This window comes from Macaca mulatta, chromosome 13 (genome assembly GCF_049350105.2).
Source record: "Macaca mulatta isolate MMU2019108-1 chromosome 13, T2T-MMU8v2.0, whole genome shotgun sequence".
Taxonomy (NCBI): Eukaryota; Metazoa; Chordata; class Mammalia; order Primates; family Cercopithecidae; genus Macaca; species Macaca mulatta.
In genome coordinates this window covers 54,288,325-54,398,130 of record NC_133418.1, presented here as the reverse complement: position 1 = coordinate 54,398,130, position 109,806 = coordinate 54,288,325, and the positions used below count along the sequence as shown (strand labels likewise).

Below are 109,806 nucleotides of genomic sequence, written 5' to 3'. Positions count from 1 at the left end.
GTACACACCCCCCTGTGATATTGTTCCTCATCACTTGTGGGGGAGAGCATGATATTACTTCCAATATGACAGTGGCTTAACACCCAGTCTGTGATATTTTCCTAATTTCCACTAGGTGAAGTATGATGTTCCTGCCAAGAGAGTAGTGGGTGTACAGTCGCCCTGTGATATGTCTCTGAATATTCAGGGAAACACAGGATGACATTACTCCAAATCTCCCAAAAAGTGTACACCCATTGTGTGATATGCTTCCTAATATCCGGAGGTGCAGAGGCTGGTATTCGTTCTCCTATCGCAGGCTGTGTACACACCACCTGTGAAATTGTTCCTAATATCCTGAACAAAAGAGACGGCTAATAATGGACACACATTGCAGGGGGGAGTAATTATTACTATCCACATCGTAATGGGGAGTAATAGCAACCCCCTCTCTCCCCCTCGCTGTTAGGATCCACATCGCAGGGGGGTGAGGCACCCCCCGCGATATGGGGAGTAAAAGCATCCCCCTCTCTCCCCCTGCGTTAAATAAGGAGGCTGGCCTTATATAAGTGCTCCCCAATGCCATCGCAGGCTTTAATGTATTCACTTAAAGTTTTTTCCTCATTTAGATCTGCCTTTCCCTTAATAGGTCTAATTGCTGCCTGACATTCTGTATTAGCAGTTTCATGAGCAAGCAGCTGAACGATCACTTTCTTGGCATGAGCATTGGAAATAACCTTTTGAGCCCCATCCTGCAAACGGGCGACAGAATCTGGATAAGGCTCCCTTGGACCCTGTTGAACTATGTTAAAAGAAGGATAAGCGGCAGCAGGGTCGTGAATTTTTTCCCAGGTTCTTAGGCACGTAGTTCTGAGCTGATTGACAGCCTCATCACCCATTACCATCTGTTGATTTAGAGTACTCCATGCCTGTCCGATTCCAAGCAATTGATCAGATGTGATATTAACCGGAACGTTGGGCTTGAGCATTTCTGCATGCCCGATTTGTTGCTTCATCCGTTTTCAATTGGAGAAATTCAGAGGGGAACAGGGTGGATCGGGCTAATGCCTCCCAATCCATAGGCATTCAACGTCTGTTATAAGCCACACGTTGTAACAAGGAATGAACATAAGGAGAATTTGGCCCATATTATCCAATTGCTTGCTTTAAGTCTTTTAATATTTTAAAAGGAAATGGCTCCCAACATGCTTGAGCAATTTCTCTGGGCTCCTCAGCTGGTGAAATAATTACCAGAAACTGTCAAGCATTCAAATCCCCCATTTCTTGTGCCTGGCGAATAGATGCCTGGATTGTCCCTGTGCCATAATTTGTGCTTGGACCGGCTCGCAGTATTCCTCTACCCTAACTAACAGGTGGGCAAGCCTGGATCATTCCCTCATCGTAATTGGCTGTTGGACAAGCCTGAAGCTTCCCTTCGCCATAGTTACTGGCGGGACCTGCAACAGTGGGAGCCACAAGGCTCGTCTCAGGCTCCCCTTCCAAAAATTCCTAAGGCTGGCCTAGGGGTGGCCATTCCAGACCTTCCCCTAAAGGTGCAGTAGGTGGCACTGTTTCTTTTACAAGTTTTTGGAGATTAGCATACATACCTTCCCGTTTCTTGCCCATTTTTAAACTAGACTGTCATGGTTCACTTTGCTGATAATTAGACTCCTGATTATTCAACTTTCCTATGTCATCCTGCAACTCCTCATTCTCCTCCTCAGTGTGGAAGGGCTCCAGTGCTGTTTTAATTGCCGACCACACAGACCAAGCAGAGACGGGAATATGGTGGCCCTCTTGTTGTGCTCCTTTTAAGTCTGATCTGACCTTGTCCCAATCTTTTACATTCATGGTTCCATATTCCGGGAACCAAGGAGAATACTTGTCTACCAGATGGAACAAAGATGTGAGATTTTGGATACTCAGAATTACCCCTTCGCGGCGCAGTAACTGCCGCACAAAGCTTAAGTAATTAGCGAACTTACTCTCAGCCTGACCCATATTTTTCCGAGGTTTCCCTGGAATTCTCCAAGCGCCCTACTTACCATAGAGCTTGAAGTGAAAACCTACTCGGGAGTCCTCTGTCAGTCGTGCTCCGCTTTCCACGCTCTGGTGTTCCTTCACTGGATTATTTGTAGAGATTACAGGGAGCCCCACGTTGGGCACCAGAGACCAGCCTGGGCAACCGAGGGAGACTCCCGTTTCTACCAAAAAAAAAAAAAAAAAAAAAATTACCCAGGTGTGGTGTCGCGCCTGTAATCCCAGCTACTCCATGAGAAATCAGACAAAACCTGGCACGAGAGACTGATTTTCTTCTCAAATGCTTTCTCCAAAACATTTTTAAAACAAAAGGGGGAAATTGGAAAGGAAAATATTTTGGGCCCCCCAAATCGCTAAGATAAAGGGAGAAGTCAATCTGGGAACTGCTTAGGGCAAACCTGCCTCCCATTCTATTCAAAGTCATCCCCTGCTCACTGAGAAGAATGCATATCTTATTGCCTCCTTTGGAAAGCCCCATCAGAATCTCAGAAGAGTGTAACCGTTCGTCTCTCACCTACCTGTGACCTGGAAGCCCCCTCCTGGCTTCGAGGTGACCCACTTTTGCTTCAGGTTGTACCGGATCGAACCAGTGTTCATCTTACATATGTTGATTGATGTCTTCTGTCTCCCTAAAATGTATAAAACTGTCAGATACAGTCAGTTTCTCTTCCAAGGTTTGGCATGTTAACGTTCTTGTTTTGTTGTTCTCAAACTCAACTTTCTTGTTCCCCATGCAACCTTGCCCTTAGTTACTGTAAACAAAACCTTCCCATCAGTTTTAACCAATAACTCACATCCGTTCCCTTGGTTACCTGCTTTGCACCCATTTCTCCCTTGGAAACCACACGTCCCACCGTTGTAACTCACATCTCCCTTCCCCCTTCCTTATTTGGGAAAATATTCACAAATAACCAAGCGGGTCAGTTTAGATCTTGAAGTCTGGCCCCAGCCCATGCCAGAGGTGGGGATTGCGTTAGGAATAAAAACCCCTGCTTTCCTTTGTTCCCTGTGCTCTTGCAATTGTGATTGATGCCAGCAGCACCCTTCTGCAGAAGTAAATTGCGTTGCTGAGAAAACTTTTTCGCTTGAGTGCTGGTTTCACGTTGTGGCACCGAGCATTTATCTCCAACAAAACCAAGCTGTGCTCTGACCATCTTGGGCAACTGTCATCAGGACATCCTGAGGCTGTGTCATGCACAAGCATCCCCAACCTTGGCAAAATAAACTTTCTAAATACTCTTATCCCCAAATGCTCAGGGAGACTGATTTGAATAATCATAAAACTCCGAGGCTGCACTCCAGCCTGGGCTACAGAGCAAGACTCTGTTTCAAAAAAATAAAATAAAATAAAAAACTCCGGTCTCCCGCACAGCCGACTCTGCGTGAATTACTCTTTCTCTATTGCTATTCCCCCGTCTTGAAAAATCGGCTCTGTCTAGGTAGCGGGCAAGGTGAACCCACTGGGCAGTTACAGAATTGTCATTATATTGCTTGCAATTATATAATATATAGCACAAATAGCTATAACCTTGTATACAAGGTTAAATGCGAATGTCCTCCTTGCACGGTCAGATCCCAGCGCAGGAAGGACGCATCCCCTACAAACCGCTAGGCCAAAAATATCATTCTGGCCTCATCCAGCCTCAGGTGAGATCGCAATCTCCTGTCACTCAGGGCCTGAGAGGGTGGGGCCTGAAGCCCCATACAATCAGGGGCGCTGGGGTGGGGACCGTTCAATCAGGCGCGCCGCCGCAAAGGAGAGGGCGGCTTCCGGGATCTGGCTGGCGGGCGCTTTATTTCGCCTTCGCTACAGTAGGCTCTTTCTGTTAGTCTCCGCTGCTACTTCTTGGCTCTGGGAGGCCCAGGTGGCTCTGCAGCAGCCTCTGCCACCCTGTGACCTGCGGGTATTGGGACATCCCTAGCTGACGCCAGGACACCCGGGAAGCCGAGGAATAGTGAGTGGACTGCGTCTGGCTTCCCGAAGTGGGGAAGAGGGCTGGTTGAAACCTGCTGGAACCAGCCATCGGCTGCGGAACCTGCGAACCGAACCGAGTCGCCGCGGCGCAGCCAGGCCTCAGTCCCCTTTTGTGCAGGGCCGGGCGGGGCGGGCAGCGGGACCCCTGCGTCCTGTCTGTGCCTGTGGGCGCCACTTCCGCCGGCCCAAGCCCTCTCGGGAACCCAGCGCCTCCCCGACCCAGGTGGTGCGGTGACCACGGGAGTGTGATCCGGGAGAGCCCCCACTCGGTGTGCGGGGTTCCAGTGTGGGAGGAGCTGTGGTTCTTGGAGCTTCCAGTCCCACCTTTCTCCCCCTAAAGTTAACCTGAGGCTCTGTTAAAACGTTAAACGGTGTGTTTGAGCAAATGGCGATTCATAAACCGGTTGCCGCAGTCATGGTTTGTGGTTTGGGGTCCACAGGAGGGGCATAAATGAGAGGCTTTGATAAGGTTAATGAGGAAGCAAACCATACATATATATACACACATATATACACACGTGTATATATACATATATACACTGGAGTGCAATGGTGCAGTCTCAGCTCACTGCAACCTCTGATTCCCGGGTTCAAGCGATTCTCCTGCCTCAGCCTCCCAAGTAGCTGGGCTTATAGGCGCCCACCACCACGTCCCGCTAGTTTTTGTATTTTTAGTAGAGACAGGGTTTCGCCATGTTGGCTAGGTTGGTTTCGAACTCCTGACCTTAATTGAGCCACCTTGGCCAAAATATTTTTCTATTTCCAAACATTTTACATGAGAGGAAAGCAGAGAATAAATCATTGACGCTCTACTGTAAAAAAAATATTTGTGCCTCTCTTCTTTTCATCTTTCCTAAGTGTGCGTATTACCAAAGTGTCTAGGTTGAGGTCCCCCCGTGAAAATGTTACAGGGTGTTGTGTCCTTAGCCACCCTCCTGTCTTTTCCTAGTCCTGGCATTTTAGAACTGTCTGGGGATGACCCAGGATACCCACAGTGGCCATGTCTATTGGAGGGTCTAGTGAGTATCAGCCCTGGGGTCATCTCATCCCCAAGGACAGCCTGAGGTAGAGGGTAGAGTCTCTCAGGGGAGCAGCTGGATGCTCTTGGCCTTAGAGGAATCTCCTGGTATAGTTTCATTTAAAATGGTGACCCCTTAGGGTCATTCAAATTTTAGGACATTAAAATTAATGGACAATACAATGTAATGTCATTAAAGTTAGGTCATTAAAATTGTTCCTCCAGCCGGAGTTTTTATTCCTTGGAGACACATTGATGGTGTGCCAATGGGATGCTGATATCGAGAGGAAAAGGCAGAAACGATTTCTGCTCTCTGGATTCCACCCCAGAGAGGATGTGCAAGAACCTGAATATTAAAATGCACTTAAGGCACACAGGAGGACAAAGAGCAGTGCCAGTGCCTCCTAGGTGGTCACTGAGTACTTTACTGAACAGGATGGGTGTCCCGAGGGATAGAATGGCCTGCCGTGACACTTAGAAAGCTCTGTGTTGGAGTCAGCACTGCCTCTCCCTGAGTTTACCTTGAAAAGGCTTGTCCGCTTATTTGAGTTTCAGTTTTTCATTGACTATAAGATACATTTTGTCAGTACAGCTTGAAAGATAAAAATACTATTTCCAAAGAGGCAAGGTAAAATGATGTATTTTATTTGCTAAAAATTTGTATTTATTTCTTCCCCAGAGTGAGTGTAGTAAGTTTTAAAGGTCTGTTCTTTTAAAGGGTAATTTCAAATGGAATTGTAGGACTTAGCTTTGTAAATGCTACTGGTGAAATAAAAGTGTGATAGATAAATTGATGATTTACAAAGATTCACCGAAATGTCAGTTCCCCTCTTGTAGCATGGTGAAGAATTTATGACAGTGGACACATCTGTATCCCCTTATCTGGATATCTGAGGGATTTTTTGTTGTTGTTTTTTGTTTTTTTTGGAGACGCTGTCTTGCTCTGTAGCCCTGCTGGAGTGCAGTGGCGCCATCTCTGCTTACTGCAACCTCTGCCTCCCGGGTTCAAGCGATTCTCCTGTGTCAGCCTCCCGAGTAACTGGGATTATAGGCACCCACCACGACACCCAGCTAATTTTTGTATTTTTAGTAAACACGGGGTTTTAGGCCTGGCACGGTGGCTGATGCCTGTAATCCCAGCACTTTGGGAGGCCAAGGTGGGCAGATCACGAGGTCAGGAGTTCCAGAGCAGCCTGGCCAACATGGTGAAACCCTGTCTGTACTAAAAATACAAAAAAATTAGCTGAGCGTGGTGGCAGGCACCTGTAATCCCAGCTACTCGGGAGGCTGAGGCAAGAGAATTGCTTGAACTCGGGAGGTGGAGGTTGCAGTGAGCCAAGATCTTGCCACTGCACCCCAGCCCAAGCGACAATGCAAGACTCCGTCTCAAAAAACAAACAAACAAACAACAAGAAGACAGGGTTTTGCCATGTTGGCCAGGCTGGTCTCAACCTCCTGACCTCAGGTGATCGCCCGCCTCAGCCTCCCAAGGTGTTGGGATTACAGGCGTGAGCCACCACGCCTGGTTCACTCTATTTTCTTTTTATTCCCTAAATTTTAATATGTTTGAGTTTTTCTATTCCTTTATCACTTTTTTCTTACATAAAAAAAATTCTGCCTAATCCTTCGTAAAAAAAAAATCTTGCTGTGACCTCTGAAAGTGTTCTGGTTTTATCTTTCATATTTGATATATAATAAGTTGATTATTGTTCATGGAATAGAGAAGAATGCAATGCATATTCCCAAGTAGATGCCAGCTTTGTTTGCCTCATATTTTAAAGTGCATGTGATTTCTTTTTCTATTCTACAGTGCCTACTCTATCATTCATCAACTTTTCCATGTAAATGCTGGGTCTTTAAGACTTTTTTTTCCCTTGGTCTGCTTGCTCATCTCTCTGCTAATACTGTGCTGTCCTGAATATTTTTGTTTGAAAATCTTAGAAGTATGTTAGACAAGCCATCACTCTTTTTTTAGATGACTAAAAATCATTAGACATTTGTCATTTTTACTATGTATGAAAAAGTAGTTTTTCTTGCCTAAAACAACCTGATTTGTGAATTTGATTTCATAGGAACAGCATTTGGAAGTGGTGACATTAATGTCATTTGAAAAAACATGTGTCATATTTCCTCTTATTCCTTTCTGCCTTGACATTGTGCAATAGAAATTTTAAAAATTGTTGTATTAGTATTGTTAAATATCAATTATTGGTTTTATTTACTACCCAATTAAATTTAATAAGCTTATTCTCTCTTGGTGTAATCACATGGAATGGGCTCAACTCCCCAGTTAACAAGTGACAGCACATGTAAAATATTGTCTACCAGGGAAACTCATTGAACACTTGTGTTCAGACTGTGTTTTGGTGTCTGGTTCCCTAAGCACCACTGCAGTGACACGAAATAATAGACCTTCAGCAGAAAAAGTTTTGGCAAATATATTGCATAAGCCATTTAGATGCAGTGAGTCACTCTTATTATTTAGGTTGGTGGAATCCCTTTCAAAATGTAAGTTCCTAATACAAACAAAGATTGAACTTTGCGAGCAGGCATTTTTAACAATAAGTAGTCTCAGGACTATTAACTCACTTATGCACATCAGGTAGGACTTTATTATGACAGATACTAGAAATGTACAAAGTGAAGTTAAAAGGTAACTCCTAGTAGCACATCTTACTCCCTGGATTCTCTAATGAGATGGGTGTTTCTACTTTGCTGTTGCCTTTTTGAATAGTTCAATTCTAGCATTAGTACTGCTGTGTGGGAGGGAGTATGTGTGAAGAGAGTAAGAGTTGTGACAATCAAGTCATAGAATAAATGCTTGGAAATTTTAGAATCACGTAAACAGCTTAGGAATTGAGTATAGATTCCCAGTGCTGTCAGTCTCACCCATCCTTCTCTCCACATGTGTGGAATGTTCTAGGACTCCGTGGCTTTTGAGGATGTGGCTGTGAACTTTACTCAGGAGGAATGGGCTTTGCTAGATTCTTCTCAGAAGAATCTCTACAGAGAAGTGATGCAGGAAACCTGCAGGAACCTGGCTTCTGTAGGTAAGAATGACAACACATTTCACTTAATTACAGAAGTATTTCCCTATCATCAGTGCTATTTGTGATTTGGAATGTGGCAAGGGAATGATTTGGTGAATAAATTAGGCATGGGCACTATGTACAATGAACATGAAATCTAGTAATGTTTCTATAGTTTGTAATAATTCATGATAATTTTGTGGGTCTGCATTTTAGGAAACAAATGGAAAGACCAGAATATTGAAGATCACTTCGAAAAACCTGGGAAAGATATAAGATAATTTGCACTGAGAAGAGGAAATAAAGTCCTCTGAAGGAATCTTAGCATGGAAGTATTCATACTGGAGAGAGACCCTGTGAATGTAAACAATGTGGCAAAGTCTTTAGTCATTTGAGTTCCCTTTGTAACCATAGAAGTACTCATACTAGAGAGAAACCCTATGAATGTAAACAATGTGGCCAAGCCTTCAGTCGCCTCAGTTCCCTTCACCTCCACGAAAGAATTCATACTGGCCGGGCGCGGTGGCTCAAGCCTGTAATCCCAGCACTTTGGGAGGCCGAGACGGGCGGATCACGAGGTCAGGAGATCGAGACCATCCTGGCTAACACGGTGAAACCCCGTCTCTACTAAAAAAAGTACAAAAAAACTAGCCGGGCGAGGTGGCGAGCGCCTGTAGTCCCATCTACTCGGGAGGCTGAGGCAGGAGAATGGCGTAAACCCGGTAGGCGGAGCTTGCAGTGAGCAGAGATCCGGCCACTGCACTCCAGCCTGGGTGACAGAGCGAGACTCCGTCTAAAAAAAAAAAAAAAAAAAAAAAAAAAGAATTCATACTGGAGAAAAACCCTATGAATGTAAGAGATGCGGTAAAGCCTACACTCCTTCCAGTCACCTTACTCGCCATGAAAGAAGTCATGATATAGAGGCCGGGTGTAGTGACTCAGCCTATAATCCCAGCACTTTGGGAGGCGAAGGTGTGTGTATTGCTTGAGCCCAGGAGTTCATAACCAGCCTGGATTAAAACAATGTGAAACAACCTGGTCAACATGGTGAAACCCTGTCTCTACAAAAAATAAAATAATGCCGGGTGTGGTGGCTCACACCAGCTACTCAGGAGGCTGAGGCAGGAGAATGGCGTGAACCCGGGAGGCAGAGCTTGCAGTGAGCCGAGATCGCACCACTGCACTCCATCCTGGGCGACAAAGCGAGACTCCGTCTCAAAAAAAAAAAAAAGAAAATAATTAACTGGGCATGGTGGCACATTTCAGTTGTCTTAGTTCTTTTTCAAGGACATAAAAAGCCATGGGGGGTTGGGGGGAAGCCCTGTGCATGCAGATCATGAGGTCAGGAGATCGAGACCATCCTGGCCAACATGGTGAAACCTCGTCTCTACTAAAAATACAAAAATTAGCTGGGTGTGGTAGCATATGCTTGTAATCCCAGCTACTCAGGAGGCTGAGGCAGGAGAATCACTTGAACCCAGGAGGCGGAGGTCGCAGTGAGCCGAGATTGTGCCACTGCACTCCAGCCTGGCGACAGAGGGAGACTCCATCTCAAAAAAAAAAATATATATATATATATATCCCCTTGAATGTAAGAAATGTGGTAAAACATTTACTCTTTCCCATTCCTTCATAAACATGAAAGAGCTCACACTGCAGAGAAACCTTAAGAATGTAGGAAATGTGGTCAAGCCTTCAGATTTTCCTGTTTTTGAAGATTCGGGAGGGCTCAGAGTGGAGAATAGCCTTTTGAATTTAAATTTGTGGTAAGGCCTTCAGTTGTGTTAGTTCCATTTGAAGACATCAGCTCATTCCTGAGAAAAACCCTATGAATGTTCAGAATGTGGGAATGTTTCATTTCTCTCATACCCACTCAAGGACATATGAAAATGCACACTGTAGCTGGCTGGACCTTGTAAATACAAGAACGTACACAGGATTAAAACTCTAGTAGTTTAGAAACTGCAAGAATATTTTCAGTTTTAGCATTTACTTGAAAAGTCATGTGAAAACTCCCACTGGAAAGAAGTTCTATAAGTGAAGTTTTTCTAATTTGGAAAGCCTGATGCAAATTAATTATCGTGCAGTGCTTGAAAAAAATGTATGAAATGTTATACAAGTTACAAGTATATTGTTTTTATCAGTGGCTCATTCTTGAAGAGTCTTGAGTATGCATTTCACCTTGTTTTGCAGGGAAACCTTGAGGTGAGAGTTCTGTAAATGCTCTTTAAGCAGTAGTACTTGAATTTCATAGATAATGATATTTTCTTAAGTTTGTTGGTAGAATTTTTGTCTATTCATTTGATAATGTGCTGGATTCATGGTTGAATTTTGATGTTTTTCTAATATATAGGTAAGTTTATTTTTTTATTTCATTATTATTTTTTTTTGAGATGGAGTCTCACTTTGTTGCCCAGGCTGGAGTGCAGTGGTGCGATCTCGGCTCACTGCAACCTCTGCCTCCTGGGTTTAAGCGATTCTCCTGCCTCAGCCTCCTGAGTAGCTGGGACTACAGGCGCCCGCCACTACGTCCAGCTAATTCTTTGCATTTTTAGTAGAGACAGGGTTTCGCCATGTTGGCTAGGCTGGTCTTGAACTCCTGACCTAATGATTTGCCCGCCTCGGACTCCCAAAGTGCTGGGATTACAGGCATGAGCCACCGCGCCCGGCCAGGTAAGTTTCATTTGTATGTATTGTCCTGTGATTAATGGACCAGTGAATAATGATTGTGAATTGTTGGGATTGTCTTACTAGCGTCATTTGGCAAATTTTGATTATCCCTTGTCCATTATACACATTCCACCTTTTTTTATTAAAGGAAAAGCTACTTTTGATGTAAAGACGTTTATTTTTTGCTAATAATGAGTTGGTATTAATTCCTAAGTACATAAAGTTTACCATAGAGTATCATCTTGTGAGTCCTTTGCATTTGTTGCCCTTTATTCTTTATTATTTCTGGTATTTGGATCGTTCACTTTGAATGAAGGAGAGAGAACTGTGATAGGACGATATGTTGTAACCAATCTGAGGGAGGAAGCATTCAGTCTGTCAGTCACATACGATAGCATTGGGCTTTTCATCGATGCCTTTGGTATTGTAGTAGATAGTATTACACCATTATGGTATTATAGTTTATATATTGTATTTTACCATATTACAATCTTACCAGTCAGTGTCACATGATTCAGTTTCCTACCAGCCAACAGACAAACCAATCACATACTCCTGTAGGAACAAAGGAACATCCTCGGCCAGGCGTGGTGGCTCACGCCTGTAATCCCAGCACTTAGGGAGGCCGAGGCGGGCGGATCACGAGGTCAGGAGATCGAGACCATCCTGGCTAACATGGTGAAACCCCGTCTCTACTAAAATACAAAAAATTAGCTGGGCGTGGTGGTGGGCGCCTGTAGTCTCAGCTTCTAGGGAGATTCTGTCTCAAAAAAAAAAAAAAAAAGGAACATCCTCACTTTTTTAATGCTATACCACTCTCTGCTCCCAAGTTAATCCATGTTTGGGCCTGTGGGAGCTTACACCATCCTCCTATATGTAATTAATAACTGATGTCTGGCTTATCTGTTTAGTAATAGATGTTATGTGTTTAACGGTGCCAGTAAACATAGGGTGCTAATTCCTTCCTCACCAGTGGGGTGCATGATACGCTATTTGAAGCAATTGGCAACACAAATGGAATGGACCAGACCTCATGCAGGACACCTGCTCAACTTGACCTACCTGCTGTTGGCTGACGGTTCCGTAACACATCAGCAGTCACCTGGGTCAGAACCGTGAGCTGACGATGGACCTTCCCTTTGGTCTGCACAGTGTTTTGTGGTCTTCAGGTGTTGTCATCTTCTCCCACACTAAAATGCTCTCATCTTCTAGACATGAATATTTAATTGTACCCCAGCATGACATTTGGCCTGTGCTTAGCAGGCAGTTTTGAGGCCCTGGCTTATTAATGCACAAGAGCACAGCACATAAGCCAACACTTAAGTCCTAATTAGCAAGAATCAGGCTGTATCTCTGTAGTTCCTGCATCTACTCTGGTCACCATCTCTGTATGCTTAGGGCAGCCATGTGAACATTATTAATTATTGTACACTCCAAGACAATAGTTGTTATGTAGGCAGAAGTAGTGGCCTTGTTTGTTTCTTGTGCTGCTGCTCCCGTTGCTGCTGTCCCATACACCCTCCTGATGAGGTGTACTTCTATGGTGCCTCATGGTTCAGGCACTGATGAGTAAAGAAAATGGGAAGAAAGAGTTTGATATTAGCCCCTACTGAAGCGTATGAAGAAACGTCTCAGCTGCTTTCATTGAAAAATTCCTAGCCAGTGTGTGGGCTTTTCTTATCACTGCTGCTTATCATCATGTCAAAAGTCTAATCTTCGGACTGCAAGTCTTGACGGCCTTAGACATAATGGCCTTTACTGCATGTGGAGCCAACCCCAGGAAGATGGAGTGGCACTCTCTGGAGGTTTAGGTGGTCTCCTTCAATGTGGGTTGATGGGCTCCTGAACTCTTTCCTTTAACCATGCAGAGAGTCTACACTGCCAGTGATCATGTGCTGCAACTCTATAGATGTAGAAACTCAAAATATTCAAAATATTCTGAAACAGTTTCCATTGAAAGGAAAGAGAAAAGCAGTCAGGTGCCATGCTCCCGTCAAGAGAACTAGTAGATGGCTCACGAGAACACTGTCGCTACTGTCTGTGCCTCTTGTCACAACAAATATCCTGATCCTTCAGTTTTAAGGGTGCAGGGCCATTTTCCTCCCTTTCTTACTGGTAGTTCTCAAGATAACAGTATGATATGCTGGGAATGCAATATCCTGATAATCAGGTAACATTGGTCAGAACAGCCCAGGCTCTGTTATAGTCCCTGCTCGAAACAGAATGGCCTTTAACGCTTGTGTCCAGCAAACCACATCCTGGGAGAAAACCCAAGGTGGGCTGCTTTCTGGGGTCCCTCAGTTGTAGTGCAAGTGAAGCATTTATAGTCAAAACTCCATCCATCTGCTCTGGGTAGCCTTCCTGATCTTGTGGTAGCGGTTCATATTGAATCCTAGACTTCTGTTGTCTTTTGTTTGCTATTTGTAAGAAATTCACTTCATGGAATTTATGTATGAATGTGTTTGGTCTCATTGTACTCTGAAAAGTTGGTAGCCATTGCACAGTGAACCCGCTTCATAATTGGTGAAAACACCTATGGCCCCCTTGTGCCACAGCAATGAGGTTAATTCAGCCAAACATAAACTTCATGATTGTAAAACCCTGTAGCACAATTATTACCATGTGGGAGGCCTTTAACAATGGTGATGCTGATTTGAAGAACTCTGAAGGAAGAAATTTACACAAATGGGTTGGGTACATGGGTGTCCCTGCTAACTTAAATCAACCCTTACTCCCCTCCGCCTAAAAAGAGTGGAGAGGCCAGGCACGGTGGCTCAGGCCTGTAATCCGAGCACTTTGGGAGGCTGAGGTGGGCAGATCACAAGGTCAGGGGTTCAAGACCAGCCTGACCAACATAGGGAAGCCACATCTCTACTAAAAATAGAAAAATTAGCCGGGCGTGGTGGCAGGCACCTGTAATCCCAGCTACTTGGGAGGCTGAGGCAGGAGAATCGCTTGAACCTGGGAGGCAGAGGTTGCAGTGAGTCGAGACCATGCCACTGCACTCCAGCCTGGGTTGACAGGGCAAGACTCCGTCTCAGGGGGAAAAAAAAAAAAAAAAAAAAAAAAGTGGATAAGAACTGAAAGAGATTTAAAATTTCACCTAATTGGAAATGCAAAGGTTACAAAAATAATATTTAAAATAAAAGGTTAAATGAGTGCTCATTGAATTTTGTGCCTCCACAAAATAGGTTGTGAATTAACTTCCACATTTGTTGAAATCCACCAAAGTTGGGAAGCCTCGGTGTCCGAAATTCACATGTGGCTCAAATAGGAATTATACCTGGGGATACCCCAAAGTTTAAATATGGTATCCCCTATGATATTATGAGGAATTACTGTACATAAAACAGGTTGTTTTCCTTTAACTCTGAAAATCATATTATCTTGCCTCAATTCTCCATAACGCATCGCTCTGTAGTATCCTATAGTGGACATAGGTTTCCTGACCAATGAGCACTAAAATTAAGTGTGTGCGACTCACCTATGTTCTTGTCAAAAGGGAAATCCCCGAATCCCACCAGTTAGAATAACATGACAGAATGTCAGATTTTTGGAATATATAAATTTTCTGTAAGGTTATTAGGTATTGATTCCATTTTATTAATAGATATAAATATATTTAGACTATTTCTCCTGTGTTTTAGAATAAATAGATTGTGTCTTTTAATTCATCCAGTTGGTCTAAGTTACCAAGTTTGTGGGTTATGGAGATCGTAATATTCTTTATTATTTTATCATCCATGGGCTCTCTAATATAAAGGCCTATTTTAATTCTTATATTATTAGGTTGGTGCAAAAGTAATTGTGGTTTTGGACCATGAATTTTAAGTTTTTATAACTAGGCTGCAACACATCTTTATTAATCAAAATAGAACCCATTACAATGGGCTGGGCGCAGTGGCTCGTGCCTGTAATCCCAACACTTTGGGAGGCTGAGGCGGGCGGATCAGGAGGTCAGGAGTTTGAGACCAGCCTGACCAAGACGGCAAAATCCCGTCTCTACTAAAAATACAAAAGTTAGGTGGGCATGGTGGCATGTGCCTGTAATCCCAGCTACTCAAGAGGCTGAGGCAGGAGAATCTCTTGAAGCCAGGAGGCAGAGGTTGCAGTGAGCCGAGATTGCACCTTTGCACTCTGGCCTGGGCGACAGAGTGAGACTCTGTCTAAAAAAAAAAAAAAAAAGGAACAATTACAATGAACACATTTTTGCCAATGAGAAATAAACTTGTTTATTCCGTGCTTTCAGGGTTCGATGAACTCTTGGAAAGCATTTTCTGCATCCTGCTGGTTGTGTAAGTGTTTTCCCTGCAAAAAGTTGTCAAGATGCTTAAAGAAGTGGTAGTTGGTTGGCGAGAGGTCAGATGAATATGGCAGATGAGGCAAAACTTCATAGCCCAGTTTATTCTACCTTTGAAGCCCTGGTTGTATGACATGTGGTCAGGCGTTGTGGAGAACTGGGTCCTTCCTGTTGACCAGTGCCGGCTCCAGGTGCTGCAGTTTTCCGTGCATCTCATCGATTAGCTTGGCATACTTCTCATATGTAATGATTTCACCAGGATTCAAAAACTGTAGTGGATCAGAAGACCGGCAGCTGACCACCAAACAGTGACCATGACCTTTTTTTGGTGCAAGTTTATCTTTGGGAAGTGGTTTGGAGCTTCTTCTCAGTCCAACCACTGAGCTGACTGTTGTATGAAATCTACTTTTCGTGGCATGTCACAATCTGATCAAGAAATGGTTCATTGTTGTTTCATAGTGTCATCCTCATAAGAGAAGATGACACTTCAAAAGGATAATTTTTAAAATATGTGCTCAGCTCATGAGGCACCCACTTATCAAGCCTTTTCAACTTTCCAATTGGCTTCAAATGCCGGATGACCATAGAATGGTCGACATTCAGTTCTTCGCCAACTTCTCGTGTAGCTGTAAGAGGATCAAATTCAGTGGTTGCTCTCAATTGGTCGTTATCAACTTCCGGTGGCTGCCCACTACGCTCCTCATCTTCAAGGCTCTCGCCTCCTTTGCAAAACTTCTTGAACTACTGCACTGTACATTAATTAGCAGTTCCTGGGCCAAATGCATTGATGTTGTGAGTTGTCTCCCCTGCTTTAGGACCCATTTTGAACTTGAATAAGAAAGTCGCTTGAATTTGCTTTTTATCTGACATCATTTCCATAGTCTAAAATAAATAATAAGTCTTAGCAAAAAAAAAAAAAGGCAAGAAATGCCCATTAAAATGATGAATAACATAACCACATTTATTTAAGAGGGTATTCCAGTATCAAACAGCAAATTCCAAGAATGCAAAAACTGTCATTACTTTTGTACTCACCTTATAGTAATTTGTGTGATTTCTTTTTTTCTTTGTTAGCCTGGCTTGATAGTTACCGATTTTGTTGATCTTTATGAAGAAACAGCTATTGTTCTATTGAGTTCTTCTGTTGATTTTTTGTTTGCAGTGCCATTGACTTGTCATCTTGTTTTTATTTCTTTTGAGTGAATTTGGCTTATATTGTTCTTTTTTCTTTTTCTTTTTTTTTGAGACTTAGTCTCGCTCTGTCGCACGAGGTCAGGAGATCGAGACCATCCTGGCTAACACGGAGAAACCCCGTCTCTACTAAAAATACAAAAAATTAGCCGGGCGTGGTGGCAGGCGCCTGTAGTCCTAGCTACTCGGGAGGCTGAGGCAGGAGAATAGCTTGAACCCAGGAGGTGGAAATTGCAGTGAGTCGAGATTGTGCCACTGCGCTCCAGCATGGGTGACAGAGCAAGACTCCGTCTCAAAAAAAGAAAAACATATTAGCTGGGCATGGTGGTGCATGCCTGTAATCTCAGCTATTCGGGAGGCTGAGGCAGGAGAATTGCTTGAACCGGGACCCGGGAGGCGGAGGTTGCAGTGAGCTGAGATCATGCCACTACACTCCAGCATGGGCTACAGAGCAAGACTCTGTCTCAAAAAAAAAAAAAAAAAAAAAAAAAAAAGAAAAAGAAAAAAGAACAATATAAGCCAAATTCACTCAAAAGAAACAAAAACAAGACCCCGCCCAGGGTCTGAATGTCCTACTGTGACCTGTTTCCTCAGAAACAAGGCTTGTTTTGAGGATTAGACAGGGTAATCCCAGTAAGCCCTCATTAGCTTGCCTATCCTCCAGGTCTTTTTGATTTCTTTTTTCTCTTTGTTATGAAACTCTGGAGAATTGTCCTCCAGCATGTCTTCAGCTGGGGAGGTGGAAAGGCTGGACCTTGCCCTTGGCTTCAGGGCCCCTTCTGGGTGCCCCCTCCTCCTAGGGTTTTTAAAAGCATATACTTAGCAACATACCCTGTACCTGAGAGAGCTGCAGAGAACCTCCTGCGTGTCCAAACCAGAAGACTTTGTTCCCTGACCCCAGGCCCTCATCACACCCCAAAGCCCAAGTAGGGGAAACCGAGGCACAGGGCCAGTGAGTGGGAAAGAAAGAAAACCTCTGTGACTAGGAAACGTGTCCCTTGCCCAGCACAGCCGCTCCAGGATAGCACCCTTTGGGATGTACCGCTGAGCTGTTCTTGGCACGAGGCATGCCACTGTGGTGGAGGTCAGCAGCTTGTGGAGTTGGGGGTGGGGGTGCTGGCAGGAGCAGGTAATTTTGGATCCACCATGGGGAGGAAGGGGACATTGCCCCTTTCTCCACACCTTGGGCACAGCAGGAATTTTCTTCTCTGATGTGTGTGGGCATCAATGCCTATGTGGGTGTGGGTGCGTCCTCCCCTTTTGTTGATGAAGAACCTTCCTGCAGCCGTTGGGGTGGGTATGGGCACCACGTGTGCCTGGCAGCAGGGTGGGGCCTGCGGAGCCTTGGCTACTATATGTCCCACTGCCACCTCCCCAGGGGAAGCAGACCCTGCGCCCTTAGTGCCCCTCATACCCAGTCCCTCACATTCTTCACTTGCCATCCCCCTGCCTGATTCTCCCAACTCAGCCCCTGCCAGGTTTCTCCAGGCCCTGTGGGCCCTGGGATGGGATCAAAGGAGGCAGCAACTGTGCTGCCTGCCTCTGCCTGAAGTCAGGGATCCCTGGCTGCTACTGGCATCTGGTGGGCAGGGTAGGTGGGGAGGTCAGGGGTCAGCTTTTCCACTCCCTAGCCTGCACTGGCTAAGCCACCAGGTGTAACTGGCCTGGAGGCTGATCTGTGTCCCCCACAGTCCCTTGATGCATTATTATATTGAAGCCAATCCTTGTGTGAATGACATGACTTGCTGTTACCGCCCAGATCAAACCAGAACCAAAGGACTGTTGCACTTGGGCCCAGAGCCTGGGGCTGAGGCTGCCATGACCACCCTGTTCTCTTCCTTCTGTTGCCCTTGGCCCCAGAACCTGGGGCTGAGGCTGCCATGACCACCCTGTTCTCTTCCTTCTGGGGTCCCCAGGAAGTTTCCAGGACCGAATGATCCCCACAAAACACAGTGGCCAGGATGGGAGGGCTGGAGGTCACCTCCCCCTCGCCCCTGCCACCACAACCAAGAGGCCCCCATGGAGGTTGGCCCTGAGCTGTGGGTCCCTGTGGGATGCAGGCTCCCATGGACACTTCAGGGGATGAGCATGGGTCCTCCTGGCTGACAGGAGCCTGGTGGGCACTGGGTGTGTGGGGCCTGTGTAGGTGGGTTGGACAGCACTGGGCCTAGCCAGGGAGCCAGGGACTGGTGTGGCCAAAGTGGGCAGCAATATGTTGCCAGAACCAAAACTATAGTGCAACCAGCCCAGCTGGTAGGGAGAAGGAGGCCTGCCTAGCAGGACCATCCACCCCTGTCCTGGTCCCAAGCCCAGACTGCCTGCCTGTACTGGACATTGCCTGGTCCGGGAGGCCTGGGCATGATGGTCAGGTGGTGTGTCCCTGGGTTCCAGGCCTTGGTGGTCCCTTGGGAGCTGAGCATCCTCTAGGCAGGAGGAGGGCCCGTGGTCCACTGTTTGTATCTGCCCCTGGGGGTATGCCCCCACCCTAGCTTCTCAGCCCTCATGGGGACGTGGCCAGGGCTCCTTACCTGCTCTGTGGCTCCACCTCTGATCAGCTCACTGGGTGACTCTGACAGCTTCCTCCCCAAAGCTTGGGTCCTCATCTGTGGGAATGGGGTGTCCCAGGCCCCCTGCAGGCAGGAACCCACCCCCAGCTCCTCTGGTGGGCCCTCCTGGGCTTTCTTACCTACTGGCTTGTGAGACCCAGTTGGCCAAACTTGGTGTCCTATTTTTATTTTGGCCTTTCTCTTAGAGTGTGTTTTCTGTAACTACTGCTGTGTAGAACTTCTATATGAGTTTTAGGTAGAGAATCTTGCCCACCCAGAGGTCCCCCACCCCAGAGAGCTTCCATTCGGCACCCCCGGGCTGGTCCTACCTGTGCTCCACTTGGTGTGAATGTTGAGTGTGATCGATCCACAAGGCTGCTTGACCCTGCATCTCCTTCCTTCTTGTTGCTGAGGCCAGTTCTGTTCTCTCTTTCTCCACCTGAACTGCACTTGAAGCCAAGAGGAAGGATGAGAAGTGGTTGCTAAGAAGGACCCTCCTGCAGCGGATCTGCTGTGAGGAGGCTGCGCTGGCCCAGCTTGTCATTTCCTTCTCTAAGCTCATTCCAGAGGTTGGCAAGGGGCAGCCTGTCCCTGCCTGCTCTTGTGGCCCGTGAATCAAGAATGGATTTTACATTTCCAAATGGTTGAACAAATAAAAAAATAACACTTCATGACACTGAGAAGTTTCCATGTCCATAAGTAAAGTTTGATGGGGGTGCAGTCATGCCCATCTCTTCACAGGCCACCTGCAGAAGCCTGCTGTCCTGCAGCCATGGCAGAGTTGCATCCTTGAGGCAAAGATCAGTTGGCAAAGCTGAAAATACTGACTCCTGGCTCTTTAGGGCAACAGTTTCCAGTCCCTGGTTTAAGGGCTGTGTGGCAGGACCCCAGGATCTTGGTCAGATTGCTCCTCACTCAGGGCCTGCTGTGGCCTTTGCTAGTATGTCTGCAAAGTCTGCATGCTATGGTGCCTCTCATGGGGGTGTTGGGCTCTGTCGCGCTAGATTTCAGCGTGTCTGCCTCATGGTCATCTATTTCACCAACAGAGACCCTGTGGCAAGATTCAAACTAGCAGGAACAGTTGGTCTTTGGGAGCAGGGATACCTTAGAGCTGAGCTGCCACCCACCCTGGGGTGGTCCCATGACATCCACTGTCTGGGTCAAGGTTGGGGCAGGGCTGGTGTCCTGAACTGCTGTGCGATGTGGATCGTAATAGCCAGGTGGGGAGAGGGGGTTGCTGTTACTCCCCATATCGCGGGGGGCGCCTCACCCCCTCTGCGATGTAGATCATAATAGCCAATTACTCCCCCCTGCAATGTGTGTCCATTATTAGCCGTCTCTTTTGTTCAGGATATTACGAACAATTTCACAGGTTGTGTGTACACAGCCTGCGATAGGAGAACGAATACCAGCCTCTGCACCTCCAGATATTAGGAAGCATATCACACAATGGGTGTACACTTTTTGGGAGATTTGGGGTAATGTCGTCCTGTGTTTCCCTGAATATTCGGAGACATATCACAGGGCGACTGTACACCCACTACTCTCTTGGCAGGAACATCATACTTTACCTAGTGGAAATAAGGAGCAATATCACAGACTGGGTGTCAAGCCACTGTCATATTGGAAGTAATATCATGCTCTCAACCACAAGTGATGAGGAACAATATCACAGCAGGGTGTGGTATTAGTATCATCATCTAATCCGGTAGTGGTAGTAGTATCATCATCTCTTCCTTTAGATGACAGGAACAATATCACAATATCACAGGAACCCCGTGTGTTCTTGGAAGCAATGTCATTCTCTCTTCTAGGTTTTACCATTCATATCACAGGCGGAGTGTACACCCCTTGTTATATCGGATGGAATCTCATCCTCTTTCAACCTGTATCTTTAGAACAATATCCCATGGGGGCTGTCCATCCCTTCAATATTGGTACTAACACCATCTTCTCCTATCCTGGATATAAGAAACAATATCACAGGAGGGGTGTACACCCTTTGCAATATTGGTAGTAATATCACCTATCCCCTGTGGTTATTAAGGACAAAATCCCAGGGTGTCTGTCCAGTTCCTACTTTATTGGGAGTAATATCATCCACTCACCCCCTGGATATCAGGAACCATATCACTGAAGAGGTGTCCACCCCCTTCGATACTGTCAGCCATGTCATCTTCTTCCTGCCTGGATATTAGGAACAATACCCCGGGTCTGGGGAGCGGTGTACACCCACTGCGATATCAAAAGTAAAATCAGCCTCTTTCCCGCTGGATATTAGGAACTACATCACAGGTGTGTGTGCACCTTCTGGGATATTGGGAGTACTATCAGCCTCCACCCCGCTGCATATTAGGAACAATATACGGGGGGCAGGGTGGTTATACCCCCTGCGATATTGAGAGCAATATTCTTCTCTTTCCCCTGTACAGTAGGAACTACATCAAGGGGTCTGCACACCTTCTGCATATTGGGATTAATGTTATCCTCTCCCCCACTGAATGTTAAAAACAATATCACAGAAGGGTGTACACCCCCTGCAATATGGCCAGTAATATCATCGTCTCTACCTTTGGATACTAGGAACAGCATCACAGAGGGTGTGTACACTCCCCTGTGGTATTGGGCATAATGTTATCCTCTCTTCCCCTGGATATTAGGAACAATATCCCTGGTGGTAGGAGGTGGAGTACCTTAAGAACAATATCACTGGGTGAGTGTACAGCCCCTGCGATATTGGGTGTAGTATCATCCTTTCTTCCCTAGGATATTAAGAACAATATCACAGGAGGGGTGTACAGCCACAGCCCCTGCGTTATTGGGAGCAATAGCATCTTCTCCCCCTCTCGATATAAGGAACAATATCCCAGGGTGGGTGTGCATCCCCTGCGATATTGGGTGTAATGTCATCGTCTCCCAACGTGGATATTGGGCATAGTGTCACGGGGGGTGTACACCTTCTTTGATATTGGGAGTAATATCATCCTCTCCCCTCAGGATTGTAGGCAAAATATCGAAGGGTTTTACAACTTGTGCGATATGGGCAGTAATATCATCCTCTCCCCACCTAGATGTTAGGAACTATATCACGGGCGGCTGTACACTTCTTGCGATATTGGGAGTCATATCATCCTCTCCCATCATGGATATTAAGAACAATATTACAAAGGAGGTGTACACCCCCTGTGATATTGAGAGTAATATTATGCTCTCCCCTTTGGGATATTAGGAACAATATCGCAGGAGGTGTGTACAACCCCTGCGATATTGGGAGTAATATCATCCTCTCCCTCTGAGTATAAGAAACAATATCACAGGAGGATGTACACTCCCTGTGATATTGGGAGTCATATCATTTTCTCTCCCTCTGGATATTCGGAACAATATCACAGAATGGTGTACACCCCCTGCGATATTGCCACTAGTATCATCGTCTCCCTCCCAGGATATAGGGAACAATATCACAAGGGGGTGTACATCCCCTGCGATATTGGGGGTAATATCTTCCTCTCCCCCGCTGGCTATTAGGAACAATGTCACAGAAGGGGTGTACACCCCCTGCTCTATTGGGAGTGATATCGTCCTCTCCATCCCTGGATATTAGGAACAACATCACTAGGGAGCACACACGTCTTGCAATATTGAGACTAATATCATCCTCTCACCCCCTGGATATTAGGAACCATATCACAGGGGTGGTGTATGCTCCCTGCGATATTGGGAGTCATATCATCCTCTCCCACCCAGGATATAAGAAACAAGATGACCGAAGGGATGTACACCCACTGCGATAGTTTCAATAATGTCATCCTCTACTCCCTGGCTATTAGGAATAACATCATAGAGGGGTGTACACTTTCTTCGATATTGGGAGTAATATCATCCTCTCCCCACCAGCTATCAGGAACAAGTCTATTAATTATTAATATTAATATAAAATTAATAGTAATCATAGATATTAATAATCACAATAAAGATAGTAAAAATTAATACTGGTTAAAAACGTTAATGATTAGTATTAATAATTAATAGTAATATCACTATTAATAAAATAATGGTATCAGCAATTAATGTTACTTAAATCAATACTAAGTGATGTTGGTAATAAACTCATAATTAATATTAAGAACTAATAATATTGTTAAATGACATTAATATTAATATTAATTTTAAGCATGCATAATCATATATTTAAAATAATTATCCATAATGAATAATGGTATTGATAATTATTAAAATTGATTATTGATGTTTAATAATTAATCATATTATTATTCCTAATACCACAGGGGGTGTCCACCTACCTGTGATGTTGTTCCTAATATCCAGGGACAGAAAACATGATTTTGTTGAAGTCCCAACCCCCAGTACTTCAGACTGTGACCTTATTTGGCAATAGAGCCTGTACACTTGGATTAATTTATAATCTAGTTAAACTGAGGTTATAGAGTGGTCTCTAATCCATTGTGACTGGGTGTCCTTATGGAGTGGGGACATTTGGACAGAGGCAGACATGCACAGAGGGAAGACACGTAAAGAGGCACACAGAGAAGACAGCCATCTGCAAGCCAAGGGACAGCTGAGGCGACCTGCAGCTAGGAGAGAGGCCAGAGCAGGTCTTTCCCTACCATCTTCAGAGGTGAGACCATCAATATCTGTTGTTTTAGGCCACCCAGCTTGTCACACTTTGTTAGAACAGCCTGAGGAAACTAATGCATGTGTGAAATCATATTCAGTTTCACTAAACATTTAAGAAATCAAAAAGAAAACAAATCACTGTTCTTCATATCACACAGTTTAACCCTTTGGCTAGCAGGGCAAAACCTTTTGCAGGCGAGGATGAGAGGAAAAAGGACCATTTACACAGTGGTGATGTAAATGGTACGACTAGCCTGTAGAGCAAGGTCACTTAGCAGTGAGTATCACAAGCCACAAATACATGAAAACCCCTTGACCCAACAATTCATCTTGAAGGAGGGAGATAAGCAGACATGTTTGGAAAGACATGTGAACTAGAATGTATAGTACAGCATTTATAATATTCCACATTTGGAAGCAACTAAACATGTAAGAACAGGAAACAGATTAAATAACAAAAGGACCAAGCAATGAAGTACCCCGCAGACATAAAGAATCACACTGTAGGAGTATTTTTTTTTTTTGGTATGAAAGAAGTATGTTACATTTGATTGAGTGAAAAAACTCAAGCAACAAAATAGTTATGCATCATGATTCTTTCTTTTTTCTTTTCTTTTTTTTTTTTTAAAAATAAGAAACGAATGTTATATATACATGCCTAGAAGAAAATCTGAAGAATCACAGCACAGCTGTTAAGGGTCATTACATATGAGTGATTGGATTAGAAATGACTATAATCTTCTTCTGAATGCTTACATGGTGTTTCTAGTTTTCATTAATAAATGTGTCTTCTTGCTCACAGCTGTAATTCCAGCACTTTGGGAGGCCGAGGTGGTTAGATCATTTGAGGGCAGGAGTTCAAGACTAGCCTGGCCAACATGGTGAAACCCCGTCTCTATTAAAAATACAAAAATAAGGCCGGGTGCAGTGGCTCACACCGGTAATCCCAGCACTTTGGGAGGCCGAGGCGGGTGGATCACGAGGTCAGGAGATCGAGACCATCCTGACTAACATGGTGAAGACTGTCTCTACTAAAAATACGCAAAAATAGCCTGGCGTGGTGGCGGGCACCTGTAGTGCCAGCTATTCAGGAGGCTGAGGCAGGAAAATGGCGTGAACCCGAGAGGTGGAGCTTGCAGTGAGCTGAGATTGCACCACTGCACTCTAGCCTGAGCGTTCTAGGCATGTATATGTAACATTCGTTTCTTATTAAAAAAAAAAAGAATCATGATGCATAAACTATTTTGTTACTTGAGTTTTTTCACTCAATCAAATGTAACATGCTTCTTTCATACCAAAAAAAAAATACTCCTACAGTGTGATTCTTTATGTCTGTGGGGTACTTCATTGCATGGTCCTTTTGTTAGTTATTTAATCTGTTTCTTGTTCTTTCTCAAAAAAAAAAAAAAAAATTAGCTGGATGTGACGCATGCCTATAATCTCAGCTACTTGGGAGGCTGAGCCAGGAGAATCACTTGAACCTGGGAGGCAGAGGTTGCAGTGAGCCAAGATCGTGCCATTGCACTCCAGTCTGAGCGACGGAGGCTCCATCTAAAAAAAAAAGTGTCTTCTTTAGTTATATAAAAATTCTCTCGTTAGAACATCCATCCTAAGTAAAGAGGAAAAGAATGAGGACTGATAGTTCATGTAATACTCCAGTTCACTCAACAACACTTTTAAATTATTATTTTTATTAACTATCAGGTGCTTTATCCACAGATACTTAAGGCCTTATCACTGCCCAGAGACATCAGCTGGTCGAAAGAGCAGCATGGGCAAGCTGGGCTGCTCAGCGCGGAGCAGGCGCTGTGGATTTCTGTTTTCATCCTGTCAGCTTGCTCCCTCTGTAATCATAGCTCTGCCCAGATTGTCTAATGACAGCCCTGCCTCACCTGGTTTCCGGAATGGATGCATTCCTTCCCACTTTGATCACAGAATGCTATTCTCATTCTCCAGGGTGTGGGCCCAGCCTGGCTCAGTGCCTGCTTGCCAAAGACCTGCCCTGAGTCACTCTATCTTTGGTACCGACAATCTGATTGCTGCAGCTGTATATTTTTTCTTTCCTCTCCTTCAACTTGAAGAAAACAACCTCCTACTCACTTCTGCTGCCCTGCCCATGGGAATCACTCTAGAGTTTAACAATGTTGTCTGTCCTCTGTCTGTAACTTTGGGAAAACAGGTGAGCTGGGAAGCGGCAGGTGAGCTGGAGTACACAGTACAGAAGGGCACACTGGGGCTTTGGTTTCTGTTCTGATGGATTGCCAGGGTGTACAAAGCAGGAAAAGGCATCATGGCAATTTGTTTACGGTGTTAGTCTTGAGGATCTGCTGTCAATTTAGCCACATATGTGTACACACACACACACATGCATGCAAATGTGTTAAGAACTATAAAGTGCTCTATAATTGTTATTTAAATACCAGAGATGCTGTTGGTTAAGCTTTTGTTTTTTTTAGAGACAATCTTGTTCTGTTGCTCAGGCTGGAGTGCAGTGGTGTGATCATAGCTCACTGTAACCTTGAACTCCTGGGCTCAAGAGATCTCCTGCTTCAGCTTCCTGAGCAGCTATGACTACTGGCATGGGCCATTATGCCTACTCAATTAAAACAAGTTTTCTTTTGTGCAGATGGGGTCTCAATATGTTGCCCAGGCTGCTTTCGAATTCCCGGCCTCAAGCGATCCTTCCACTTCAGCCTCCCAAAGTACTGGGATTATAGGTGTGAACCACAGCCCCTGGCTTCCAGCCAACTATATAGAACATAACTACTGTGAATAACGAAGGTAAACTGTACTTTGCCTCACCCAAGATGGTGGGAACTGTGCCTGTAAAGATTCAAAAGTGCCTAAGAAGGTTTGAGTGGGCATCTAGGTTCCTGGGGAACATCTGTGTTCCAGTGTTCTGCAACCTGGACCTCCAGCACTTTGTGAGCTCAGAGTGGGGCCCTCTCTCCTGTGCACCCCAGACACCAGCATGAAGTCACTGCTGCTCCTCCCAGCAACCCAGAGGTGCCTCTGGGACTTTGTGGCTCAGGCTTGATGTTAGTGGATGTGTTTGATTCTAGGGGTGGGGAGAAGTCTGCAGGAACTTCTTCGGCGGCAGTGTAGAGACTGCTGCTTAGGGTCAGGCTGGGTGGAAGCAGAGCGGGCTGCCTACCTCCCAGCTGAAGCAAAAAAAAGCAGGGAGGAGACTGCCCCCTACTAGGGGAGAGAAACAGAGGTCACAGCTGGAGACACTATTTGGGGGTTGGAAAGAGACTATACATTGGATTTGAACCATGAGGTTGGAAGCTGATGGGACTGGGAGTAAGTTGGGCCGGAGCAGATGAAACAGGGAGATGTGCAACAAAAGAACACCAAGGAGGGGAGTACCAGAGAGGAGCAAAACACATGTTACCCTGCCCATATCCCTCCAGCGGGGGACACAGATGCCAAACAGATAAGCAAAGTGTATCATTATAAATTGGGGGAGGTATTATTCAGAAAAGGTAGAGGGCTGTGAAAGAGAATAACAGAGGGGCTTTAACTGAGATGGGGATGGGGGAGGCCAGGAGAGGCCCCAGAACCAAGCTTTGAATTGTGAGAGGATGTGAACCAGGCTGCAGGGGTGCCCAAAGTGCATTAGGAGCAGAATGGCCCACCTGGGATCACCAAGGCACCAAGGGCTGGGTGCCTTCCAGGACTGAAAAATCAGTCTGTGAGGGGCAGAGAGGCCAGTGGGGTTGGGAGATGAGACCGGGAAGGGAGGCAGGGCCAGACCATACCGGCCTGCAGGCTGTGTGAAGGAGCTTGGCATTTATTCTAAATGCAACTGTGCTCTGGGTGCCTGTCCTCACGGTGTGACTTTTAGGGCCACCAAATATATTTGATGGCATTGTTCTATGTTAGAGCAAACCTGCAAATTTTATAAACATTTGAGGAGAGATACACTGCCACGTTTGCAAAGTTGATTGGAAGGTGGAAGTAGGTAAAACTGTGTTCCTGTTTCTACTTTTAAAATATTTTGTCTTATTTTCTTTAATGACTGCATTACTTTGATAAATGTGAACATTATCGGAAAAAGAGTCCCCTGTACTGAGGGCTGAAGTCCCAGGGTCCCATGGGGTAGATTTGGGCTAATGCTTTATGTTCATGAAGTTTTCTAAACATTGTGATTTTGATTGGGATTGCACTGAATTTATGGCTAACATAATTTAAGAAAAAGTGGCTGGGGGCAGTGGCACACACCTGTAATCCCAGCACTTTGGGAGGCTGAGGTGGGGAGATCACTTGAGGTCAGATGTTTGAGCCCAGCCTGGCCAACATGGTGAAACCCCATCCCTACTAAAAATGCAAAAATTGGCCAGGCGAGGTGGTATGCACCTGTAAGCTCAGCTACTCGGGAGGCTGAGGCATGAGAATCGCTTAAACCCAGGAGGCAGAGGTTGCAGTGAGCTGAGATTGTGCCACTGCACTCTAGCCTGGGCAACAGGCTCAAAAAAAAAAAAAAAAAAAATTTAAGAAAAAGTGTTATCTTTATCATATTGAATCATTCATTTTTTTGGAGGCTCTAAGGGAGAATCTGTTATTGGAGTATAGGTAATGTATAGATTTATGAAACCTCAATTCCACAGAAAAAATAATTAGCTGAACATGGTGGCGTGTGCATGTAGTCCCAGCTACCCAACGGCAGGGGTTGGTGCTGAGGTGAGAGGATTGTTTGAGCCTGGGAGTTCAAGGCTGAAGTGAGCTATCATAATACATTTTATCAAGGTCGCTCAGCCCTGACCCAGGTGATTTAGCCTGTGAGGTCACCCATCACTGACCCCCCTAGTCTTGCCAGCTGAGGGTCCCACACCCAGACCCGGGGACAGTTTCTTTTTGCCTTCTGCCTAGTTTGACAGGATCAACTTCATGGGTACTTCTATTTTATTTTATTTTTTTGAGGCTGAGTTTTGCTCTCTGTTGCTCAGGCTGGAGTGCAGTGGCATGATCTTGGCTCACTGCAACCTCTGCCTCCTGGGTTCAGATGATTCTCCTGCCTCAGCCTTCCTAGTAACTGGGATTACAGGCGCCCACCAGCATGCCTGGTTAATTTTTTGTGTTTTCAGTAGAGATGGGGTTTTGCCATATTGGTCAGGCTGGTCTCGAACTCCTGACCTCAGGTAATCCACCCGCCTCGGCCTCCCAAAGTGCTGGGATTACAGGCATGAGCACCGCCCCTGGCCCATGGGTACTCCTTTCTGCAGGAAAGCTGCCTGTTAACAGAGGGCAGAGCCTGAGTTCAGAGGAATGTGCTTTAATGGGGTATTCATGGCAGCACCAAGTGTGGGATGGGTGGGGTGGGGGTGTGAAGGGAGGGAAGCGTAATCATTTGGGGTTGATAGTCTTCCTGGAGGAAGGAAAACACCATGAAGTGTGGGAGTGGGGGAATAATTTTAATAAGGTAAAGGTAGATTATGGGCTAATGGTTTGTGCTCATGATTCTCATGGCGCCCAGTGTCCCTTGCATGAGGCCGCTGGTCATTTGCCCTGTACCTAGGGAGACAGGTGTGGTACAGAGGCCTCAGCATCTCACTCTCCATAATTCTGTCTCTCTCCTTTACCTCAGGAGGTGTGCAGCTGGGACACATTGTGCCTTCTCTTCTCATCTGAATTTTCATTGGGGCAAAGGGTAGTTAGAGAAGATTCCCTCCAGGGATGCTCCCACCTTTCTGGTAGGCATGGAAGGGCTTTCTCTGCTTCAATACCAGCCTTTCCCTATTCCAGCAATGCTTCCTCAACTACAGGCTGGCCCAGAGGTTTATCTGTTATTCCTTTATCCCAGCTTCTTGCATTTTTGCATGTCATATGCACATTTCCTAACCATCCTCCATGTGAAGAGTTTGGTCTCCCTCACAGGCCATTGAGGGTTTGCAGCTGTCATCTGGCCCAGCTGTAGCCTCTGGGGTGTGTGGGCAGGCTCTTGTAGCACTGTTTATGGGAGTACCTCCTTTCTGCTAAAGGAGTCCCCATGCAGTCCTAGCTGACAGCCACCAGGATGTGGGGAAATGTCCCAGACAGCCCAACTACGGGAGTCCAGAGAGCCTGCTCAGGTTGGGGTGGCCATATTTGAATTTGTCTTGCAATCTGGCAAAGAGCTCTTTCTCCTGGTGTTTCTCAATCCTGCCACACTTGGTGCCCTTTTTTCAAACAAATATCTTATAGTTCCACCTTTACTTCATTGAAATGAAGTTATGAATAATACAACTAATGAAGAAATCAGTATCATGTCCTATCATATAAAATATAAATGAAATATATAAAATAAACATATAAAACATATAAACAAATAAACAAAAAAATAAAAACAATTAATAATAAAATAGTATTGTCAGTATTGTCAATATTCACTGACCAAAGACTACCAGGAACATACCAGCAGTAAAAAAAGGCAGGTTATTTAGTTTGCTGCAGGGAGGGAGAACACACTCCAGATGATCCACAATAAGAATGAGTTGGGAAGGGCTCGCTCTCTCATTTTTTTCTGAGACAGGGTCTCACTTTGTCACCCAGGCTGGAGTGCAGTAGCGTGACCTCTGCTCACTGCAGCCTCAACCTCCTGGGTTCAAGTGATCCTCCTGCTTCAGCCTCCCAAGTAGCTGGGACTATAGGCGAGTGCCAACATGCCCGACTAATTTTTGCGTATTTTGTAGAGACGGGTTTCACCATGTTGGTCAGGCTAGTCTTGAACTCCTGAGGTCAAGCAATCTGCCTGCCTTGGCCTCCTGAAGTGCTGGTATTACAGGTGTGAGCCACTGTGCCCAGCCTTATTTTCTTTTTTAACTGGTTACATTTATTATTTTTTTTCCTGCTCTAGACTGAGTGTTTGTGTCCCCGGAAATTCATATGTTGAAATGTAATCTACCAATGTGATGTTAGGAGGTGAGACCTTTGGGAGGTAATTAGATCATGAGGGTGGAGCCCTTGTTAATGGGATTAGTGCCCTTGTGAAAGAGACCCTTGTCCCTTCCACCATGTGAGGATACAGAGAAGATAGTCATTTATGAAGCAGGAAGCAGGCCCTCACCACACCCGAATCTACTGGCACCTGGATCTTGGACTGTCTTGGACTTCCCAGACTCCAGAACTGTAAGAAATACTGTCTATAAGTCACCCAGATTATGGTATTTTGTTATAGCAGTCAGAACAGACTAAAACACTCCCTTTATGACTTGTATATTTTGTGTTTTGCTCAAGAAGGCCTTTCTTTTCCTCAATGGATGGTTTAAACCCATTTTGCATACTTTCTGCTAATACTCTTTTTTTTTTTTGAGATGGAGTTCCACTCTATCCCCATGCTGGGATGCAGTGGTGCGATCTCGGATCACTGCAACCTCTGCCTCCCAGGTTCCAGCAATCCTCCTGCCTCAGCCTCCCGAGTAGTTGGGACTACAGGCGTGTGCCACCACGCCCAGCTAATTTTTGTATTTTTAGTAGAGACAGGTTTTCACCATGTTGGCCAGGATGGTTTTGATTTCTTGACCTTGTGATCCACCTGCCTTGGCCTCCCAAAGTGCTGAGATTACAGACGTGAGCCACTGTGCCTGGCCTTCTGCTAATACTTCTATAGTTAAAAAATATTTATCTTAGAAGGTATGATGTGAGGTTGAAATGTAGCTTTACTCTTTTCCAACTAGATAGCTCAACACCATTTACTCAACTGGCCACCCTTTTCCTACCATTTTGTCTTCTTTTTTTTGTTTTGAGACGGAGCCTCACTTTGTCACCTAGGGTGGAGTGCAGTGGTGTGATCTCGGCTCACTGCAACCTCTGCCTCCTGGGGTCAAGCAATTCTCCTGCCTCAGTCTGCCAAGTAGCTGGGACTACAGGCATGTGCCACCACGCCTGGCTAATTTTTGTATTTTTATAGAGACAGGGTTTCACCTTGTTGGCTAGGCTGGTCTTGAACTCCTGACCTCAGGTGATCTGCCCACCTCGGCCTCCCAAAGAGCTGGGATTACAGGCGTGAGCCACTGCACCCTGCCCCTTTTCCTACCATTTTGAAGTGCTCCTTTATCATACACTGAATTTCCATTTATACATTAGTCAGTTCTATTTGTCTATTTATATACCAATACTACCATTGCCATAGCTTTATAGGATAATTTGATAACCAAGAAGACAATTCTACCTACGTTGTCCCTCTCTTTAAAAAAGAATCGTGGCAATTGTATACATTCTCTTGTGATGGATTTTATTTATTTATTTATTTATTTTAAGACAGAGTCTCACTCTGTTGCCCAGGCTGGAGAGCAGTGGTGTGATCTCAGCTTACTGCAACCTCCGCCTCCCAGGTTCAAGGGATTCTCCTGCCTCAGCCTCCCGAGTAGCTGAGATTACAGGCATCCGCCACCAATGCCCAGCTAAGTTTTATATTTTTAGTAGAGACGGGGTTTTACCATGTTGGCCAGGCTGGTCTCAAACTCCTAACCTCAAGTTATCCACCTGCCTTGGCCTCCTGAAGTGCTGGGATTACAGGTGTGAGCCACCACACCTGGCCTAGATGGAGTTTTAAAAATCAGTTAAAAGTTTTTTAAAAATTGTGATTTTGATTAGTATTACACTAAGTTTATGGATAATAATTTAAGAAAAAGTGATATCTTTATGATATTGAATCATTCATTTTTTTTGAAGGGTCTAAGAAGGAATCTGTTATTGGAGTATAGGTAATGTATAGATTTGCGAAACTCTGATTCTACAAAAAATATTTTAAAAATTAGCCAGGCATTGTGGCATGCACCTGTAGTCCCAGCTACGGGGGGCTGAGGGGGCTGCTGCTGAGGTAGGAGGTAGGAGGATTGCTTGGGTGTGGGAGTTCGAGGCTGCAGTGAACCATCATTGTGCCTCTGCACTCCAGCCTAGGCAACAAAGCAAGACCCTGTCTCTCAAAAAATAAAAAAAATAAAAAAAAAAAAAAAAATACATACATTCTACACATTCCTCAAGTTTGAATATACCTGCTCTAGGTTGCACTGTCTGAGACTATACCCTCTGCTAGTGGCGAGGGAGGGTCCCTTTGAGTTTCTGTGCCCACCACCATGCCTTTCCAACCATCGCTTGCTTCCTAGACTTCTCTACCCTGTCACCTCCTAATCCACAGTTGGAATCTGATAAACAACGAATGCCAACCTGTGGGCTTTGCTGGTGGGTAAGGGCCTTAGGCAAGTCCCTTGGGCCCAGGGAGAATGAATGAACCTGAGGTTGGCACCATGTGGTTTCGCATGTGTCTCCAGGCCTCAGCAGCAGGGGTCACTGTACGTAAGCTTATAACCAGGGTGCCAGCTTTTCACCAGCTTCCTGGTGTTAGTGCAGGGAAATCGGGGTGGCTTGGCACCCATGAGGGACCAGTGGGCTGATGGGAGTCATAGGTAGAATCAGAAGAACTAAAGCTATTCCTGGATTTTTTTTTTTTTTTTTGAGACCAAGTCTTTCTCTGTTGCCCAGGCTGGAGTGCAGTGGCACGATCTCGGCTCACTGCAACCTCCACCTGTCAGGTTCAAGTGATCCTCCTACCTCAGCCCCCCTAGTAGCTGGGATTATAGGCATGCGCCACCACGCCCGGCTAATTTTTGTATTTTTAGTAGAGACGGGTTTCGCCATGTTGGCCAGGCTGGTCTTGAACTCCCGATCTCAGGTAATTCACCCGCTTTGGCCTCCCAAAGTGCTGGGATTACAGGCGTGAGCCACCATGCCCCGCCTGGAATTTTTTTAATTTAAAAAATATTTTGGGCCAGTCATGGTGGCTCACACCTGTAATCCCTGCACTTTGGGAGACTGAGGCGGGTGGATCGCTTGAGCTCAGGAGTTTGAGACCAGCCTGGGCAACATGGCGAAATTCCATCTCTACAAAACAAACAAACAAACAAACAAACAAACAAACAAACAAACAAACAACCACACCAACCCCCCTGCCCCAAATTAGTCAGGCATATTGGCACATGCCTGTAGTCTCAGCTGCTTGGAAGGCTGAGGCGGGAGAATCCGCTGAGCCCAGGGAGGTCAAGCCTGCCGTGAGCTGTGATTGTGCCTCTGCACTCCAGGCTGGGTGACAGAGCAAGAACCTGTCTCAAAAAACAAAAACAATAACAACAAAAACCCCAAAACCAACACAGAAAATATTTTAAATATTTGCTCAGTGGGGTTATGCCCAGTAGAGCTGAATGGATCTGACTTTGCTGTGGCTTCTGCCAGCTTCGTCACAGCAAGTGCGAGCCTGCCCACACTTGGAGTCTATTGCTTGCTGGGACTAAGGACACGCTGAGGCAATTTAGACCCACCCAATTAGACTGAAGGTTATTTATAAACTCCCTAGATGGTTATGCATATTAATAAAACAATCAAATCTCTAAATAATGGCCAAGAACCTGATCTCTGTTTTTTAAAATTTAATTATTATAATATTTTTTGAGACAGGGTCTCACTCTGTCACCGAGCCTGGAGTGCAGTGGTGCGATCTTGGCTCACTGCAACCTCTGCCTCCTGGGTTCAAGCCATTCTCGTGGCTTAGCCTCCCAAGTAGCTGGGACTACAGGCACATGCCATCACACCCGGCTAGCTTTTTTATTTTTAGTGTAGATGGGGTTTTGCCATGTTGGCCAGGCTGGTCTTGAACTCCTGATCTCAGGTGATTTGCCCACCTTGGCCTCCCAAAGTGTTGGAATTACAGGTGTGAGCCACTGTGCCCGGCCGTGATCTCTGTTTTAAATACCTGATATCTTAAAAATTCCAGCATGGTGGCTTATGTCTGTAGTTCCAGCACTTTGGGAGGCCGAGGCTTGAGGATTGCTTGAGGCCAGGAGTTTGAGACCAGTCTGGCCAACACAGTGAGACACCATCTCTACAAAAAAGGAAAAAAACAAAAAATATATATATAAATTCCAGGAATAGCTTCAATTCTTCTGATTCTGCCTGTGGCTCCCAGCAGCCACTGGCCCCTTGTGGGCCCCAGACTCCCCTCGGGATTGGAGACCAGCAGGTACTTAGCATGCCCGTGAATCTTCTCTAAGTCTTTTCTTCCTGAAAGCCTAAAGCAAAGAATGACTTACCATCTTGGGCAGGTTATTTCCCCTCCTTGGTTTCAGTTTTCCCCACTGAAGATGAGGTTAAATCAGTGTTTCTAAATCTCTCATCTGTGAAGTGATCCTAAGCATCCTAAAACCAACCCAAACTTTCTAAAACCAAAACCAAACTCTCAAAGCAACCCAGACAGTATTTTTTCTTACATGTATTGAAGAACATGTAATAAAATAGAAAGACACATATATTGTGTGTATTTTTTTTAATATAATAAACTATCCTTAAAGGACAGTGACCCAGGCCTGGAAACATGAGGTTGAGCTTGCTAGGCAGGGATGGGCAGTGATTACCAACTGATGGTGGGGTCGATGGTACTGCTCTATGTTAGGTCTCTTGTCTTGTAATTATTACACTTTTTTTAAAAAAGAAATGAAGGCATTTCCAGCCTTGCTTTTTACTTTACAGGAGCCCTGGATGAGCTTTCTCGACAATCAGGGCTATTTTCAGTTACAACCATGGTGCAGTGAAGATGTCTCAGGATTCTGACCAATTAGGTCTTTGGACGATAGTTAACATTTTTTTTTCTTTTTTTAAAGACAGGGTTTCCTTCTGTCACCCAGGCTGGAGTGCAGGCCTTTGCATGATAGTTAATGGCCTTTGCATGAGAGTTAACCTAAAATTTTTTTTAAAGAGACGGGGTCTCGCTATGTTGCCCAGGCTGGTCTTGACCTCCTGGCTCAAGTGATCCTCCTTTCATGTTCTCCCAAAGCACTGGGATTATGGGCATGAGCCACCATGCCCAGCCCTAAGTTTCAATATTCATACAGTCCTCCCTGTGACTCAGTAGATCTCAAACTTTAGTGCGTTTATAATTCCTTTGGGGGGCTGGGTTAAGATACAGAGTCTTGGGACCCCTGTCTCACGTTTGAACTGTGGCCAAGGGATCTGTGTTTTTACAAGCCCCCATGTGATGCTGCTGCGGGAGTTTTATGGAGAAAAATACCATCAAACTTCTCAGAAATTCCATTAATTTCTGAGGATCAAGGCACCAAGTATTATAGTAAAAATATCCAAGAACCATCTAGAACACTGCTTTTCTAGGAGCTGCCTCTTTTCTTGCTCTCACAAGCAGAAGGCATTTCTGTTCCTCTGCTTTAGATGACAAAGCTAAATGGGTAAACCTGTAACTTGCTTATAAAGTACTAGAATTTCCAGCCTCCTTGACTCATTGAGATGATATTGGCCTTAGTGGAGTTTGGTTTTTGTAGTTTCTGGCATTGCAACAATAATCTAGCTTCTTAAAACTTTAAAAACTTTACATGATGCACAGAGACAAATACATTTTACTACTTGATCCAGTATACACATATGCAAACACACACATTTACTGAAGAAAGTTTCTCAACAGAACTTTTGTTATTACATTTTTCATTCTATTCTGTTCTCTACCAGTTAATTCTTAAAAAACAATGCTGGTCATGACACACTCGAATGATTTCGTGACCCACTGTTCTAGTTATCTATTGCTGCATAACAAATCATTCCAACATGATGACCTAAAGCAACAGTAATTATTTCAGTATCTTTCATGGTTTCTTTGGGGCAGCAATTTAGGAAGGGCTCAATAGGGCCGTTCTGATTTAGGTGTCTCATGTGACTGTGGTCAGTATCTGGGGCTGGAACACTGACAGGTTGAATTAGATTTCTCTCTCCAGGTAGTGTCCCCGTGTGGTCTCAGTGTGGGCTTCCTTGTGCATGACAGCCTCAGGGCAGTTGAACTGATTAAGGTGCCTTAGAGCTTCAAGTGGAAGTCATATAGCATCATTTTCTTCAGAATCACAAGCCCACTCCAATGCAGTAAAAGGAACATAGACTCTACTTCATAATGGGTGGAGTGTCAAAGTCCCATTGTAAGAACAGCAAGTAGGATGGGAGATACCAGTCATCTTTGGAAAATACATTAGCCACATGGAGGGCACCATTGCAATTTGAAAAGCATTCCTCTAGAGGGCACTGTCGTCATGTGACGCTGGATCCATTTGACTGGGGAATGAGGTGGAGTGATGGGAAGTGTGTTGGGGAGAGAGAATAAGGAATTTGGGTGTTGGCAAAGGGGCGCTTTATCCTTTTTGAATTGATCATTCCATCTGTTGCATAGAACTTGTGATGGCAGTGATGGAGGGTGGGGCCATGTGGATGTCCTAAGGGAGGGGAACTCAGCAAAGGAGAAGGCGGGCTAGTGACCAGGTTGCAGGGCTTTAAGCCTCTGCATTCTTCCCAGTGCCTAGCAGAAGTCCTTGCCCGTGGATCAATTTGACAGCTAAGCATAAAGTATCCATGGGTCACCAGGCAGAAATCTGAGCTTTGGGAAAGATAGCACCAAGCCTAGCACCCTCACAGTACCCACAATTTCTGCCAAAGCATGACTGGCTCCACACTTCTGTTTTGGTGCTTGGGTGCTGGCAATGATGACTTGGAAGACTGATGCAGATGTGTGAGTGGATGGGATTGTCCAGGAAGAGTGATAAATAAGAAGAGAAAGGGGCCAAGGAAAGAAAACTGGGGCTTTCCACATTTAAAGAGAAGAAGAGGTGTCAGAGGCGGCTGGGAAGCTGTGGTCAGAGATGCAGGAGCAAACCCAGTGAGATGGTGGGTTGGGATGGTTTCTAGGAGGGAGTGGTCCTCAGGGTCAAGTGTGGCTGCAAAATCAAGAAAAAAGGGAACCATCAGATGTGGCAATGAGGCGGTCCCTGGTGACTTTTATGATGCCATTTGCAGAAAACCAGGTAGGCAGGGCATTATGGGAGTGCAGTAGTGATGGAAGGGAGGAGTGAAGGGCTATAACTTGAGAAGAGGGCAGGGTCATGAGGTTTTTGTTTTTTAAATCTTGGGTAAGATGAAGCCGGCACATAGGCAAGGGAAAGGAGATGGAATGAGAAACCAAAGACTAAAAAGGAATAACTGGGCTGGGCATGGTGGCTCACGCCTATAATCCCAGTACTTCGGGAGGCCAAAGCCGGCGGATCACTTGAGACTAGGAGTTTGAGACCAACCTGGCCAACATGGCGAAAGTCCATCTCTACTAAACATACAAAAATTAGCTGGGTGTGGTGGCACATGCCTGTAATCCCAGCTACTTGGAAGCTGAGGCATGAGAATTGCTTGAATTTGTGAAGCAAAGGCTGAATTGCTTGAACACAGGTGATCGCACCACTGCACTCCAGCCTGGGCGACAGAGCGAGACTCCATCTCAAAAAACAAACAAACAAAAACAAACAAAAAAAGAGGAATAACTGATATGGCCTGGTGTGAGGCATGGGGTCCAGCATCCAGATGGAGGGGTCAGCCTTGGAGGGGTAAGGTTCCTTCTGAGAGAGATGGGAACTAATAAAACAAGGAAGAGATTAAGATTTAGGGAGAGGGGGTGGTTTGCTGAGCTAGTTCAAGTGAGCAGTGAGGATTGGGTAGATGGCTTGAGAAGAGTTTACTCATTAGAGATGAGTGAAAAGCCTGTTTAGCATCAACTCACACATATCTAGTACCTACTCTGTCACGTGTTTTCACAAAAATGATTTTATCCTTACAACGGTATGTGAAACGAAAACATCCCTATTGGCAGGCTCCGACCTCTTCCTTGGTGAGTGAGTTCCTTGCTTCCCCTGAGCATAGGAATGTGCTTGTGAGAAAAAGGAAGGTATGGAATCCAGGTCAGTCCTGAAGCTCAGAGCAGCCTGGCATCGCCTAGCCCAGGGACCCTTGATGAGGCTGGTTGCTTACTTGAAACAAGGGAAAGCAACCATGATTCTGTTTTGAGTCTGGGAAGAGGGGCTAGTATGGAGGAATGGGTCCCGTTGACCTTTGCCCAAGGTCTAGTCAAAGGGAGGAGGGGGAGGTGGTGAACTCTGCCTTCAGGAATACACGTGGAGTGGGGTGCAGTGCAAATAGTGGAGCCCTCACATCCATGTCTTTCTAGCTTTGCACCCCTGGACAAGCTACTTTGTAAAAGCCTTTGTTTCTTCATCTGCAAAAAGGGAATAATTCTATTAAATTTGTATACCTGTGGAATGCAAAGTACCTGGAAATCCTAGATATCCAATACCTGCTGTTATTATTATCATTATTTTGAGGTGGAGTCTTACTCTGTTGCCCAGGCTGGAGTGTAGTGGCACGATCTCGGCTCACTGCAACCTCTGCCTTCTGGGTTCAAGTGATTCTTCTGCCTCAGCCTCCCAAGTAGCTGGGATTACAGGTGTGTGCCACCGCACCGGTCTGATTTTTTATATTTTTGGTAGAGATGGGGTTTCACCATGTTGTCCAGGCTGGTTTTGCACTCAAGTGATCCACTCGTCTCAGCCTCCCAAAGTGCTGGGATTACAGGCGTGGGGCACCATGCCCAGTCCCTGTTATTATTATTATCATAATCATAATTTCATTTACTATCTCAGAGAAAGTCAGGAACTCCTGACTCAAGATCAGGACTCTAAGAATGTGGTAAGATTTTGGAATCTTTGTAACTAACATAGACCCATTTTATCACTTTTGATGTCCCCTATGACCTTATAGTAATTAGCAGTCAAATCCTTAAAACCGAGATTCCTGGGTACTTCATTATTTGGGGAGTAACAAAAAGAAAGGGAGCTGGGAAGACTGTCTTACTTCACTGCTGGAACTGGAGTGAGGAGAATCTAGAAGTCAGAGTGGCTGCAGCTGAGATGGAGAAGAACTTGCTGCTTAGAGGAAGGGGACCGTAAGTAGCCAAGATGGGTCTTGGAGTCCAGCTGAAAGGAAGGCATTTGGAGGGACCTGGGTGATGCCAGCCACAGCCAAATCATTTCCAGAGGGAGGGCTTTCTTGCCACTTCCCTCCAATGTGCCACTTCTACTGCCTAGAGCCTGGATGACCACGGGGTCCTGTGCCTCCTTGTCTCTCTGTGCTCATCTTGCCTGTGTCACTCATCAGTCAGAAGTGCCTTCAGGGTGGGGACGGGAACTTGTTCACTGTTGAATCTTCAGTGCTTACTGCTCAGTGCCTTCCCTGTGGCCAGTCCTTTGTAGATGTGATTCATTGACTGTCTGCATATCTGAATGAGTGAATAAATGAATGAATGACTAATCATTGAATAACACAATAAAGCAAATGCAAGAACCTTGTCTCAGCCTGTTTTGAGTCTATTGAAGTGTTGCCCAAGTGTCAGTTAGGGTCACCTAATTCCTTAAGAATTAGATAAACTTCCTTCGAGCCATCTATTTCATAAATGGGAAATCCAGAGGTCTCCCTAACATTTCTGTTGGTTGTTGGGGCTGTGGGCTAGGGTGTGGATGGGGAAATAGTGGGAGAGAGGCTTATGGTTTCCACTGGTTCTAAACTTCTGTTTCCTCAGTTTAAGGACTGTCTCTATCCAACTCTGCCTTCTCCTATGTGTGCAGTACAATCTCTTCCTTTTTCCACACAATCCACACTCCCGCCAAACAAGGCAAGTTGTATGTGGAGCAGACTTCACTGTAGTACTAGGGGCTGGGGCAGAGGAGGAGTTTACATCATGGTAACACAGCAGTTCCAAATCAAATGTATTCTTACAATCCTTTGACATCCCACTACTAGAGATGTCTTGCTGGTCGTTTTATTACAGTGGACTCCAGTCTTAAGCCTTCTTATGATCTTCTCTTTCCTTGTTTTCCCTCCTCTTTTTCTTCTTCTCATCCCTTCCACTCCAGGTTGCTTTCAGGACCTTCAAAATCTCTGTATTTTAAAGACCAATTTACCCCACCAAGAGCATCCTGATAATAAAATAACTAACAACTGCGGAGTACTTGATGGCTTTTTTTTTTTTTTTTTTTTTTTTTTGTGAGATGGAGTTTCGCTCTTGTTGCCCAGGCTGGAGTGCAATGGCATGATCTTGGCTCACCGCAACCTCCACCTCCCAGGTTCAAGTGATTCTCCTGCCTCAGCCTCCCCAGTAGCTGGGATTACAGGCATGCGCCACCACGCCCGGCTAATGTTTTGTATTTTTAGTAGAGACAGGGTTTCTGCATGTTGGACAGGCTGGTGTCGAACTCCCGACCTCAGGTGATCAGCCCACCTCAGCCTCCCCAAGTGCTGGGATTAGAGGTGTGAGCCACTGCACCTGGCCCCTTGATAGCTCTTAATACATATGCATAGCGACATACAAGTGTATGTGTGCACATGGGCAGTGGTGTGAGAGAGGTTTAGGTGGCATCCTTCATCTGGCCCAGGACCACTAAGGTCAGATTCAACCCAGCTCTCCCGTGTCTTCCCGCTATGGGGGCAATGAACAGAAGCCTTCTTGGCTGTAAGAAGTACCCAACTCTAGGGCCAAGAAATGAGAGTAAGAAGCAGAGGGCCACTTGGTGATTTCTTCTTTGCTTCACCAATGGGCCTCTGCTTTAAGTGCAAAAGTGGTTAAAGGTGCTTGAGGCTTAATGTGTCACATTAAGGGCTTGGGCTGGCAATGGCTGCCTCTCTCTGCTGAAGGCAGTGGCTGCCTTTAAACAGCTTGCTTCCATAGCTATGGGTCTCTCTGTGTGTCCACTCCCTCCCTTGCCCCTCAGGGTCTAGAGATAGCAACAGCTCCCCACTGTTGCTAGTTTCAGGATAAATCACAGGATTGTTGCCCTTAATCTGGTTCCCACAATGTCACTGATCTCTTTATTAAACTCTCCTCAATCATGCTAAGTGTGTCCTCATCTCAGTTCAGACTCTTCCTTTGAGTCCTTTGTGACCTAGTCCTAGTTTTCTAAGAGTCTTACCTACCCGTAGGAGTCCTTAAAGGCCCCTGGGGTGTTGGTGGGTTCTCTAAGAACTCCTTTCCTGTGGCCTTCCCTGGGGGTCCTGGGGACATGAGGGCTGAAGAATAAGGTTTTGTAAATAATAATAATAATAATTATTATTGTTATTATTATTATTTTGAGACAAGGTCTTGCTCTGTTGCTCAGAGTGAAGTGCAGTGGCACAATCACAGCTCACTGCAGCCTCGGTCTCCTGGGCTCAAGCAATCCTTTCACCTCAGCCTCCTGAGTAGCTGGGACCACGCCTGGCTAATTATAAATTTTTGTAGAGATGGGGTCTCACTACGTCACCCAGGCTGGTCTCCAACTCCTGAGTTCAAGCGATTCTCCCACCTCGGCCTTCCAAAGTGCTGAGATTACAGGTGTGGGCCACGGTGCCTAGCCTAGGTTTTGTAAGCAATTATGCAACCTTCTCCCTTTCTCCCTAGAGGCACTAAAACTCTGCCATTAGAGTCTTCCTCAAGGAGACCAGGGATATGCTCTGGTATGAAAAGGTGATGGGTTTTCCAGTTTGTTCTGAGGACCCAAGCCCCTTTAGAGCAAGAATCAAAACAATGCCTGGGATCTGCCCTGTTATCCAACCCTATGCTCTCTCTTCCTGGTGGGGGCTCCAGAATTTCTAGATCACAGGATTTAGGGGATGCAATCCAGTCGGAAGAGAGTGGAACAGAATTAGGGAACTTGTCTTGAAGTTGCACTTGCAGGGTTTTGCACTGAGTCTTTTAGGAGGCGGCTTGTGTGGGGTGGTGGTGACGGAGTGCTGATGAGATTTTAGAGGGAGGTTTTGAGCCTGGGCACTGCTACTGGCTTCCCCTTTTGTTAGAACCTGGCCATGCCTCTGAACAGACACCTCCCAGGCTTCTCTTCTCTCTGTGGACTGACAGCACCTGAGGGAGGGCAGGGAACAACCAGAGAGGCCGCAGGATGGGAACAGAGAAAAGAGACAGGCAGCCCTGCCACACCAGGGACCTCTTGAAGACTGTGTGGATGGAACCTGACTTAGGATGGTTTGATTTAGGATTTTTTGACTTTAGGTGGTACAAAAGTGATACACATTCAGCAGAAACTGTACTTTGAGTTTTTGGAATTGGGCTACATTTTTTGGTATTGTTTTTTTCCATTCCAATTAAGTCTAATAGAAGAGATGTTATATTTTGGCTTGCAGTGAGGTTTGAGTATGATGTCATGTGGTGTATTGTAATAGGAAGAACCCTAATATGTTGAATAATTTATATGTGTGTGAAGGGGATTCAAGTTTGAGATTAGTCATGAGATTAAGTTCCACTGCCACTGTAAATCCTAGAATAGTTATGCCAAGGGCTGTAAGTTTTAGTTTAGTTTAACACAATCATTCTGTTTTTCAACTTCAGTATAGTATTCAATAAATTACATGAGATATTTAACACTACTATAAAATAAGCTTTGTGTTCAATGATTTGTCAAACTCTAGAGTAATGTAAGTGTTCTGAGCACTTTTAAGGTAGACTAGGCTAAGCTATGATGTTCAGTAGGTTAGGCATATTCAATGCATTTTTGATTTTTAGTAGTTTCAACTTACAATGGGTTTATCAGGATGTAACCCCATTGTAAATCAAGGTGCATCTGTATGTGATAAAAAGTTGGTAGAGAGCCCTTTTCATCTATAAAGTCCTGCAGTGAGGACCAGGGGTGGGACTGGGAGTGGTGCTCTGCAGGGAGCAGGAAGTCACCCTCTCCAGTTACCTGGGGGCAGGGGAGCTGGGGATGAAGTCTGTATTGCTGCTATAATAAATTACAGTAAATTTAGTAGTTTAAAACCACACAAATTTATTATCTTACACTTTGAAGATCAGAAGTAAAATAAATCTCACTGGGCTAATGTCAAGGGACAAAAGGGCTGATTCCTTCTGGAGGCTCTAGGGGATCTTTTTCCTTGGTTTTACAGCTGCTGGAGGCCACCTGCATTCCTTGGCTCATGTGCCCTTCCTCCATCGTCAAAGCCAGCAAGGGTAGCATTTGTCAATCTGACTTCTGCTTCCACGATCACATGTCCTTCTATGACTCTGACCTTCCTGCCTTTGTCTTCTAAAGAACCTTATGATTATTTTGGGCCCACCCAGATAATCCAGGATAACCTCCCCATCTCAGAATCCTTAATTTAATCACATCCACAAAGTCCCTTTTACCAGGTAAGATAATGTATTCACAGGTTTTGAGGATTAGGACATGGACATTTTTGGAAAGTCTTATTCAGCCTACCACAAAGGCCAAATACAGAAGGTGAAGAGTGTGTGGTTGGGACACAGGTGTAGGAATTGTTACGTCTATTTGACTAGAACTCCCTCCCCATAAGATTGCCTTGAGTCAAAGGGAGCTGCCAGCCAGAGGACAAAGGAGTTTACAGGGTTTTTCCTCTACCAGAAGGAGTTCTTTCTGGGCGGTGGTGCTTTTGCCTCTCTGGTGACCTGGGACAAGTGTCAAATGCCACAGCAGAGGTTGGAAATATTGCCCAGGTGTTATGACTCTCTACATATATGTTCCAAAAGAGTCTTCAGACAACAAACTAAGATTGACTTAGAAAACTCAGTAGTGGTCCTAAACATCTTAAATAACAGAATTATAATTAAAAATACACCATTTCCTATATTCTACTTTCACCAAATGACATGTACAATCATTTCCTATATCTTTATATTCACCAAAATCATATTCAGAGTAACACCGTGTGTGTGTGTGTGTGTGTGTGTGTGTGTTGAGAACACTTAAGATCTACCCTCTCAGCAGAGAGGGCAGTATACAATACAATATTGTTAAATATAGTCACATTGTTATACAATAGCTCTCCTGAACTTATTCCTCCTGTATAAACAAAAGATTTGTGTCCTTTGACCAATACCTCCCCAACCCCATTCTCCCAGCCTCTGGTAATCACCATTCTACATTCTGTTTCTATGAGTTTGACATTTTTAGGTTCTATATATAAGCGAAATCATACAGTATTTTTCTTTGTGTTGGGCTTATTTCACTTATAAAGTCCTCTAGGTTTATCTGTATTGTTCCAAATGACAGGATTTCCTTCCTTTTTAAAGGCTGAATAGTATTCCAGTATGTGTGTGTAACAGCTATCTATCTATCTCATATTTTATTTATCCCATCATCCATCAATAGACAATTAGGGCCGGGCGCGGTGGCTCAAGCCTGTAATCCCAGCACTTTGGGAGGCCGAGACAGGTGGATCACGAGGTCAGGAGATCGAGACCATCCTGGCTAACACGGTGAAACCCCGTCTCTACTAAAAAAATACAAAAAAATAGCCGGGCGAGGTGGTGGGCGCCTGTAGTCCCAGCTACTCGGGAGGCTGAGGCAGGAGAATGGCGTGAACCCGGGAAGCGGAGCTTGCAGTGAGCTGAGATCCGGCCACTGCACTCCAGCCTGGGCGACAGAGCGAGACTCCGTCTCAAAAAAAAAAAAAAAAAAAAAAAATAGACAATTAGGTTGTTTCCATGTCTTGGCTATTGTGAATTATGATGAAATGAACATGAGAGTGCAGGTATCCCTTCAAGATATTAATTTCATATCTTTTGGATATATGCCCAGGAGTGGGATTGCTGGATCATAAGGTAGTCCTATTTTTACTTTTTGGATGAAGCTCCACACTGTTTTCTATAATGGCTATACCCACCTTTACATCCCCACCAACAGCATACAAATGTTCTCATTTCTACACATCTTAACACTTATTTTTTCCTCTTTGATAATAGCCATTCTAACAGGTGTGAGGTGATATCCCACTGTTTTGCTTTGCATTTTCCTGGTGATTAGTGAAGTTGAGCATACCTTTCCATATACCTGTTGGTCATTTGTGTTTTTCTTTTCTTTCTATGAGATGGAGTCTGTTTCCCAGGCTAGACTTGAACTCCTGGGCTCAAGTGATTCTCCCACCTTGACCTCCCGAGTAGCTGGGACTACAGGTGAGTTCCACCGTGCCTGGCTCCTACTGGCCATTTGTATAGCTCCTTTTGAGAAATGTCTGTTCAGGTCCTTTGTTCATTTCAAAATTTGGGTTTTTGGCTATTGAGGTACATGAGTTCTTTACATATTTTGAATATTAGCCCTTTATCAGACACATGGTTTGAAAATATTTTCCCCCATTCCACAGGTAGCTTTTTCACTCTGTTGATTGTTTCCTTGGCTGTGTGGAAGCTTTTTAGTTGGATGCCATCCCATTTGTCTATTTTTGCTTTTCTTTCTTGTGCTTTTCGTGTCATACCCAAAAAAATCATTGCCCAGACCAATGACAAATACTTTTTTTCCTATATTTTCTTCTAGTAGTTTTACAACTTCCAGTCTTATGTCTAAGTAGATGGTGTGAGATAAGGGTCGAATTTCATTATTCTGCATGTGGATATTCAATTTTCCCAATGTTATTTATTAAAGACATTATCCTTTTCCCATTGTGTGTTGTTGGCACTTTTGTCAAGGGGGATGAATTTCTGAGGTCTCCATTTGTATGTGAGAACTTGGATTTAATAGCAGAGCCACTATAAATTATAGGGGTAGAAAGGACTATTCAATAAATGTGCTGAAACCATATCTATGGAGATCTATGGAGAAAAAGTTGAATTCCTTCCCCATAGCACACATAAAATAAATCCCATATGGATTAAAGCCCAAGTGTGGAAAAGAGTATAGAACTTTAAAAAGAAACACACAGAAGAATATTCTTATGAAGTAGAGATAGATTTGTCAAAGAAAGAAAAAGATTCCCATGAACCCCAGAGGAATATTTGACAATATTAAAATTAAAACTTGTCAAAGAGGCCAGGTGCAGTGGCTCACGCCTGTAATCCCAGCACCTTGGGAGGCCAAGGTGGGCAGATCACCTAAGGTCAGGAATTTGAGACCAGCTTGGCCAACATGGCAAAACCCAGTCTTTAATAAAAATACAAAATTAGCTGGGCATTGTGGTGCATGCCTGTAGTCCCTGCTACTCGGGAGGCTGAGGCAGGAGAATTGCCCGAACATGGGAGGTGGAGGTTGCAGTGAGCCGAGATCGAGCCATTGTATTCCAGCCTAGGCAACAAGAGCAAAACACTGTCTCGAAAAAAAAAAAAAAAAAAAAAAAAAAAAAAAAAAAAAAAAAAAAAAAAAACCAAAAAAACCCCAAAACTTGTCAAATAATAAAAGGTATCATAACCAAAGTAAAAAGACAAGGCACAGACCGAGTGAAAATGTTTGCTGTGCACATAACTGGCAAGTGATTAGTACCTGGGATATATGCAGATTTACAAGCCAAAAAGTAAAAGATGACCCCTAGAAAATTATCAGTGGATATGAATGGGTGATTCATAAAGAACCTGTATATTTATAAACCTATGAACAGATGTTCAAGTGATAATCAGAAAAAGAAATGCCCCTTTAAGCAATGAGATAATATTTTATAATCATCGTGCTGAAAAAAAGCATTAAGTCTGATATACCAAGGGCTGGGGAGGATGTGGGAAAATGAGAACTCTTACACATTGCTGGTAGGATCGTAAATTATTTCAACCTTTTTTGGAGAATAAACTATTAATATCTAGGGGAGTTGAACACATACCTTGTAACCCAGAAATTCCACTCTCATCTATATCCTAGAGAAACTCTCACACGAGTGCACAAGTAACAGCGAATGACAATTTCTTTGTAGGGGGAAAAGTGGAAGCAACCTAAAATGCCCTTCAGTAGGTCCATGCTATTATTTTCTATGGTACTTTCTCTTGTTTGAAGCATTGTATCCCCTCTGTCTCCCCACTCTCCCTCTCCCTCTCTCTCTCTCTCTCTCTCTCCCTCTCTGTCTGGATCTGGCAGGGTAGTAGGGTGGTGGGCAGGCCCCAGGGCTGGGATCAATGCAGGAGAGAAGCTGGAGAAGCAGGGTAGGGCAAACATAGCTACAAAGAATGTGTAGAGAAGCCTCTGCAGCTGCTCCTGAAAGTGGGAGGAAACGAGGCCACCGGCAGCTCAGGACAAAATTTTTTAAACAACAGCTTTATTGAATATCATTTACATATCATATAAATTTACCCATGTAAAATGTACTATTGTACATTTGGGAGGCCGAGGCAGGAGGATCACTTGAGCACAGGAGTTCAAGACCAGACTGGGCAACATAGGGAGACCCTGTCTCTACAAAAAATTAAAAAAAATTATCCGGGTGTGGTGGTGCAACCTGTGGTTCCAGCTACTTGGAAGGGTGAGGTGAGAGGATTGCTCGAGCTGGGAGGTCAAGGCTACAGTGAGCCATGACTGCACCACTGCACTCCAGCCTGGGCCACAGAGTGAGACCCTGTCTCAAAAACTACAAAATGTACCATTCACAGAGTTATGCAACCAGAACCACAACCAACGCGTGGGGTGAGGATGAGGTGGAAAGGCACTTAAAACAACAGAAATTTATCCTTTCCCAGTGCTGGAGGCTAGAAGTCAGAAGTCAAGGTGACAACAAGACGGACTCTTCCTGCAGGTTTGGAGCGAGTGTGTCCACATCTCTCCTAGCTTCTGGTGGTTTCTGACCGTCATCGGCATTCCTTGTCTGTGGCTGCATCATGCCAATCCTGGCCTCCATCTCTATGTGGCCTCCTCCTCTGGATGCGTCTCTGTGTGTTCGCTCCTCCTCTTCTCCATTTTTTCTTTTTTAATGCCTCAGTAGGGATTCTCCTCTTTTTATTAGGATACTAGTCATTGGATTTAGGGTCTGGCTTAATTTGGTATGCAAGTCTCTGTGCCTTAAGCCTCTTTGAGGACACAAATGATCACGACAAACAAGGGCAGAAAAAGGAAAAAAGAGAAAGAAAGGAGAAAAGCAGTTCCCAGATGAAGAAAAAGGGAAAAACAAAGAAGAGCAAAGGATTATAAGCAGCAGCAAGACCAACACTTTGTGGAGAATAAAACAGGATGCTTCTGGGGCCAGGCTCTTAGAAGTTTGGATTTCTACCTCGGAGCTTTCCTGAAAGCTCTTTCGTTAGGACAATAGACATCCCTTCCAAAAGTTCTGAATCAATAGATGAGGTAATTGCAGAGAAAGGACCCAGGAGCTTTCTTTTCACTTCCTGTGACTCCTGACTACCCTGTAATTATTAAATATTAGTGGTGTTAGTACTTAAAAAAGGAGATCTAGAATAATGGCTACCAGTCCATAGGGGGACTAAAAGATATGAAGTGTCATGCTTTATAACAAAGACCATTTATTATAAAGTTGCAAAGAGGCTATCACACTCAGGGGTGCAGACTCTTAGCTTGGAGCAAACCCAGAGCCTGAGTCAGAGGATAGATTTCAAGACAGACTCAAAAAAGACTGCAGAGCAGAAGGCTGAATCACATCCCTTGCAGAGATGGGGAGAACCATGGCTGCCACCCTAGGGAGAAAGAAAACCCTGTAGTCATTGATGCCAAATACTTCAAAATTCCCATTGAGGAAAATAAGAAGAAGTCAGAGACTTGTGCTAAGATAATCGTAAAGCAATAATTTAGAAAGAGAACAGAGGCAGACTGGCCCTGTTAAAAATAGTTAAAGGATCTGGAGGAAAGCTGACCAGCTGGCTTGTTATAGTTGGGGGAGTCTGAAAGAGGACCAGATGGCCAGCAACATGGAGACTTCTCCATTCTGAAGATCCTGTGGTAGGAGAACCCACCCACTGTCCTGTAAGACTGGGGATAACAACTGATGGCTTCAGTCTGGAGTGACTGTCTTCTGGAGGTTCCAAGAAGGCCAAAAGAATCATGTTATTCCAGTGTTAGGTTTGCATCATAGACCCTAAAGTTCTTCCACAGTATGCAATGACTCCACATTTGTGACTATTAGCAAGGATGATTCAAATTTAAGTGACTGAACTTATGGGGAGGACGCCGAGCTTCCCAGTAGTTTCAGCATCTGTATTTTGTTTTGGTCTTTATTTTTGTTGTTATATGCCAAGATTACCCATATATTATGGCAGGTAGTTTACTGGATATTCTAATGAAAGTAGGGCATTCTAGAATCCTGCAAGAGCTGGAAATGCTATCACCTGAAGATGAAGGTCACAATAGGATACTTGACACAGCAAAAGACATGGAGGCTACAGAAATACAGCAGGCCAACTGCTGTCTAACAACTAGAATGAGTTCACAGCACTCAAAACAGTAACAACTTTGGTGTTCTGTCTGAAGTTTTTTTACTCTGACGAGTTCTAAAAAAAACTCACCGAAAGACCAAATTGTTCAAGAAGTTCCAGGAACCCAGAATAAGCATCTGAGGACCAGGCTTCATCTCTGCATGAGATGTCTCCTGTGACCCTCTTACCAAGAGATACAACTTGAAGAGCAAGGCTTGGCCGGGGCGCAGTGGCTCAAGCCTGTAATACCAGCACTTTGGGAGGCCAAAGCAGGTGGATCACAAGGTCAGTAGATCGAGACCATCCTGGCTAACATGGTGAAACCCTGTCTCTACTATTAAAAAAAAAAAGATGCAAAAAAATTAGCCGAGCGTGGTGGCAGGCGCCTGTAGTCCCAGCTACTCAGGAGGCTGAGGCAGGAGAATGGTGTGAACCTGGGCGGTGGAGCTTGCAGTGAGCCGAGATTGCACCACTGCACTCCAGCCTGGGCGACAGAGCGAGACTCTGTCTAAAAAAAAAAAAAAAAAAAAAAGCAAGGCTTATGACCCAGCATCACAAGCATGTATGGAGGTAGAAAAACAATGGGGATTTTCATTCCTTCCCCCATCATAGAAAACAACAGAAGATTTAACAGAAGAGTTTGAAGAACTTAAAAAGACTGATCTTGCTGATTGTTGACTGTGGATCTGATTGAATAGAAACTATCTGTATTTAATGACATATAATATACTTTATTTTTCATTCTTAACTTGGAAATGCTTCTCAGGGACTATTATACATTGGCATTACATTAGATATTACACATTAATAAACTTTTAATTAGTCAAATTTAGAAGAATCAGTGTTCCAGACATTGGAAATGTGTCAAGTAATAAAGCTGAACCTTGAATGTGGAGAAAAAAAGAAATATGACCCCTAGATGTTGTCTACACTAGGCATCTATTGATATGATCAATATTCTTTACCCTCTTTTTTTCTGGTAACAGTGTTAGCCCATCTCCTTTGTGGAGCTGAACAACCCCCATTCTAGGTGATAGGAAGAGCACCCTGGCCAAAGGCATAGAGCTAGCTTGGCCAATCAGGATACTCCATCCATTTGTCCACAGTGATTGGTCCAGGGGTGGGCATATGATCTAAACAGGGCCAACTGGAATCTTTCCCTGGATTTCACACACAGATGCTGGAAGAGAGAAGCTCTGTCTTTCCTCTGGGGTTACTTGCTCCATAGAGGAAGTCATCTATTCAAGAGAGAAAGAGACCAATCTACAGAGAGAAGCAGGACTGAGAGAAGGAGTTAGAAAGCCCTAATGACTTTGAGTCTTTGGAGCCAGTCATGCTCAGGCGAACTCCAACCCTGCCACAAAGAGTGAATGAATCCCCTTTTTTCATTAAAATTAGTTTTGAGTTGAACATCTGACACTTGTAATTCAAAGAGCCTTATTAGTCCACAGCTGACTATTTGACAGTCTTCCACACCTGACACTTCTCCAGGGAATGTGTGATCTTACTATGGAAGGAACCCCTAATGAATCTGATCTCCAACAGTGTACTCACACAGTGTTACTACAGTAACCAACAAAGTAAGAATAGCCAACATCTTAGAATCAAAATCTTATCAAAGCACTATGCTAAGTGCTTTGTATGCATCGTTTCCTTTACTCACCACAAAAGCCCTACATGGCATTATTTATTTCCACTTCCCTACTTTTTATTTGAAGAACCTAAGGTTTGGAGAACTTGAGAAATTGTTCATGGTTCCACCACCAGTAGGTAGGTGTTGGAGAGAACGTTTGAAGCCAGGCAGTCTAACTCTCTGGAACATGTGCGGTTGACCTTACATTGTATTACTTCCTTCCTAGACTTAGCCTCTCAAGAACAGCACAGCCAAGGAGGGTCAACCTGACTCCCAAGGTGCCATTTATCTACTAGCTGGGCAGCCACTATTATGAGATAGTGAATGATGCTGAAGGTGCATTTTGCACTAGAATTATAGAGCGAACCCTTTCAACAATGCAAAAAGATAGAAATGAGTGTTCTGGTTTAAGTTTCTAGATTAAGAAACTGGGATGGTTAAGTGACATGCTCATGGTTACGCTGCCCCAAGTGCTGAAGTTGGGAAAGGCTCCCAGAAATGTGTGACTTCATCCCCAAGAGGACTGAAAAGAAAGTGTTCTGACATTGAAAGGTATACAGAAATCAAAGGATTCAGGTCGATGGGGTGAAAGGTTTGTTTTAGTAAAAAATGTCTTATTCTTGTTTAATCAGTTATTTTATTCCAGGGAGGAGGCCTTGTCTAGTTTTCCTTTTTATGGAAAGGTCAGTCAGTGGGTCAGGCAGCTGGAGGAATGTGTGCCTTTTCAGGAGTTCAGGCTTCCTGATTCATGGGGTGAAATTTTACTTTCTTATTGCCTCTCGGAGAAGGATGAGCTCATTGGTGGTGACAAGAGCAGCCTTCTGTCCTTCCTGCTCCAAATGCTGAAAGAAGTGGGATGTGAGCTCTCAAATGTCACAGAAGCCTACAAAACGCTGACTCCCGGATGCCAGGCATAACTGGGGTTGGCTAGAACATGGAGACAGGGCTACACCATCATCTGCTAAGAATTCATTGTTCTGTAGCCTGCCCTGGACACAATGGCAAGACTGAGACAGGAGGAACAGATGTGGGGTGGGGTGGGGGCAGGCAAGCTGGGTGTGTCTTTGCAAACACAGCTTTCTTGGGGGTGAGGAAAGAAGCAGTATAGGATTAGTCAAGAGGCAGACTGTGTGTGGGTTTAGGGCACCAAGAAGCAGGGACATGAAAAATCCCGACAAAACAAGGCAAAACATAACAAATGCCCAAAGAAAGAAAGGGAGGGGGAGCATTTGTTTGGAAAGGTTTTAACATTCACTGCTTTTAAAAAAAGCATTGAAAGAGTCATGGGAAAATTCTTAACTTTGTTTAGTATTTTGAATCACAAAGGGTGGGTGATTCAAATGACTTTGTAGAGCCAAGGTGCTATTTAGATGAGAAGTTCTCTGGATTGGATGGTCCCAGGACTCTCCTGTGGGCAGAAGGGCAGCTGATAGCCTGATTGGGTATGCTCTGAGTGAACCTGAGAAGACCCCTGACGCTTTCCAAAAGCCACTGGAAGGAAGAGCTCCAGAGAGTTAGGAATTGAGGTGGGATTGGAGATTATTTTATTTACTTCTTTGTTCTTTGCATGTTTTCCAAATTTTGTGTGTATGTGTGTATACACACACACACACGTATGATTTTTGAGACAGGATCTTGCTCTGTTACCCAGGCTAGAGTGCAGTGGCACAATCACTACTGACTGCAGCCTTGACTTCCTGGGCTCAGGCAATCCTTTTTCTACCTCAGCCTCCTGAGTAGCTGGGACTGTAAGTATGTGCTATCACACCTGGTTACTTTTTAATTTTATGTAGAGACTGGGTCTCGCTATGTTGCCCAGGCTGGTCTTGAACTCCTGGGGTCAAGCAATCATCCCGCTTCAGCATCCCGAAGTGCTGGGATCACAGGCATGAGCCACTGTGCCTGGCCTTGCACACATATTTTTAAAACCTTAATTGTATTAATGTAAAATTATACAATTAACATGTTATTGCAGTCATTTTATACAAAAGTACTATTTCATGGTAAAAGTAAACTGTCCCCCTGACCATCACTTCTCTCCTATATATTCACATTCATATACAGAAACACATGAATGAGAATCAGATTGCTTTGTGTGCATGGTTTAAAAAAAACCCAGAAATGACATTGACTGTACATTTCTTTCTGCAACTTGCATTTTCACTCAACAGATCTTGTTGGGTGTTATGACAATTTGATTTACTTCATTCTTTTAACTATAGCGTACTAGTCCATAGCGTGGCTTTAAAAAAGCACTGAAGTAGTTATAGAGAAATTCAGAACTATTTACAGCTATTCCTTTTCTCATGGACATTTAGATTATTTCTAATTTTAACCTATTGCATATAATGCTTCAGTGAACACCCTCGAATGTAACTCCTTGGTCACATGTGCAAGGGTTTCCCCAGGGCAGGTATGGAGGAACCACTGGGTTCTAAGATTTTAATCTTCAATAGATATCATCAATTTGCCTTCCAGAAGGGCTGTAATAATTGATATTCCCAACTGCATTACTAAAGTGTTTCCCATAACTGTCAACAGTGAATGAAAAGGAAAAAATTACCAATCTGCTGAATGAAAAGTGATGTCTCATTGATTTTCTTTGACATTTTCCTGATTACCAGTGAGGCTATTTTATTTCTTCATCTTTTCCCATATTTAACCTTTTTCTTTTTTTCAGGACATGCACCACTTTCATAATATTGAAAGGAGTTCTCTCCTCCTCTTTCTTGTTAAAACAGACACAGCACACAGATGAGGACTATTTGCTTTAATGGGACCGTCTTAGGTCAAATGCCTATTCCTGAACCCATCACTGTTAGGATCTCGGAGAGTCTTATCATTGTGGCCAGATGAGTGGGATTCACCTGATTGGCTAAAAGGCCACTTCTGGAGCTGGGTGGGGCCAATCCCACTGTCCTCATAGCCACAGTTGAGCAGGGTAGGGGTTTATTGCACAGTGACCTTTTTCAGTTCTAATGTTCTTTGGCTCTAAGAAGAAATGACATTCCATCGGTTTAATCACTGATCTTTTGGTTGAAATGAACAGAGACCTGATCAAGTTAGATCAAGTGATAAGTGAGATTTATTTAGGGGAAGGGGAAGCAGGGGTATCTCTCAAAACACAAAGGCAGGAAACAGAGCTGGCCTGGGGCAGGTACTGGAATGCCAGGAGAAACAAAGGCCACTTTCTCTTCTCTGTTTTTCTAGGCACATCTCCCCTTTTCTCCATTTCCCTCCAGGCCAACATCTTTTATGTGTGCGTCACCTTAACTTCGATTTAATGTCTTTTCTCCATAAGCCCTCAGGCCACCTATTTCCTATGGTCTCTGGGTCTCCTAGTTCAATTTTTCAGAGGATAGAAATATGATTGGTTTCTAGCCAGCCAAGGGACTGGCTGATTTTGGGTCATGTGGTCAAACCTGCTCCAGTCAACTTTTTCATCTGCAGTGAAGGGCAGAGTTATTGGCCATAGAGGCCTACCTCTTCCAGGGTCTGAGGGTGTGGCAGTTCCTCCGGGAACTGTCTGGGCAGGGCAGGCGATGGAATGTGCCTACGGGAAAGATGTGGTCTTTTTTTTTTTGAGACAGAGTCTGACTCTGTTGCCCACGCTGGAGTGCAGTGGCGCGATCTCGGCTCACTGCAAACTCCACCTCCCGGGTTCAAGCGATCTTCCTGCCTCAGCCCCCCTAGTAGGTGGGATTACAGGCACGTGCCACCATGCCCGGCTAATTTTTGTATTTTTAGTAGAGACGGGGTTTCGGCATGCTGGCCAGGCCGGTCTCGAACTCCTGACCTTAGGCGATCCACCCGTCTTGGCCTCCTAAAGTGCTGGGATTACAGGTGCGAGCCACTGTGCCCGGCCAAAGGTGTGGTCTTCTTTTTTTTTTTTTTTTTTTTTTTTTTGAGACGGAGTCTCACGCTGTTGCCCAGGCTCAGGCTGGAGTGCAGTGGCGCGATCTCGGCTCATTGCAAGCTCCGCCTCCCGGGTTCCCGCCATTCTCCTGCCTCAGCCTCCTGAGTAGCTGGGACTACAGGCGCCCGCCACCGCGCCCGGCTAATTTTTTGTATTTTTAGTAGAGACGGGGTTTCACTGTGGTCTCGATCTCCTGACCTTGTGATCCGCCCGCCTCGGCCTCCCAAAGTGCTGGGATTACAGGCTTGAGCCACCGCGCCCGGCCAAAGGTGTGGTCTTCTAAAATCTGAGGAGTTGTGTTGAATTCTAAAGCATGTCAGCATAAGCAAGAATAAAAGGAGCTCCCCTAAAATGTTCCCTTTTTCCTTCCTCCACCTTTGACCCCCAAACCTCAGTTCTGGAAATCTAAGTTTTATGCACACAGATGTTCTATCCGTACTATATATGACATTGATAAATAGACATTAACAAACTGTCCTAAACTCAATGAATGGCTACATAAAATGTACATTCTATGGCATATTATATGCCATTAAATTGATGCTTTTAAAAATTAAAAATAACAAAGGAAATGCATAAGATATAATAGCAAGTGAAAAATAGACTATATTTGTATACTATGATCATAGCTTTATAAACGAAAATAATATATATTTATACACACACACACACATATATACATACGATGTGGCAGTCTGCTAGTTTAAAAATAGGTACTTGACTGGGTGGGGTGGCTAATGCCTGTAATCCCAGCACTTTGGGAGGCTGAGGAAGGTGGATCACGAGGTCAGGAGTTCAAGACCAGCCTGGCCAATATGGTGAAACCCTGTCTGTACTAAAGATACAAAAAATTAGCCAGGCATGGTGGTGCGCACCTGTAATCCTAGCTACTTGGGAGGCTGAGACAGGAGAATTGCTTGAACCTGGTTGCAGTGAGCCAAGATCGCGCCATTGCACTCCAGCCTGGGTGATGGCAAGACTGTCTCCAAAAAAAAAAAAAAAAAAAAAAAAGTACTTATTTCTCTCCTCTACTTTTTTGTATTTTTAAATGCAATAAACACACATTGCTTTTGTGAAGGAAAAACCTAATTAATGAATTTTAAAGAAGACAGCTTGGGTCTTGTGAACACTGGGCTATGTGATGACTCTTCTTAGTAATGTTTAAAACCCAGACTCTGAGTTATGGGACAACTGGGGAATATTCTTCTTCTTCTTCTCTCTTCTCTTTTCCTCTTCCTCCTCCTCCTCTTCTTCTCCTTCTTCCTCTTTTTCTTTCTCCTCTTCCTCCTCCTCCTCCTTCTTCTTTCTTCTTTCTTTGCCCCACTGTCACCTTCTCAGGGCCACCATGGACTGTATTCTCATCAGGGACTTGGGAGACCACTTTGGCTCAACCCTGTGCCCACCACTTTGCTGACATCCAAGGGGCTGGGGGCCCCAGTCTGGGAAGCTCAATCCTTCATCCATGCCTGATCTCAGCAGCATGTCCCATTCCAGTTCTCTATTAAAAATTGTGTTTCTACAACTCTTTTCATAGAAAAAAAAGTTGTGTTCCTTGTCTTAGCATGGTGCATTTCTGCAGTTGGACTGAGGTGTTACTAAAACTACAGTTTTCTATTCAGAGAGAGGAGAGGACTCCAGACTGCCAGTGCAAGAGAATACATGCGTGCATGCATGTGTCTGGAAAGAAAATTCTGAGATCAATAAATCTACCAAGAATGAGTGTCTCACATCCATGGGAACCTGTCTGTGCTGCATCCTGTGATCACTGAATACCCCTAAGCCTCCACCATTCTAGATTTCACCTCTTTCCTCCATTGCCCTGTTGTCCCCTGCTGGCGGTGGCTGCCCTCATCCAGGTGGCACATTATATCCCTTGCAGCTCCCATGACCTCCAGGGGCTACCACGCCACTTCTCATACACCCCTGGAAACCTCCTTTCACAGCAAGTAAACCCTCATCCCTGTTACTCCATTACCTTCTCCACCAGAGCCATAGATGTCTCATAGTGAGCACTATTTGGAAGCGCTCTGTGCTGCCTAGGAGTGACTTTGAAATTCAATAAGTACTTACTAAAGCTTACTATGTGTCAGGCACATTTCTCCGTGCTCAGGCCACAATAGTGGATAAGGCAGAACTGAATCCTGCCCCAGTGGAACTCACCTTCTACTAGAGGACACAGACATCAACGGAATCAGTGCACAACGACTGAAGCTCAGTTGTGAGAAAAGCCACGAAGACGTACAGGGTGCCCCAGGAGCAGCAGGGGACCTGCCTGAGTCAGGGCGGGGTGGTTTAGGAAGGCTTCACTGAGACAGACGGTGAGTGTGAGTTGGGCAGATGGAGTGAGGAAGGCGCAGTGGGCAGTGCTCTAGGCCAGCACTTTAATGGGCTTTCCAATCACCTGGGCACCTTGTTGTGGCGTGGGGCCCAAGATTCTGTGTTTCCAACAAGCTCCCAAGTGCCTCCAGAGTTGCTGGTCTGGGAACTCACTTTGAGTAGCAAGTTTCTACACCAGTGACTCTCAGCCTTAACTGTGTATGGACACCATCTGGAAGCTATAAAAAATACTGATGCCTGGCTGGGCGCGGTGGCTCATGCCCGTAATCCCAGCACTTTGGGAGGCCGAGGCGGGTGGATCACGAGGTCAGGAGATCGAGACCATCCTGGCCAACACGGTGAAACCCCATCTCTACTAAAAATACAAAAAATTAGCCAGGCGTGGTGGTGGGCGCCTGTAGTCCCAGCTACTCGGGAGGCTGAGGCAGGAGAATGGCGTGAACCCGGGAGGTGGATCTTGCAGTGAGCCGAGATCGCGCCACTGCATTCCAGCCTGGGTGACAGAGCGAGACACCATCTCAAAAAAAAAAAAAAAAAAAAAAAAAAAAATTGATGCCTAGGTGCTAGTCCAGAGATTCTGATTTGCTTGGTCTTAGATGTGGTCTGGGCCTTTGGATTTGAAAACAAACAAACAAAAAAACTCCCCAGGGTATTCTAATGTGCAGCCTGGACTGAAGGCCCTTCATCTAGGCAAGGCTGAGAGTACGTGTAAAACCTGAGGACATTCAGATGACAACTTTTCTGGGTGGAGGGCCAAGCGCTCAGTCTTCTCTGATCTTGCCTGGGCTCACTAATGCTGAGAACAGTCAGTGGTACCTCAAACAGCCGCATGGGCCAAGCTTGTCCCATTCACACATCTGGCAGGGGGTTCTGGCTGTTGGCCAGAGCACCTTGCTCTCCAAGTAGCCTCTCATCTGAGAGTATGCTAGACTAACTGAAGGGCATGAGAGTGAGGGTGGAAGCTGCAAGGCCTTCTGAGGCCCAGGCTCTGGAACTCACATAGAAGAGTTCCTCCACGTTCTAAGTCACAAGGACTGCCCAGATTCAAGGGGGTGGAGACATAGACTCCACCTCTTTTATTATTTTTTTTGTGGAGGTGAGGTCTCACTATGTTGCCCAGGCTGGCCTCAAATTCCTGGGCTCAAGCAATCCTGCCTTGGCCCCCCAAAGTGCTGGGATTACAGATGTGAGCTGCTGCCCTGGCTGCTGGACTCCACCTCTTGATGAGAGGAGACATCACATTGCCAAGGACGCCAGGGCCTTCGGTATAAAGATTTGCTACAGCGATCCAAGCAGCTACATAAGGACCCTGTGGTCAGAAAATAGAGTCACAGCTGGGGGTGGAATCCCTGTTTAATCTTTGAGGACTGGAGTCTGATAGTGGTCTCAGACTGTCTGGTCGGAATCCAACTTTCCTACCTCAATTTTGCCCCTGGTGAGATGGTGAGAAGAGAACCACGATGAGAGGACGGATGCTTTCCCCACGTCCATGGTGCTTCCTGCCTGCCTGACTCCACGGCGGGATTAACCTCATGGCATTCCAACCTCCAGGGGCCCTTTCCACACACAGCTGCTCTCTGGCCAAACTTAGAGGCCTCCACCGACAGGAAGGTCCTCTCAGCAGTGGGCAGCTCTCACCACGGTGGGAATGGAAGGAGGGAGGGCCTCCTGACCCTCAGTGCTGTCTCTTCTTCCCACCAGAAAGTCCACCATGGTTAGGTATGCTCTGAGCTTTTCATCCTTTAGCAGGGAATTCAGGACCTTTGGGTGAAGATCTAGAGGAGTGAGAGGAAGCAGGAGTACTATGGCAGCACCAGAGCCAAAGGCAAGCCTGGAATTTCACAGAGTAGCCCTGGCCTGTTTCTCACCACCTGGACGGCAAACTGGGCAGAGCCTTCTCTAATCAGGGCTGTAGCTTTGGTGACTGGGTGGTGCCTGGGGACTGAAGGGCGAGGGAAGAATCTCATTCAGTTGCTGCTAATATGGACCTGTAAGCTGCCCTGTTACCATGCCAAAGAGGGGGGACTCTCTCCCTGCTCCTCCCACTTCTAATCTCATGGCCCTCACCCCAGCAGGGCTCAGAAAGAGCTCATGGCCACTTACCTATTTAGTCTTCCTTGTAGTGGACATTCAATCTATTTTATTATTTTTGAGATGGGAGTCTCACTCTGTTGTTCAGGCTGGAGTGCAGTGGTGCGATCTCAGCACCCTGCAGTCTCCATCTCCCAGGTTCAAGTGATTCTCATGCCTCAGCCTCCCGAGTAGCTGGGATTACAGGTGCGCACCACCACACCTAATTTTTGTATTTTTAGTAGAGACAGGGTCTCACCGTGTTGCCCAGGCTGGTCTCAAACTCCTGACCTCAAATGATCCTCCTGCCTTGGCCTCCCAAAGTGCTGGGATTACAGGCATGAGCCACCCACCATGCCTGGTCCCATTCAGTTTTAGTTTAAAAGTCCTGGTCTTTCCCCAGCAGACATGGGCCCAGTTCTGCCAGTTCTAGCTACAGAGGTTTTTGTGAGAGCTACCCCCCTGGCCCCAACCCCTGCTCCCACCAGGGACTGCCTGATCCCACCCTACAGCCCCCTCAGCCCAAACTGGTTGGATAGAGGAAGGTGCCAGAGCCAGTCCCAGGTGGTGCTCTTCCAGGAGGCTTCAGGGACCACTCCTTTTAGGCTGGGCCACATGGCACTTCCTGCTGCACAGAAAAGCAGCTTATTGTGGAGGGGGCTCCAGCAGCTTGGCACTGGCCAGTAGAAGAGGTAAATATAAAGGAAATTAGAGAATGCAACTTTTCTTGTCATGCAAACTGGGTTCCCAAGGAATGTGTTTCTGGGCACGGCTAGTTTGAGATGTGCTCGATGCTAAGTGGGTGAGAGGGTGTGGGTGGGCCTGCATGTGTGAGAGGTGCAGGGAGAATGAATTCTAAAGAAGCAGAAATGTTTTCTAAACCTTTGACGGCTGCTGAGTGCCCTTTTCTCTGCTTTGGGGTCCACATCTTCCAAACCTCCTGATTGAGGTACACAAGGCTGCCTTGAACTTTTTTTTTTTTTTGAGACGGAGTCTCACACTGTTGCCCGGGCTGGAGTGCAGTGGCACGATCTTGGCTCACTGCAACCTCTGCCTCCTGGGTTCAAGCGATTCTCCTGCCTCAGCCTCCCAAGTAGCTGGGATTACAGGCGCCACCTCACCCGACTATCATCAGGAATGGAATCATCAGGAATGGAATTCCTAAACTTTTCTAATTCAGTGCTCAGTTTTCTGAGCCTTAGCTCCTAGCTTTGGCTGGGTCAGCTGAGTACCCAGCTCAGGCATTAGTCCCTATTTGAGAAGATGGGTCCTTCCAGCTGTAGTTAAGACCTATCCAGGCTCCTATTGGGGGTACCTAATTATGAAACTTCTCACTTCCAGCAACACTAATTTAGGTCATCCTCTTTAGAAGGGGCAGCTATAGTGCCAACAGCCTAAGTTTCTCTTTGCTATGGGATGAAGGATTTTCCTTCTGGCTTGAAGATGACACCTTCTCGCTGTGTGCTCATGTGGCCTTTCCTTGGCATGTGTCCATCAATGTAGAGAAAGGAAGAGAGGGCTCTCTGGGGTCTCTTCTTAAGACAATGATTCTCTCAGACCAGGGCCCCCCCCTTATGGCCTCGTTTAATCTTAATTATCTCCTAAGGTCCTGTTTCCAATTACAGTCACATTGGGGTTTAGGGCTTCAACATACTTTTTCTTTTGGGGGGGACAGTTCATTCCATAGAAAGTGGTATAAATGATAAACACGAATATTTTAAGTATTTTGCCAAGTGAGAAATGGTCAAGATGAGCCCTTTCAGCAGCCTAGGGCCTTGCTCAACGATGGCAATTGTCCCAAATATCTTCCACCTAAGCCTCTTTACTGCACTTCCTGCCTTGAATCCTCTCTATCTCTCTGTAAATTAATTTTTACCTAGGCAAAAATGAGGTAGGAGGCAGGACTCAACTCTGGAGGTGCTTGGACACCAAACCAAATCGAAGACTAGCTAAAACAGGGCTGGAGCAGAAGTAGCTTTCCAAAAGTCCCACCCACCAGTGTGCCATGTCAGTTTACCATTGCCATGACAACAGTAGGAGCAACACCCAGGAGTTACCGCCCTTTCCATGGCAATGATCCGATGATAAAAATGTTACTACCCCTTTCCTAGAAATTTCTCTGCAAACCACCCCTTAATCTAGATGAAATGAAAAGTAGGTATAAACATGACTGGAAAACTGCCCTGAGCTGCTACTCTCTGCCTGTGGGGCAGCCCTGCTCTGCAGGAGCACTCACGGAGCTGGATCACTGCCAGAGCTGTAACACTGCTGCTTCCATAAACTCATGTTCTTCTACCTCCAGTTTGCCCTTGAGTTCTTTCCTGGGCAAAGCCAAGAACCCTCATAGGCTAAGCCCTAGTTTGGGGCTCACCTGCCCTGCAACAAAAGGAAGGAAGGAGCCACTTAAATTGTTCACAGGTGGATCACAGTTGATTCCAATGCTGACTCTTCTCCCTGCCCAGAGGCAGGAAGAACTTGGGGTAAAGGGAGGTTTGAGTGGCTTTTTAATTCCATAGGGTCACCTCTGTTCCTACCTTCTTTATTCTCTCTTGACACCACAGTGACAACTGAGAGGGCCAGCCTTGCATCAGATGCAGGGGAAGTGGGAGGCAGCTGGGCTTTGGCCTAACAAAAGCACCTGACAAACATACATGTGTAATTTTACTATAAAGGAAGATATAAAAATGGTGGTAAACGAACTCATTTTACTATTTTGTTTGAGCATTAAACTTCATCTTTATATGGCATGTGTCTTTTCGTACTAGTGACTGTCATCTGTTAAACACAGGTTTTGGAATGTTGTTCTGGTTTGTGTATTTCTGCAAAGTTCTGGAATGTGGCTGTGGTAGGCTTCCTGATATAAAAGACAGACCCTGATCCTGTCTCTGACAGGGTGTTTAATAAGCATTTACCAAACTGCCAAATGACCATCTTAGTTCTCAGTAGAGATTAAAGTTTAAGTAGGTATTTTTCCATGCTCTACGTATAATTTCAATTGTTATTTTACACAGATTAATCTAGAAGTTGTTATAAACAAACATGGAGCCACGCATATTTCCATCATAAAAAGGAAAAATAAAATATCCACAGACTTCGAGGGGCCTTCAGGGTCTTGGCATCCTGCCAGTTCCATCTCCCCTGTGGAGGCATTTGGCTTACGATCTTGCAGGGGCTGTTTGTTTCCAAGTCCTGCTCTACCTGTTTCTCGGTGTCTTAGTTCTTGCTTTTAGTAGATAATATATTTTATTCTTTCCTCTTCAAAGATTTTGTATGTGTGGCTATGAATGAGCAATTCATGTTCATTATAAAAACATGCCAAGTGCAGAATGGCATAAAGAAGCCGCAACAAAAAAACCCTCATAAATCTTAGTACCTATTGGCAACCCCTATTCACATTTTGCCTGATTTCTTTCCATTAGATTTTCTTTGTATTTTTGACACTGTTGAACCACACTGTATTTTTTTTTTTTTTTTTTTGAGATGGAGTCTCACTCTGTCGCCCAGCTGGAGTGCAGTGTTGCACGATCTCAGCTCACTGCAACTTCCACCTCCCGGGTTCAAGTGATTCTCCTGCCTCAGCCTCCCAAAGTGCTGGGATTACAGGTATGAGCCAATGCCTGGCCACACACTGTATTTTTTTTTGAGACGGTTTTGCTTTTTTTGCCCAGGCTGGAGTACAATGGCATGATCTCGGCACAACTGCAACCTCCACCTCCCGGGTTCAGGTGATTCTTCTGCTTAAGTCTCCCGAGTAGCTGGGATTACAGGCATACACCACCACACCCAACTCATTTTGTATTTTTAGTAGAGACGGGGTTTCACTGTGTTGGCCAGGCTGGTCTCGAACTCCTGACCTCAGGTGATCTGCTTGCCTCGGCCTCCCAAAGTGCTGAGATTACAGGCATGAGCCACCATACCCAGCCACACACCGTATTTGTCAATACTGCATCTTGTTTTCTTCACCTGACATTCTTTCTTCACCAGTCTCACTGTCATTCAAGCAAAATACTCTGTAAACACACTTCTAAATGTCTGCCATTCCCTCCTGCAGATTAATGGATAATTTTTCAAAGGTGGTATTATGATTCTCATACCAATATAAAATCAACACATCAAAGATTTTACTTAAATGATTAATGAGGAAACCAGTAAGATACAACTGGTTCAAAAGGAAGAATTTAAAGAGCTACAGATATATAGATAATAAGGAATGCTGAAATGAATTAACAAGTACAGTTGTTGCAAAACTGGACTCCCCAGAGGGCAACAATCAATTATACATCACTGGATACAATCTTTTTGCGTTTCTATGGATATAGGGAATTTGCAGTTATTTCTAGCTTTCTGCAACTTGCATAGCTGTAAAACAGCTTAAAGACAAAGAAAGGCAGTTATAACCCAGTCATCTTTTTTGGCCGTTTGAATGTCCTTTACAATTTTTCCTGGTAAGATGTAATGTGATTTTACGTGGCTGTTAGGAGTGCGTGTGCCGTGTCCCTACATGAATGTGTGCCACAGGAGGCTTGGCTTTCTATCCATCTGAGTGAGAGGCAGTAAGTCACTGAACCTTACGGGACCCACAGGCCTTCATCTGTAGAGTGAGGATGGTTGGATGGTCCCTAAAAGCCTTTCCTGAAGCTCTGATGTCCCCAGTTTCCTAATTAACTCAAGGCAAAGGTCCACATGGGGGACATAGCTGTTGCTTTGTCTCTCTGCTCGTCATTCCTTTTAGCAAGATTATACAGGTAGTAGTACCATCTTTGAATTTAAGCCCAAGAGTGATAAGATAAAAATCTATGTTTAAATTACTTTTCGAGGCTGGATGCAGTGGCTTATGCCTGTAATCCCAGCACTTTAGGAGGCTGAAGTGGGCGGATCATCTGATGTCAGGAGTTCAAAACCAGCCTGGCCAACATGATGAAACCCCATCTCTACTAAAGATACAAAAATTAGCCAGGTGTGGTGGCAGGTGCCTGTGGTTTCAGCTATTCGGCAGGCTGAGGCATGAGAATTGCTTGAACCTGGCAGGCGAGGTTGCAGTGAGCCGAGATCACGTCACTGCACTCCAGCCTGGATGACAGAGCGAGACTCTGACTTTAAAAAAAAAAAAAAAAAAAAAAAAAAATTAGTTTTCCAAAACTCTTCCAGAAGCTAGGGAGATGAAGAGAGCCTTCTGGGGGCTGCATTAGAAACACTCCTGAAGCCCTGAGAGACCACTGCCCATCCCATTGGTTCTAATGGATCCACAGAGGTCGTTCCAAGGAGGAGTGGCCCCATAAAGGCAGCTGCAAGGGCCTTTGGGTGTCTGACTGTGGGCCTGGCTGCTAAGCCCTTGGTTTCAGTGAGACGAAAAGCAACAGACTGTCAGGCTGCGACCACTAAGGATCTTAGTACTCTGCCACTAATATGCTTTTACTTTCTCTTGTTTAAATTTGGAACTTTTTCAATTTTTCAACAAAGATTCCTTGGGGAAGTATTTACTTTTGTTGTGGTAAGATATATATAAAATTTACCATTTTAACCATTTTACATCAGACAACTCAGAGGCAATTAGCACGTTCAGTGTTGTGCAACCATCACCAATACCTAGTTCCCAAACATTCCCATTGCCCCAAAAGGAAACTTCATGCTTATTAAGCAGTCACTTCTCATTCTTCACTCCCCTAATCTCCTAGCAACCATGAATCTATTTCCTGTCGCCATGAATTTGCCTATTCTGGATTTAAATTCCATATAAGTGGACTCATAGAATATCTGGCCTTTTGTGTCTGACTTTGCTTAGCATAGTATTTTATAGGTTCATTGATGTTGTAGCATGTATCAGTACTTCATTCCTCTTTATGGCCAAATATTTCCCTCAGTGAATAGCGACACTTTGACTTCCTCCTTACAAATTTGGATGCCCTTTATTTCTTTGTCTGAGTGCTCTGGCTAGGACTTCCAGTAGTATGTTGAATAGGAGTAGTAAGAGTGGGCATCCTTGTCTTGTTCCAGTTGTCAGGGCAAATGCTTTCAACTTTTTCCACAGTATAATGTTGGCTGTGGCTTTGTCATAGATGGCTTTTATTACCTTATGTTCCTTCTATCCCAATTTTGCTGATGGTTTTAATCATAAAGAGATGCTGGATTTTGTTAAGTGCTTTTTCTGCATGTATTGAGATGTGATTTTTGTTTTACATTCTGTTCATGTGGTATATCACATTTCTTGACTTGCATATGTTGAACCATCCCTGCTTTCCTGGGAAACCCACTTGATCGTGGTGGATTATCTTTTTGATATGTTGTTGGATTTGGTTAGCTAGTATTTTGTTGAGGATTTTTGCATCTGTTTTTACCATCATTTTTAAGGCTAGAAAATCATTTCTAAGCCAAAGGTTTATAATTCTCTAACTTTTCCCCTACGTGTATTAGTCAGGCTTTACCAGAGAAACAGAGCCAACAAGATGTGTATATATGGAAAGATTATAAGGAATTGGCTCATATGATTATGGAGGTTGGCAAGTTCAAAATCTGCCAAGCCAATGTCCCAGTTCAAGTCTGAAGGCCAGTAGGCTGCTGTAGAACCAGGAAGAGCTGATGGTCCTCTTTGAAGATCTGTCAGGTAGGAGAAGCCCCTCTTGCTTGGGAGAGGGTCAGACTTTTAGTCTATTCAGGCCTTCTACTGACTGGGTGAGGCCCACTCACATTATGGAAGAGTGGGGGATCTGCTTTACTCAGTCTGTTGATTTAAATGTTAATCACATCCAGAAACACCCTCACAGAAACACTCAGAGTAATGTTTGGCCAAATATCTGGCATCCTATGGTTCAGTCAAGTTGGTACATATTAATCATTATATCAGGTGTGATTTGATTTTTTCCATTTAGCTTAATTCTGGAATTGATTTTGATACATGTTATATCTGATATACAGTACAAGGTAAGGACCTAAATTGATTTATTTTACAACTAACCAATCATCCCAACACTCTATATTATTTCTTTCCATTCTCATTGATTTAGGTCTTAGTTCTGTTTAGTTTAACAGGCATTCTTCTTTAATCATGTCTCAATCTTATTTTTCATATACAATTTAGGCTATTTCATTATTTATTTAACTGAGTATCTTTAATAGAAAATACTTTTTAGTGTACCACATATTGAACAATTTACAATAAAATCACACCATAACATTTACTCTTGAAACAAAAAAATCAAATCCAAACATAAATTTCTTAAATTAGGTGCTTTACTTAAGTGTAAATTGGAGTGTTCATCAAATGGGGGTGCATAATTTTCAGTGTTTATGCCAAATTTACCACGTACTCACGTGAATTAAGCTATATATAAAAATATTTTGGGGGCCGGCATGGTGGCTCATGCCTGTAATCCCAGCACTTTGGGACGCCAAGGCAGGAGGATCACTTGAGGTCAGGAGTTCGAGACCAGCTTGACCAATATGGTGAAACCCTGTCTCTACTAAAAACACAAAAATTATCTGGGTGTGGTGGTGCATGCCTATAATCCCAGCTACTCGGGAGGCTGAGGCAGGAGAATTGCTTGAACCCGGGAGGCTGAGATTGCACCACTGCACTCCAGCCTGGGTGACACAGCAAGACTCCATCTCAAAAAAAAAAATTATATATATATATATATATATATATATATATAGTAAATATGTATATTATCCAATTTTTATTAGAAAATAACTGACATATATTTATTAACTACTGAAAAAACAGCAAATCCCGTGCTATGGGTTGAATGTTTTCTCCAAAACTCTTGTTGGAATTTATTCCCCAATTGAGAGGTGGGGCCTTTAAGAAATGATTGGATTATGAAGATGCTGCCCTTATGAATACATTCTTGAATCAATGGATTCATGGGTTAATGGGCTAATGGATTAATGAATTATCATGGAAGTGGAACTGGTGGCTTTTTAATTTTTTTTGAGACAGAGTTTCGCTCTTGTTGCTCAGGCTGGAGTGCAATGGTGCGATCTCGGCTCACTGCAACCTCTGCCTCCCAGGTTCAAATGATGATTCTCCTGCCTCAGTCTCATGAGTAGCTGGGATTACAGGCAGCCCACCACCTGGCCCAGCTACTTTCTGTATTTTTAGTAGAAATGGGGTTTTGTCATGTTGGCCAGGTTGGTCTTCAACTCCTGACCTCAGGTGATCCTCCTGCCTTGGCCTCCCAAGTGCTGGGATTACAGGCATGAGCCACCGTGCCTGGCGGAACTGATGGCTTTAAAAGAAGAGGAAGAGAGACCTGAGCTTGTTAGCATGATCAGCACCCTCACCATGTGATACCCTGCGTTTCAGGACTCTGCAGAGACCCCAGACGGCTCTCACCAGATGCAGCTCCTCAACCTTGGACTTCTTAGACTCCACAACTGCAAGAAATACATTTCTTTGCTTTGTAAATTACCCAGTTTCAGGTATTATAAGCAACAGAAAATGGACTAAGATACCCAGCTTTGACTCCCTAGGCATGTTCTCATTGGCTGGCACCATCTGTGACAAATCCTGAACTGTATTGTTTACAGACACACCTGCAGCCTACATTGCCACCAAAGTCATTTACTGATGCTGTGCTCTTTGCAGCCCTGGCCCTTGCTAATTCTTCTTGGAAGGAGGAGATGGCAAGAGAGGTTGCAAAGTGGTAAGAATAACCAATAGTTCATGTCTCTTCTATCTTAAGAAATTAACCCTCTCTCCATCTTTAGACTCCTCCAGATACTACTCTCTCTCCATCCATATCATCCATACCCATGGCTTCAACTACTGGGTTGGCTCTTGAACCCACATTTCCATTCTATATCGCACTCCTGAGCCCACATTTACATGAGTGTTTAATATCTACCTAAAGTGTTTAATATCTACCTAAGTCAGCCTGATACTCCACAGACTGAACATCTCCTAAATAATATATGTGAACTGTGGGCAGCCCAGTTTTGTACTTTCTCCATTTTCATTTTTTTTTAAATTATACTTTAAGTTCTAGGGTACATGTGCACAACCTGCAGGTTTGTTACATATGTATACTTGTGCCATGTTGGTGTGCTGCACCCATCAACTCGTCAGCACCCATCAACTCATCATATACATCAGGTATAACTCCCAATCAATTTTTTTTGAGACTGTCCTACTTAGTCGCCCAGGCTAGAGTGCAATGGCATGGTCATAGCTTACTGTATCCTCAAATCCCTAAGCTCAAGGGATCCTCTTACCTCAGCCTCCTGAGTAGCTGAGACTACAGGCACACAGCACTATGCCGAGCTAATTTTTTAATTTTTTGCAGACATGAGGTCTTGCTATGCTATGAGGTTGGCCCAGGCTGGTCTCAAACGCCTAACCTCAAGTGATCCTCCTGCCTTGGCTTCCCAAAGTGCTGGGATTACAGGTGTGAGCCACCATACCAGCCTATTTTAAAATTTTCAGCTTTATTGAGCTATATTTGATGAATAAAATTGTATATATTTAAGGTACACAACGCGATGCTTTGATATACGTATCTAGCGTGAAATGATTACCACAGTCAAGTTAGTTAACACATTCATCACCTCATATAGTTAGCATTTTTTTTTTTTTGGTGGTGGTGAGAACATTTAATATGTACTCTCTTAGCACATTTTAAGTATACAATATAGTATTATTAGCTATAGTCACCATGCTGTACATTAGATCTCCAGAACTTTCTAATCTTAAAACTGAAAGTTTGTATCCTTTTACCACTTCCTTCATTCCCCCAGCCTCCAGCCCTTGGTAATCAGCCTTCTACTCTGTTTCTACGAATTTAACTTTCTTGGATTCCACATATAAGGAAGACAGAATATTCATCTTTCTCGGACTTATTTCACTAGGCATAATGCCCCTAGGTTCATCCATTTTGTGGAAAATAATCGGATTTCTTTTTGAGACAGGGTCTTGCTCTGTCACCCAGGCTAGAGTGCAGTGGTGTGATCATGGTTCACTCCCAAGTGGCTAGGATTATAGGTGCTCATCACTGCGCCTGGCTTTTCTTCTTTTTTATGGCTAATATTTCATCATGTATATCACATTTAATTTTAAGCTGGAGTCTTCCTCTGTCACCCAGGCTGGAGTGCAGTGGTGGATCTAGGCTCACTGCAAGCTCTACCTCCTGGGTTCAAACAATTCTCGTGTCTTAGCTCCCAGAGTAGCTGGGACTATAGGTGTACACCAACATGCCTGGCTAATTTTTGTATTTTTAGTAGAGACAGGGTTTTGCCATGTTGGCCAGGCTGGTCTTAAGCGTCTGACCTCAAGCGATTCACCTACCTTGGCCTCCCAAAGTGCTGGGATTACAGGCATGAGCCACCGTGCCCGGCCCACATTTTCTTTATCGATTCATCTGTTGACACACTTAGGCTGTTTCCATGCCTTGCCCATCGTGAATAATGCTGCAATGAACATGGGGGAGCAAATACCTCTTTAAGATACTGATTTCATTTCCTTTGGATATATACTCAGAAGTGAGATTGCTACATCACATCGTAGCTCTATTTTTAATGTTTTAAGGAAACTCCATACTTTTTTTTTTTTATAATGGCTGTACCAATCTAGGCTATTTTATCTCATGTCATGGCCCAATGTCTTCAAGAAGCTGGTCATTTTCCCTCTACAGAAAAGAAAAAAATAAAACAAATATAATCTTTGACAGGGCACCACTCAGCTAGGGCACTCCACATGAAAACAACTAGAGAATATGATACAATATGATCAGGGACTTGATTTTGTGTGTTCCAGCCAAGTTAGGATCAGGAGGGGCTATGTTTTGGTGGCTACATCATGGACCAAGAGGGGCCAAATATTTGAATAGTAGGATTTGTCTTGGAAAAGCAGATAGTGGGAGTCTAAGAGGAACATTCAAAGTGGAAAGTAAATTTGATGGTGAAAGTTGTAGCCTTTGAACTTGTTTGGGAGTCAAGAAAGTTATCAGGTGACTTATTGCCTCCATTTCTGTATCTGTAAAATGGATTTTACTTTTCCACCTCTCTTCCAGAGGAGGGGGTGCCACATGAAGGACTGAGAGAATATTTGCTACATGTTTGGATTCTTTAGAGAAAAACCAAAGGCGACTACAAGGCATTTATTCATTAAATATGAAAACCTTTCATTCCCCACCCCACCTCCAAGCTGGAGTCCTTGGTTATAAAGAACTAATGTTAATAACTGTGTTGCAATGTGTTTTTCCTCTGGTTTCTTATTCCTTTGGAGTAAGAGGCATGGACATTTAGACCTCAACTGAAGGCACTGATTGGAAGAGTTTCTCCCAGAGTTGGCCCACTTGGAAACCAGGTAATCTGAGCTGGTGGAAAAAAGGCAAAAACCCACAGCTTGTTAGCACACACAAAGCTTTTAACTCAGATCAGAGTTCAGCTGGGCTTTACATGTGAGCAGGGGGCTGGAGGCAGTTGAACTTGGTTGGAAAGGAGGTAGTGGGCATCTGCTTGCTTTTCCTCAGAGTCAAGAATCTGTTGGGCTGGGAGATGGGGCGGGGAGGGAAATTTGCTAAAATGGGAAAGGAGACGAGTGGAATGTGCTAGGATTGGGCTGGAGATTATCAGAAGCTGAGGCCTCCTTTCATGGAAACTTGGCTGTTGGGTGGTTGATGTTTTCCCAAACTCCTAACTCCTGTGATTCAGGACTGTGGCTTTAGTAATTATCAAAGTACTACTTTGCCCTTGCGCATAAATGGCCAATTACCTCAAACTGTCAGAAGGGCCCAGAAGTCTCAAGATCAGTTCCCCAAAGTCAGGGAATGGACTAAACCAGTTTTGAAAAAGTTCCAGGTGTAGATCTGGAGACAGCATGGCTTTGTGTGGGTATACAGACGTGTAGGGGAGGAATGGAGCCCCAATTTATCATTTTTTGAGACAGTATCTTGTTCTAATTGCCCAGGCTGGAGTGCAGTGGAGTGATCACAGCTCACCGCAGCCTCAACCTCCCAGGCTCAAGCAATCCTCCTACCTCAGCCTCCCAAGTAGCTGGGACTACAGGTGTGTTGTACCACTATGCCCAGATAATTTTTGTATTTTTTGTAGAGATGAAGTTTCGCTGTGTTTCCCAGTTGGTCTTGAACTCCTGGGCTCAAGCAATCTGCCCACCTTGGCCTCCCATTGTTGGAATTACAGATTACAGGTGTGAACCACTGTGCCTAGCCTGGAGCCTTAATTTTTTTTAAAAAAAAAGTTTGACTGAGATATAATTAACATAAAATTTGTCCACTTAAACTATACAATTCACTAGGCTTTAGTATGTGCAGAGTTGTACAACCATCATCACAGCCAGTTTTAGAACCTTTGCCTCCATAAGAAACCCCCTCCCTACTCTATCACCCCATCCTCTCCCCTGACCCCAGTCTTCAACAAGCACTGATATACTTTCGGCCTCTAAATTTCTCTACTCCAGACTTTCATATGAATGGAATTATATAATAGGTGGCCTTTGTGCCTGGTTTCCTTCACTTAGCATGTTTTCAAGGTTCATGTGTATTGTAGTATCATCACTTCATACCTTTTTATGACTATCATTCCATTGTATGTATATGCTACATTTTGTTTATCTATTCATCAATTGGACATTCGGGTTGCTTCTAACTTTTGGCTATAATGAATAATGCTGCTATAAACATTTGTGTACGAGTTTCTTTGTGGGTATATATTTTCATTTCTCTTATACAATGTTGCTGTATAGGTATGTGCAAGTTTTTGTGAAGGAGTGTTTTCATTCTTTTGGTATATACCTGGTAGTGGAATTGCTGAATCATATGGTAACTCTGTTTAATCATTTGAGGAATTGCCTGACCATATGAGGGTTCCAATTTCTCCACATCCTGGCCAACGCTTTTTTTTTTTTTAAGTCATCCTAGTGGGTGCGAAGTGGTGTTATGGTTTTTGTTTGCATTTCCCTAATGACTAATGATCTAGAGCATTTCTAGATGTGCATATTGGCGATTTATATATCTTCTTTGGAGAAATGTGTATTCAGATTTTTTTGCCCATTTTAATATTGGATAATTAGACTTTTTATATCGAGTCATAAGAGTCTTCTAATACAGACAGGGTCTTGCTCTGTTGCCCAGAGCAACATGATTGCAGTGGCATGATTATAGCTCACTGTAACCTCAAACTCCTGGACTCAAGTGATCCTCCTGCCTCAGCCTCCTCAGTAGCTGGGATTACAGGTGTGTACCACCATGCCTGGCTAGTTTAAAAATTTTTTGTAGAGACAGGGTCTCACTATGTTGCCTAGGCAACATTTCAAACTCCAGGCCTCCAGCAACCCTCCTGCCTGGGCCTCTCAAAACACTGGTATTACAGGCGTGAGCCAAGACTCCTGGCCCTGGCCCTTACTTTTAGACTTTAGCTCTTACTTTTAGATCTCTCCTCCCTTTTGAGTTAATCTTTTAAAATTGAGGTATGATTTATGTAAGACACTATTAACCAGTTTAAAATGTACAATTCTGTGGTATTTAGTGCATTTATAATGTTGTGAACCACTACCTCTCTCTAGCTTCAAAACTTTTTCACCACCCCAGAAGTTCTTCCATATCCATGAAATAATCACTCTTTATTAGACCCCTCCCCAAATCCCGTTAACCACTAGTCTGCTTTCTGTCTTGATGAATTTGCCTATTCTGGCTATTTTATATAAAAGGAATATTCTAATATGTTACCTTTTGTGCCTGGTTTCTTTCAGCTAGCATAGTGTTTTAGAGATTCATCCAAGTTACAGCATATCAGTACTTCATTCCTTTTTCTATGGCTGAATATTCCATTGTATGTATATAGTGCCATTTGCTGATATATTCATCCACTGATGGACATTTGAGTTGTTTCCACCTTTTGGATATTATAAATAATGCTGCTGTAAATATCCACGTACAAGTTTCTATGTGGGTTTATGTTCTCATTCCTCTTGTATGTGTATACATATTTTATATATATACAAACTTTGTACATATTTATACACACACATATATACATTTTATATATATATACACACACACACACACGGAAGTGGAATTGATGGGTCATGTGGTAATTCTATGTTTAACCTTTTAAAGGAACTGCTAAACTGTTTTTCATAGTGGCTGCATTATTTTACATACCCACCAGTGATGCATGAGAGTTCTAATTTCTCCACATCCTTGTCAATACTCAACTTGTTTTTTTAAAAAAGTTAGTATAGCCATCCTCATAGGTATTAGGTGGTATGTCATTGTGGTTTTGATTTACATTTCCTAATGACCAATTAATTTTTGCATATGGTGGGAGGGAAAGATCCAACTTCATTCTTTTGCCTGTGTCTACTCAGTGCTGTTTGTTGAAAAGACTCTTCTTTCCCCACATAGCAGTCTGGGTACCCCTGTAAAAAATTAGTTGATCATAGATGTATGGGTTTCTTCCTGGGATGTTAATCTTATTCCATTCATCGACATGTCCATTCTTGTGCTAGTATTATACTGTCTTGATTGCTTTATAGTAACCAGGAACCCCTGTAGTAAGTTTTGAAATCAGGAAGTGTAGTCCTCCTACTTTGTTATTTTTCAGGACTGTTTTGGCTAGTCTGGGTCCCTTGAAACTCCATTTGAATTTTACAGTCATTATTGACTCCTATGAAGAAATCAGTTGGGATTCTGATAGGGTTTTTGTTGAATCTGTAGATCAGTTTGGGGAGTTTCACTATCTTATCAGTGTTAAGTCTACTGACCCATAAACGGGGAATTTTTCCATTTATTTAGACCTTCTTTAATGTCTGAAACAAACAGGTCATTTATAAGGCCCATCCATGTGGTTAAGTTTCTGGGACTTACATTTTGAACCTATGAAACATTCAGGGAAAGAAGTTTCATGGAAGGTGGGAAAGGGTATAATGAATTCTGGTTTGATGCCTCATTCTTGAATTCCCCAGAGGTGATGAGGATCTCCCCTTCTGAGCTGCACCCTTTACAGTAAGTCTTAGTGGCCTTCAGGAGAGGGCTGCTGAGCAGGCTCATGAAACCTACTGGAAGTCCCTGGTCAACTGCCCTGGAGAAGGCAGCAGCTGCTTCCTGCCCTGCTAGGGAGCCTGATTTCTGGGGTGAGGAAGAATGAATCACGACCCTCTTAAACCCAATCTACCTGCCTATGAGAGGTTGTGGTGAGTCACCGTTACTTGCTAATGACAATGTTTAAACGACTCTGAATGACCTCAGAGGTTTGCCTCTACTCTCCTGAAAGTTCTAATTTATAGAATGGTGCCCTCTGGTTTCATAACTGGACAAAATGCACATCAACAGTTGAGTGAGAAAGTTGGGGGAGAGAAGATACTAGGCCTCCATGAAGTTTCTATAATAACCTATGACACAGAAAACTCCCACCAACTCTTTAGATGTGACTCCACTTTATAAAGAAGTATCTTTCTCTTTTCCTTTTTTCTTTTGCCATTCTCTTCTCTGCTGCAGGAAGTCCTTATCTGTCCCCTGAACACCCAGTTTCAGTTTTTCCCTCTTGGTGAGCCTCCTCTGGGCAATCCCGTCCACTCGTCACTGTCTTTTCTGCATTTCTGGTGTGTGTGGTCAGAGTTTCTACCCAACACTTGCTCACACGCAGTCCGGATTGCTTTCTGATAGTCCCCGGCATTAATCTCCTCTCCTGTGCTGTCATCCCCACAAGGGCAGGGCAAGGCTGTGCTGCCGACCTCATCTGCATGCCCTGGGGGATCAGGCTGATACTGGGTGCAGCAGGAAATGTGGCCCTGGTAGAATGCTCTCACCCATTCCAGTACAGGATTGGGACTTCCTGTCCTCATCCAGGCTGTGGCAGTTACTTTTAAATCTTTCCCACACCTGGGTCTCTACCGCAGTTGTTGTCCTAGCAGGTCGGGTTGGTTCATTCTGCCCTGGGTATTCCTAAGGCTATTACAGTGTGTCAGGTCTGGGTCTTTATCTTGATTAGAATAACAACTTCCTGAATTTGGCCAGTGGGCAGCCTTTCCTTAATGAGAAAAACAAAAACCAAACCAAAACAAAACAAAAAACGCTGGAATGTTACTGCAAATGAGTATCTACCCTGTTCCCTTTCCACAGAACTATTAGCATTCTGTTGTTATGAAATCTCCTGGATATCTAATTGGATGTACATTACTAGAGTGCTTCTGTATTCTAACTTCAAGTTTCATTTTAATTATATGGGAGAAAAACCAATCCTTTTAATTAAACCAACATGGATATTAACTATTATCATTGACTTCTGGCAGATAAATCTTACATGCAAAAAACAGGGCAGATACCTCCTGCACTCCTTGGGTAGTCTGTGGAGCAGCCTCTGGGAACTCAGTCTCAAGGGGATGAAGGGCCCATGGGCATTCCTAGTTCCATGGAGGATGGGGACTAGTGTGGAACAAACTCATCAGGATCATTTGCTCATTCACTTTTAGTTGCATGTTTGCTAAGTCCTTACAAATGAGGTGTAAACCAAAAATAAAATTCTAAGCACCCGCTTGTCACCTACCTGAAACTGAATGGATCCCCTCTGGACCAAAGGGACCCCAGTGAAACCTGAAAAACTGAATTCCCAGTGTATTAGTCAGGGTTCCCTAGAGGGACAGAATAGGAGATTATATATACATATATATAATATATTATTAAGTATTAACTTACATGATCACAAGGTCCCAAAATAGGCTGTCTGCAACCTTGAGATGCAAGGAGAGCCAGTCCAAGTCTCAAAACTGAAGAAGTTGGAGTCCAATGTTTGAGGACAGGAAGCATTCAGCATGGGAGAAAGATGCATGCTGGGAGGCTAGGCCAGTCTCACACTTTTCACATTTTTCTGCCTGCTTTATATTTGTTGGCAGCTGATTAGATTGAACCCACCAGATTAAAGGTGGGTCTGCCTTCCCCAGGCCATTGACTCAAATGTTAATCTCCTTTGGCAACACCCTCACAGACACACCCAGGATCAATAGCTTACATCCTTCAATCAAGTTGACACTCAGTATTAATCATCACACCCAGCTATGATGGGAAGTGATATGGTCTGGCTCTGTGTCCCCACCCAAATCTCACGTGGAATTTTAATCCCCACGTGTCAGGGGAAGGACCTGGTGGGAGGTGATTGGGTCATGGGGGCATTTTCCCCCATGCTGTTCTTGTGATAGTGAGTCCTCATGGGATCTGATGGTTTAAAAGTGTGTGGCAGTTACCCCCTTGTACTCTATCTCTTGCTGCCATGGAAGACATGCCTTGCTTCCTTTTTGTCTTCCACTATGATTGTAAGTTTCCTGAGGCCTCCCCAGCCACATGGAACTGTGAGTCCATTAAACTTTTCTTTATAAATTACCCAGTCTCAGGTAGTTCTTTATAGCAGTGTGAAAATGAACTAATACAAGAAGGAAGGTCGGACCACCTCATTATACCCCCTTCCTTTGGAGTCTAGGTACAATTGACCAGCAGTAATATTAAAATAGAGATCATAAGACTAACAAAACAGACTCGGGGAATAAGACACCAAATGCCAACCGGGCTCTAGTTAGCATCACAGGACAGATAGCAGATCCTGAAGGAAATAAAATATTTTACCCCAAAATGTATTTCTTTGATATATTTTGAAATGGTCCCACAAAACTGTCTTTTAGGGGAGGACATTTGCATCTGTAGAGAATCTCCATCAATGCAGACAGGGCTTTCCTGAATTTAGAAGGGATAAACATCTTTTAAGGTCCAAAAAGAGACATTTACCATCTATCCTCTCCAAAGACTGCTACCTATGAGGCTTCATATATGTAACAAAAGCCCTGGTCGCGACAACCCCTCTTAGCTTAACTCAAGCATTTCTTTCTACTGGCAAGTCTTAGTCTTTAGACAAAGTTGAACTCTTTCAACTAACTGCCAATCAGAAAATCTTTGGATCCACCTATGACCTGTAAGTCCCTGCTTTGAGATGCCCAGCTTTTCTGGGCCGAACCAATACATACCTTACATGTATTGATTTATGTCTTTGCCTGTAACTTCCATCTCTCTAAAATGTATAAAACCAAACTGTAACCCAATCATCTCAGCCACACTTTCTCAAGACCTCTTGAGACCGTTCCCTGGGGCCTGGGTACTCATGTTGGCTCAGAATAAACCTCTTTAAATATTTCACAAGATTTGGTTTTCTTCATCAACAAAGAACACAACATTTTCTCTCTGTACATTCAGGCAGGGGTTTTCAGATTTTGGATTTTCAGATTTAAAAAGTCCTACATAGCACCTGCCTGGCTTACTGGCCCTATTTAGAATTTATGTGCAGGCTGGGTGCAGTGGCGCATGCCTGTAACCCCAGCACTTTGGGAGGCTGAGGCAGGAGGACTGCTTGAGCCCAGGAGTTGGAGACCAGCCTGGGCAACACAGTTGTAGAGACCCCATCTCTACAAAAATAAAAATAAAAAAAATTAGCCAAGTGTGGTGGTATGCGCTTGTGGTCCCAGCTACTTGAGAGGCTGAGTGGGAAGACTGCTTGAGCCCAGAAGCTGGCGTGCAATGGGCCGTGATTGCGCCACTGCACTCCAGCCCCTGGGTGACAAAATGGGAAACTGTCTCAAAAACAGAAAACAAAGAATTCATGTGCAGTTGGACAGAGAGAGGAAAATTTTATGTTATACAAAGCAAAACACACCTTAGGTACCAGCCGTGGGGAGCCATTTGCTATCCTGAATATGCTATGCTTCTGATAAGGGCAGTGCTGGGTGTCAGGCTCAAGAAAAGCCCCGGGACTGTTGAATAGTCAATGGGAAGTAAAGCAGCCATCAAACTCTGAGCTGGGAAGGCACCTTAAATAATGGCAGGTTATCTTTTGTGACTGGACTAGTCCACCAACCTTGTTAAGGAAAGACCCACGACTCCAAGGGTATGAAAATACAAAAAGCATGGGTAGTTTTTGGCATTTTGCCTGTGTCCTATGTCATTGAATCTTTCTGACAAACATGGACCAAAGGCTCTTTGACCCTAGATACAGCAAGTAAGCAAAGTTTCATCTCATTCATAGAGAACTTCACATTTGTAGGTAGATAGGGCTCATCTGTAAATGATCGCATCTCGGGCAAGGTCAGAGAAGCATTTTTGATGTTTCCTTGATGTTTGTTGTCCTAGGAGTTGGGCAAACCTGCCCTTCTCATAAGTCCCTTGTTACAGCGGCACACAATGGTTGTGTGTGTGTGTGTGTGTGTGTGTGTGTGTGTGTGTGTGTGTTTTAAAGAGATAGGGCATTGCTCTGTCACCCAGGCTAGAGTGCAGTGGCTCAATCATAGCTCACTGCAGCCTCATGTCTGGGCTCAAGAGATCCTCCTACCTCAGCCTTCTGAGTAGCTGGGGCTTCAGGCATGTATCACCATGCTCAGTTATGGTTTTTGTGCTTTTGATTTTTTAGGTTTTTAAGTAGGGATGGGGTCTTGCTATGCTGTCCAGATTGGTCTCAAACTCCTGGCCTCAAGCGATCCTCCTGTCTTGGCCTCCCAAAATGTTGGCACTACAGGTGTAAGCTACCATGCCCAGCCAGGTTTTGTACTCTTATTGGCTCTTCCTCCAAATGTGGAACATGATTCATAACACAGTTCCCCATGTCCTGGACTGTTTAAAATCAACATACATTTTGCTCTCAGTGACAGAGTTTCTGTGCTATCTTTATGGTCATTTTCTTTTACATAATCAAAAGAGTATTTTCCAGACTTGAAACAGTGTTTCCTACCAATTTAGATGCTATTTTGCTCTTTGCTTTGGTGGGTTTCCAAACAGGTAGGCACCAGCTGATTTCTGTCTTCAGGAAGCTGCTGCAGATGTGTGAAGAATCTGAAGAAAATGTGAAGCCAGAGGGGGGCGCTGTCCCACCAGCTCACCCCTGCAGGGTAGGCCAGGCCAGCTGGGGTGGGTGGCAGCAGTCTCTCCAGACTCAGGGCCTGAGGGCACTGCTCATTTGAGACCAGGCCAGGGCCACAGCATAACCTTCATCTCCATCACATTTGCCTCTACTCTTTAGCATAGGAGTTCTGTTCCATGTGAATGGGCCAAAGGCCAAACTGCATTTCTTTTAGAAAGACTCCTGTTTATTCTGTACTTGCATGTGGAGATTTGCAGAGATTAGTGAGAAGAATGTGACGAGGGCATGTGGAACGACTCAGGGCAGAAGCTCCTGGAAGGCTGGCTCATGGCTCTTCAAGGAACCCTGTGATCCTGCTCTGGTTGCTGGACTGAGAGGCCCCAGCCCCACTGTAGCTTCTAGGCCAATGTCCCACTAGACTAGCCCAAATCCCCTGTTGGAGGAGGAGGAGAACTGGACAACTCCCCACTAGTAGATTCAGAATGAAGTGTTATTGGGTGCTATCGGCTGAATTGTGTCCTCCCCAGATTTATATGTTGAAGTCCTAACCCCCAGTACCTTAGAATGTGACTGTATTTGGAGACGAAAACTTTAAAGGGGTAAGTTAAAACGAGGTCTTTAGGATGGGTCCTAATCCAATATGCTGGCGACCTTGTAAGAAGAGAAGATTAGGATTCAGAGGCACATAGAGGGATGGCCATGTCTAGACATAGGGGAAGGCAGCCATCTACAAGCCAGGCAGAGAGGCCTCAAAGGAAACCAACCTTTTTGACATCTCAGTTTTGAACTTCTAGCTTCCAGAGCTTCGAGGAAATAAATTTCTGTTGTTTAAGGCCCCTAGCTGGCTGCACACGGTGGCTCATGCCTGTAATCCCAGCACTTTGGGAGGCCGAGGCGGGTGGATTGCTTGAGCCCAGCCTGGGCAACGGACAGCTCATCTCTACCAAAAATTCAAAAATTGTCCGAGTGTGGTGTCACATACTTGTAGTCCCAGCTACTCAGGAGGTTGAGGTGGGAGGATTGCTGGAGTCCGGGAAGTCAAGGCTGCAGTGAGCCATGATCACCACTGCATTCCAGTCTGGGTGACAGAGTGAGACCCTGTCTCAAAGAAAAAAGCCTCCCAGTCCCAGTGGTCTTCATGACAGCATCCCTAGGAAAGACATACTGGGTTCTGGTGGGCACTACAGATACTTCTGGCAATGATCTCTGTAACCCACTCTAGCTATTCTGTGGAACTTTTCTGTTGCTGTTCTTTGTGAGCTCTCAAAGGATATTGTCCTTCTCACCCATCAAATTTTACCAGTTTGTACCTTATTTTTTAACTCTTTGCATTCCTTTCTTAGGTACTGGGAAAACCTGGGACTGGGAGTTAGAAGGCCAAAGCCCCAGCTGCGGGAACACTGTGATCACATTGTGTGGCTTTGGGAGGTCGTCCAGTCTCCCAGGGCCTCAGGCTCCTGGCCTGTAACACCAGCGATGGAGCAGGTGCTCTCTGAAGCCTCTCCCCATGCTGACAAACCCTGCAGGCACTCCAACACTAGCCTCACGCTGTACACTCTGTGAGTGCCATCCTCTCTCAGGTTGCTGATTTCGTCCACTCATCAAGTGGCCAGAAAATTCTTTTTTTTTTTTTTTGAGACAGTCTTGCCCTGTCACCCAGGCTGGAATGCAGTGGCATGATCTTGGCTCACTGTAACCTCTGTCTCCCAGGCTCAAGCGATCCTCCCACCTCAGCCTCTTGAGTAGCTGGGACTACAGGCATCCACGACTATGCCCAGCTTGTGTGTGTGTGTGTGTGTGTGTGTGTGTGTATGTGTGCCTGTTTGTAGAGACGGGGTCTCCCTATGTTGCCTAGGATGGTCTTGAACTGGGCTCAAGTGATCCTCCTGCCTCGGCCTTCCAGAGTACTGGGATTACAGGCATGAGCCACTGTGCCTGGCCGAAGGTTCATTCTTGCTAACATCTGCAAGGGATGCCATTAGAAAAAAGGCCCTTTTAGAGTTCAGACGTGCCAGTGAGAGAACAAGGAAGCCTACTTCCAGCTGCAGGGAGTAGACCTGGAATTCTAGGGCTGTCAGTGAAATTCCCAAGGCTACCTCTGACTTACATTGTTTGGGTAAGTTGATGAGTTATTTTTTGTTTCAACAAAGGTGGTGGTTGAGGTAAAATCTGGTGTCCTTTGAAAACTGGATGATCATGGAGATGCAGAATAGTGCTAGAATGGACAAATCAACGGCTAATCTGGTGAACTTGGCACCTGTTCCAGGGAAACATTGCCATTTGGGTGACCTGGCTTGGACTATGGTTTGGTGTTGAGTCTCAGTCCAAATAAAGTATGGATCTTCCTCCCTCTTCCCTCTGCATGTGCAGACTGCTCAATCCAAAACCTCACAGCACTCTGTCAGCTTACCTATTGCAACAGGTACCAGCCCATGTGTTATTCTGGCTTATACCTTGGGTCCATCCTAAACATTACTCACCTGAAATTGGAGGCCACTAAACATTTTGCTGATGAGTGCCCAGCGATCTTTCGTCATATGCCTCCCTTTGGTTCTTTTCAGCCCATTGCAGCTTCATAAAAAACATTTCCTGTGTATTCAGAACCATATACAGAACACTATATGTGACACAGTGTCATATACTAAAGAACTATATGACCCAGTCCTAGACTCCAGGGAGCTTACAGTTTTCCTAGGAAGACAACATACCTACATGAAATAATCTGAGAATAGTCAAGACAAAAAAGCTATGGCCTCTGTTGGGCTGAACAGAGCTCAAGTGCTCACATGAATGATACAGTCAGTAAATTTCAAGACTGGTGAGGTGGGAGAGAGATCAGAGATGGCCGCAATTTTCAGGAAAGACTTCAAGGAGAGGATGTGGGCCTTGCTTTGTTCTTGGCATTTTAAAACGGGACCAGTGATACTAAGTTTATGCAGCAATTCAGGCTCTTAAAAGGATCAGGAGGAATTCCTTAGATTCTTTTAGAAATGGGACACTGGGTTAAGGGAGAGAGGTTTTAGGAGAGGTAAGAATTCGTAGAGAGAGGGGCAGAAATGGAAAGCAGACTTGAGCAAACAGCCTGTTTAATTTGGACTGTGTAAGATGGTTTCCAAACAAACATCCCTTTTCTTTCTCCCTCCCGTGCCTTCTTCAGTTTCCAGACCCTGACGTCATGACACGGTGCAGCTGCAGTTATGTATCTTTTCCTTTCTGCTTGACCCCCCCAGCTTAAGTACCACTTTCTTGGCACCCACAACGGAGGGCACTGCCAGTGGTGCAGATGAGATTGATTTTGGACTGCCAGCCCTGATGGAAAGCTGAGGACTATTGCATGGCCTTCCCTGGACAGCCACTGGAAATGGTGTGGGGTGGCTCTTCTGAGAGGGTAGAATTTGGGATGCCTACTGAACCCTTCTCTAGCGAATGGAGATTGGTAGACATCCATCCTTCCTGAGCCCGTCAGAAGTGTGACCCCTCTTTAGATGGAGTCCTAGGCCTCATTTCCTTCCAGGAGGATAGAGATGACATTGTCTTGGGAGTTAATGTAATAGGTAAGCTGGTGAGGCTGGGGATTCAAGAAGAGAGAGGGGTGCCGGATGGGGTAATGGCCCATGACAAGCTATTACAGGAAACCACAAATTTAACAAAAGAGAACTGATTTTTTTTTTTTAAACACCCTTGGGAGAACCACCTCCTGGGAGGATACCAGGAACCCACTGTACCTGTATTATTGAAAATATCAGGAGGGATTCTGCGTGAGCTTTGGTCTTTCCTAGGTGGAGGATGGACATGACCTAAGGAAGTGGCACCTTGTGCCCAGAGCTCTGGCACACTTCTATAAACTAATTCACCCATGCCTACTTCTTCCCAAGACAGGTGAAAGGTAGGAAAGACCCACAGAGGGAAGACCGCAAGTTGACTGAAAGCCCAAGTTGATTTCCTTTTGTGATGCTGCCACCATCTATATCATTCGTGGCAGGTCAGGGCTGCCATGGCTGGTCTCCACTTCAGTTGTTCTGATCTGACTCTGATAGCATGTCAGGGAGAGATGACCTCAGTGACCCAGTCAGCTCAGAAAGGCAGTTTTGTTGCTTTCCAGGAGGTAAGTGAATAATCCAAGTCTGATAGGAGAATCTGGGGTGGATGCTTTTGCTTGTGAAATTTTGACTTAAGAGAAAAAACAAGCAATTTACTTATTTTATGACCTTGTGAGAGCCAGTATAGCATAGTGGTGAAGGTCAGGGGCTTCGAATAGACTTGGTTCAGGTTCACAACTTGAGCCCCTTGCTTAACAGCTGTATAACCTAGACCAAGTTTCTTAGCTTCTCCAAGCCTCGGTTTCTTCATCAGTAAAATAGGGATATTACAAATATGAGATGCTTTAAGAACTTGAGGAGATAATATATACATAGCACATGGTGGTCAATCAGTAAATGATAGCCAATAGTAATCATTACTAATTACAACTAAGTTTTGGATAGGGAAGATATTTGGTAGGCTTAATGAGATGGGCCTTTTGGCAAATAAGTTCATGATAATACTTGTTATTTAAAACAAATAAAGATAGAAGTAGGATAGATGCCCTTGACCTCCCCTATCCTGGTCACACCAGGCAATACCTCTGACCCTTGGGCAGCAGACTAAGCCTGGCTACCTGGCTCACCCCACCCCAGGACCATGAAAGCACAGTACCTTCTGTCTTGCTGGTGTCGAACAAAGAAGGTCCAAGATGGAAACTATATGTGCACTCAAGGAATGTTTACTGATCTCCTGCTGTATGTCAGACATTTTTAGGAGCTGGAGACCCAGCAGTGAATAGGCAATATCCTTGACCCCATGGAATATAAATAGAGATTAAACAATTTAATAAACTAACAAGGTCATTTCCAATGGTGATGAGGGCTGAGACATCTTGTTTTCAGACTGATGTGTTTGAGTCTTTGCCTCCTGATAATGTTGGATGTGACTTTCAAGGCCACCAGGGCTGATTCTATTGCGCCTACCTGTGCACACACACGACTTGAGGGCTAAGCTTCTGGCTGGTCAGACACCAAGGCCTCCATGTTCTCTGAGAGACAGAGTTCACTGACTGTGGGAGAGCCTTGGAAAATTGTTTCCCTCCTCCTGGGATCATGTTAACAGCACTTATATCCCAAAGGGCCCCTTTGCAAATAAAATCAGATGTTTCTGCCCAACTGAATACTTCCTTGTCTCTCACTTGGGCAGGTCTCTGTGCCATTTGAGGGCTTAAAAGTTTGTAGAGCCCTTGGGATCGGATGTTTATTAGTCAAATAGAAATATGTTCCCTCTTTTTTTCCTTCATGTAGAAATGTATCTCTGGAAACATATACCAACAACTGCCAAATGCCTGGGAGTCAGGAACAGCACTACCTGCCAAGCCTTTAAAGTTTAATTCACTGCCATCCAAAGTGCAAATTAGGGAGCTGGCTCTTCTGATCTTTGAATCTGTGACACAGGAAGCTAAGTGGAGCCTGAATTAGAGGTCAGGGGGCCCCAAGTTCTCTGGAGGTTATTAGTCATGAACATTGGGCAAATTACCAAATATCTCTGGGGCTCAGTTTTCTCATCTGTGAAATGGGGCAATTCAAAAGTTGTTGTGGAAGGTAAAACAAGATAATGGCTACCTTCAGTGCCTCAGGTGTGAAGCAAGCAGGCTATCAGCAGAGGAGGAACCAGCTAGAGGGTGAACTAGGGCTAGAGGGACTAAGAGGTAGTGGCACTTGGATGTCAGAATCTTAGAGGACACAGTGACCTTCAGTTGGGGCAAGGTTATGCCAGTATCTTTAGAGTCGTGGCTAGTGACTGAGGTGAGGCAATAGGGGGTTTTGAGTGAGGCCCTAGAGATGTGTGTGGGAGGCAAAGCAGGGTTATAGCCAGCAGGAGAGGGTAAAGGTAGAAAGTACCAGGTCCCAGAGAGGGGGCTAGCAAATACTAGGTGAGGAGTGAGAGTGAGAGCATGCTAGACAAGGAGTCAGGGCTAGTACATGCTAGACACGGAGTCAGGGCAAGTGCATGATAGGCAAGGAGTCAGGGCAAGTACATGCTAGGCAAGGAGTCAGGGCAAGTGCATGCTAGGCAAGGAGTCAGGGCAAGTGCATGCTAGGCAAGGAGTCAGGGCAAGTGCATGCAAGGCAAGGAGTCAGGGCGAGAGCATGCTAGACAAGGAGCCAGGGCTAGAGCATGCTAGACAAGGAGTCAGGGTTAGTACATGCTAGGCAAAGAGTCAGGGCTAGAACATGCTAGATAAGGAGTCAGGGCTAAAGCATGCTAGGCAAGGAGCCAGGGCTAGTGCATGCTTGACAAGGAGTCAGGGCCAGTACATGCTAGGCAAGGAGTCAGCGTTAGTGCATACCAGGCAAGGTGTATTGGGGCCCACTTTTAGCCTCATCTAAGGTATATTCAGAAACCCAAGGCAGAGGATGAGTTATTGGCCTGAAGGCTTTTGTTCAGTGTTAGAGGGAAGACTACAGGTTGCAGTTTGGGACTATACTAATTTAAGGCAGGAAGAACAATTCAGGAACCCACCTGTGCAGTGGGGGAAGGGGAGAAGAGGGTGGGGATTGGACCCTATTATATTCCCAGGTCTAGTTAAGGTCAGCTTAGGGCTTGCCACATTCTGTCACATGATTCTATATACTTCTCACATGACCTATGACATAGATATGGTCTTTATTTTACAGATGAGGAAAAATAAACCTCAGGGAGATAACTTGCCCAACATCTCACAACTGGTAAGAGGTACAGCCAAAACGAAAACCCGGGTCTGTCCCATGCCAAAGGCAATCCTTTTAACTCCTGGAGACTGGGCTGTGATCTCTCCCTTGAGAAATATGTTCTTAAATTAACAATCTTGTTCATAGCAAAGTAATGGCACTTGAAGGAAATCTAAGGCCTGTGTATCTAGCACTTAGACCAGGGCCCTTTCCTCTCATTGTTCCCTCAAGTACCATGGCCTTTGCAGCCCTCCTTGTCCCCAACCCAATTTGGCATTAAAACTTTTTTGGAAACACATCTTCATTTTATCTCTGGACGGCTGAAAATAGAAATTAAAGCTGAAGAGACTTCTGCTGGAAACAAGGAAAACATTGTCAGCAAGGAAGAGAAAATTTTTCAAGTGAGAATGACATATAGGTATGAAGTAGCTTTGCCTTGAGGTTTTTCTGAAGAAAATAAGACTATAGCTGCTGTTTTTTGTTAGTTCAGGGTGACTAAAAATCCATCAGTGACATCAACCAAGACCCAAACTAACTTTACTCTTAAATATAAATTCCATGTTGCTATGATCTGAACATTTGTGTCCTCCCCAAAATCCGTATGTTGAAACCTAATCTCCCTTGCAAGTATTAAGAGGTGGGGCTTTTAGGAGATGATGAGGTCATGAGGGCTCTGCTGTCATGAGTGGGATTAGGGCTTCTGGTTAAAGAGGCTTGAGGGAGCTTGATTTTCCCTTCCTCCTCATCAGACACCAAATCTGCTGATGCCTTGATCTTGGACTTCCCAGCCTCCAGAACTATGAGCAATAAATTTCTGTTTATAAATTGCCCAGTCTAAGGTATTGTTATAGCAGCCTGAATAAACTGAGACATTTTGTTAACTTATACTACTGAGAAGACTTGATGCATATTTTATAGATATTATTTATCCATTTAGTCACTTGTATGCAAAGTCCATTTTATGTGTGCATGTAACACTGTCTTTAGAATTTTTGCTTTAATGGAAAGTTTATCACTCTGTTTCTGTTTCAAAGTTTGCACATCCAGCCTGCAGTCACTGTCACGGGTGTGGACAAACTCATCTTCTAAATCTCCATCTAATCCCTAGGACCTTCTTGTATGCCCTGCCCAAGGCACCTGTGAATGTGGTAGGTTACCTGCAAGGAGAAAGATATGTATCTCTCAAGAGAATGTGGAGAACAAAATAAAGCAGTAATGGATCATAACTCAGAGTATAAATATTTATGAGTTCACAAGTGTTCATAAATAAATGACTGAATAAATAAACTGGGCAAAGAGGCAAATCTCCAATGCAGAAGAATTTCAAATTATTTATATAGACACTGCACCCTCAAGGAGGTGGAACATCACTCTTCACATTAGTTTCTCATGGCTGCTATGACAAATTGCCACACTTGGCGATTTTTGACAAAGATCTATTTTCACAGTTATAGGGGCCAGAAATCTGCAATCAGTATTACTGAACTAAAATCAAGGTGTCAGTGGGTCTGTGCTTTCTCTGGAATCTCTGGGGTCTCCTTGCCTCCTCCAGCTTCTTCTAATTGCTGGCCACATTTCTCCACTCTCTGCCTCTGGGATCACATTGCTTTCCCTTCTTCTGGGTCAATCTCTCTCTGGCTTCCTCTTTTTCTTCAACTTTTAAGTTCTGGGGTACATGTGCAGGATGTACAGGTTTGTTACATAGGTAGATGTGTGCCATGGTGGTTTGCTGCAGATCAACCCATTACTTAGGTATTGAGCCCAGCATCCATTAGGTATTCTTCCTGATGCTCTCCCTTCCCCCTGCCCTCCCTGACAAGCCCCAGTGTGTGTCGTTCCCTGCCCCCATCATGTGTACATGTGTTCTCATCATTCAGCTCCTACTTATAAGAGAAAACATGTGGTGTTTGGTTTTCAGTTCCTGCGTTACTTTGCTGAGGATAATAGCTTCCAGCTCCATCCATGTCCCTGCAAAGGACATGATCTTGTTGCTTTTTCATGGCTGCATAGTATTCCATGGTGTATATGTACCACATTTTCTTTATCCAGTCTATCGTTGATGGACATTTGGGTTGGTTCAATGTCTTTGATATTGCAAACAGCGCTGCAATGAACATATGTGTGCATGTATCTTTATAACAGAATGATTTATACTCCTTTGGGTATATACCCAATAATGGGATTGCTGGGTCAAATTGTGTTTCTGTTTCTAGATCTTTGAGGAATTGTCACACTATCTTCCACAATGGTTGAACTAATTTACATTCCCACCAACAATGTAAAAGCATTCTTTTTCTCTGCAACCTCATCGGCATCTGTTGTTTCTTTACTTATTAATAATCGCCATTATGACTGGTGTGAGATGGTAGCTCATTGTGGTTTTGATTTGCATTTCTCTAGTGATCAGTGATGATTAGCTTTTTTTCATATGTTGTTGGCCACATGAATGTCTTCTTTTGAGAAGCGTCTGTTCATATCCTTTGCCCACTTTTTTTTTTTTTTTTTTTTTTTTGAGACAGAGTCTCGCTCTGCCGCCCAGGCTGGAATGCAGTGGCGTGATCTTGGCTCACTGCAAGCTCCGCCTCCCGGGTTCACGCCATTCTCCTGCCTCAGCCTCCCGAGTAGCTGGGACTACAGGCGCCCGCCACCTCGCCCGGCTAGTTTTTTTGTATTTTTTAGTAGAGACGGGGTTTCACTGTGTCAGCCAGGATGGTCTCAATCTCCTGACCTCGTGATCCGCCCGTCTCGGCCTCCCAAAGTGCTGGGATTACAGGCTTGAGCCACCGCGCCCGGCCGTGCCCACTTTTTAATGGGGTTGTTTTCTTGTAAATTTATTTAAGTTCCTTGCAGACTCTGGATATTAGATCTTTGTCAGATGGATAGATTGCAAACATTTTCTCTCATTCTGTAGGCTGTCTGTTCGCTCGGATTATAGTTTTTTTCCTGTTCTGCCTCTCTCTTATAAGAACACTTGCCATTACAATTAGGGCTCATTCGGATAATCCAGGATAATCTCTATATGGTGAAATCCTTAATTTAATCACAAATATAAAATCACTTTTGACATATAAGGTGTCATTCAGATTCTGGGGATTAGCATGTGGACATATTTGGGGTCTATTAGGCAGTCTACCACACTCCTTGCTCCTTAAATTTGAGCTTTGCATAGTGACTTTTGTCCAAAGTGTACTGTATGAGAAGGTGGGAAGCTGGGGGAAGAGTAGCTTTATAGTGGAGAAACCTGACAAACACTCCTTGAGCAGGTGACCCAGGTCAACATAAACAGTGATAAGTCATGTTGATAGTGTGTACCTTTAACATGATGGGATAAGAACGGGATATTACCTCTGTGGTCTTACTCCCCAAACCACTAACTCCAGTCTAATCATAAGAAAAATATAAGACAGGGGGCGGAGCAAGATGGCCGAATAGGAACAGCTCCAGTCTCCAACTCCCAGCGCGAGCGACACAGAAGACCGGTGATTTCTGCATTTTCAACTGAGGTACTGGGTTCATCTCACTGGGGAGTGCCGGACGATCGGTGCTGGTCAGCTGCTGCAGCCCGACCAGCGAGAGCTGAAGTGGGGCGAGGCATCGCCTCACCTGGGAAGCACAAGGGGGAAGGGAATCCCTTTTCCTAGCCAGGGGAACTGAGACACACAACACCTGGAAAATCGGGTAACTCCCACCCCAATACTGCGCTTTAAGCAAACAGGCACACCAGGAGATCATATCCCACACCTGGCCGGGAGGGTCCCACACCCACGGAGCCTCCCTCATTGCTAGCACAGCAGTCTGTGATCTACCGGCAAGGCAGCAGCGAGGCTGGGGGAGGGGCGCCCGCCATTGCTGAGGCTTAAGTAGGTAAACAAAGCCGCTGGGAAGCTCGAACTCGGTGGAGCTCACAGCAGCTCAAGGAAACCTGCCTGTCTCTGTAGACTCCACCTCTGGGGACAGGGCACAGTAAACAATAACAAACTCAGCCGAAACCTCTGCAGACGCAAACAACTCTGACAGCTTTGAAGAGAGCAGTGGATCTCCCAACATGGAGGTTGAGATCTGAGAAGGGACAGACTCCCTGCTCAAGTGGGTCCCTGACCCGTGAGTAGCCTAACTGGGAGACATCCCCCACCAGGGGCAGTCTGACACCCTACACCTCACAGGGTGGAGTACACCCCTGAGAGGAAGCTTCCAAAGCAAGAATCAGACAGGTACACTCGCTGTTCAGAAATATTCTATCTTCTGCAGCCTCTGCTACTGATACCCAGGCAAACAGGGTCTGGAGTGGACCTCAAGCAATCTCCAACAGACCTACAGCTGAGGGTCCTGACTGTTAGAAGGAAAACTATCAAACAGGAAGGACACCTACACCAAAACCCCATCAGTACATCACCATCATCAAAGACCAGAGGCAGATAAAACCACAAAGATGGGGAAAAAGCAGGGCAGAAAAGCTGGAAATTCAAAAAATAAGAGCGCATCTCCCCCGGCAAAGGAGCGCAGCTCATCGCTAGCAACGGATCAAAGCTGGACGGAGAATGACTTTGACGAGATGAGAGAAGAAGGCTTCAGTCCATCAAATTTCTCAGAGCTAAAGGAGGAATTACGTACCCAGCACAAAGGAACTAAAAATCATGAAAAAAAAGTGGAAGAATTGATGGCTAGAGTAATTAATGCAGAGAAGGTCATAAACGAAATGAAAGAGATGAAAACCATGACACGAGAAATACGTGACAAATGCACAAGCTTCAGTAACCGACTCGATCAACTGGAAGAAAGAGTATCAGCGATTGAGGATCAAATGAATGAAATGAAGCAAGAAGAGAAACCAAAAGAAAAAAGAAGAAAAAGAAATGAACAAAGCCTGCAAGAAGTATGGGATTATGTAAAAAGACCAAATCTACGTCTGATTGGGGTGCCTGAAAGTGAGGGGGAAAATGGAACCAAGTTGAAAAACACTCTTCAGGATATCATCCAGGAGAACTTCCCCAACCTAGTAGGGCAGGCCAACATTCAAATCCAGGAAATACAGAGAACGCCACAAAGATACTTCTCGAGAAGAGCAACTCCAAGACACATAATTGTCAGATTCACCAAAGTTGAAATGAAGGAAAAAATCTTAAGGGCAGCCAGAGAGAAAGGTCGAGTTACCCACAAAGGGAAGCCCATCAGACTAACAGCAGATCTCTCGGCAGAAACTCTACAAGCCAGAAGAGAGTGGGGGCCAATATTCAACATTCTTAAAGAAAAGAATTTTAAACCCAGAATTTCATATCCAGCCAAACTAAGTTTCACAGGTGAAGGAGAAATAAAATCCTTTACAGATAAGCAAATGCTTAGAGATTTTGTCACCACTAGGCCTGCCTTACAAGAGACCCTGAAGGATGCACTAAACATGGAAAGGAACAACCGGTACCAGCCATTGCAAAAACATGCCAACATGTAAAGACCATCGAGGCTAGGAAGAAACTGCATCAACTAACGAGCAAAATAACCAGTTAATATCATAATGGCAGGATCAAGTTCACACATAACAATCTTAACCTTAAATGTAAATGGACTAAATGCTCCAATTAAAAGACACAGACTGGCAAACTGGATAAAGAGTCAAGATCCATCAGTCTGCTGTATTCAGGAGACCCATCTCACATGCAGAGACATACATAGGCTCAAAATAAAGGGATGGAAGAAGATTTACCAAGCAAATGGAGAACAAAAAAAAGCAGGGGTTGCAATACTAGTCTCTGATAAAACAGACTTTAAACCATCAAAGATCAAAAGAGACAAAGAAGGCCATTACATAATGGTAAAGGGATCAATTCAACAGGAAGAGCTAACTATCCTAAATATATATGCACCCAATACAGGAGCACCCAGATTCATAAAGCAAGTCCTTAGAGACTTACAAAGAGACTTAGACTCCCATACAATAATAATGGGAGACTTCAACACTCCACTGTCAACATTAGACAGATCAACGAGACAGAAAGTTAACAAGGATATCCAGGAATTGAACTCATCTCTGCAGCAAGCAGACCTAATAGACATCTATAGAACTCTCCACCCCAAATCAACAGAATATACATTCTTCTCAGCACCACATCGTACTTACTCCAAAATTGACCACGTAATTGAAGTAAAGCACTCCTCAGCAAATGTACAAGAACAGAAATTATAACAAACTGTCTCTCAGACCACAGTGCAATCAAACTAGAACTCAGGACTAAGAAACTCAATCAAAACCGCTCAACTACATGGAAACTGAACAACCTGCTCCTGAATGACTACTGGGTACATAACGAAATGAAGGCAGAAATAAAGATGTTCTTTGAAACCAATGAGAACAAAGATACAACATACCAGAATCTCTGGGACACATTTAAAGCAGTGTGTAGAGGGAAATTTATAGCACTAAATGCCCACAAGAGAAAGAAGGAAAGATCTAAAATTGACACTCTAACATCGCAATTAAAAGAACTAGAGAAGCAAGAACAAACACATTCAAAAGCTAGCAGAAGGCAAGAAATAACTAAGATCAGAGCAGAACTGAAGGAGATAGAGACACAAAAAACCCTCCAAAAAATCAATGAATCCAGGAGTTGGTTTTTTGAAAAGATCAACAAAATTGACAGACCACTAGCCAGACTAATAAAGAAGAAAAGAGAGAAGAATCAAATTGATGCAATTAAAAATGATAAAGGGGATATCACCACCGACCCCATAGAAATACAAACTACCATCAGAGAATCCTATAAACACCTCTATGCAAATAAACTGGAAAATCTAGAAGAAATGGATAATTTCCTGGACACTTACACTCTTCCAAGACTAAACCAGGAAGAAGTTGAATCCCTGAATAGACCAATAGCAGGCTCTGAAATTGAGGCAATAATTAATAGCCTACCAACCAAAAAAAGTCCAGGACCAGATGGATTCACAGCTGAATTCTACCAGAGGTACAAGGAGGAGTTGGTACCATTCCTTCTGAAACGATTCCAATCAATAGAAAAAGAGGGAATCCTCCCTAACTCATTTTATGAGGCCAACATCATCCTGATACCAAAGCCTGGCAGAGACACAACAAAAAAAGAGAATTTTAGACCAATATCCCTGATGAACATCGATGCAAAAATCCTCAATAAAATACTGGCAAACCGGATTCAGCAACACATCAAAAAGCTTATCCACCATGATCAAGTGGGCTTCATCCCTGGGATGCAAGGCTGGTTCAACATTCGCAAATCAATAAACATAATCCAGTATATAAACAGAACCAAAGACAAGAACCACATGATTATCTCAATAGATGCAGAAAAGGCTTTTGACAAAATTCAACAGCCCTTCATGCTAAAAACGCTCAATAAATTCGGTATTGATGGAACATACCTCAAAATAATAAGAGCTATTTATGACAAACCCACAGCCAATATCATACTGAATGGGCAAAAACTGGAAAAATTCCCTTTGAAAACTGGCACAAGACAGGGATGCCCTCTCTCACCACTCCTATTCAACATAGTGTTGGAAGTTCTGGCTAGGGCAATTAGGCAAGAGAAAGAAATCAAGGGTATTCAGTTAGGAAAAGAAGAAGTCAAATTGTCCCTGTTTGCAGATGACATGATTGTATATTTAGAAAACCCCATTGTCTCAGCCCAAAATCTCCTTAAGCTGATAAGCAACTTCAGCAAAGTCTCAGAATACAAAATTAATGTGCAAAAATCACAAGCATTCTTATACACCAGTAACAGACAAACAGAGAGCCAGATCAGGAATGAACTTCCATTCACAATTGCTTCAAAGAGAATAAAATACCTAGGAATCCAACTTACAAGGGATGTAAAGGACCTCTTCAAGGAGAACTACAAACCACTGCTCAGTGAAATAAAAGAGGACACAAACAAATGGAAGAACATACCATGCTCATGGATAGGAAGAATCAATATCGTGAAAATGGCCATACTGCCCAAGGTAATTTATAGATTCAATGCCATCCCCATCAAGCTACCAATGTGTTTCTTCACAGAATTGGAAAAAACTGCTTTAAAGTTCATATGGAACCAAAAAAGAGCCCGCATCTCCAAGACAATCCTAAGTCAAAAGAACAAAGCTGGAGGCATCATGCTACCTGACTTCAAACTATACTACAAGGCTACAGTAACCAAAACAGCATGGTACTGGTACCCAAACAGAGATATAGACCAATGGAACAGAACAGAGTCCTCAGAAATAATACCACACATCTACAGCCATCTGATCTTTGACAAACCTGAGAGAAACAAGAAATGGGGAAAGGATTCCCTATTTAATAAATGGTGCTGGGAAAATTGGCTAGCCATAAGTAGAAAGCTGAAACTGGATCCTTTCCTTACTCCTTATATGAAAATTAATTCAAGATGGATTAGAGACTTAAATGTTAGACCTAATACCATAAAAATCCTAGAGGAAAACCTAGGTAGTACCATTCAGGACATAGGCATGGGCAAAGACTTCATGTCTAAAACACCAAAAGCAACAGCAGCAAAAGCCAAAATTGACAAATGGGATCTAATTAAACTAAAGAGCTTCTGCACAGCAAAAGAAACTACCATCAGAGTGAACAGGCAACCTACAGAATGGGAGAACATTTTTGCAATCTACTCATCTGACAAAGGGCTAATATCCAGAACCTACAAAGAACTCAAACAAATTTACAAGAAAAAAACAAACAACCCCATCAAAAAGTGGGCAAAGGATATGAACAGACATTTCTCAAAAGAAGACATTCATACAGCCAACAGACACATGAAAAAATGCTCATCATCACTGGCCATCAGAGAAATGCACATCAAAACCACAATGAGATACCATCTCACACCAGTTAGAATGGCAATCATTAAAAAGTCAGGAAACAACAGGTGTTGGAGAGGATGTGGAGAAATAGGAACACTTTTACACTGTTGGTGGGATTGTAAACTAGTTCAACCATTATGGAAAACAGTATGGCGATTCCTCAAGGATCTAGAACTAGATGTACCATATGACCCAGCCATCCCATTACTGGGGATATACCCAAAGGATTATAAATTATGCTGCTATAAAGACACATGCACACGTATGTTTATTGCAGCACTATTCACAATAGCAAAGACTTGGAATCAACCCAAATGTCCATCAGTGACAGATTGGATTAAGAAAATGTGGCACATATACACCATGGAATACTATGCAGCCATAAAAAAGGATGAGTTTGTGTCCTTTGTAGGGACATGGATGCAGCTGGAAACCATCATTCTTAGCAAACTATCACAAGAACAGAAAACCAAACACCGCATGTTCTCACTCATAGGTGGGAACTGAACAATGAGATCACTTGGACTCAGGAAGGGGAACATCACACACCGGGGCCTATCATGGGGAGGGGGGAGGGGGGAGGGATTGCATTGGGAGTTATACCTGATGTAAATGACGAGTTGATGGGTGCAGCACAGCAACATGGCACAAGTATACATATGTAACAAACCTGCACGTTATGCACATGTACCCTACAACTTAAAGTATAATAATAATAAATAAATTAAAAAAAAAAAGAAAAAGAAAAATATAAGACAAACCTCAGTGGAGGTACATTCTACAAAATACCTGCAATCAATTAAACCTATTGTAATAACTTTGAATGCTAAAGGGAAAAGGTCAATATTTTGATCCTCTTTCTCCCAGAAAGCTCCTTGTCCTCCTTTTGGCAAATTTGCCTGCTTACTCCCCAATAACTTTTAAGTTCCTTTGATTAGTGAGTATTGGGGGAGGGGCAGCGTAATTCTATTTGCTTATACAACTGAGCCCAGGACTTTTCCAAGCAAAAAATTAAATCAATAAAACAAAAAGATACAATTTTTGTCCTTTGTCTCTCCAGAACCATGTATGCTTTCTTGCTTTACATCAACATAAAGCAAGTACATAAAGCAGGGGCCACTCAAGTGGGGGGCCACTCAAGTGATTCTTCCCCAAATAAAAGTCTGTTCAAAGATTTCTTAGTATTTCCATTTCAACAGGAAAGACTGATAACCTTTTAATGATCTCTGGTGGTTTAAAATCAAATGCCTAGGCCGGGCATGGTGGCTCATGCCTGTAATCCCAGCACTTTGGGAGGCCGAGGTGGGCGGATCACTTGAGGTCAGGAATTCGAGACCAGCCTGGCCAATATGGTGAAACCCTGTCTCTACTAAAAATGCAAAAAAATTAGCTGGGTGTGGTGGTGTGCACCTGTAATCCCAGCTACTTTGGAGGCTGAGGCAGGAGAATCGCTTGAACCTGGGAGGTAGAGGTTCCAGTGAGCTGAGATCACACCATTGCACTCTAGCCTGGGCCTCACAGTGAGACTCTGTCTTAAAAAAAAAAAAAAATCTAATGGCTAAAGTTTGAATTCACTGGGCACCATCCCATCATAAGGTAAAAGGGGAATAAAATGAAAGTCACCATGACAGATTATATTTCCACAGATGGCTGCATCAACATTCCATCTCACATTGCAAGCTTTCCTCACAATGTGAACTTGACAATCCTTCATTGAAAGGTGGGGTCGCTGCTCTGTTTCCTTGAATCTGGGTGAACCTGTGACAAGGAGAATGAGGCCACGTGATTACCAAGGCTACGTCATGAAAGCTGATATAGCTTCTGCCTGGTTCTTGAGACACTCACTCTGGGAACACAGTCACTATTCTGTGAGGAAGCCAAGTTGCCGCAAGATGAAGTTGTGCTTAGGTTCTCTGGTCACAGCTGCACCTAAAGGCTCAGCCAGCATCCACCGTCAGATGTGAATGAACGAGCCTTCAGATCACCCCAGCAGATACAGAGTGGAGTGGAGATGAATCGTCCCTGCTGAACTTGACCAAAGTTGCAGATTCGTGAGGAAAATAAATGTCTTAGGCTAAGTTTTAGGGTGGTTGGTTATATGTCAATAGATGACCAGAAAATACACCCTTATACAACCCTGTTAACATTTTGGGGCATCTCCTATCAGTCTTTTGGGAAAACTCTTCAATGACGACAGCTTAAATTTTGATAAGCAAAGAGTTATGGTAGGTATTTTCCTTACATTTCCTGTTTCTAAACCATTTCTCCTCATTCCTCCTTTGAATAGACAAAAATCAACCTTTTAATCAACAAACAACTAAAACAAACCAACTTCTCTGAGCTTTGGGCAATCTTGCCATCCCATCTGTTTCCCCTCCTCATGGCTGAAATTTCCTTCCCTTACTGACAACTTTAGCACTGTCTTCCTCTCCATCTCTGCCTTTGTCATCATTGGCAACAAAATCTAATGGCATGATCCATCTAACACCCTGGTTCTATTGTTCCTTAACCTTTGAATCTCCAAAAATCTCTTTCAATCCAGCTCAGATTTCCACTCTCTTGGTTACACTACAGATTGTGTTATCACAAGCAACTGCTCTTACCTCTAAAGTTTTCAAGAATCCCTTCTCTGAGAATGAGCTACTCTTTTTCTTGCTTCCTCACTTTAGCACCCATACTGAAGAACACCCTGATCTCGAGACTGCCTATCCATTGACCTTAGGCTCTCATAATTATTAATATGTTTTTTAGAGATAGGGTCTCACTCTGTTGCCCAGGCTGCAGTGCAGTGGCGTGAACATGGCTCCACTGCAACCTTGACCTTCTGGGCTCAAGTGATCCTCCCACCTCAGCCTCTATCTATCAAGCAGTTTATGTGCTAGGGTCAGTGCTAAAGGCTTTATTTTACTACCTCATTTAATCCTCACTACACGCTCAAGAGACAGGTACTGCTTTACACATTTGACAGATGGGGAGTCTGGGGGTTAGAGAGGTTATATGATTTGACCAGGTTTTTCAGCTAGTATTTTTTTCAGGGCTCAAATCCAGACCTTTCTGATGCCAGAGCTTATGGGCATAACCAGAGAGCAACACTGAGCTTCGGCAATGTAATCATGGTCTGTAAGGGAAAATCCATTTTGAAGAATAGCCAGGGGAACTTTTGGGAGGCTTAACAACAGGTGTTAAAAAGGAACACAAAGAAATAAAAACAGAAGAAAATCCCCCAATAGCATTTTTTCCCTTCCTGGTGTTCTCTCCCACTGGCTCTGGCTGGGGATGAGAGTAAAGCCAGCAGCGGAAAGGAGAGGTTGGAACCTTGGGCAGCTGGGGAGGGACTTGGGTAGCTGTGGCAGGCACTCTCTGGTGCCACCCTTTAAATTGATCTCTACATCCTATTGAATGTATTTCTGAGATACTTCTTGAATTTGGCTCCTCTCTGTTTCCACTCCCATGGCAGTAGTTTGGGAGTTTGTTGCATCTTATCCTGAGCAATGGACAAAGTGTTGGACATGGGCACTGTTCCTCTGTCCTCCAGAATCCAGCACATCCAGCCAGGGGTTCCTTCCTTCCGAACCTTGCTCACTCCTCTCCAGAAAAGCTCCCATGTTTTCCTCTGGTCCTGGCCAGCCTGCTGTTCCCATGCTGCCTCCAGCTTTCATCTCCAGCCTCAACTCCTACCCACACTTGATAGCCCTCTGCCCCAGCTCCAGTCAGATCCATGTCTTCTTTTTCCAGCCACTGTATTTTTGCAAATGCTCTATCCTCAGCATGAAATGCCTTTCTTCCCCTGACAAAGAGAGTCATTTCCTCGCTCAGAGTCTGCAGATGTCCCTTGGATGCAGCTCTTCAGCACTGCTGAACAGTGGGCTAATTTGGCTTCTCCTAGTCCATGAGTTTTGGGGACTCTTATTCACTATTGTACTCTGAAAATCTACAGTGCTTGGTTAAGTAGGTCGTGCTCAGTAGGTATCTGTTGTGTGAGTGAATAAAGGAAAGAAGTGCTATATGTGGCTCCTCTTCTCCAACTACATGCCAAGGAAGAGAGAGGTTTCTGGTGCCATTGAGAAAGAAGTGCATCTAAACTGTCCCTGGGTTGGGCAATGACCAGGCTTTTGTTTGCCTCCTCTTAGGTAAAGGAAAATAAACTCGTGAGTGACAGCTAGGGTGAGACACTATGTTTTCTCTGCTGAGGGTTGGCATGAGATACAAGGAGAACCCTGGTGGAAAGGACTCCCCAGCCTGGGAAACCTCAGGAACTCATCTGTATACAGGTGAGGTCATTTGGCTGCACACTTGTACAAATGAAAGGTAGGGGTAAACCACAGCTTGCTTCTCCACATCTTCTTGCCCAGCTCCACCTTAGCGTGGTGCTGATGGGCTGTTCCCAAAACACTTGCCTGAGGGTGTGTGATGGTGTTTGCTTAGAAAAAGCTCCAGAAACCAGGCTTGACATTGGCAACAAACATCTAGCAGTGGTTCTCAAGCTTGACTGTACTTTGCCATCACCTGGGGGTCTTCTGAAAGACACAGATGCCTGGGCCCATCCCCAGAGATTTTGATTCAATTGGTTTTGCCACATTGCCCAGGCTGGTCTTGAACTCCTGGGCTCAAGTGATTTGCCCTCCTCAGCCTCCCAAAATGTTGGGATTACAGGCATGAGCTACTGCACCCAACTCTATGGCCGCTTTCATACTTAAACAGCCGCATTAAATAGTTGTGACACAGATTGAATGGCCAATGAACCCTAACATATTTACAATTTGGCCCTCCACAGAAAAAGTTTGCTGGGTGGAAACCAAGCATGGGATTTTTTTTCAAAGCTCCCTAGGTGATTCTAATGTGCAGTCAGGTCTAAGGACCCCTGTGCTAAATGGATTAGACAGCATCGGGGGTTCCTATCCCACTCAGTTGGGAAGAGGCTGGTCTGCAGATGGGCTGAGGGCTGGTACCTCTGGAGGCTCCAGGCACAACACTACCCAATGCCTGGGGACCCTGTCAGGGATTTTGCTCCAAGGCAGGGGTCAGCACACTTTTTCTGTGGAGGGCCAAACTGTAAACATGTTAGGGTTCATGGGCCATTCAATCTGTGTCACAACTATTTAATGTGGCTAAGTGTGAAAACAGCTATAGGGTTGGGTACAGTAGCTCATGCCTGTAATCCCAATATTTTGGGAGGCTGAGGAGGGCAAATTGCTTGACCCCAGGAGTTCAAGACCAGCCTGGGCAATGTGGCAAAACCCTGTCTCTACAAAAAATACAAAAATTAGCTGGGCGTGGTGACGTGTGTCTGTAGTCCCAGCTACTTGGGAGGCTGAGGTCGGAGGATCACCTGAGCCTGGGAGGCAGAGGTTGCAGTGAGTCGAGATTGCATCACTGCACTTTAGCCTGGACCACACAGCAAGACCCTGTATTAAATAAATAAATAAATAAGTAAAAGGCAGCCATAGACAAGAAGTAAATGAATGAGCATGGCTATGTTCCAAAATATTCAATTTATGGACACTGAAATTTGAATTTCAAATAATCTTCACATGTCATGAATAGTCTTATTTTCTCAGCCATTAAAAAAATGTTTAAAAACCATCCTTAGCTTATGCATTGTACAAAAGGGATTAGCCAGATTTGACCTGGCATATCCCTGCTCTGACAGATGAGTGGCAGCCGTTCCTCACAGCTTGATAGATGGTAAATGCTTCCTCATCTGTTCCCCTCCCTAGACCCTCTCATTTCTCCACTGACAATGGCCTACAAACCAGCTCTCACACACAAGGAGTGCCAATCAAGATAGGTATCTTATTTATCTGTCAACTTTATCCTGAGCAAATGGTGCTCAAGGGCACGTGGGCAGGTGATTGATAGAAAATATAAGACTTAGGTTTTTTTATTTTTATTTTTTCTAGTTCTTTGAGTCATGTATTTTCTCCAAGGAGCTGAGGACACTGTAGTAAGCGCTGTAAACAAACACTATTCCTTTTGGCATCCTTAGGAAGTGGAAGGAGAAACTTTAATTACTGAGGGAGATTATTCTGTAGTAATGAGAGATCTTCTCTAACCAGGCTTAGAGTTTGGAGCAGACTGATGGGTGATACCCACATCCTGCTTCCTGCTGTTCACCTCTATCTTCAGAGGGGCCTGGGCCCCATGTCCAGTTTCACAGGGTGAATCATGAACTGTTTAAATCAAGGACTAGATACAGAAGAAATGGTCCCTTTCTCCTTCTGGATGTTGTCCTGTATATCTGTTGATGCCTGCGTGTTGATGCCTGGAATTGCAGCAGCCATGTTGGGACCACGAGGGGAGCTGGTCTGGGCAGGACACACTGAAGATGGTTGAGTGGAAAGTGGAAGCAGCCTGGATCCTTGCTGACATTGCTGAGCCACTGCGGAAGCCAATGCTGGAGCCGTGCTCCTCTGGAGTTGTAATAGGAGCTAAATTCCCCTACTGTTTAAGGTTATTTTAAATTGAGATTTCTATTTCTTACAGCTGAAAATATTAAAATTCACACAGAGGTCTGGAAAGAGACACCCTAAACAGAATCCCGCACTGGGCACATCTTGGGTTCCTAGTTGATCGACCGAAGGAATAATTTTAAATACATGAATCCAATTGTTGTTTAGCAAAGATACTTTTTATAAAGAAGTCCCTTTGTAAAAGGACTGCCTTCTTCCAACATCTCTGGCAGGGTAGCCATCTCCAGTTTATTTTACTTGAAATCTCAGTGACAAATAAGTGGGGGAACCCAGAGCCCCTTTCAGCTGAAGAGCATATAGCCCACTAATTGAACCTATCCCACCTGGGTGGGTAACCAAGCCTTTACTAGTGAACCCAGCATCTCCTGAGAATCCCATAACTCTGATAGAAGGACCAATCAAATCAACACACATGATTCAATCACATATTTGCAAAGCCACCTTTGTAACAGTGGGCTCTAGTTATAGTTTGAGATGCAAAGACTATCCCTCCCTTCTGTTCCGGCTGCTTAACAAATTACTCCGAAACTGACTGGTGTAAAACAACCATTTATTGTGCTCACAGATTCTGGGGGCCAGAACTTTAGACAGGACACAGTGGGGCAGGCTCATCTCTGTAGAGCAGCTTGAGATCTGGGGCTAGAATAATTTGAAACATTACTCACTCACAGGTCTGGTGGTTCATGCTGGTAAGATTCAAAGACCTGAGGGCCCTCTAGCCTCTTTCTGTCTCTAATCCAACCCCACCAGTCTCTGACCTCATCTCTTTCTTCTCTGTACTCTAACCAACTGGCCTTCTTATTCTCTTCAAATCCAAGTATGTTCCTGCCTCAGAATCTATGCATGGGCTGTCTGTTTCTGTCTAGAATGTACTTCCCCCATATTGTCTTATGTCTCCTCCCTTACCTTATTTGGGTCTTAAGAGTTAGCAATCAGTGAGACCTTCCCTGACCATCCTATCTAAAATAGCCATCCATCCCTATGGCTCTCTAAATTTTTATCCTGCTTTATTGTTTCCTCATAGCACTTATATTTATTGTTTATTGACTGCTTCCTCTACTGGCATGTAAGCTCATGAGAGCAGAAACTCTTCCTAATTTTCTCAACAATATATTTCCAGTGCTAAAACAGTAACTTTACATAGTAGGTATTCAATAAACATATTTGAATGAATACTAGAATTAAAAAGGGTTTTTTTTCCCCCTGTCATGTTCTTTCTTTGTTTAGTTACTTTAAAAACCTGTGAGCTAATAATGAACTATCTGGAAAGAAAATTAGGAAAACTCCCATTTACAATAGCACTGAAAAAAATAAAATAGGAGGTGAAAGACTTGTACACTAAAAACCACAAAACATTGATTAAAAAAAATTAAAGAAGACAGACTGAGGGAGTGAGACAGAGAAAGAGGGGAGGAGGAGGAGGATTCACGGAATAGGACCTGGGGAGCCCTTCTGTGCCACAGAAGTAGAGATACTCAAGATTATGGTGGACAGGAGGCAGGACTAGATTGCAGCTCTGACTTGGATGGACAGAGCAGTGTGTGGAGGGTTGCATCGTGAATTTTAGCTCCAGAATGACTGCATGAATAAATCAGGAATCCCAGAGGACCCACAGACCCTCTGAAGGAAGTGGATTGCTCCTGCAGGACCCGGGAGACACACCAAATACTGTGAGTACCTAAACTGTGGAAGTGGGAAAGGGAGATCATCCACCCCCAAACACACCCCCCAACTGGGGATCCTGAAGGTCTAGTTTGCGGGAGAAGATTCCAACCTTACCTGGAGCTGAGTCAGTCTGGAGAGCCAAGTGAAATACAGGGGTCAAGGAAGCAGTGGGAAAGGCCCTTGGAGCTCTCTGGGTCCCCAAGCAGGCCATTTCTGCCTGGCACCACAGGGATCCTTCGGGAAAATGCCACAGGGAGAAGGAAGTCTCCAGCTGAACTTTGTAACAACTTGAACTGGTTGAGAAGGCTCTTGGCCAGAACTTAGGGGAGGGCACATATCTGGGATGTAGAATCCACAGGTAAGGGAAAAACTAAAGTCCTCTTCTTCTGCAGCTGGAAGCAAGTTCTCAGTCTTGCTTGTCCACTGTCTGAAAACAGACTCAGTGCCGTTGCAGGGAGGGGCATGGTGGGAGTGAGACCGGCCCTTTGGATTGCATGGGACCTGGGTGAGGCCTCTGACTGCTGGCTTTCCCTCACTTCCCTGAAAACCTGCATGACTCAGCAGAGGCAGCCATAATCCTCCTAGGTACACAACTCCATTGACCTGGGAACCTCACCCCTAACGCCCATAGGAGCTGCAGCAAGACCCGCCCAAGGAGAGTCTGAGCTCAGTCACACCTAGCCTTGTCCCCACCTGATGGTCCTTCCTTGCCCATCCTGGTAGCTGAAGACAAAGGGCATATACTCTTTAGAGTTCTGGGGCTCCACCCACTGCTGGTTTCTCTCCATACTACCACAGCTGATACTCCTTGGAAAGCGCCACCTCCCAGCAGGAGGCCAACTAGCACAAAAATAGAGCATGAAACCACCTAAGCTAAGAACCCTTAGAGTCCATTTCATCCCCCTGCCACTTCCACAGGAAGAGGTGCTGTATCTATGGCTGAGAGACCCATAGACGGTTCACATCACAGGACTCTGTGTAGACAACCCCAGTACCAGCCCAGAGCCTGGTAGACTTGCTGGGTGGCTAGACCCAGAAGAGAGAATGATCTCTACAGCTTGGCTCTCAGGAAGCCACATCCATAGGAAAAGGGGGAGAGTACATAGTCATCAGATTATCTAAAGTTAAGATGAAGGAAAGAATCTTAAGAGCTGTGAGACAACAGCACCAGGTAACCTATAAAGGAAAACCTACCAGATTAACAGCAGATTTCTCAGTAGAAACCCTAGAAGTCAGAAGGAATTGGGGTTCTATCTTCGGCCTCTTCAAACAAAACAATTATCAGTCAAGAATTTTGTATCCAGAAAAACTAAGCATCATATATGAAGAAAAAATACAGTCTTTTTCAGACAAATGCTGAAAGAATTCGCCACTACCAAGCCACCACTACAAGAACTGCTAAAAGGAGCTCTAAATCTTGAAATGAATCCTGGAAACACATCAAAACAGAACGTCTTTAAAGCATAAATCTCACAGGACCTATAAAACAAAAATACAAATTAAAAAGCAAACAAAAAACCAAGGTACACAGGCAGCAAATAGTATAATGGATGGAATGGCACCTCATATCTCAATACTAACATTGAATCTAAATGTCCTAAATGCTTCACTTAAAACATACAGAATTGCAGAATGGATAAGAATTCACCATCTGCTGCCTTCCAGAGACTCACCTAATACATAGACTCACATAAACTTAGTAAAGGGGTGGAAAAGGGCATTTCATGCCAATGGACACCAAAAGTGAGCAGGGGTAGCTATTCTTACATCAGACAAAACAAACTTGAAATAGCAGTTAAAAAAGACAAACAGGGACATTATGTAACAGTAAAAGGCCTTGTCCAACAGGAAAATATCACAATCCTAACCATATATGTTGGTAGAAGGGCTGAGGCAGAGCTTGCTTGTCTGACATAATATGAGAGTCTTGGAACACGTCCTGGGTCCAGGTTAGTCTAAAACCCCTTGTGGCCTATGGAACACCAAGCTCTGTGCTCAAGGGTGGAAGGCTGCCCCGCCACACTGCAATCTAAGCCCAGGACATAAAACTCCTCGTGGCTTGGAGAGAATCCAGGGATCAAGGCATAAAACCCCTTGTGGCCCCTGGAATGCGTCCAGACTCGCTGGCCCCTTGCTTCTTGCTCTCCCAGGATGAAAAATTGATTGTATCTTGAGTTAGAAGAACCTGTTCTCCATTATCTCAAGTAGCAGAGCATATGCTAAATGATCACAGCTATGCTTGATGCACCGCTACCTTTCTACCCACGTCCTTACATCCTTACATCCTCATCTGTCTACCTCTGTTCGCACATGCTCACCACCTGCTTCTTTGTTTGACCACCAATAAATAGTGTGGGTTCCCAGAATTCGGGGCCTTCACAGCCTCCACACTAGCACTGGCCCCCTGGACCCACTCTATGTACTCTTAACTTGTCTCATTCCTTTGACTCTGCTGGACTTCGTAGCCCCCACAACCTGGTGTTGGGTCTGATCACCCCAATACATATATGCGCCTAACACTGGAGCTCCCAAATTTATAAAACAATTACTAATAGACCTAAGAAATGAGATAGACAGCAACACAATAATAGTGGGGGACTTCAACACTTCACTGACAGCACTGGATAGGTCATCAAGATAGAAAATTGGCAAAGAAACAATGGATTTAAACTATACCTTGGAACAAATGGACTTAACAGATATGTACAGAACATTCCATCCAACAACCACAGAATACACATTCTATTCAACAGCACATGGAAATTTCTCCAGGATAGACCACATGATAGTTCATAAAACAAGCCTTAAAAAATTTACAAAAATTGAAATCATATCAAGCACTCTTAGGCCACAGTGGAATAAAATGGAAACAAACTCCAAAAAGAAAAACCCTTCAAAACCATGCAAACACAAGGAAATTAAATAACCTGTTCCTGTGATCATTGAGACAAAAATGAAATCAAGATGGAAATTAAAAAATCCTTTGAACTGAACAACAATAAAGACACAATCTATCAAAACCTCTGGGATACAGCAAAGGCAGTGCTAAGAGGAAAGTTCATAGCCCTAAATGTTTACATCAAAAAAACTGAAAGAGCACAAACTGACATTCTAAGGTCACACCTCAAGGAACTACAGAAATGAGAACAAACCAAACCCAAACCCAGAAGAAAGGAAATAACCAAGATCAGAGCACAACTAAATGAAATTAAAACAACAAAAAATACAAAAGATAAATGAAACAAAAACCTGGTTCTTTGAAAACATAAATAAAATTGATAGACCATTAGCAAGATTAACCAAGAAAAGAGAAAATTCAAATAACCTCAGTAAGAAAGGGGAGATATTACAACTGACACCACAGAAACACAAAAGATCATTCAAGGCTACTATGAACACCTTTATGCACATAAACTTGAAAACCTAGAAGAGATGGATAAATTCCTGGAAAAATACAACCCTCCTAGCTTAAATCAGCAAGAATTAGATACAATAAATAGATCAGTAACAAGTAGCAAGATTAAAAAGGTAATTAAAAAATTACCAACAAAAAAAGTCCAGGATCAGATGGAGTCACAGCAGGATTCTACCAGACATTCAGAGAAGAATTGATACCAATTACTTTGACACTATTCCAAAAGATAGAGAAAGGGAACCCTCCCTAATTCATTCTGCGAATCCAGCATCACCCTAATACCAAAACCAGGAAAGGACATAACCAAAAAAGAAAACTACAGACTGATATCCTTGATGAATATAGATGCTACAATCCTTAACAAAATACTAGCTAACCAAATCCAACAATATATCAAAAAGATAATCCACCATGATCAAGTAGGTTTCATACCAGGGATCGTTTCACACACGTAAGTCAATAAATGTAATATACCACATAAACAGAATTAAAAACAAAAATCACATGATCATCTCAATAGATGCAGAAAAAGTATTTGACAAAATCCAGCATCCCTTTATTATTAAAACTCTCAGCAAAATCAGCATAAGGCCATATGTCGATGTAATAAAAGCCATCTATGACAAATCCACAGCCAACATAATACTGAATAGGGAAAAGTTGAAAGCATTCCCTCTGAGAACTGGAACAAGACAAGGATGCCCACTGTCACCACTCCTCTTCAACACAGTACTGGAAGTGCTAGCCAGGGCAATCAAACAAGAGAAAGAAATAAAGGGCATCCAAATCGGTAAAGAGGAAGTCAAACTGAGACTGTCTGCTGATGATATGATCGTTTACCTGGAAAACCCTAAGGACTCCTCCAGAAAGTTCCTAGAACTGATAGAAGAATTCAGCAAAGCTTCTGGACACAAGATTAATGTACACAAATCAGTAGCTCTCCTATACACCAACAATGACAAAGCAGAGAATCAAATTAAGAACTCAACCCCGGCTGGGTACGGTGGCTCATGCCTGTAATCCCAGCACATTGAGAGGCCGAGGCAGGTGGATCATGAGGTCAGGAGATCGAGACATCCTGGCCAACATGGTGAAACCCGTCTCTACTAAAAATACAAAAATCAGTAGTCCCAGCTACTCAGGAGGCTGAAGCAGGAGAATGCTTGAACCTGGGAGGCAGAGGTTGCAGTGAGCTGAGATCGCACCACTGCGCTCCAGCCTGGGCAACATAGTGAGACTCCGTCTCAAAAACAAACAAAAAACAACAACAAACCACAAAAAACAACAATAAAAAACCCCTTTTACAATAGCTGCAAAAAAGAATAATACTTAGGAATATACCTAACCAAGGAGGCAAAAGACCTCCACATGGAAGACTACAAAACACTGCTGAAAGAAATCATAGGTGACACAAACAAATGGAAACACATCCCATGCTCACGGATGGATAGAATCAATATTGTGAAAATGACCATACTGCCAAAAGCTATCTATAAATTCAACACAATCTCCACCAAAATACCACCATCATTCTTCACAGAATTAGAAAAAAACAATTCTAAAATTAATATGGAACCAAAAAAAGAGCCCGCATAGCCAAAGCAAGACTAAGCAAAAAGAACAAATCTGGAGGCATCACACTACCTGATTTCAAACTATACTATAAGGCCATACTCACCAAAACAGCCTGGTACGTACTGGTATAAAAATAGGCACGAAGACCAATGGGACAGAATAGAGAACGCAGAAATAAACCCAAATACTTACAGCCAACTGATCTTCGACAAAGCAAACAAAAACATAAAGTGGGGAAAAGACACCCTTTTCAACAAATGGTGCTGGGATAATTGGCAGGCCACATGTAGGAGAATGAAACTGGATCCTCGTCTCTCAGCTTATACAAAAATCAACTCAAGGTGGATTAAGAACTTAAATCTAAGACCTGAAACTAAAAATTCTAGAAGATAACTTTGGGAAAACTCTTCTGGACATTGGCTTAGGCAAGGATTTCATGACCAAGAACCCAAAAGCAAATGCAATAAAAACAAAAACAAATAGATGAGACCTAATTAAACTAAAGAGATTTAGTTAAACTAAACCAAAAGAACAGTCAGAAGAGTAAACAGACAACACACAGAGTGGGAAAAAATCTTCACAATCTATACATCTGACAAAGGATTAATATCCAGAATCTACAAGGAACTCAAATCAGCAAGAAAAAAAATCCCCCCAAAAAGTAGGCTAAGGACATGAATAGACAATTCTCAAAAGAAGATATACAAATGGTCCACAAACATAAAAACACGCTCAACATCACTGATAATCAGAAACATGCAAATCAAAACCACAATGTGATACCATCTTACTCCTGCAAGAATGGCCATAATCAAAAAATAAAAAAAAAGATGTTGGCATGGATGCGGTAATCAGGGAACACTTCTTCACTGCTGGTGGGAATGTAAACTAGTATAGCCACTATGGAAAACAGTGTGGAGATTCCTTAAAGAGCTAGAAGTGGAACTACCATTTGATTCAGCAATCCTACTACTGGGTATCTACCCAGAGGACAAGAAGTCCTACTACTGGGTATCTACCCAGAGGACAAGAAGTCATTATTTGAAAAAGATATTTGCACATGCATGTTTATAGCAGCACAATTCGCAATTGCAGTATCGTGGAACCAACCCAAATGTTCATCAATGAGTGGATAAAGAAAATGTAGGATATATATATACACAATGGAATACTACTTAGCCATAAAAATGAATGAATCAACGGCATTTGCAGCAAGTTGGATGAGACTGGAGATTATTATTCCAAGTGTAGTAACTCAGGAATGGAAAACCAAACATTGTATGTTCTGATATGTGGGAGCTAAGCTATGAGGGCGCAAAGGCATAAGAATGATACAATGGACTTTGAGGACTTGGGGGAAGGGTGGGGGGAGGAATAAAACATTACAAATAGGGTGCAGGGTATACTGCTCGGGTGACGGGTGCACCAAAATCTCACAAATCACCACTAATGAACTTACTCATGTAATCAAACACCACCTATACCCTAATAACCCATGGGAAAATTAAAAAAAGAAGACAAAGACAAATGGACACCCCATGAAAGACTTATTAAAATGTCCATTCTATCCAAAGCAACCTACAGATTCAATGCAATCCCTACAAAAGTCTCAATAGCATTTTCTACAGAAATAGAAAAAAAAGTTAAAATTTATATAAACTACAAAAGACCCTGAATGGCCAAAACACACTTGAGAAAGAAAAAGCTGGAGGCATCACACTTCCTGATTTCAGAATACTACAACAATTTAAAACAGTCTAGTACTGGATAAGGATAGACATATAGAACAATGGAGCAGAATAAAGAGCGCAGAAATTAATCCACACATGCATGGTCAACTGATCCTCAACAAAGGTGCCAAAAATACAGAATGGGGAAAGGATACTTTTTTCATAAATGATGTTGGGAAAACAGGATATCTACATGCAAGAAAAAAATTTATCTTACACCATACACAAAAATCAACTCAAAATAGATGAAAGA

The 109,806-nt window shown here is 44.1% G+C and overlaps 2 long non-coding RNA genes across 2 annotated transcripts; both read right to left on the bottom strand.

Moving 5' to 3' along the window:
• Positions 1-35,747: 35,747 nt before the first annotated feature.
• LOC144333753 (uncharacterized) lies at positions 35,748-76,081 on the bottom strand. The gene is made up of 3 exons (XR_013402722.1): positions 75,937-76,081; positions 39,077-39,500; positions 35,748-37,119 (listed from the first exon to the last, which is right to left on the bottom strand). It is a non-coding gene; the product is annotated as an uncharacterized LOC144333753 (long non-coding RNA).
• On the bottom strand, positions 68,849-73,394 carry LOC144333754 (uncharacterized). Its single transcript, XR_013402723.1, has 2 exons — positions 72,970-73,394; positions 68,849-70,599 (listed from the first exon to the last, which is right to left on the bottom strand). It is a non-coding gene; the product is annotated as an uncharacterized LOC144333754 (long non-coding RNA).
• Positions 76,082-109,806: the final 33,725 nt, after the last annotated feature.